Below are 144,179 nucleotides of genomic sequence, written 5' to 3'. Positions count from 1 at the left end.
GACTGACGTACAGTCTGCTAATCACTAACACACAACCTGCTTGGTCCACAAAAGTTCTTATAAGGACTGGTAACTTGGTATAGGGTGCTACGGTACATAGGCCTGAGTGCGTTACAGTCTGCTGTTCTGTAAGGACCGCTATCGGTCCACAATACATAGGGTTGCCGTGCACTACTGCTGACCGCTGCCCTATACTGCAGCAGTCCTTCATTGGTATAGGGACTGACGTACAGTCTGCTAATCACTAACACACAACCTGCTTGGTCCACAAAAGTTCTTATAAGGACTGGTAACTTGGTATAGGGTGCTACGGTACATAGGCCTGAGTGCGTTACAGTCTGCTGTTCTGTAAGGACCGCTATCGGTCCACAATACATAGGGTTGCCGTGCACTACTGCTGACCGCTGCCCTATACTGCAGCAGTCCTTCATTGGTATAGGGACTGACGTACAGTCTGCTAATCACTAACACACAACCTGCTTGGTCCACAAAAGTTCTTATAAGGACTGGTAACTTGGTATAGGGTGCTACGGTACATAGGCCTGAGTGCAGTACAGTCTGCTGTTCTGTAAGGACCGCTATCGGTCCACAATACATAGGGTTGCCGTGCACTACTGCTGACCGCTGCCCTATACTGCAGCAGTCCTTCAGCGGTATAGGGACTGACGCACAGTCTGCTAAACACTAACACACAACCTGCTTGGTCCACAAAAGTTCTTATAAGGACTGGTAACTTGGTATAGGGTGCTACGGTACATAGGCCTGAGTGCAGTACAGTCTGCTGTTCTGTAAGGACCGCTATCGGTCCACAATACATAGGGTTGCCGTGCACTACTGCTGACCGCTGCCCTATACTGCAGCAGTCCTTCATTGGTATAGGGACTGACGTACAGTCTGCTAATCACTAACACACAACCTGCTTGGTCCACAAAAGTTCTTATAAGGACTGGTAACTTGGTATAGGGTGCTACGGTACATAGGCCTGAGTGCGTTACAGTCTGCTGTTCTGTAAGGACCGCTATCGGTCCACAATACATAGGGTTGCCGTGCACTACTGCTGACCGCTGCCCTATACTGCAGCAGTCCTTCATTGGTATAGGGACTGACGTACAGTCTGCTAATCACTAACACACAACCTGCTTGGTCCACAAAAGTTCTTATAAGGACTGGTAACTTGGTATAGGGTGCTACGGTACATAGGCCTGAGTGCAGTACAGTCTGCTGTTCTGTAAGGACCGCTATCGGTCCACAATACATAGGGTTGCCGTGCACTACTGCTGACCGCTGCCCTATACTGCAGCAGTCCTTCAGCGGTATAGGGACTGACGCACAGTCTGCTAAACACTAACACACAACCTGCTTGGTCCACAAAAGTTCTTATAAGGACTGGTAACTTGGTATAGGGTGCTACGGTACATAGGCCTGAGTGCAGTACAGTCTGCTGTTCTGTAAGGACCGCTATCGGTCCACAATACATAGGGTTGCCGTGCACTACTGCTGACCGCTGCCCTATACTGCAGCAGTCCTTCATTGGTATAGGGACTGACGTACAGTCTGCTAATCACTAACACACAACCTGCTTGGTCCACAAAAGTTCTTATAAGGACTGGTAACTTGGTATAGGGTGCTACGGTACATAGGCCTGAGTGCGTTACAGTCTGCTGTTCTGTAAGGACCGCTATCGGTCCACAATACATAGGGTTGCCGTGCACTACTGCTGACCGCTGCCCTATACTGCAGCAGTCCTTCATTGGTATAGGGACTGACGTACAGTCTGCTAATCACTAACACACAACCTGCTTGGTCCACAAAAGTTTTTATAAGGACTGGTAACTTGGTATAGGGTGCTACGGTACATAGGCCTGAGTGCAGTACAGTCTGCTGTTCTGTAAGGACCGCTATCGGTCCACAATACATAGGGTTGCCGTGCACTACTGCTGACCGCTGCCCTATACTGCAGCAGTCCTTCATTGGTATAGGGACTGACGTACAGTCTGCTAATCACTAACACACAACCTGCTTGGTCCACAAAAGTTTTTATAAGGACTGGTAACTTGGTATAGGGTGCTACGGTACATAGGCCTGAGTGCAGTACAGTCTGCTGTTCTGTAAGGACCGCTATCGGTCCACAATACATAGGGTTGCCGTGCACTACTGCTGACCGCTGCCCTATACTGCAGCAGTCCTTCATTGGTATAGGGACTGACGTACAGTCTGCTAATCACTAACACACAACCTGCTTGGTCCACAAAAGTTTTTATAAGGACTGGTAACTTGGTATAGGGTGCTACGGTACATAGGCCTGAGTGCAGTACAGTCTGCTGTTCTGTAAGGACCGCTATCGGTCCACAATACATAGGGTTGCCGTGCACTACTGCTGACCGCTGCCCTATACTGCAGCAGTCCTTCATTGGTATAGGGACTGACGTACAGTCTGCTAATCACTAACACACAACCTGCTTGGTCCACAAAAGTTTTTATAAGGACTGGTAACTTGGTATAGGGTGCTACGGTACATAGGCCTGAGTGCAGTACAGTCTGCTGTTCTGTAAGGACCGCTATCGGTCCACAATACATAGGGTTGACGTGCACTACTGCTGACCGCTGCCCTATACTGCAGCAGTCCTTCAGCGGTATAGGGACTAAGAGTTTTGTCACAGGGTGATTTAAAAAATGACAGGCAGAGGAAGAGGCAGGCCCTTCCGCAGGGGTGGTAGGGGTAGGGCAGGAGCAACAGCCTTGAGCCAAAGTGGGAAGTTGCAGAAGGTGCGTTCAATTACTTTAAAGGACGCACCAGACTTGGTTGAGTGGCTCACTCAGCCTTATTCTTCTGCACCCTCCTCATCCTCTCGATCTGCACCCTCTTCTTCACTCTCTGCTATGTGCACCCCCAAAGACACTACCACCAACAACACGACCACCACCACCACCACCACATACCTTCCGCTTGAGTCACTGGAATTATTTTCCGATCCATATCAAGAGGACATTTCTGATGCGCAGCCACTCTTGGTATTGGATCAGGAAGAGGAGGTAGCAACAAGCGCTACTCAGCAGTCTGACGCCAGTACCCAGATCAGCCCAAGGAGGAGGTTGGTCCCCGGTGTTGCTGCCTACTCTACTTATAGCGGTGGGGAAGGTGACGTTGATGATGACGTGTCTAGTGATGTCACGTGGGTGCCCACAAGAGAGGAAGAGGAGGGGAGTTCAGAGGGAGATATGGACCAGCAGATAGGGAGGAGAAGCAGCAATGACTTACATTGCACAGCAGGGACAAAGCAGACTGCAAATGTATCAGGAGCGAGTCATCGACCATGTACGGTCACATCTGGCGCTCCCAGGACACCGGCACATGGCTCCGCAGTGTGGGCTTTTTTTAACGTGTCCGCTGCTGACAATAGCGTTGCCATCTGCAATCTTTGCAGTCAACGCGTTAGTCGCGGTAAGCCCAATACTCACCTAGGGACGACCGCCTTAAGAAGGCACATGAGCAGCCATCACCGAGCCCAGTGGGAGCAACGGAACACACAAAGCCACACTGCAGGCTCTCACCGTCCAGCCTCGTCTTCTACTTCTCCTTCTCCTCTCTCCTCACAATTGTCCTCCACTCCACCTTCCATCACGCCAAGCTCACATTTTTCTGCAAAAAGGCAGGCTTCCGTGGGCCTAATGTTTGAGCGTAAAAAAATGATGACGCCGGATAACCCTCTTGCCCAACGGTTGGCGGCTGGCTTGTCAGAACTCATAGCCCGCCAACTACTGCCATATAAACTGGTGGACTCGGAGGCCTTTCGCAAATTTGTGGCCATTGGAACACCACAATGGAAGGTCCCAGGAAGGAAGTATTTCTCAGAGAAGGGCATCCCAGAGCTATATGGCCATGTTCAGCGGCAAGTGAATGTATCTCTGGCACACAGTGTCGGTGCCAAGATACATCTGACCACAGACACGTGGTCTAGCAAACACGGGCAGGGAAGGTATATCAGTTTTACTGCCCACTGGGTGAACCTTCTGACGGCCGTCAAGCATGTAACCCGTGGCACCCGTGTAGATTTGGTTTTACCGCCACGGATTGCATGCAGGCCTGACTCTTCTTCTCCTCCTCCTACTCCATCCTCCTCCCTCTCCTCCTCAGCTGCCTCCTCCTTTTCCGCTGCTAGCGTCTCTTCCACTGCACCGCCCAAGCTCCCCAGAACCTATTCCACATGCCAGGTGAGACGTTGCCATGCCGTGCTGCGTCTGTTGTGCCTGGAAGCAAAGAGCCACACTGGCCCGGCACTCCTTTCAGCTTTGCGTTCACAGGCAGATGAGTGGCTAACACCGCTCAATTTGACAGTTGGTAAAGTGGTGTGTGACAACGGTGCCAATCTGCTTAGCGCATTGAAACAGGGCAAAATCACGCACGTGCCGTGCATGGCACACGTCTTAAACTTGGTCGTGCAGCGATTCCTTGTCAAATACCCTGGGGTCCAGGACATCTTGCGGCAGGCAAGGAAAATCTCGGCCCATTTCAGAAGATCTTACACGGCCATGGCTCGCCTTGCTGACATTCAGCGGCGACACCATCTGCCGGTCAGACGTCTTATTTGCGATTGCCCGACGCGATGGAACTCAACCTTCTATATGCTTGATAGGCTGCTCCAGCAGAAACGTGCAGTTAACGTCTACCTGTATGAACTCTGCGAAAGAAACGGTTCTGGGGAGCTGGGTTTTTTTTCACCGCGCCAGTGGCTGCTCATGCGCGACACATGCAGACTTCTGCGGCCATTTGAGGAGATCACCAAACTGGTCAGTCGCAGCCATGGCGCCATCAGTGACATGGTACCTTATGCCTTCTTTCTGGAGCGTGCATTGCGTCGTGTCATTGATCAGGCTGTGGAGGAGCAGGAGCGGGAAGATGAGGAAGTCGCAATGCTGGATGAATTCCCAGGGGGGGCTACTCTATCTGAGACAAGTCAACAACAGGAGTCTGATGAGGAGTCAGAGGAGGATGGTGCCGGGGCGGATGAGCAGGAGCAAGAAGAGCATGCTTTAAACCTTTCTGGGATCCCTGTTGTGCGAGGATGGGGAGAGGAGAATGAAGAGGACGACATTATCCTGGATGATGAGCAGGAGCCAGGCCACCACACCGCTTCCACTTTAGTGCAAATGGGGGCCTTCATGCTCCAGTGTTTTAATAGGGACCCCCGTATAAAAAGCATGAGGGTCAAGGACCAGTACTGGGTGGCAACGTACTTAGACCCCCGGTACAAACACAAAATGGCGGAAATGTTACCGCCGTCGCAGAGGGCTGTCAGAATGCAGCACTTCCAGGCCTTGCTTCGAGAAATGCTGCATTCTGCTTTTGCGTGCGCTGGCAGAGGAGCAATTCCCACTCCCAGAGAAGGATTTGCGGGTACCAATCCAACAGCGCCTGCAAGAAGAGGCCGGTTTGAAGATGTGTTGGTGACTTCGGATATGAGGTCATTCTTTCAGCCGACCCATCGACAGGTGTCATCCGGATCCAGCATCAGGGAACGCCTAGACCGTCAGGTGTCCGACTACATTGGGTTAACGGCCGATGTGGACGCTCTGAGGAGTGATGAACCCCTAGACTACTGGGTGGGCAGGCTTGACCTCTGGCCAGAGCTTGCCCAATTTGCAATCGAACTGTTGGCTTGCCCCTCATCCAGTGTCCTGTCCGAAAGGACGTTCAGCGCAGCAGGGGGGATTGTGACCGATAAGCGTACTCGCCTAGCTCACCACAGTGTTAACTACCTCACATTTCTAAAAATGAATGAGGCATGGATCTCGGAGGAATTCAACACATGTGATCAGTAGACCATGTATATGTCTATAAACAATTTTTGGAATCAAGCACACAGACCTTCTTAATTCATTTGGCTCACTTCCCTGACCCAAAAAAGCACACCGTACTATATGCCCCTACCCTCCTCTTTGAAGAGGTTGAGCGGTGTCATATTTCTACTGGGGCTGCTTATTATGAGGGGTTCCCACCATCCCTGTGCTGTGCTGACTTCCTCCTGGGTGTTCTTATTATGAGGGGCTCCCACCATCCCTGTGCTGTGCTGACTTCCTCCTGGGGGTTCTTATTATGAGGGGATCACACCATCCCTGTGCTGTGCTGACTTCCTCCTGGGGGTTCTTATTATGAGGGGATCACACCATCCCTGTGCTGTGCTGACTTCCTCCTGGGGGTTCTTATTATGAGGGGATCACACCATCCCTGTGCTGTGCTGACTTCCTCCTGGGGCTGCTTACGGTGCTGCTGTCAGCGCTGTATGTCACGGAGCTGCTGTCAGCGCTGTATGTCACGGAGCTGCTGTCAGCGCTGTATGTCACGGAGCTGCTGTCAGCGCTGTATGTCACGGAGCTGCTGTCAGCGCTGTATGTCACGGAGCTGCTGTCAGCGCTGTATGTCACGGAGCTGCTGTCAGCGCTGTATGTCACGGAGCTGCTGTCAGCGCTGTATGTCACGGAGCTGCTGTCAGCGCTGTATGTCACGGAGCTGCTGTCAGCGCTGTATGTCACGGAGCTGCTGTCAGCGCTGTATGTCACGGAGCTGCTGTCAGCGCTGTATGTCACGGAGCTGCTGTCAGCGCTGTATGTCACGGTGCTGCTGTCAGCGCTGTATGTCACGGAGCTGCTGTCAGCGCTGTATGTCACGGAGCTGCTGTCAGCGCTGTATGTCACGGTGCTGCTGTCAGCGCTGTATGTCACGGAGCTGCTGTCAGCGCTGTATGTCACGGTGCTGCTGTCAGCGCTGTATGTCACGGAGCTGCTGTCAGCGCTGTATGTCACGGAGCTGCTGTCAGTGCTGTATGTCACGGAGCTGCTGTCAGCGCTGTATGTCACGGAGCTGCTGTCAGCGCTGTATGTCACGGAGCTGCTGTCAGCGCTGTATGTCACGGTGCTGCTGTCAGCGCTGTATGTCACGGAGCTGCTGTCAGCGCTGTATGTCACGGAGCTGCTGTCAGTGCTGTATGTCACGGAGCTGCTGTCAGCGCTGTATGTCACGGAGCTGCTGTCAGCGCTGTATGTCACGGAGCTGCTGTCAGCGCTGTATGTCACGGTGCTGCTGTCAGCGCTGTATGTCACGGAGCTGCTGTCAGCGCTGTATGTCACGGAGCTGCTGTCAGCGCTGTATGTCACGGAGCTGCTGTCAGCGCTGTATGTCACGGAGCTGCTGTCAGCGCTGTATGTCACGGAGCTGCTGTCAGCGCTGTATGTCACGGTGCTGATGTCAGTGCTCTGTATTACGGTGCTGCTGTCAGTGCTCTGTATCTCCTGCACCCTCTTGTTTGCCTACCCTGGTCCCTGACCTTCCCTCTCCTCCATTGCCTTCATTAGCTCCATAGTCCTGAATTGTCAGAACAATTTCCCAAATAAAAAAAAAATGCTTGTAGTTATCGATCCCAAATTCACCTCATACATGTATTATGCTATTGTCCAGGTGGTGGGACTACGTGCTACCCCCTAATAATTACCCCGTGGCCGCAAATTCGACCTAAAGGTTTGCGAAATTCGCCTCCCATTGAAGTCAATGGAGCCCGCGGCGAACGGTCGTTTTCGCGAACGTTTGTGCCCGTTCGCGTTTCGCGTTCGCGAAACGTCCCGTCGGAAGTTCGTCCATCACTAATGGCTAGTAATTGTTTGTCCCAATCCATTGTGCTCCCATAATGAGGGCTCAGCAGTACCTCTTCTGCTTTAGGAGGCACCTGGGATTCTGCAGCACAATCAGTACCTTTGTCAGTTCTATATAAATCCCATTTTGACGACATGCTTTTATTCTTTGCTAATGCTTCATCAAACAAGGCAGGGTGCAACACACCATCACCACCTTGCTTCTGGGGCACAAGCACACTCAGCGGTGTACCTTCAGCTTTGGCCAGTGGACTTAACCCTTTACCAAACAGACTGCTCACACAAACTATCACTGCATGGTGTAGACCCAGTCTGTTCCCCCAGAGCAAATTCAGTGCTGTCCTGGAAAATCTTTGGCTCAAACGCATGGAGAGCCCCTGAGACTTCCATGGACAACCCCGTGGCTCTGCGTCTGGTTACCAAGGGAGACATCCCTCTTTCCTCATTACTTTTGAGCAAATCAGAATAAGTACATTTATCATCAGCAATACCTTTACCATCAGCATTGATAGACATAGCAGTATTATTAGCTTTAACAGGCTGTTTTTGGTCAGTACACTCAGCACCCCGTGTACCACTCAGCACACCACCCTTCCTCTCCAAAGGCATTATTTTGCCCATTAGGGCGGCTCCACAGTTGTCCTGGGAAACCACGTGCCTCACCACTGCGGGCTCCTGGTAGGTTTCCCTGGGCATCTCTGTAGCACCAGTCACTAGGGAACATGGCATACAAACTGTATTGGTCACCCCTAGGTTACCACTTCCAGCACTCTGGTGGATTACACCAGGCACATACAGAGTCCAGTCTTTTTGAGTTCTTAACCTTGCTGCAGGTTGAGCTTCAACCTATGTCTCCCCACTACTCAGGGTAGCACACTGCAGCAAGTCCATTTTTACACCTTCTGCTGATCTTCCAGCCGGATATACTCCCACTTCACTGGAATCAGTCCCACAAACTGCAACAGTCTTACCATAATCTGTAGCAGGTAACTCTGGCTTCATTTGAGTACGTTGTCTCTCCTTTATCACGCTTTTACTGGCCAACTCTCCCTGGTGGCCATGGAACGAAACTGCAGCAGCCACTTCTGACTCCTTAGCACCCCCTGCAAGCACAACAGGTACTTCCTCACTGTTGCCAAAGGTGACTGACAACATGTTTGCACAAAAATCTGGGAGGAGGAGTCCAGCGAGAAGACCCCCGAAGACGGAAGACCCCCGGAGCTGTGCAATAAAATATTTTATCTCGTGTGTTGTGTTTTTTTTTGGGTACTTTTATTTTACAGGTGAATGGGTAGGGGTACATTGTACCCCATACTCATTCACATAGGGTGGGGGGCCGGTATCCGGGGGCCCCCTTATTAAAGGGGGCTCCCGGATTCCGATAAGCCCCCCGCCCGCAGACCCCGACAACCAACGGCCAGGGTTGTCGGGAAGAGGCCCTTGTCCTCATCAACATGGGGACAAGGTGCTTTGGGGTGGGGGGGCCGCGCGGCCCCCCCTTCCCCAAGGCACCCCCCATGCTGAGGGCACGTGGCCTGGTACGGCTCAGGAGGGGGGGGCGCGCTCGCTCGGCCCCCTTTCCTGGCCGGCCGGGTAGCGTGCTCGGACAAGGGTCTGTTGTGGACATTGGGGGGACCCCCACGCCGATTTTTTTCGGCGTTGGGGTTCCCCTTTAAGTCCATTCCAGGCGGCGGAGCCCGCGACGTCTCCGTCGCGGGCCCCGCCTACCTGCACACGCGCTCGAAATGAGCAGACTTCCCTCCGAGCGGGAACAGTTTGCTCATTTCGAAAGTAGCCTACACACGGGCGGACTGTTCGCTCAAACCAAGTTTCAGCGGACAGTTTTTCGGAATTTCCGAAAAACTTTGTTCGTCAAACTGTCCGCTGAAACTGTCCGCTGAAGCCCCACACACGAGCGGACTGTCCGCTGAAACACTGTTCAGCGGACAAAGTTGAGCCAACAGTCCGCCCGTGTGTACGCGGCCTGAGGGTTGGCTTCCTTTCCTCTGTAGCTTGGTTCAGTGCTGCTAAATGCCGCCTGCACCAATCCACTGCAGATTCAAATGCTGGTGGACTCTCCATAACAGCAGTCACCTGTGCACTCATTGCACCAGTGTTGCTAGGGACAACCCCAGCCCTTTTTCTCCTTGATACACTCTGATCAGGTATGTATGGGGCTCGTTCGGGTGGTAACAACCCCTCCAACCACAGAGCTCTGTCTCTCATTTCAGCAAACCTTGCCTCTTTTAGGAGCTTTGACCGCCCCATACTTAGAGACTCCAGAACAACTTTAAACAGTCCAGGAAAATGAAAGTGTCTCTTTTAAAGCAAGTTGCTTTTCTCTTCATGCAAGCTTTCCTCACCTGCACATTGCACACACTGATTGTGCTGTCTCATGCACACAAACCCAGTTCATAGCAAGAAAAAAAAAAATTGACTTTTCATTCACAGGTACACCACCTGCACCACGCAATGCCTTTTGCCTGGCTGCACTTCCACACACAGCCAATAGTTCCTGACTTGAACTTACTGTAGAGCAAGGACCCGGATTCCACCGTCTTCTGCCCGCATTCGAACACCACTTGTGATCTTGGGGTGTTTAGCTCAAGTGGTTAGAGGCATTTTTCAGTCCACATCAGGCAGGCGTTTATAGTTAAGGGCCTATAAGTACTTGCCCCTCAAACAAGCTGCTTGGATACACACAGTCTTAGGCTCCTTGGACGCACACAGCTTCAAGCCCTTTAACACACAGTTTTGGACTCCTTGGACGCACACAGCTTCAACCCTTCAACGCACACAGCTTCGGGCTCTTTGGACGCACACAGCTTCAACACACACAGCTTTGGGCTCTTTGGATATGCACAGCAGCAAGCTACTCCACCATCCTCCACACTCCATTCCCAACAGCCCTTCATTATATGGCCTGTGTGCAGCTGGGCACACACCCTGCTCGTTATCATTAAGACCTGGACACAGGGCTGGAGATATGCAAACTCTGTCTCTTTTTCCTCCGATTTCATAAGGACAGAGCCTTGCTCTGTCACAACTACTTCTGAGACTAGGGCATAGAGTGTATTTGCCACTAATTGTTTAAATGTGAACAGGCACATTTACAAATAATGGGATTCTGCATGTTAAGCATAGTTAGATGTAGGAAAACACATTTCAAAACACTCAGGCCTCATGCACACGAGACGCAGTTAAACGCGCGTTCAGATGCAGTTGGACAGTTTTTTCAACTGCACCTGAACTCATTCAATGTTATCCTATGTGTCCATGCACACAGTCTCGTTTTTTTCCGTTTATATGCAGTTGCGTTTAATCTCGTCTTTCCAGAAGCAAAAAAATGCGTTCAGAAACAAAAATTTCTGCGTTTCAGACGCAAAACGCGGCTAAACGCGGCTAAACGCGGCACCCGCGTTTAGCCGCGTTTGCGTTTATATGCGTTTTTAAAGGTGACCTTTTTTTTTACATTAAAAATCTCAAAAATGATTGCAAATGATGAAAAACCATTAGAAAAATATTTTAAACAATTGCAATTGCAAGTGGACAATCCACAACTTGTGGCAAGTGACATGGCAGGTGGCAAGTGATGTGGCAAGTGGACAATCCACAACTTGTGGCAAGTGACGTGGCAGGTGAAGTGGCAAGTGACGTGGAAAGTGGACAATCCACAACTTGTGGCAGGTGACGTGGCAAGTGACCTGGCAGGTGACGCGGCAAGTGACTTGGCAGGTGACGTGGCAAGTGGAAAATCAACAACTTGTGGCAGGTGACTGGCATGTGACGTGGCAAGTGGACAATCCATAACTTGTGGCAGGTGACGTGGCAAGTGACGTGGCAAGTGGACAATCCACTTGTGGCAGGGGACGTGGCAAGTGACGTGGCAAGTGGACAATCCACTTGTGGCAGGTGATGTGGCAAGTGACGTGGCGAGTGGACAATCCACAACTTGTGTCAGGTGACGTGGCAAGTGGACAATCCACAACTTGTGGCAGGTGATGGGGCAAGTGATGTGGCAAGTGGACAATCCACTTGTGGCAGGGGATGTGGCAAGTGACGTGGCGAGTGGACAATCCACAACTTGTGTCAGGTGACGTGGCAAGTGGACAATCCACAACTTGTGGCAGGTGACGTGGCAAGTGACGTGGCAGGTGACGTGGCAAGTGACATGGCAAGTGGACAATCCACATCTCGTGGCAAGTGACGTGGCAGGTGATGTGGCAAGTGACGTGGCAAGTGGACAATCCACAACTTGTGGCAGGTGACGTGGCAGGTGATGTGGCAAGTGATGTGGCAGGTGATGTGACAAGTGGACAATCCACATCTTGTGGCAAGTGACGTGGCAGCTGACGTGGCAAGTGACGTGGCAGGTGACGTGGCAAGTGACATGGCAAGTGGACAATCCACATCTCGTGGCAAGTGACGTGGCAGGTGATGTGGCAAGTGACGTGGCAAGTGGACAATCCACAACTTGTGGCAGGTGACGTGGCAGGTGATGTGGCAAGTGACGTGGCAGCTGACGTGGCAAGTGACGTGGCAAGTGGACAATCCAAAACTTGTGGCAGGTGACGTGGCAGGTGACGTGGCAAGTGATGTGGCAAGTGGACAATCCACAGCTTGTGGCAAGTGACGTGGCAAGTGGACAATCCACAACTTGTGGCAGGTGACGTGGCAGGTGACGTGGCAAGTGAACAATCCACAACTTGTGGCAGGTGACGTGGCAAGTGACGTGGCAAGTGGACAATCCACTTGTGGCAGGGGACGTGGCAAGTGACGTGGCAAGTGGACAATCCACTTGTGGCAGGTGATGTGGCAAGTGACGTGGCGAGTGGACAATCCACAACTTGTGTCAGGTGACGTGGCAAGTGGACAATCCACAACTTGTGGCAGGTGATGGGGCAAGTGATGTGGCAAGTGGACAATCCACTTGTGGCAGGGGATGTGGCAAGTGACGTGGCGAGTGGACAATCCACAACTTGTGTCAGGTGACGTGGCAAGTGGACAATCCACAACTTGTGGCAGGTGACGTGGCAAGTGACGTGGCAGGTGACGTGGCAAGTGACATGGCAAGTGGACAATCCACATCTTGTGGCAAGTGACGTGGCAGGTGATGTGGCAAGTGACGTGGCAAGTGGACAATCCACAACTTGTGGCAGGTGACGTGGCAGGTGATGTGGCAAGTGATGTGGCAGGTGATGTGACAAGTGGACAATCCACATCTTGTGGCAAGTGACGTGGCAGCTGACGTGGCAAGTGACGTGGCAGGTGACGTGGCAAGTGACATGGCAAGTGGACAATCCACATCTCGTGGCAAGTGACGTGGCAGGTGATGTGGCAAGTGACGTGGCAAGTGGACAATCCACAACTTGTGGCAGGTGACGTGGCAGGTGATGTGGCAAGTGACGTGGCAGCTGACGTGGCAAGTGACGTGGCAAGTGGACAATCCAAAACTTGTGGCAGGTGACGTGGCAGGTGACGTGGCAAGTGATGTGGCAAGTGGACAATCCACAGCTTGTGGCAAGTGACGTGGCAAGTGGACAATCCACAACTTGTGGCAGGTGACGTGGCAGGTGACGTGGCAAGTGAACAATCCACAACTTGTGGCAGGTGACGTGGCAAGTGACGTGGCAGGTGATGTGGCAAGTGACGCGGCAAGTAGACAATCCACAACTTGTGGCAGGTGATGTGGAAAGTGACGTGGCAGGTGATGTGGCAAGTCACGTGGCAAGTGGACAATCCACAACTTGTGGCAGGTGATGTGGCTGGTGACGTGGCAAGTGGACAATCCACAGCTTGTGGCAGGTGGCATGGCAGATGACGTGGAAAGTGGACAATCCACATCTCGTGGCAAGTGACGTGGCAGCTGACGTGGCAAGTGACGTGGCAAGTGGACAATCCAAAACTTGTGGCAGGTGACGTGGCAAGTGACGTGGCAGGTGACGTGGCAAGTGATGTGGCAAGTGGACAATCCACAGCTTGTGGCAAGTGACGTGGCAAGTGGACAATCCACAACTTGTGGCAAGTGACGTGGCAGGTGACGTGGCAAGTGATGTGGCAAGTGGACAATCCACAGCTTGTGGCAAGTGACGTGGCAAGTGGTCAATCCACAACTTGTGGCAGGTGACGTGGCAGGTGACGTGGCAAGTGAACAATCCACAACTTGTGGCAGGTGACGTGGCAAGTGACGTGGCAGGTGATGTGGCAAGTCACGTGGCAAGTGGACAATCCACAACTTGTGGCAGGTGATGTGGCAAGTGACGTGGCAGGTGATGTGGCAAGTCACGTGGCAAGTGGACAATCCACAACTTGTGGCAGGTGATGTGGCTGGTGACGTGGCAAGTGGACAATCCACAGCTTGTGGCAGGTGGCATGGCAGATGACGTGGAAAGTGGACAATCCACATCTCGTGGCAAGTGACGTGGCAGGTGATGTGGCAAGTGACGTGGCAAGTGGACAATCCACAATTTGTGGCAGGTGACGTGGCAGGTGATGTGGCAAGTGGACAATCCCCAACTTGTGGCAAGTGACGTGGCAAGTGGACAATCCACAACTTGTGGCAGGTGCCGTGGCAAGTGACACGGCAAATGCAAGTGTACAACTGCTCTCTATGCTGCTGCTGCTCACTCTGATCAAAATAGCAGAAATAGTTAAAAAAAATGCTTTGAGAGCTTGGGGAGGGTCTACATGATGTTATCTTTATAAACGTGTTTAAACGCAAACGCGTCTAAGCGCGTCTAAACGCGGCATGCAAACGCGCGTTTCAGCTTTTTTTTAACAGAGGTTTCATCTGCGTCTCGTGTGCATGAGGCCTCAGGTGTGAATAGGGGCTAATGGTAAAGATACTGAAAAGACAAAAAAAGACAAAGGACAAAGAAAAGCTGCACATTGGAAAGACAAAATGACTGAAGAAACCAATTGAAGGAAATGTAGTAAAAAAAAGGAAGGAATACATGAACAGAAGCTGACATTGCCGACAGCATCTAGACCCTGTGTCTTCATTATAGTGAAGCTGTGAGGCTAGAAATATAAGAGATGACATCACTCACTTATTTTAAATGGTGGATGCTCTGGGAGCTTGACCTAGGCAGCATTGCACCTCAAAGAAAAGTAGGAAAGCCGGTATTGGGGTGGCAAAAAAAACAAAAAACTGTGATTGCTCCTATAGTTCTATATGAGCAGAGATTTCTAATTCCCCTTTGTGGCAAACTACTTCAAATGTAAGTCCTCCTTGGCAGGTGCCCATGCTGGAAGCATGTTAATAAAGTATTTTTTTCTTGCAGCTCCACGCTCTGAAGATCAGAGTGGGCTGAACAGTCTCCACTGTGTTATTTGTTAACCATTTCGAACACAAGGAAATGTTTATGCACAGGAACAAACTTTTCAAAAGCCTGCTACTTTAATGTGGTTCTAACCCTTAAAAAAAAGAGAGCTCCTCTTTCCTTACAGCAGATTAAACAGTCCAGTGCTTGTGCTGTCTAATCTGCCCCTTTCGAAACTGTGTCCCCCTCTGTGTGTTGATCACAGTAATCATGGCTGCTGGTCCCTGATTACCGTGGTCAGGTTATGTGCCTCTGTCATCCAGAGCTCTCCTCTCTCCCTCCCTGCCTGTCAGCTCCTGTGTGTCTCTCCACCTGTCAGCCCCTCCCTCCTGCCCCTATTAGTATGTGCAGTAAACGTAAAGAACAATTACAGCCAGCTCCTCTGTCATACTAATCTCTCCTACACTGTGTAATTGTTTTTGTAAAACAAAGCCTGCAAATACCTTATCTTGTATCTCTTCTAGCCAGTCACAGTTGTCACGTGACCTTCCCGGCTGAAGTCAGAAGGGGAAATTGGGCCCTCCCTCTGCAGCCAGTATATTGGAGGAATAGAAAAGCCTGATCTCACGTGACAGGCCATAAAAGAGCAAATATAATAATGTATTTACAGGCATATTTAAAAAAAAGCAATTGTACACCCCATTAACACCCATCATACCATAAGAACATACCTAAAATGTAAAATAAAACACACAACAAGGATTGTGGAAAGGTTTAGGCCGCGGCCCCTTTATTGGGTTTAAAACAATTTTAATTATGATATGAACTTTAACCTTTAATACCAAACCGAATCGCTGTTAACCATTAACAGACCAACATGCTTAGTCACTAAGACTCAAGCAGCAATATCTTATACCAACCAAATAACAGTTTACCAACCACTGTCTACCCACAAAGTGGGTGACATTACCCAAAATGATGGACCTTCAATATCAAACAGAACTGTTGGTAACCAATAACAGACCAACATGCTTAGTCACTAAGACTCAAGTAGTAATATCTTATACCAACCAAGTAACATCGTACCAACCACTGTCCACCCACAAAGTGGGCGACATTACCCACATAAAGAGGGACCGCGACAAGGGGAAATTACAAAGGGGAGGGAGGGTGGGAGAGCAGGTCAAAAGATCCAGAAGGAAAGCTGAGGAGAATCCAGAGGTGAGTCCAGCTGACAGACCTGAGGTAAATGCTGACTCCGCCCAGTGACAGGAGAGGATATAAATAAAATGTTACACTCATTGGCTAGATGTTTCCCACCAAAGGATTTGTCACCAATCCAGTGCTCAGCAGCTGAGGTAAATATTCCTAGCAACAGCAGTCAGCTTGTCATCTGAAACACAAAACAGAAAGAACCAGCAAAGCAGTCAAAGCGAATCATGTACTTAACAATTATCATAGCTCGCTATTAAGATTGAAATTTATTTATAAAACAAATGGGTGTTAGGGGTGACAATCCCATGGGGCCACTTCTCTATTTTATTTTTTCATGGCCCTGACATTCTGGTCCTGGGACAGCAGATGGACAAGCGGTGCCCAGAAAACATAGAGGAGGGCGCTCGCAGTGGTTGTGTGAAAGCATTCGGGGGCAGCAGCCCAGGAGCCAGGAAACAATTTCTAGTCGCCATGGTGACCTTGCTCCTGGGATTTGTCAAGACCTGCTTTAAAGCATGATCGATAGCATAGTGCTGTTGTAGTGTAATTTGTCCCTTTCTGTGAGCTAAAATAATATATAAAATACTTGGTTGATTATGCCTGTTCCTGTGTCCCCCTATGTGAACTGACCACAATAATAACAGATGCTGAACCAGGAAACCGTGGTCAGTTTATATGCCTTCATCATCCCGCTGTGTGTGTACAGTCTCTCCCTCTCCCCCTATCCCCCTCTCCCCCTTGCTTTCTTTTCAAGTCTGTGTAGTGAGAGCCGGTCTCTTCCCTGCCCCTCCCCTCTTCTCCTGACACTATTCTGCTGCAATACATAACACAATTACATGTATCCTCTCTGTTTTAGCAAGATCTAAAGTACTGTTTGCCTGTTTTCTTTTGATTATAATCCTAAATACCTTTTTTCACAGCACCGCTCTTTGGTCACATGACCTTCCTTTGCTGTGCGGCTGACGTCAGAGGGGAATCTCAGCTCCTCCTGGTGTTCTTCTTAGATCGGGGAAGGAGAGCGGAAGGAGGTTATGTGATCACAGAGCAGCGTTGTGAAAGAAGGTAATTAGGATTCTATTAAAAAACAAGCACATCTTTAGATCTTGCTAGAACAGAAAGGATACAAGTAATTGTGTTATGTGGCTTCACAACCTCTTTAAGGCCCCTATTACGTTTTTATCAGTAGGAGATCAGCTCACAGATCGATCCCCTAATGATCAGAGCACATGCGCGTCCACTCAGTTTCTGAGGAGCAGACACTGACAGAGCTCGTTCTACTCTATTGGTGGCTGGGAGTAAATGGATACTACTGTCCATTTACACCTGACTACCCTTCCATCCGGTCTACCTAAATAGAAGAGAACAAATCCCCTTCCATTTTTTTTTTAGTGGACAGGATCGGACATGGAGGTAAGCGAGTGACTGTCAGAATACAATAGGATATGGAGAACAGCGGTGCTCATCTGAGTACAGTATATTAAAACAATTAATGATAAGTTTATTAAGATGAAAACTAAAATAAGGGGGGGCGTGGCCTGGTCATGGCCGTGAGCAGACGTGCTTCTTAGGGTCTCCCGGCCGTCGCTCAGCTATCCCGGCTAAATCAGCCGGACACTGCGCAGCATGCACTCCGCAAAGAAGAAGGCAGCCAAGCGGAACACCAAATACACAAAACCCGCTCCCTCGGGCCCGCCGCCGAGTGAAATACAGTGGCTGTTCCAGCTCTCTCAGACGCGACCTCAGGACTCCAAGATGGCGGACACACGTGCAGGTATGGCGGAGGCTCCGGCACCAGGGTACACACATGCCACCACAAGCGAAACGGCGATGCCGGAGCTGATACTGGCCATGCTGCCGGACTCTCCGCTTATCACTGACAGCCCTCCCCGGACCCCATCCCTCCAATATCACACAGACCCAGAGCTCTGCACCCTGCTCCGGGCAATTCCCACGAAGGCAGACATCGTTGCTCTCATTGGCACAGTGGAAGCAGCTCATAAGAGGGAGATAGCGGAGGTTAGAGAGGAGATACAGGAATTGGTGACCAGACTGTATAGTGGAGAAGCGACCACGGACTTACTAGAACAGCGAATCGCAGCGTTAGAAAAATCGCAAGTGACACACATGATGGCCAACAACTGCATCAAGAAGAGATGGAAGACAGGAGCCGGAGGAACAACCTCCGGCTCCGAGGCATCCCAGAGGCCACGGGCCCGAGAGACCTAGCCCCCACGGCACCATTTTCCGCAGTATTGACGGGGTCGAATTGCCCGTGCAAGTGACGATTGATCGCATACACAGAACCCTGGGGCCCAAACCTACAGACCCTGCGAGACCCAGAGATGTTTTGTGCACCACTACACTCAGAAAGAACACATCATGAGGCAGGCGTGGGAGGCAGGAGAATTAGAATTAGATGGAGAACCCATTAAAATTCTGCTGGACCTGTCCCGAGCCACTCTGCACAGACGTGTGATGCTTAAACCTTTATTGGACCTCGCTCGGCAACATAACGTCACTTACAGATGGGGATACCCATTCTCAGTGACTTTTAGACAGGAACAGAGATCCTTTCACCTCAGATCCCCGGCGTCTTTGCCTGCCCTATTTGAATTACTTCAGGTGGAGCCTATTGCGGTGCCAGACTGGATGACTCTCCTTCCCCGCTCATCTAACCGCCTACATCCGCCAACTCAAGGAGGTAGAGACCCCCCTCCCAGACCACAGAGAGGACGTCGTCATCAGAGAGCATCATCTTTAGAGATCACCAGAGAAATGTGATACACCGCGGTCGTGAGTACTTCCCCCCCCCCCCGCACGCTGAAGCTGTTCTCACCCGGGTGGGCTAGACTTGTTGCTCCCATCCCCTCCCTGATCCTTTCCGTTGTGATGTTAGGGGCTGACAACTAATGTGGCCATGGATTACCTGTTGTTGCAGATATGTACCCCCCGAGCTGTCCCCCCTTCCCCCTGTTTGGATTGGTAGCGGCTTTGCGGTGAGCCTGCGTGATTCTAACCGGGTCACCGAACTGCGGACACACCTTTGGCCGGATCCGGGCCCCCCTCCACCCCCTACACGATCTGATTGCACAGGAGCTCCCCCCCCCCAAATATGCAGCGGACTGTACTTTGATATAGCCCTTGCTCTAACTGCAGATCCCGGATCTTGCTCCCACCAAATGACAGCCGCTGGACACAGCTGGCACACAGAGCTGACTGCGGGTTAGAGATTGGGATGTGGGGTGGGGGAGGACAGGGGTTAAGGAACTGGGGTTCCGTGGCAGCGGAGGGGAGCAACGGGACGTATGCTGTGGGGGGGGGGGTAGCTGGTGGGACTAGGATGTTTCTATGTGCCCCTAACCTCAGATGCGGATTCAAGGTAGAATCCTTTGATACACTCTCAGTGGAGAGGGGGACACCCTGTGGCCGATCATGGCTACGACGGTATTGACTATTCCTGGCACATGTATCTAGATAGCCGATCCACCTACCTGGTGTGCGGGGGGAGGAAGTTCAGGAACATTGTTCCTTGTGGGGAGATGTTGGTCTATAACCGAGCGGATGCGTTTTGAGTATAATGGCTAAGTAAATATATGATGTTTGCACTGCTTAGACTGTTATGGGTTTTATTTTATTTTTTTCTGTGTTTCTTTTCTTTTTTCTTTTCAAATTGTCTTTGTTGCATTACATGGAGTGCGGCTGCCTTTGTTCTGTTTTACATGACGTTGTTATATGTTGAATTTTAGATTGCCGGGATGGCGGGGGGACGCGGGCGCCTCTTTGTGGAGCCTTGTCCTCCCTCTCCCCCCAATAGGATAGCAAGCCTGCCGGGAGGGTGATTCTCCTCCCAGGTGGACTACTTGCTAAAACCGCAAGTTTACGCAGTCCGTGAACCTTCTGTCCATGGTATACTAGTTTCTCTCTATCTTTCCTCTGTCTTTTCTTACTCACTTTCTGACCCTCTATATACCTGTCTATCCCGTAAGTTCCTACCTAACCCCACCTTTTCTACCCCTGATAACCCCCCCCCCCCCCCCCCAGGAAAAGGATTTTGGACACTATTAGGGTGATGTCCTTTAATGTCAAGGGCCTTAACGTACCTGAGAAAAGACGCATGCTTCTCCACGATTTAAAAAAATCTCGAACTGACATAGCGTTTATACAAGAGACGCATTTCAGAACTGACAAACGTCACTACCTACAGAATAGGTACTATCCTCTTACATACCACATACCACTCGACCAAACCGACGACCAAATCCAAAGGTGTCTCAATCCTGATATCCTGTAACACCCCGTGGAAAACCCACGACACCCTCATTGACCCACTAGGTCGCTATATCTTCCTTAGGGGAATCCTGGGGAAGACTCAAGTGACATTGGCCACGATCTACTCCCCCAATGACAATCAAGCCACCTTCTTGGATCACACACTAGGTAAACTGCAAAAATTCACAATCGGCCAACTGATCCTGGGGGGGGTGATTTTAATGCCCCCCTGATACCGTCCACAGACACTTCATCGGGGAGGTCATCTATTCCCCCGAGCCACCTTAAACGGATATCCAAAATTTTACTCAAAACACAGCTGATTGATATCTGGCGGCTACAACATTCAGGCGATCGTGATTACACGTTCTACTCCCCCCCGCATAAACTATACAGTAGAATAGATTATTTTCTCATTCCCCATACGCAACTACACACGGTGCGAGACACGTCTATAGGTCATATCTCATGGTCCGACCATGCCCCCATATTTCTTATATACGCCCTCTCGGACGACGCATCAGTCAGACACCGTTTTTGGCGTCTGAACGAAAGTCTTCTCCAAACCCCGGACATTCTTGAGGAAGTGCAGAATAAACTTAAATTCTACTTCCACACGAATGCACAATCAGATGGTGACCCGGGCATCCTATGGGAAGCCCACAAACCTGTCATTAGGGGCATCCTTATCAGACATGGGGCCTGCATTAAACGTGAAGGAATTCACAACTAGCCCAACTGTTAAAGGACTTAGGAGACACAGAAGCCAGACACAAACATGCTCCCTCCCAAGACCTAGAAACAGAATTACTGTTGATAAGACAAAAGGTGAACGATTTACTATTCTACAAGGCTAAGGCGGCGTTACAATTCTGCCGTAAAGCTAGTTACGAGTTGGGAGATAAGTGTGGGAAACTTCTGGCGAGACAAGTAAAAGCACACAAACTCACATCATACATCCCCCAGGTGGTTAGGAAGGACGGACATAAGGTGGCCCTCCCGGCACAAATAACACAAGAGTTTAGAGAATTCTATTCTCAGTTCTATAACCTGCCACTTACTTCGGTGTCTCGACCCGCCATGCAAGACTATATTAGACAATCTCAGTTACCTTCACTGTCCCGAAATTCGCACAGAATTAGAAACGCCCATCTCCCTGCCGGAACTACAACAATCGCTTGCATCCATGAAACCGGGGAAAGCTCCGGGCCCAGACGGGTTTACGGTTCAATATTACAAGATACTCTTACCAATTATTGGCCCACACATGATAGCACTCTTTCAAGCGATAGACTCAGGTTCCTTCTTTGCCAATATCTCTGTAATCCACATGGAGGGGAAGGACCCGGCGGCGTGTGGCAGCTACAGGCCGATATCATTGCTAAATGTGGATTTGAAATTGTATACTAAGATTCTAGCTGTTCGGCTGGCCAAACACCTGCACAACCTGGTCCACCTGGATCAGGTGGGGTTTATTCCCACCAGAGAAGCGAGGGACAGTACCACCAAAGTACTGAACCTCCTCCATGCAGCCCAGTCCGCTAACATCCCAGCGTTTTTTTTAAACACAGATGCCGAAAAGGCGTTTGATCGTGTACATTGGTCCTTTATGTTCTCGGTCCTCGAGCATGTTGGCCTGGGCGAGGTGATGCTACGCCGAATAGCTGGAACCTATGCCAATCCCACTGCTAGGGTTAAGGCGAATGGGGTTTTCCCGATCACCAACGGTACTAGACAGGGGTGCCCATTATCTCCGTTGCTATTCGCCCTCTCCCTAGTACCCTTCCTTGCTACTGTTAGACGCCACCCGGACCTACAGGGTATAACTATTGGTAAAACGCAATATAAGGTTTCCGCTTATGCGGACGATCTACTTTTTTCCCTCTCTAATCCTACAATATCTTTACCAAATCTACTCCGGCAATTTGAAATTTACGGGAACCTTTCTAATCTAAAAATAAACTTCAACAAATCGGAAGCCATGGGCATAGCTTTACCACCACAGACCCTCCCAGCGCTACAATCCGGGTTCCGCTTTAAGTGGACCACGACAGCACTGCATTACTTAGGCACGTACATTCCGGCGGACATCTCCACTATATATGAACTAAATTCCCCCCCCCTCTTTATTAAAACGAGAGAGCTCTTGGATAGCTGGCAAAAGGGTCTACACTCCTGGTTTGGCAGATGCAACCTACTCAAAATGAGCATTTTACCCAAATATCTTTACCTTTTCCAAGCCTTGCCGATTAGAATCCCTGATTCTTATTTTAGGGGGGTGCAATCACTTTTTACGCGATTTTTCTGGGCCGGGAAGAAACCGAGGATCCCTCAGACCCAATTGACATTACCAAAATATCTGGGGGGGCTTGCATTGCCAAATATCAGGAAATATTATCAAGCGATACACCTGGGTAGGTTGCTGGACTGGCAACGACATAGTGGATCTAAACTGTGGGTACAAATGGAACAAGATCAATCCCTGATCCCCCTTAAAAGTGCACTCTGGTGCTGGGAAGCACTACCGTCCTGCCTAAACAGACATCCCCTTATAGGCAATACTTTACACCAATGCTCCCAGGTTACTATACAACAACGCCTGACAACTAAGACGTCACCATTAACACCGGTGCTGGGACACCCCAAATTTGGCCCAGGTAACTCGTTGGCGCGATATCAGACTTTGAGAGACTCAGATCTTGTCATTGCATCCCAATTTATACATAACAACACATGGCCTACCATAGAAGACTTGATGACCGTTACGGGCCTATACAACCTAACATTTTGGAACACGGTACAGATCCATCACTTCCTCAGGACGCTGGGTCACCCCCAGGCGTTCGGACGACAGTTAACCACTTTTGAAGAATTTTGCTCGGGGCTTGAGCCACTCTCACAGACCCTCTCGAAAATGTACGTGCTACTAAACACCCCCCCGGAACAACCAATACTTCCCAGCGTCCTAAAATGGGAAACAGATTTAAACCGATCATTCTCCATACCTCAAATGCAGAACATTATTAACTTATCCTTTAAATCCTCTCTGTGCACCAAACCTCAGGAGTTATATTACAAGGTACTAACGAGGTGGTGCATGACCCCAAGTCGACTTCAGGTGATCTTCCCAGACACGTCAGGTAACTGCTGGAGGTGTGACACCAATAGGGGAACCCTTCTACACATCTTCTGGGAGTGCCCTGCGCTAAGTCCATTCTGGAGGACAGTACGCAACATTTCGCAGAAGTTCACTGACTATATTATACCTGATGACCCAGCATTTTTTTTACTGCATGTCTCTGACATCCCGATTAAAACTTACAAAAAATCTATCCTGAGACATCTGGTGAACGCGGCAAAATCGTGTATTCCATTATTGTGGAAGCAGCGAAACCCTCCATCTGTAGCGCTATGGCTACAAAAAGTAGAACATATAAATCAAATGGAAGACCTGATCTTGACAGCGACAGACAAACAAGAGACGTATAGACAAACTTGGACCCACTGGAACATATTTAAGTACTCACAGGAAGGTAAATCTTTACTTCAGTCGTAGACCGCTCTTGAGATCTCACAGGTTGGTAGCCCGCAGCAGTCGTCAGGGAGGAGGACACGTGGCACTCTTGTTCCTTTTTCCTGGGATCCCCAACCCCCCCCCCCCACCTTTCCCTCCCCCTGTACCTATCCTTACCCCCCTATCTTGCCCCCTCTTGCTGTTTTCTCTCTTCTCTATCTCTTTACTTGCCTTGGATATTTCACACACGAAACACAATAACTGTGCTTCCTATGCCAACGAGTAGACTTTTGGCTGATTAACTAAAAGGATTCTAGTGACTTAGTATCATAACCACTCTGCACGGGTTACGGGTACAGCTGATTCTTTAACGAGTTACATGTGGTTTTTGTGGTGTATTATGATGTACTTCGTATAGAAGGGATGCTATGAGATATTGTGAATGTCCAGGCTCTTTTTGTTCTGTATATTCTTGCTTTCCCTGTTTAAAATTGTCAATAAAATTTATATTTGCAAAAAAAAAACTAAAATAAGAATTAACTCACAGGGTAAGGGTTAAAAAGGCTAGTCACAAGCGGAGGCACGATGTGTAGTCCTGATCGGTGTGGTGTGCTGCTGCTGTCTCGCTAGCTGCAGGGGTCTCCAAGGCTCCGAGTCAAGCTGGCAGTCATCTCCCCGTCAACTGTGACATCACTGGATGTGGGACACAGCGCAGGCAGGCGCGTGTTTGGAGCATTTCGATTTAGTTTTAGTCTTAGGACTAAAATTACATTTTAGTTTAGTCATCTGCAATTGTTTTAGTTTTAGTCGTATTTAGTTGACTAAATCTCCAGTACATTTTAGTCGACTAAATCTCCAGTACATTTTAGTCTACTAAAATGTCCTACATTTTAGTCTACTAAAATCGCCAGTATATTTTAGTCGACTAAAACAAATTTTAGTCGTCTAAAATCTAATGGGTGTAATTCAATTGTAATGCATTAGTTAACAATTCTCTACAAATTGCAAACTCATTATATACTGCTGGAGTGAAAAATCTAATATATTATTTATTATTACATTGAGGTATGAACATGCACTACAGACCAGTGTTAATTTTAAAGTCAAATTTCAATTTAATTTTAGTCTTATGCCCCATACATACTTTCTGCTAATTTTTTCCTTCCTTCAAAACCATGTAGTGCAAGGGCCTGCCTGATTGCATACAAATTGAAACTCCTAAGGTTTGACCTCATATTATATGGTTTTGGTAAATCTGAAGGAAAAACTAAAATGCCATTTTAGTTTTAGTTGTATTTTAGTAATTTCAGTTGTTTTAGTTTTAGTTGTATTTTAGTCGACTAAGATAATAATCATTTATTCGACTAAAATGTTTTAGTCATTTTAGTCGATGAAATTAACACTGCAGCACTCCATGTGACAGGAGGAAAGCAATCTACATTTCAGTGCTAACCTGAAGTAGCTAGGAAAAGGGCAGAGTATAATATTTTGTGTTCAATAAAAAGAACACACTAAATTATACTCTGTTTGATCTGCAGACTTGAATATTCAATACTTTCTGCAATTGCAGTGTACTGCATACTGTATTCTATGTGTTTTCTTCTTTGTATCCGCTAGGCTACTGATCATTGATGGTGTTTATCGTATTTAACACTCTCAACACACAAGAAACATAGTTAGGCACAAAAAAAAAGGAAGAAATAGCTTCCAGTCTGAAGATTACGGTACATGATCCTTCTCATATTCAGAGACCGAAATTCCCTGAGGACAAAACATATACAGCACAATAAAATTGCATAATGCTACGTATTCAGGTTGGTAAAGCATAATAAGGTTACAGTGCATGAAACCATTTTACACTAATGTTCAGCAAACTATACCAATATGCTATCATTGTAGATAGATTTTATATATATATATATATATATATATATATATATATATATATATATATATATATATATATATATATATACATATATATATATATATATATATATATATATATATATATATATATATATATATATATATATATATACATATATATATATATATATATATATATATATATACATATATATATATATATATATACATATATATATATATATATATATATATATATATATATATATATATATATATATATATATATATATATATGTATATATATATACGATATTCATAATTACACAGCCAGCAGCGGAGGAGTCGGCGAGATCATTTATATAAATAACATAGGAGTTTTATTCTTGTCAACCAATCTGGCTCTGCCTTTCAATTGCTGTCATGCATTGGAAACCTTCAAAGCTGGTAACTGTTTGCTATGGTTAACAACCTCTAATTTCTTTGTTTTTACTTTATCATTGAGCCAGGCTGCATTTACATATGAAGCTTAAATATAATAAGCTCACTGTGATTATAGCATTATGTTGACTTACATTTTAAGGAGAATCTTTGCCCAAGTTCAAGAAAATTAAAGGAGGCAGCCTCAAGTATGGTAGACCCTGACCTTGAAAGGAGTTATTTGGTGACAGCATACACTTTTCATTCTATACAGTGGTGTGAAAAAGTGTTTGCCCCCTTCCTCATTTCCTGTTCCTTTGCATGTTTGTCACACTTAAGTGTTTCGGAACATCAAACCAATTTAAACAATAGTCAAGGACAACACAAGTAAACACAAAATGCAATTTGTAAATGAAGGTGTTTATTATTAAAGGTGAAAAAAAATCCAAACCATCATGGCCCTGTGTGAAAAAGTGATTGCCCCCTAAACCTAATAACTGGTTGGGCCACCCTTAGCAGCAACAACTGCAACCAAGCGTTTGCGATAACGTGCAATGAGGCTTTTACAGCGTCCTGGAGGAATTTTGGCCCACTCATCTTTGCAGAATTGTCCTAATTCAGTTACATTAGAGGGTTTTCGACCATGAACGGCCTTTTTAAGGTCATACCACAACATCTCAATAGGATTCAGGTCAGGACTTTGGCTAGGCCACTCCAAAGTCTTCATTTTGTTTTTCTTCAGCCATTCGGAGGAGGACTTGCTGGTGTGTTTAGGATCATTGTCCTGCTGCAGAACCCAAGTTCGTTTCAGCTTGAGTACACGAACAGATGGTCGGACATTCTCCTTCAGGATCTCTTGGTAGACAGCAGAATTCATAGTTCCTTTTATCACGGCAAGTCTTCCAGGTCCTGAAGCAGCAAAACAGCCCCAGACCATCACACTACCACCACCATATTTTACTGTTGGTATAATGTTCTTTTTATGAAATGCAGTGTTCCTTCTACGCCAAATATACTTGGACACACACCTTCCAAAGAGTTCCACTTTTGTCTCTTCGGTCCACAGAATGTTGTCCCAAAAGTCTTGGGGATCATCAAGATGTGTTGTGGAGAAATTGAGACGAGCTTTGATGTTCTTTTTGCTCAGCAGTGGTTTTCTCCTTGGAACTCTGCCATGCAGGCCATTTTTGCCCAGACTTTTCCTGATGGTGGAGGCATGAACGCTGACCTTAACTGAGGCAAGTGAGGCCTGCAGTTCCTTGGACGTTGTTGTGGGGTCTTTTGTGACCTCTTGGATGAGTCGTCGCTGCACTCTTGGGGTAATTTTGGGCGGCCGGCCACTCCTGGGAAGGTTCACCACTGTTCCATGTCTTCGCCATTTGTGGATAATGGCTCTCACTGTGGTTCGCTGGATTCCCAAAGCTTTGGAAATGGCTTTATAAGCCTTTCCAGACTGATAGATCTCAATTACTTTCTTTCTCAATTGTTCCTGAATTTCTTTGGGTCTCGTAATGATGTGTAGCTTTTAAGGATCTTCTGGTGGACCTTACTGTGTCAAGCAGCTCCTATTTAAGTGATGCCTTGATTGTGAACAGGTGTGGCAATAATCAGGCCTGGGTGTGGCTATAGAAATTGAACTCAGGTGTGGACAACCACAGTTATAGTATGTTTTAACAAGGGGGGCAATCACTTTTTCACACAGGGCCATGATGGTTTGGATTTTTTTTCACCTTTAATAATAAACACCTTCATTTACAAATTGCATTTTGTGTTTACTTGTGTTGTCCTTGACTATTGTTTAAATTGGTTTGATGTTCCGAAACACTTAAGTGTGACAAACATGCAAAGGAACAGGAAATGAGGAAGGGGGCAAACACTTTTTCACACCACTGTACATACCATCATCATTGTAATAACAAGTAATAGTTGTGTTGTTCTTTGGACACAGCTGATCACAGTTAGCCCTTGTACACACGGTCAGAAATTCCGACGGAAAATGTCCGATCGGACCATGTTGTCGGATAATCCGACCGTGTGTGGGCTCCATCTGACTTTTTCCTTCGGAATGTCCCACCAACAAAGTTTGAGAGCTGGATATAAAATTTTCCAACAACATGATCCGATCGGACTTTGTCCGATCGTTTGTAGAGAATTCCGATCGGACAAAGTGCCACGCATGCTCAAATTGAATTACGAGACCAAAGCTATTGGCTACTAGCCTGAATGTAATCCCGTCGTAACGAACGAACGAACGTCATCACCTTCCGAATGATCAGATTTTCCGATAACTTTGTCCGACTGTGTGTATGCAACACCAGTTTTGGACAAAATCCATGGGAAAAAATACAACGGATTTTGTTGTCAGAATGTCCGACCGTGTGTACAAGGGCTTAGAGGTAAAAGGCCAATCACAGCGGCCCTTTACCATGTGATCCTCTGTGTCCAATCAGTGCTCATTAATACCACCTATCAGTGTCCATCAGTGACCATCAGTGCCACCCATCAGTTCCTATCAATTCCTATCAGTGCAGCCTCATCAATACCTCCTCCTCATTAGTACCCATTAGTGCTGCCTTATCAGTGCCCAACAGTGCAGCCTATCAGTACCCATCAGTGCACATCAGTGAATGAGAAAAATTACTTATTTGCAGAATTTTGTAACAAAAACTAATTAAAATATTTTTTTTATCAAAAATTTCTGTCTTTTTTTCATTTTTTTTGCATAAATTATAAAACCCAGCAGTGAATAAAAACCCCCAAAAGTAAGCTCTATCTGTCTTGAAAAAATTATAAAAATGTCATATGGCTACAGTGTTGCATGTATTCACAATTGTCATTCAAAGTGCGATAGCACTAAAAGCTGAAAATTGGCCTGGGCAGGAAGGAGGTGAAATTTCCCAGTAGGTTAAAATTCAATGTGGAAATGAATATAGGATTTTGCATTTTGACCATAGAAATGTTTTAAGAAACAGATACTCAGTCAATGCAGTCCAGTGTTGTCTTCCTCAAAGCCAATGCTTTGAGTGGTCTCTGTTGTTCTGCACCACCATCTTGGATGGTTAATCCATTCCCTCCATTAAGGTAAAAAAGGTCCCACTAGTTATATTGCTCCACTCACCCCCCCTTTTAATTACCGGAGTCCTCTGCAGTTGGTGCTGGTCTTTCTCTCATTCCTTACAAGTTTAGAGATAGAAGTTACTGATGTCCAAGCAACCACAAGCTAAACATGGTGTCTCTTGGTACTCACAGAGTTGGTATTAATTTCTGCCAGTTCCTACACTGTGGACTGGCAGTAGTTCTTTAGGAACCTTTCACAGACATAACAACAAATTCCTAAAATGGGGAAAACAAGAACAACATAAATCTGTTGGATGAGTCAGAACACAACTGCTTCAATTCCTCCCTGAATTAGCCTGTTTTAAAGGGGCCATACTGCCAGAATAGTGTCCTAAAAGTTACCTCAGAGTACCCCTTACATCCCCATCAGAGTTCCTCCTTACATCAGGTTCCCCATCAGATCCCCCTTACATCAAGGTCCCCATCAGAGTTCCTTCTTACATCAGGTTCCCCATCAGATTCCCCCTTACACCAAGGTTCCCATCAGAGTTCCTTCTTACATCAGGGTCCCTTCTTACATCAGGTCCCCATTAGAGTTCCTTCTTACATTAGGGTCCCTTCTTACATCAGGTCCCCATTAGAGTTCCCCCTTACATCATAAGCAGAGACCATAGACAGTGTCTGCTGACCTTAATCCTCAATCAATGCACATTGAGGATACGCCACCAGGGGTCGGATAAAATCTTGTAGCGAACTGGATGTGAGCCACGGGCCGTAGTTTGGCTGCCCCTGGTCTAAGACAACAACTAAAAAAGCTAATAAGACTTGAAGTAACACAGAAAGTGGGCACCGGAAACAGGACAGCTTTGAATTTCTGATACAATCAACAGTTATTTTTTTTGCTTTTTACTCATTGAACAGATATAATGCAACACATTCAATGGTATATTTAACAAACCAAAATGGAGCAAACAAGGGAAGTTTATTTGTTAAAGTTTAAATACACTTTAACCTGTTCCCAACTGGCTCACATAGATTTATTGTGGCACAATGGCCCCGTTGCGTGAAACCCAGTAAGGGTACGGGGTCCCCTCTAAGAGCTGCCAGAGGACAGGACCTTATGCGTGTGGCCGGCAGGCATGATCGCATGCACGAGAGCCAGCATGGGGGATTTGTGTGTGTAAATGTTGTTCTTACTCAGTAGGAACAACAATATGTCTCCTCCTTCAGTCAGTTCAATCCCTATACAGTTAGAACACATCTAGAGAACACACATTTAACCCCTTCATCGACCCCTAGTGTTAACCCCTTCCCTACCAGTGACATTTACACAGTAATCAGTGGTGCAGTGGGTAGCACTCTTGCCTAGCAGTAAAAGGGGTTGCTGGTTCTCCCTGTGCCTGCGTGGGTTTCCTCAGGGTACTCTGGTTTCCTCCCACACTCCAAAGAAATGCTGTTAGGTTAATTGGCTTCTGTCCAAATTGGCCCTAGTATATGAATGTGTGTTAGGGATCTTATATTGTAAGCTCCTTGAGGGTAGGGACCGATGTCAGTGTACAATGTATAGCTGCGTAAATTGGCGGCGCTATATAAGTACCTTAAATAATAATAATAATAACTATCAGTGCATATTTATAGCACTGATCGCTGTATAAATGTCAATGGTCCCAAAAATGTATCAGAAGTGTCCAATTCTTATTTTTGTTACTTCTTTATTGTTTCCTTGCCTAAAAAGTCTGACCTTTGGTTACTTTCTATAGTACCCTTTTTCCCCCTTAAATTTACGGATGTGGCATTATGAGTGTCTTTTTTCATTTTCGATATATAAAAATGTAGAAGAACATATATTGCTCTTCTGATGAAGTATTTTGGGCATATTTATTATAGCAAAAAGTTAAAAATATAGTAAAAATGGTCGCTTTGTTTTATAGCGCAAAAAATAAAAACCGCAGAGGTGATTAAATACCACCAAAAGAAAGCTATTTGTGGGGAAAAAAAGGATGTAAACTTAGTTTGGGTACAACATTGCATGACCGCGCAGTTAAAGTGGCGCAGTGTCGAATTGTAAAAAGTACTCTGTTCAGGAAGGGGATAACATTTTCTGGGGCTGAAGTGGTTAAAGAAAGTGATATGTGACGCCATTAGCATGTGCCAGGTGGCACCTAGTCATCCTGAAAAAAAGTATATTTACCATTGGAAAAAATAAATAAAATCCGTGTAATTTTGAAATTGACCACTAGATGGCGGTAAGCCCATATACTTGCTGGATCCTGGCTTACTGCACGTGTCAGACTGAATTGCAAAGCTAGGATCCCCCAGGGAAATGAGAAGCAGAAGCATCATGCCCGGCTGTTCAGACGGAGGAGACAAGCAGAGATACCAGGAAGGACAAGTGAAAGTTGGCTCCTACAGGTGAGGACAGCACAAGGTAGGAGGGGGGAGGGAAGATTTATGGTGTTGGCTGTCCTACATATGGCAGGGCAGGTTAACCCATGGGTGAGATGACTACTGCCAAATGTAGAGGCTGGGTGAGAAACCTCTGTAAGCTTCCAGGGCATTAGGATTCAGACCTGTACTTATTGTCACTTTCAGGGCTGTATTTGGACCTTTTAGAGCTACTGTATTCCATGGTATTTTTAGCAATTGAGGAAGTGCCTTAGTTGCACTAGACACATTAAATGGTTAGTTTGAAGAACAGATAATTGTAGATGTATACAGAAGACGTATGTACGCGCACATTTGTTAATTATGCATGCTTGCGTTGGCAGAAGGACGTTTTTCGACGAGTCAGAAGGCTCAGGGGACTTGTTGCTCGCTAGGACTGATATGAACTAGGTGAGTGTGTATCTAGTGCCTCCCAGAGTTGGGAGGTGTGTATTAGGAGCAGCACATGTGGTTGGCTGGCCTGTGGATATATATCACAGTACAGTCCTGGCTACTTCATAGGCAGTCGGTGGGAGCCAGCGAAGACCACCTACATCGGCCACAGCTGAAGAGGCTTCTAGTTGTCATCTGAACCATAGAAAGGACACCTGACTATACTCTCTACTCTTAAGACCAATAATAGGCTGCTTTGAATACTAAAGCTATTCTGGGGAGACCACCTCAGTTTTATCCCTGAGAAACCAAGAGGACCTTCAGCTCTTCTGATAGTAGTCCGCAACCACCCACCTGTCCAGGCTTGAAGCTACAGGTAGGTAAAGACCCCTCTAATCCCAGTACAAAGGACATCCAGTGCACAGAGGAGTGGAGGTGTTGCCTCAGAACCCCTCGTTGTCTTTTTTTGCCCTAGTTTTTTGCCCTACATCCATCACAATATTCTAAGGCATTTAGGGAAAAATCCCAAAAGTGCTTCATTTTTGGCACAGCCAATGAATACTCTTAAATTTTACAGTGCCGATTTGTGTCTTTCAGTGGTGCCTTATTGCTTGAAAATGTTTATAAAGTCACTAGAAATCAGATCAGACATTATTTAGCAATTGGCGTGTGTTTTGGGATTGCAGATGTTAGAGTTAAGATAATCGGTGATATAACCAAGCATTTGCAGCCAGAAAGAGAACGGCAGCAGACTTCCAGTCACCTCCTATAATGCTCATCCATTTGTCTATTGTTAGAGCACACAGTAACTCATTCTCTTCCTGGAGCAATTGGAGAGGTCAGTAACACTATTGTGTGCCTTATGTTACACTATTATTCCCTGGCATTGAAACTGCCACCTGTATAATCACATCATTGACCCTGTGCTGTAGAAAACCCGATTCTGCGTTTTCATTGATTAAACTTTTCTCTTGTGCTGTATTGAGCAGAATGGACAAGCCGTCATTAGCCTTTCTCAATTACAGTTTTGCTGTCAGAGGATAGCGAGGTCCATAGACCTGTCAGCAGCAGGAGGGGAGATGGAATGGACAGCTGACAGCAGTGCTGGAGAATAGAGGGATAAAGTCAGCATCATGTTCTTTTAGTGTTACAAGTGTATTCAGTTTATGTTTTGTAAAAAGAACATTTTCTTAGATCCGGTTTCCATAACAGTTTTTTATATGGGTACATGACATAAGTATAAATAAGAAGCTTTTCACACCATTTATGATCTACTAGGACCTAATCTGTTCTCCTGGGCTTTGATCAGTAAATGAAAAAGCATTTATTTTAAATGTTCTGTGCCTTAAGCTGCCCATAGGCAGCTTAAATGGCCATCAGATATATGGATCCAGCTCACATAAGAATATTTCTTTTGGAAAATATGTTTAGATCAACTAGGCATTTCTGTTAGTGTCACTGTGGGTTTAAGGGGTAGATACCTCCCAGTGCCAGCTTATTACAGAGTAAGCAAAAAAGCAATTGGCTGAAAATACACGACATGAATGTCTGTTACTTGCCCTAAGATTGGTCAGCTGGGGATGTCTGCAACAGTCTAAAGGGTACCCATAAACATAGATATTACTTGATATCTATGTAGCCAAAATCACCTGGATTGTGCTCTTCTCTTTTCTGTGGACTCTCTTAGCTGTACAGTTTAGCCTGCCGGTAAGTCATTTAATGTCGGCAAATTTAGATCTGCAAGGGGATAACTTACAGGTCGGACACTGATTGGATTTTATAAGATTTCATCTCATGTTAAAGATTTTAGATAAACTGTGTATAATCTTTTTCTTTCTGTTCAAGTAAATAAGCCCACACTTTCATTCATCTTTGCTGTTATTCTAGTATACAGAATCGTTGAATTCGTTTTCTAAATTTGAATGTTGAAAGAAACAGAAGATGATAATATGATAATATAATGACCTATTATATCTGATATATTGGATGATACTGAATCATATACACATGGTATTAATACTTGGAAAAAAATAGAATTTTACACCTTATTGAATAAAACTATTTTATAAGGTGTACAAGCAGATATGACATTTGGCTTTAGTGCCAAGTTACAGAAGCAGCATTAGTTATTTTAGTAGAGCATAGCTAGGTCCACACTAGTCAGTTCTTGATGGACATGGCAACAAAAGATAAAAGTTAAAAACCTAGAGAAAATGAATTGCCATATATGTGGTATTATACAAATGATATGAAAAATCTTTAGCAATCTGTAGCAGACAAAAAGAAATGCATGCATGCATACATACAAACACACAGACACACACACAGACACACACACACACACACAGACACACACACACACAGACATACATTATCTATCTATCTATTGATGTAGCTGTATATATATATATATATATATATATATATATAGTACTAAATTTGAAATTCTGCTAAATGTAAATGAAGCTCATTGTGCTACAACCCCTGTGAAGTACAAAGACATTTATTTCTATGATAGGATTGTTCCCTTTATGTTGTGCGTGTGTAAATATGAGTGTTTGGTTAAAGGAGCATGCAGTCTTTACAGACAGAGCTGTTGTTTGCATGTATGTTTTGTAAAAATTCTATTTACATTGCAGACAGTTTACAGAATGCTCACACATCACTGTTCACACAGACTTACAGGAAGCTGCAATGCATGGGCTTATAATTGTAGACAAAACCCCATAGTTCTGTACAGTGAACATTTTATAGCTGAGCTGATATGTTGCAAAAAGACCTTTAGAATATGACATGGGTACAAATCTAATGAATATATTTGATTCATTGCGCTTACATTGATCCCATTAAAGTAAAAAAAAAAAAAAGGATGGGCACAAGTAGAACTCTATATAAAATGAAGAACACTATACTATACAGTGGAAGGCTTTTCTTAGGCTGATTACATTTACAGACTGGTCAGAAAAAAAAATTGCCCCCATTTGATTTGTCTGCACTGACACAGCCAATGCCAGGAACCTACTGGCTTAGATCAAATATGTGATCTCTGACCGTCATCATTAGAACTTGACCTGTTGCTATAAAGCAAGGCTTGAACGAGCATGCATATAAAACATTGCATCTTTCCAAAAATCCACACTGGGATATAATCCCCGTTCTTTTTTTTCTTTTGTAATTACCATTGATTTTCAGTAATTCACAGAGTTCACTTTCCTACATTTGGGTACTGTCTGATTAAATGACGAGGACTCCTGATTTGGTTCCCAGGATATCACATATTTCTTTTTGACATTCTAAACAGATGACACTAGTTTAATAACATCCTTACCTGTTATGCTTTTTTAACAGCAATATGACGAACACCCAGCATCTGTAGATGTAGATGATTTGCCTTGCATTTAGAACTAGTAAATACATTTTATAAAGCTTTCCAATACTTGGGGATTACTGCAGCTTTCTTATAGCATGATAATATTTACAAATGTGTAAGGGTAGTGAGCAGATTTACAGCAATCTACTGTAGACATTTTGACTTTTGAGAGATTTTAAAAGCAGAAGACTGCAAGCGCTGTACCTTTTTATACAAGCCTATATGCGGCATTTTGCTGACTGTTCGCCAAGACCCTCAGGTCATTACAGAAACCATAGATACACAAGATTATGGCAACTGTGAAATGAGTAATTTGTATACTACAAGATAAGCTCTGCAGCAGCTTAGTAAGCATATTGAACTGATTTTTGGTTAGCTGGCTTGCATGATATTATAGGGGGATGGCAGTCTTATATTTACTATACCAAAGGGAATAAAATGCATATGATTCACACAAAACAGAGCAATATTGTGTTATTCCCCCCATACATTGTAAAGCGCTGCGTAAACTGTTGGCGCTATATAAATTGTGTATAATAATAATAATAATAATATGCAAAGCAGGGAAGGATGGGTGATACATCTGCAGATGAAGTAATATGTAGTTAGCGAGTCTGTAGGCTCTGTAGGTGGACTTCCTTGTCCATAGGCAGCTGTGTTTATAAACCAGGGATTATGTTATCTCCAACAGAGACGTAAGGATGGGACTGCATTCATGTATGAAAAAAGCTATATTCCTTCAGTGGTATACAGGAACTCTTCTGGTAATTTGACAATGGCAGCTCAGCCAGTCAAATAAGGCCAATAATGCTGTTTTCCGTGAGGCCACATATCTTGTTCTGCATAGATTCGTCTTCTAGTATTGTTACCATTATATTTAATTGGTTATAAGGGTCATAGCACGGTCTCTCTAACATTCATGGCAACGAAAGGACCATGGATAAAACAAAACTATTATTCACATCTGCCTCGAACAGCAGTTAAAATGGCCATGGCTATGCTATTGTCTGCTGGCTTATAATGATCAGCACAGAAATATATGGTTTTGCTTTGTAATATAGACTTTGATGCTGATGTCTAGTGTCTAACTGTGGGTAAATGTTGTCTGTTCTTTTATAAGATGTATGGAAAAATACCAAATTGGAGCTAATCTTTTTATGTATTTGTTTAAAGGTACTGTATCCTGTTCAGATTGATAGATTACATAAAATACAGTAGGGTATTTGTGCTGTGCTTACTAGTTGGCTTCATGGCCACATACCTTACATTTTATTTGAATAATTTGGACTTTTCTAATAAGGAGATATAGAAATGCATTTACATAAAGTTAGACAAAGGCCACATGAGAGGTATTCTTTCCTGCAATCCACTCCCGAGTAATGCTACTTGATTGATACTTGACAGTCTTAGCTGTTCGCTTTTCAAACCAAAATGATGCAGCAGTCATTAGCCCAGTGAGGAATTGCGGTTTACAGTTAATAAAAGCTTGCACGTTACTTGGACCTTAAGCATAGCAGCCAATCAACCTTTTATTAGTTCTATTACATTGCAGGGGAACTGCAGTCAAAACTGTTTCTCTTTTCTCATTTCATTTTGGAATGGGGACATATTAGATACTCAGTTTAATTTTTATTGTTGTCAGTGTGCTGTCATGCTGGCATCCAGGGAATTGTTGTGAGCTATACTTCCTATATTCTGTCTCTGGAGTTCATTTTCCGTATATTCCTTTAGAAAATCCACCAGGGGCCTGTGATAGCAAGTTCAGTAGACAGTAATGTCATGTGGTCACCACAATAGGAATAGGATACCTCCTACAGCAATAAAAACTTGACACAAGATCTAACTCATTTAACTCTTACTCATGTATCCACAACTGTTGAAACAAAGGTTTGGCTTTGATTCTACATTTAGTTATATAATGTCTACTGCAAATGAACCAAAAATATTTTTCTAAACCACCTGACCCTGAAAACAATACATTTTTTCTTGACGGTACCATGGCATACCATTATTTAAATTAATGATCAGTTGAAATTGTTGTTAGATGCATATGCTTCCATTACACGGTCACTCACTGTAAATATCTGCTATACGTTGGCAGTCAGTGGACATTGATGGTCAGTGTAGATGCCCCTTAAGTAGTTAGTGTAAATACCTGGTGTAAATTGACAGTTATAGTGAATTCCCCCTGTACATTGACAGTTAATGTTAATGTTCCCCATACATTAGCAGCAAGTTTAAATACCCACTGTACATGGGCAGTTAGTGTAAAACCCCTGTGCTCTGGTCTTCAGTGCAAATTCCCCCTCTACACTGGTGGTTAGTGAAAATGCCTCCGCATGCACTTTTGATTAGTGCAAATACCTCCCTCCATGCACTAGAGCTCATTGCAATTGCCATCCCCCTTCTGTGCACTTATGGCCTGTGCAAATGTCTCCTGTACGTTGGTGGTTAGTACAAATGCTCCCTGTACACAGTGGAGAAGAAGGCACCCTCACTTTGGTGGTCAGTGGAGGACAAGGCCCCCTTTTACTGGGGGTTAGTAGAGAACAAGATTCCCTCAACCAGATGGTTAGCATAGAAGGTCTCCTTCATTCTGACTGTCAGCAGAGAAGGCCACCCTCACACTGGTAGTCAACAGAGGAGACACCTTATCACTGCCGATGGACAGAGAAAAAGACCCCCTACACACTATTTTTCAATGGACCAGGATACTACTCTCTACACTAGCGATCTGCGGAGAAGAAAGGCCTCTTTTCATTGGTGTTTAGTGGAGAAGAAGAGCCCCTTAACACTGGTATTTATTGGGGAATAAGGGTCCCCTAACACTGGAGGTCAGTTGACTCCCTTGGGCCCCCAAGGGTTTCCCTTAGTTTGTAGGGCTTTCCTCTCACTTTCTGTTTGGCTATGGGACAGGGAGTAAAGGTAAATCTACCAAATGGAGCACAAAAAAACCCCCAAAACAGCAGGGGTTATAATCCCCCTTACTCTATCCAGAATGAAAAATATGTTTTGCCTTTAGTTCTACTTTAACCAATCACGTATATATTTAATTACTATTTCAAGAGGAAGTAAACCCTGATGGGTTTACTTCCTCTTTTTTTCCCTGCAAAGGTAAAGCATAATGGACTACAAGGCATCGCATAGTAGCTCATTATGTGTCACTTACCTGACACAGGAGCCAGCGAAGTCGCCGCTGTCCCCTGTAGTCCGCCGCATCCATGTTGCTTGTGGCGTCTCGCAGCTCCGACGAATCACAGCGGCGCAACCGCTATGACGTCACTCCCGCGCATGCGCACGGGAGTCGCGCCTCGCAGCTCCGCCGCTGTCATACGGCGAAGCCGCGATGACGTCACTCCCGCGCGTGCGCACGGGAGTCGACAAATTTGGCAAATCCATTCTTGGATTTGCCGCATTTAGTGCGCATGCGCGCCGCTGTCTACGGCGCATGCGCCGTAGACAGCGGTGACCATTTTCGGGCAAATATCTCCTAAACCATATAGGTTTAGGAGATATTGCTTGGACCTACAGGTAAGCCTTAATCTAGGCTTACCTATAGGTCCAAGTTGTTTGGAAGGGTTTACTTCCTCTTTCAGGATGTTGATATACCCACACGTAAATATAATTTGCCTAATTAATAACATCAGCTATAGTCATCCTTGACCATTGTATTCTAAACAGTCCTCTGATTTCACCACAAATGCTGAACATGTTATAGCATAGCTTCTTTGAGGCACATACTTTGAATATTGTGGAGTGGACAATAAAAATTATTATTCTTATGCCCTGTACACACGATTGGACTTTCCAATGACAAAATCCATCGGATTTTTTTCTGACAGAATTTGGCCCAAAATTGTGTTTGGGCCAAAATCACACGGTCGCACAAAGTTGTTGGAAAATCCAATCATTCTGAATGCGGTGACGTAAAACACATACGACGGGGCTATAAACGGGCCAGTAGCCAATAGCTTTTGTCTCGTAATTTATTCTGAGCATGCGTGGCACTTTGTCCGTCGGAATTGTCTACACACGATCAGAATTTAAATGATCGGATTCTGTTGTCGGAAAATTTTAGATCCAGCTCTCAAACTATGTGTGTCGGAAATTCCGACGAAAAAGTCAGATGAAGCCCACACACGATTGGATTTTCCGACAACACGATACGATCGCACATTTTCCATCGGAAAGTCCGACTGTGTGCACAGGGCATCAGACTCCATAGCTTTAGAAAGGATAGTTCTCAAGGTGACAAGGTGCAGCAGTTCATACATGTGCTAGTTACTGGAAAAAAACATATAAATATGCCTAAATTGCAGATAATGTATTTGCATCTATGGGGAAATCTATAGACGCAGTACCTGCTGGTGTAAATAATGCATTAGCGAAACCCAGAGGCATACTCTTCCATCAGTCAATAAAATAGCCTTGTCTCATTTTAAGGCCTCATGAACACTGCAGCTCAAAGAAGCTCAAAGCCTGTTAACTCCCCTCCATGTTACAGTGTATATCCATGCACACTATAGACATTTTTTAGCAGTTAGGGGGAGGGGAGTTTACAGGGTAAAAAACCCCATCACTTGTGAGTTTTGGAGAGGAGCTTTTGGCATAAAAATCCCTTAAAGCTCCTTAATGCACCTTAACGCTGGGCGCATTCTAATGACCAGAATTCTGGCCAATAGAGTGTATTAATGCCAGATGCAGAAACACACGTTAACACACATGAATGTGCATGAACGCCACCCATGTAAAACGCTGCTTTTTACTGCATTTTTGCTGCTGCTAAACTCCTGTAGGAGAAAAAAGCGTTGAGCAGATAGTGTGCATGATACATTACAAATGGAGCCTTTCTGAACATTTATCTTGCCCAAGTCATATGTGAATGATGAACCATTGATCATAAATCTCCTGGATCAGCTAGAAATGTTCCTCAAAGCCTCAATCAAAACCCATACATGTCTTTAATGCAGTACTAAAGCCTGTAAACCTCATTTACTTGTAAGTGTTTAGTGAAATTTAACAGAGATGATCAAACGTCTTTGAATTCACAGTGCTGATAATCAATCTGATCTGCCGTTTGATCCACTCACAGAAGGGAGAATCTACCTAGATTGCGCTTTTTCTAATTTTGGTATTTTTTAGGATTAAAATTTACTTTCTTTAGATATTAAAATTAAATACTCCTTAATACTTTCCCCCACACATCTATTTCTACATGGATACACATACAAAACGGTAAGCAGAGGAAAATAGTATATCCAATTAGGTCCATATACAATATCTCACAAAAGTGAGTACACTCCTCACGTTTTTGTAAATATTTTATTCTATCCTTTTCATGTGACAACACTGAAGAAATGATACTTTGCTACAATGTGAATTAGTGAGTGTACAGCTTGTATAACAGTGTAAGTTTGCTGTCCCCTCAAAATAACTCAACACACGGCCATTAACCACTTAACAACCGCCCTATAGCCGAATGACGGCTACAGGGCAGTTTCTTAACTCTGGGAGGCCGTCCTCCCAGAATTCTGCTCTCGCGCGCCCCCTGGGGCACGCATTTGAGAGCACCCGTGACTGCCGGCTCATTGCGGCTGTTTACCACATGATCACTCCGTCAAATGACGGAGTGATCACTTGTAAATAAACCGGCGTCATGTTGTGACGCTGGTTCCTCCCTCCCCTCTCTGTACCGATTGGTACAGCGGAGGGGGAAGAGATCGGTGTCAGCAGTGTCAATTCCCTGCCAATACTCTGCAATACCTGCCAATACTCTGCAATACCAGCCAATACTCTGCAATACCAGCTAATACTCTGCAATACCAGCCAATACTCTGCAATACCCTGCCAATACTCTGCAATACCTGCCAATACTCTGCAATACCAGCCAATACTCTGAAATACCAGCTAATACTCTGCAATACCAGCCAATACTCTGCAATACCCAGCCAATACTCTGCAATACCTGCCAATACTCTGCAATACCCTGCCAATACTCTGCAATACCAGCCAATACTCTGCAATACCTGCCAATACTCTGCAATACCAGCCAATACTCTGCAATACCAGCTAATACTCTGCAATACCAGCCAATACTCTGCAATACCCTGCCAATACTCTGCAATACCTGCCAATACTCTGCAATACCCTGCCAATACTCTGCAATACCAGCCAATACTCTGCAATACCAGCCAATACTCTGCAATACCCGCCAATACTCTGCAATACCAGCCAATACTCTGCAATACCCGCCAATACTCTGCAATACCTGCCAATACTCTGTGATACCAGCCAATACTCTGCAATACCAGCCAATACTCTGCAATACCCTGCCAATACTCTGAAATACCCTGCCAATACTCTGCCATTAATTTCCATACCCAGCCATACTCGGAGATACCCAGACATACTCGGAGATACTCTGCAATGCTCAGCCATACTCGGTGATACCCTGCAATACCCAGCCATAGACGACCGCCCTCCGGTGCTTCTACCGACTTGCCAATACGATCAAAGCCAGAATATTTTTTTATTTCAGGTTTCCCAGTCTAGAGGTGAGATGTGGGGTCTTATTGACCCCATATCTCACTGTAAAGAGGACCTGTCATGCCATATTCCTATTACAAGGGATGCTTACATTCCTTGTAATAGGAATAAAAGTGATCAAAAAAATTATTTTTGGGGAAAAAATGTCAAAATATATATATAATTTTTAAAGCGCCCCTGTCCCCATGTGCTCGCATGCAGAAGCGAACGCATACGTAAGTCCCGCCCACATATGAAAATGGTGTTCAAACCACACGTGAGGTATCGCTGCGAACGTTAGAGCGAGAGCAATAATTCTCTGTAACTCAAAACATGTAACCAGTAAAAATTTTAAGCGTCCCCATGGGGATTTTTAAGTTGCGACGTTTGGCGCCATTCCACGGCATGTGCAATTTTGAAGAGTGACATGTTAGGCATCTATTTACTCAGCATAACTTCATCTTTCACATTATGCAAAAATTGGGCTAACTTTACTGTTTTTTTTTCCCCCAAAAAAACGTGTTTGAAAAATTGCTGCGCAAATACCGTGTGAGATAAAAAGTTGCAACGACCACCATTGTATTCTCTAGGGTCTTTGCTAAAAAAAAGTATGTAATGTTTTGGGGTTCTATGTAATTTTCTAGCAAATAAATGATGATTTTTACATGTAGGAGAGAAATGTCAGAATTGGCCTGGGTGCTCCAGAACGCCTGATGATGCTCCCTACATGTTGGGCCTCTGTATGTGGCCACACTGTGTAAAAGTCTCACACATGTGGTATTGCCATACTTGGGAGTAATATGCTGTGTGTGAGAAATAAACTGATAATATGACAATTTTGTGAAAAAAAAGGAAAAAAATTCTTGATTTTGCAAAGAATTGTGGGAAAAAATGACAACTTCAAAAAACTCATCATGCCTCTTACTAAATACCTTGGAATGTCTTCTTTCCAAAAAGGGGTCATTTGGGGGGTATTTGTACTTTTATGGCATGTTAGGGTCTCAAGAATTGATATAGGACGTCAGTCATTCGGGTGTGATCAATTTTCAGATATTGCCACCATAGCTTGTGGACTCTATAACTTTCACAAAGACCAAATAATATCCACCAATTTGTACTTATTTTTACCAAAGATATGTAGTATACATTTTGGCCAAAATTTATGAAGAAAAATTACTAATCTGCTAAATTTTATAACAGAAACAAAGAAAAATTCATTTTTTTACAGAATTTTCAGTCTTTTTTCTTTTATAGCACAAAAAAACAACAACCCAGCGGTGATTAAATACCACCAAAAGAAAGCTCTATTTGTGTGAAAAAAAGGACAAAAATTTCATATGGGTACAGTGTTGAATGACTGAGTAATTGTCATTCAAAATGTGAGAGCACCGAAAGCTGAAAATTGGTCTGTTATTAAGGGTGTTTATGTGCCCAGTGGTCAAGTGGTTAATGTCTAAACTGCTGATAACAAAGGTGAGTACATCCCTAAGTGAAAAATTTCAAATTGGACCCAAAGTATCAATATTTTGCATGGCCACCATTATTTTTCATCACTGCCTTAACCCTCTTGGGCATGGAGTTCACCAGAGCTTCACAGGTTGCCACTGGAGTCCTCTTCCACTCTTTCATGATGACATCACAGAGCCGGTGGATGTTAGAGACCTTGCGCTCCTCCACTTTCAGTGTGAGGATACCCCACAGATGCTCCATAGGGTTTACATCTGGAGACATGCTTGGCTAGTCCATCACCTTTACCTTAAGCTTCTTTAGCAAGGCAGTGGTCGTCTTAGCGGTGTGTTTGGGGTCGTTATCATGTTGGTCCCATCACCATGCTTGACTGTAGGCAAGACACACTTGTCTTTGTACGCCTTACCTGGTTGCCGCCACACACGCTTGACACCATCTGAACCAAATAAATGTATGTTGGTCTCATCAAACCACAGGACATGATTCCAGTAATCCATGTCCTTAGTCTGCTTGTCTTCAGCAAACTGTTTGCGAGCTTTCTTGTGCATCATCTTTAGAACAGGCTTCCTTTGGGACGACAGCCATACAGACCAATTTGATGCAGTATGCAGTGTATGATCTGAGCACTGACAGGCTGACCACCAACCACTTTAAGCTCTGCAGCAATGCTGGCAGCACTCATACTTCTATTTCCCAAAGACAACCTCTGGATATGACGCTGAGCACGTGCACTCAACCTCTTTGGTCGACCATGACGAGGCCTGTTCTAAGTGGAACATGTCTTGTTAAACCACTGTATTGTCTTGGCCGCTGTGCTGCAGCTCAGTTTCAGGGTCTTGGCAATCTTGTTATAGCCTAGGCCATCTTTATGTAGAGCAGAAATTCTTTTTTTCAGTCCTCAGAGAGTTCTTTGCATGAGGTGCCACATTGAACTTCCAGTGACCAGTATGAGAGAGTGAGAGCTATAACACCAAATTTAACACACCTGCTCCCCATTCACACCAGAGACCTTGGAACACTAACGAGTCACATGATACCGGGGAGGGAAAATGGCATCTTGCCTGTCCCACCGGCCAGCCCGCCATCAGAGAGTTGGTAAGCCGCTGGGGAGGCTTGGAGGACTTACGAACCCAGGTGAAAGAGGATCCTGGGCGGCAGCTTAGATGCCAGAATCCACTCCTCTTAAGGTTGCTGTGTTCGAAGCTGAAGACTTCAGGAAGGCAGGAGCGCTAAGCTAAGCGGCCTCTTCCTCACTGGCCAGACACGCTCCCTGTTGACAGCTAAAATGTCATTGTTGTTAACCACTTACCCACTGGGCCGGTCATTACAACTTTTTTGTCACATGGAATTTGCACAGCAATTTTTCAACCTCAATCTTTGTGGGAAAAAAACACTTTCACGAATAATATTAATAATTAGGGGTGCAACAGATCAAAAAACTCACGGATCGGATCGTTCCTCGGATCAGAGTCACGGATCGGATCATTTTTCGGATCAGCAAATAATAATTTAATTTGCAAAAATCTGTGAAAATTCCACCACCATATAGTCCCCACTGTAATATCTCCCCCACTGTAATATTGGCTGAGTATGGCTGGGTACGGCTGAGCATAGCTGGGTATGGCTGAGTATGGCTGGGCACGGCTGAGTATGGCTGGGCATGGCTGGGTATCGCAGAGTATTGGCAGGCAGGGTATTGCTGAGTATTGGCAGGCAGGGTATTTCTGAGTATTGGCAGGGTATTGCAGAGTATTGGCAGGGTATCGCAGAGTATTGGCAGGGTATCGCAGAGTATTGCTAGAGTATTGGGGTATTGCTAGAGTATTGGGGTATTGCACAGTATTGCACAGTATTGGGGTATTGCACAGTATTGCTAGAGTATTGGGGTATTGCAGAGTATTGCTAGAGTATTGGGGTACTGCAGAGTATTGCTAGAGTATTGGGGTACTGCAGAGTATTGGCAGGGTATTGCTGGGTACTGTAGGGTATGGAGGGATGGCTGCTTCCATCTCAGGATCTCTCCCCTCCACTGTACAGGTTAGTACAGAGAGGGGAGAGAGGAACCGGCATCATGACATGACGTCGGTTTGTTTACAAGTGATCGCTCCATTGGAGTGATCAGTATAAACAGCCTGGGTGTAGAAAGATGGCCGCCGCTTCGGAGCTAAGCCGAAGCCGCAGCCTTTCCTAGGACAGAGACCGCGGAGCACTCCGCGGAGCGCGGCATGTGTCGATCCGAGCGGGGTGACCCGTTCGGATCACGGATCCGTTGCACCCCTAATAATAACCCTTTCATGACTAAGCCTATTTTTGGCATTTGGTGTTTACAAGTTAAAATCCATATTTTTTGCTAGAAAATTACTTGGAACCCCCAAACATTATATATATTTTTTTAGCAGAGACTCTAGAGAATAAAACGGCAATTGTTGCAATATTTTATGTCACACGGTATTTGCGCAGCGGTGTTTTAAACACAACTTTTTGGGAAAAGGGACACTTTCATGAATTAAAAAAAAAAAACTGTAAAATTAGCCCAATTTTTTTGCATAATGTGAAAGATAATGTTACGCCGAGTAAATAGATACCAAACATGTCACACTTTATAATTGCATGCACTTGTGGATTGACGACAAAGTACGGTACCTAAAAATCTCAATAGGCAACTCTTTAAGATTTTTTTACGGTTACCAGGTTGATGTTACAGAGGAGGTCTAGTGCTCGAATTATTGCTCTCGCTCTGACGATCGCGGCGATACCTCACATGTGTGATTTGAACACCGTTTACATACGCGGGCGCGACGTTTTCTTTGCTTCGCGAGCTCGCGGGGACGGCGGGCGCTTAAAAAGTTTTATTTTTTTTTATTTATTTTAAAATGACTAAATTGTTTTAGAAAAAATAAAAATGTGATCACTTTTATTGCTGTCACATCCCTTGTGACAGTTATAGGTGGTGACAGGTACTCTTTATGGAGGGATCGGGGGTCTAAAAGACCCCCCACCCCTCCTTTACACTTCAATGTATTCAGATCGTCGAAAACATCGATTCTGAATACCGTATATCTTTTTAAAACCGGCGCCATTGGCAGCCGAGTAAACGGCAGCCGTGTTTACTATGAGGAGACTGGAACGAAGCCGATTACGGCTTCGTTCCAGTTCCTCCCCAGCAGCCGGAGGCAGCGGAACTTGAATCGGTGCTCCCGATCGAGCGGGAACACCGGTAACAGCGGCGGGAGGCGGCGGGAGGGGGGGACGTCCCCTCCCGCTCCTCCGGCATAACAGCCGAGCGACTTTTAGCCGCATCGGTTGTTATGCCTGGATAGCCAATCGCCTGCTGAAAAAACCGGTACCGGGATGATGGCTGCAAGTGCGGGCATCATCCCCGTATACCCCCCAAAAGCCGAGTACGCATCTGCGTACGCTCGGCGGGAAGGGGTTAATAATAATAAAAAAATAACAAAAAAAACAGTAAAGTTAGCCCCATTTTTTTGTATAATGTGAAAGATGATGTTATGCCGAGCAAATAGATACCTAACATGTCACGCTTTAAAATTGCGCACACCTGTGGTATGGCGCCAAACGTCAGTACTTAAAAATCTCCATAGGAGACATTTTCAAAAATTTTACAGGTTCAATTTTTAGAGTTACAGAGGAGGTCTAGTGCTAGAATTGTTGCTCTCGCTATAACATTTGCGGCGATACCTCATGTGTGTTTACATATGTGGGCACGACCTACGTATACCATCGCCTCTGCGTGCAAACTCATCGGGACGGGGGCGCATTCATTTATTTTTTTGATTGTTTATTTCGTTTTTTTTTTTTTTTTACACTTTCCCTTAAAAAAAAATTTTTTGATCAATTTTATTTCTATTACAAGGAATGTAAACGTCCCTTGTAATAGGAATGGTGCATGATCGGTACTCTTTCTGGAGCCTGGAAAGCATCAAATCAAAAAAAAAAAAGAACGCTCTGATGCTTTCCTGCCTTGTCCCCGGCATTGTGTACGTCACGCCCAGGCCTCCGAGAGTCATAGAGATTGCCGTATTGACGTGAGCGTGCTGCAGATGTCATCGGGCACCTTATGCAGTTTAGATCTACTTTAAGATTGCAATATGAAAAATCTATTTTTTTAGATGTGCTTGTATAGCAAGTGAATTTAAAGAGAAGCACTAACTGCAGTGTTCTTTCTCATTGAAAAAAAAGTTTTATCATTGTTTAGGCACTGAATTGATGAAATACACCTGGAATACAGAACAAGAGAGTTGATATGGTGCATTGCTTAGAGATCCAGAAATACAGATGCTGAAAATTACACTCAGCATGCGTTCTGCCTTTGTTCTAAAGGTGCAATGTCCACACACACACAATAACAATAGATATTGAGGATTACAGCCAGACTTTAGGATTACAAAAGTACAAGTGTACATTTCCATATATACAGAATGAGAACAGATAGCCAGAACCATACCTGTTATACAGAACAAGCAAAGTTCTCTGCACAGTATCCATACCTGGAGAAACGAAACAGGCACTAAGAATTACATCTAGCATACAGAACAAGTGCTATACAGGTAGTCCCTGGTTTACAAACAAGATAGGGTCTGTAGGTTTGTTTTTAAAGCGGAACTTCAGTAATTTTTTTCATCTTTCCATCTATTAAATCTTCTGCCCATGTTCTTTTAACTTTGGATAATAAAACATTTTTTTCTGCCAGTAAATACCTTATACGGCCCACTTCCTGTTTCTTGTCTGGTAAAAAGCCTAGGCCAGTGATGGCGAACCTTGGCACCCCAGATGTTTTGGAACTACATTTCCCATGATGCTCATGCACTCTGCAGTATAGTTGAGCATCATGGGAAATGTAGTTTCAAAACATCTGGAGTGCCAAGGTTCGCCATCACTGGCCTAGGCGTATAACATCATGCACAGCTCTCTCTCTCACTCTCCAGAGAGTTTGTCAGGAAGGGAGAGAGGATGGGTCATAAGAGGGCCAATGAGAGCTGTAAATCCAGGACATGAATAGGCAGCAGCTTCATTTGCCCACAGTTAAAATGGTTGCAGCCAGACTTAGCGGAGGGAGATTTCTGCTTTCAAGTACAGAATCAAAGTATAAATAAAATAACATGCAAAGTGGTTGGAGGGAAGCTTTAGAATGGCAAAGATGCTTTTATTACAAATTATGTGAGCAAACTGCAGTTCCTCTTTGAATTCGTATGTTATGTAAGTTGTAACAGGCACATTTAACTGGCAAGTGTAACTCCAGACAAAAAAATAATTTTTACATTTTTTGGATAGCATAGGGAAGGGTTAACACCCCTGTAACGTGTGTTTTCCTGTTCAGAAGGTTTCACCTCACTTTCTGTTCCTGTGAAAATTGTATTTGGAAAATTTTGGGTTGTTTCCCATATACTCTTACAATAGTAAATTTCCCTTCCTAGGGGTTGATTTCCTCTCACTTCATGTTGCTTCCCTCCGTTTGTAAGTATGAGTCGTATGTAAGTCGAATGTTTGTAACTTGGGGACTGCCTACAGTTACATATGTAACTATTAGGGTTGCCCCATCTTCTGTTTAAAACATATAGTAAGTGAGGTTGAAAAAAGACACAAGTCCATCAAGTCCAACCTATGAACCTATAAAACTGAACACATATTAATTGCACAGGTTATGTGGCTGATTAACCGCTTGCTGACAAGCTGCCGTCATTATACTGCGGCAGATTGGCTCATTCCCGCAAATTGCCATAGGTGTATGTCGGCTTGTAAACTCAATTTTGTGGGCATGCACGCCACCAAAGGCCAGCAGGGGAGCCAGTCAGCGGGTCCGGCGGATTCTGTGTTCGCTTGCTGTCCGCGATCGTTGCCAGTGACAGAACAGGGATCTACCTGTGTAAACAGGGCAAATCTCCATTCTGACAGGGGAGATCACATAGAACCTGTCTTTCTGCTAAGCAGGAAGATGGACCTGTGTGTTTCTGCAGTCACACAGCACTGTTAGAAAACACAAACAGGGAACACATTTAACCCTTTGATCGCCCATCATGTTAACCCCATTCCCTGCCAGTGTCATTAGTACAATAACAGTGCATATTTTTAGCACTGATATTCTGCCATAAACCTTATTGTGCTTGCCTTTCTCAAACTCATGAGGGTAGAAATCCCTCTTGAAGCACACCCGAGACATTCCAGCCTCTCCCTCTCAAGAACCAGACTATCAGTCTCAATGTTGCTGGACAAGGGTGCAGAACTGCCCCCTGAGAGAGAAGGTCTGGCCTGGGTCCCATAATCTGAGCTGAATTAGGAGGGGAAACCATGGCCTTTTCAGCCAGTAAGGTTCTATCACCACTACTTTGACCCTTTCTGTTTTGAGTCTCTGAAGAAACTTGAAGATGATCGGGAGCAGGGGAAAGGCGTATGCCCTGTTGAAGTTCCACTGATCCGACAGAGCATCCACGCCGTAGGCCTGGCTGCAATGGTCCCGAGTGTAATATTTCTTGATCTTGAAGTTGCAGGGGGATGCAAATAGGTCCACTTCGGGATTGACTCTGAAGGACAGAATCCATTCGAACGTCTGCACATGAAGAGACCACTCCTTGTCTAACTTTGTGCGAGACAGAAAGTCCGCTTGGAAGTTCTGAACTCTGGGGACGAAGGCCGCTGAAATATTGGCCAGGTTTTTCTGAGCCCAGGACATGATGGGCTTGACTTCCTGGAGCAGGGTGGGGCTCCGGGTGCCCCCTTGCCTCTTCACATAGGAGACCGTTTGGTGTTGTGCATTTTCAGTAGAACTGACTCCCCTTTGAGGAGATGAGTGAAAGATTAGAGGGCACAGCAGGCTGCCTGCAGTTCCAGGACGTTTCAGCTCTGGTTGTGAAGATGGGCATCCCATTTGCCTTTAGCAAGATCTGACATGCAAAGGGCTCCCCAACCAGCACGGCTGGCATCGGTCGTGACTGCGACCCATGAGACAGGGGTAATGGAGTGACAGAGTGACAGGTGAGCAGATTTCTGAGCTGGAGCCACCAGAAGATTCTGAGAATATGTAAATGGCCCGATTGATGCTCCCTGAATTCCATTGTTGAAGGAACCTGTTTGAAAAGGGTGTAACCTCCGCAGAGACCATTTGACCATGGGGGTCATAGAGACCATCATGCTGATAATTCTTAGACACTGTGAGGCCTTTAAGCATGAGGGGCTCAGAGCCCGTGAGATTCTCCCACGGATGATTGGGATCTTGTCCAGTGGTAAGAGATAGTGATTTCCACCGTGTTGAAAGTGGGCCCCTAAGTATACCAGGCGCTGGCTGGGCTGGTTACAGATGGCTTTTTCCCAAGTTTAGGAGCTACCCGAATTTGGACAGGGCGGAGATAACTTGCTCCCTGTGGATCGTCAGCCGCTCCTTGTCCTGGGACAGTAACAGGAGGTCGTTGAGATAGTGGTACAAGCATATCTCTTTTGTTCTGATGAGGGCCACCATGGCCAGAAAAACTTTCGAAAAGACTCGGGTTGAGGTTGTCAGTTCGAAAGGGAGGCAGATGAACTGTAGATGTTCTTGCCGACTCGACTATGATCCAGAGGTATTTTTGGAATTCTTTCCCACAGGCACATGAAAATATGCATCTTTTAAATCGATTGATATTAGCCAATCGCCTGGCTGCACTGCTTGTTGAATGATAGACAAAATCTCTATTTTGAATCTTTCAGATTTTATAACATTGTTCAGGTAAGTTTGGTCTATCACGGGGCACCATGAAACGTTTTTCTTCTGCATAAGGAAGAGCGGGGAGTATACTTCTTGAAACTCTTCGTCTTTCGGAACAGGCACCACAGCTCCCTGTACTTTCAGTAAATCCACATAGGACAGTAACTCCTGCTTCTTTTCTTCTGACCGTGGTAGCAGGGTGGAAATAAATCTGGGGGGAGGAGTACTGATGAAGGACCATGTGTGGCCCGTGGAGACCGTCTTGATGATCCAGTAATTTTGAGGCCACCCAGACATGAAGCAGAACTATGAGGCCACCCAGACGGGAAGAGAAGCATACGCGCCCCCACCCACCCTGCCTGGGCGGGCCCAATTTCGAAACTACTTAGCCGGCTCTAGTCCGCTAGATGCCTAGCTTTTAGCAGCTTTTTGGGAGGGTGTCTGACCACTGCTCCAATTTCTTCTGAAATCCCGGCCAGGCCTATTCTGGGGTAGGAAGCACCATGCAGCCTGTGTCCACTGTCCACCATGCAGCCTGTGGCCACTGTCCTCCATGCAGCCTGTGGCCACTGTCCACCATGCAGCCTGTGGCCACCATGCAGCCTGTACCACCATCCACCATGCAGCCTGTGCCCACCATCCACCATGCAGCCTGTGTCCACCATCCACCATGCAGCCTGAGTCCACCATCCACCATGCAGCCTGAGTCCAACCATCCACCATGCAGCCTGTGCTGCTCACCATGCTGCCTACTTGTGCAGGGGAGGAGAGGAACAGGAGAGACTCTCGGATGTTAAGAGCACAGGGAACACAGCGATAGCAGCTTTCATTTCAATTGCGGCGTTCCCGCCGTTCAACGTCATATACACCCCCGGCCCCCTGGCTGGGGTACTTTGATTGACAGATCACCTGTCCTGGGATTGGACGTGTGATATGTCTATAAAAGTCTCGGAGCCAGGGAGCGGGGCTGTATCTGACAGCGAGCGCCAGGGAACCCGGCAATGTGAAATGAAAGCTGTTTTCCGCTGTATTCCCTGCTCTATGAACATCTGAGCGGCTCTCTCTCTCTTCCCATCCGTGATCGCTGGGAGAAGAACTCCCATTGCACCCAGGCTGCTGGTGGTGCTCCCCCCCCCCCTCTCTAGGCAGCTCTTCCTCGCCAGCCCTTAAAATGCACTCGCAAAATGCGATCAGGCGAGTGCAATTTTTGAGGGCTGCATTGCGGTACACAGAGCTCCCGCCCCTCTTTGGGATTATACGCTGGGATACTTATTGCTTTGCTACAAAACTGAGGTACTCTCTATATGGGAGGGGTTATATAGGGGAGGAACTCGCTTGGAATTAGGGTTGCCAGTGTCCAATCACCTGATAGTGACTATCTAACCCACTAATTAATTATCAAAGGCTCTGTGTCCCATGATGTATTCCCAAGAAAAAGATTTTACAGGTAAGCTGTTTTTAAAAAAATCCTATTTTTTTCTTTTAAATATTTCTTACGTTTTCCATGTTTCTCAGGAGGAGGTGTCATGGTTGACTGCAAGTTTTTCTGAACAATGTTAGAGCGAGCCTGTCCCAAGTCTGTCATTAACCACTTAAGCTCCGGACCATTTTGCTGGCTTAAGACCAGAGCACTTTTTACGATTCGGCACTTTTTACGATTTACGTCGCTTTAACTGACAATTCCGCGGTTTTGCGACGTGGCTCCCAAACAAAATTAATGTCCTTTTTTTCCCACAAATAGAGATTTCTTTTGGTGGTATTTGATCACCACTGTGGTTTTTATTTTTTGCGCTATAAACAAAAAAATTGTGACAATTTTGAATAAAATGCATTATTTTTTACACTTTGCTATAATAAATATCCCTCAGAAATATATAAAAATCAATTTTTTTGCTTCAGTTTAGGCTGATACGTATTCTTCTACATATTTTTGGTAAAAAAAGAATCACAAAAAGCTTTTATTGAATGGTTTGTGCAAAAGTTATAGCATTTACAAAATTGGGGATAGTTTTATGGCATTTTTATTAATCATCTTTTTTTTTACTAGTAATGGTGGCGATCAGCGATTTTTATCATGGCTGCGACATTATGGTGGACACATCAGACATTTTTGACACATTTTTGGGACCACTGTCATTTATACAGCAATCAGTGCTATACAAATGCACTGATTCCTGTTTAAATGACACTGGCAGTGAAGGAGTTAACCACTAGGTGGCAGTGTAGGGGTTAAGTGTGCCCTGGGGCATGTTTCTTACTGTGGGGGGGGGGGGGGCATGGCTGTGTGTGACACGTCACTGAACTCTGCTCCCGATTACAGGGAGCAGAGATCAGTGACACTGTCACTAGACAGAACGGGGAGATGCTTGTTTACATTAGCATCTCCACGTTCTTCTGATCAAGTCCGCAGGACCCGCGACACATGGAGGTCCCAGCTGGGGTGCACACACAATGGCACGGCTGCAAATTTAAAGGGACATACCTGTACGCCCATTTGCCTGTACGTGCCATTCTGCTGACGTACATCGGCGTGCGCCAGTTGGGAAGCGGTTAATATGCAATGCAAGAAGCCCAGCCTGTACACCTTTAAACATTTGTTAGGACATACAGTGTTTAGGCTTGGTTTCCACTAGTGCGACTTATCATGTGACTTGGGACTGCAAAGTCTCATGACAACTCGTTCCCCATGATTTGCAATGAGTACCGTTCATATCTGTGTGACTTCAAGTCGCAGCAAAGTAGTCCCTGCACTAATTTGGTACCACTTTGATGCGGCTTGAGGTCGATAGACCTCAAGAATACACAGGCATTGCTTCAAGTCACTGTAAAATTGCCAGACTTTGGGGTTGCAATAGTGGAAACCAAGCAGAATTTTTTTTTTTACGTTTTGCTACTGTATATGAACGGGTAGATGTAGCACGCATAAAGTAGATGTTATCCCTAAAGTGGAAATACACTTGAAAGTGATTGTAAAGTCGTGTTGTTTTTTTTAGTTAAAAATAACAAACATCTTATACTTACCTGCTCTGTGCAGTGGATTTGCACAGGGCAGCCCAGATCCTCCTCTTCTCCCATCCCTCTTCATTGCTCCTCGCTCATCCCTCCTGTTGAGTGCCCCCACAACAAGCAGCTTTACTATGGGGGCACCTGAGACGAGCCATAGCTCCCTGTGTACATTCAGCCCTGTCCCCCTTTCTCTCCTCATTAGCTGACTGACTGATTGACAGCAGCAGGAGCCAATGACGCCGCACTGCTGTCTCAGCCAATGAGGAGGGGAGTCCCAGGCAGCCGAGATACTCCTGTGCGGGATCTAGAGGGACCTCAGGTAAGGTTGGAGGGGGGCTGCTGCACACTGAGGACTTTTTATCTCAGTGCATAGAATGCATTAAGATAAAAAACCTTCTGCTTTTATAGTCAGTTTAAGGCCCACCCACCTTGCTACCGCACATACGATATGTGTGTTGCTTTCGTAAAGGGGTTAATGTTTTTGTTTTTAACACTGACATGATCTATAAAACATAGTGTTTCTAATATTCATAACAAAATCTTAATAGGACAGCCTGAGGACCTTGGGAATGTAGGAATCTCCATGATTCCCTTTCCCTCTTGTTAATCTGCCACCTGCTTTAGATACAAATGGCACAGCAGCTGGCTGTGTCTCATCTCAAAATGTCTGGAGCCATGGGACACCTTCTTTTGCAATCAGTTTAATTTGTACTAGTTAGGCCTTTAAAGTGGATGTAAACTTGTTTTTTATGGTGGCTGACATGCAGGGTATTAATAACAGAAGAGACCCTATCGGTCTATTTTGCCATAAATGCATCCTTCTGTCTGTCAGCTGTCATGTTTATTGAGCTGTGCATGCGCAGTTCAGCAAACATTTACGGCACAGATCAGCTCCCAATCTGTGCCACGGGGATGTGACTCCCATGCGCATGTGTGGGAGTGGTGTCATCGTGGACTGGCTTATGAAGTGGCCAAAGGTCCGGGACTTGGAAGGAAGACCGGGCAAAGATGGAAGCACTGGGGGCCCTCCGGATCGGGAGGAGACCATATGACAGGTAAGTCTGCCATATATACTAATACACTGTGCATACTAGTACATTATGGCATAGCCCACCTGGGGGCATTGAAAAAAAAATTATTTTATTGGACTTTACTTCCGCTTTAAGAGTAGAAATGTGATCAGATTCAAGAATAGAGGTTTCAGAGAGCAGCAGCCTGACGGGGTGTTGATAAGGGAATTACCGTGTAGGGTTTATGTCTGTAGAAATACTGTCATTCATTTAAGTGTTACTCTACCCACAACAGTCTTTATGTGCAGTAAAGCATGTTTGTTATACTTACTGTGGAACCTAAGGGTTTAATCCTCTGCATTGTGTAAAAAGGCTTGTCTTCTCTGATCCCCCTTTTTTCCACAGTCCCAAAATGATCTCCTGATAGAACAGAGCCTTGGGGGCAAGCTGCACAGTTTGGTGTGTATTACTATAGAGTTTTTTTGGAGGGTGCATGTGATCAGCGGCTACCAGGGCAGCCGCGGTCACACTCTTGATACCGCGGCGGGTACACGGATTTAGACACGTGGAGCATGGTTCAGCCACCATGAACAATTTGACAACCACAGACAGTCATCCTTTGCTGATCCCGTATTGAGTGGCATACTCCAATGCAGGAAATGCATCCAACTATCCAGCTATCAGGCTTGATCTAAATCCTGCTTTGCAGCATCACCTGATCCATGGGACTGTGCATGTTTCCCTGCCTTGATTTAGAGCTGAATGCTCTTGGAGAATAGAGGTTGGATGAGGACTATGCGTTTATAGGATACTCTGCAAGCTATCCAATATTTTCAATTCCTCTACTCCCTGCATAAACAGGTGCTGCTGCTTGTCACTTTAACCCATTTACAATAGACTAGTCATTGTTTCTCAATTGCTGTCTGGCTGTTTTGTTCCGCTTGCAAAAGGCTCCATGGTCACCCTAACTACAGAGGATTATCATACGTTTATTACAGTGCATCGCACTGTGACCACGGCTTAACCCATTGTGGAAGTGTGCTGTTTTGAATTTGTCTTAAGGAGCCTGGATTAATCCATCAGTTCTCTAATCCACGGACTGTCCAGTGTACCCACCCCACTGTTTATTGTTACACATAACACATTCATGGACCCGGTGTTCATGACATTGGCACTGTGGCAAGATTAGGTTAGTACCGAATCCATTGTGATTTGGATTTAGTGCACTGAACCTTATTCTTTGGTTCTGTGCTTGCCACACTGTCGTGTCCTTTCCAGATATTGGTGGTCATATATTCAGCATGGATCAGGGGCCGTAAAATGTACACTGAGCTGCACATGTGTACATGACGGCTGACAGGCAAGAGGAAGCTTTTATGACAGAAGAGACCGACAGGGTCTTTTCTATCATAAATACCCTGCCTGCCAGTAAGTTTTCAAAAAATTTAATGTACCTTAATTAACCCCTTATTAACCCTTAGTTTACTATAATCAGCCCTAATTAACTCCCTGTTCCCCTCCCTTCAACTATTATTTTCCTGCTGTTTTTTTTTTTGTTTCTATTTAATTAACTGCTATTATTTAAACATGTTGGTTTTTGTTTTGTTTGTTAATGTTTTTAAACATTTAACAAGAATGTACATTTTTCCCATTTAAAGTGAAGTTCCACCCAAATATGGAACTTCCGTGTTTTGGAATCGCCTGTCTAATCCAGGTATTTGCTCCCACTTCTGCGCATAGATAGCTGTAGTATCTGTGGATATTTACACCATGTCCAGCGCCTCCTCTGTCCCCCTGCTGTCTTCTGGGAGACACACAGGTCCCAGAAGACAGCAGGGACCACTGGGATCATGCAGTGTGACTTGTACATGCACAGTCTTCCTGATTGCATTACCGAAGATGGCAGCGCCTCCACCCAGTTCCGTGTGCTTTTTTCTGCACTAAAAATGCATGCACAGTGTTTTCCATGTATTCCAATGGCTCTAGTTCACACCATGCAGTCAGTTTCTGGTCAGTTTCCGCTCAGTTTCTGGTGCAGAAACTGACCGGAGCTGACTGTATTGGTGCAGAAAAAATGGAACTGCACAGAACTGCATCTGGTGTGAACTGGCCCTTAAAGTCAGCAGCTGCAGTATTTGTAGATGCTGACAAAAGAAACAAATTCCAGCAGAAGGCCTCTCTAAGGGCAAAATGTAAAAAAAAAACACTTTATTCGTAAATAACTTTTTTGTACCAGAATCATAATTTTAGTGTCATTTTAAACAGGACAAATTACAGAATATAAGGTAAACTTTTTATGTGTGGTAACTCTATTTTTAACACTGCTTTGCTTAGTTTTGTTGCCTTATATTGTCCAAGGATTGTGAAAAAAAATCATTGTTGCAAGACAATATCATGAAAAGAAAGCCTTGTTGTAATAAAAAAACAGTATATGTTTTACCTTGCAACCTTAATGCTGGCTTCACACTGAGGCGGTTTAGCGTGAAAAATTGCCTCTAAATAACACCTGAAAACCGCCTCTCATTAATTTCAGCGTGACTTTTCTCACTGGGGCGGTGCGTTTGCGGAAAATTAGGAAAAGTCCCGAAAGCAGCATCTTTGGGGCGATTTAAGAGCGCTGTATGCCATGACCATTGAAATGAATGACCAGCGCTTACAAAGTGCCTGAAAAGCACTTCGGAAGCGCCGCAATGCGGCACTTTTAACCCTTTCGGCCACTAGGGTTAAAAGCGACCCTCTAGCGGCCGAAAAGCGCCGCTAAAATAAGCAGTGCGCCGGCCCCAGTGTGCAAGTAGCCTAAGTAATGACAAAATTATATTCTGAATATACAAGTCCTTAGCAGAAATGTAAAAATCACTCTGGTCTATAGGTGTTGAACAGGTGTGAGAGGCAAAGTGGTTAAGCAAAAGGCAGGTGTTGGAGAAACGTTCTCAAAACACAATCATTCTGGTACTGGAGGATCAGGATTTTCAGGAAGTTTGCTCCCCAATGTTTATGACCACCAATAAATTAGGTGGCTGGACACCGGAGGCCGATCAATGGCCATGTGTGTACAAAATGGAGTCTCTTCAGGGGACCATTAAGTCAGTCCAACCTGTTACAGTATGAGGAAACCAGTCATGAGCAATTACATGCAGCCACTGCTGAAAGAAATGCATAAAGACATGCATGACTGCAAAGAGGATGGAGGGGATCAGCAGTACACAAAAAAGAAACATAAGGGTGAAAACTGAATTTTCTAAAAGAAGACAACATGGCAATTGTTTGAAACCCATTGCTTTATAAAACATAATGACATTATGTTAAGGTTGAGGTTTTGGCACTTCTCCACCCCATCCAAAACTAAAGAAAAAAGTTTTGGCTTAGATATACTTAAATGAAGGTAGCCTCAATGAAATAGACCACAAATTAGAGCAAAGAATAAACAGTTAAAAGCATCAGAACATTATATATATTATTCAGTGAGAGAAAGCATGAGCAACAATAGCATGGTTCTCTACCTTAAATCGCTAAAATTAAAGCACTTCCATTAAATCCTGTTCATTTATCACCATGAGAGCATGCAAAGAATATGTCCCTGTCTCTGCTCATATTGCTTCTGCAGTCTCATTAACGTATCGTACTCAAAATTGTATGAGATAGAAATGCCATCTGCTCCCTTTATTTATGACGTAGAAATTGTAAATATATGAAAATGAGATTACCCAGGAAAAAAAAATTATTTAGCTACAAAAGATTGTTGATATTACATAGTTGGTGAGGTTGAAAAAAGACACAAGTCCATCAAGTCCAACCTATGCTTCATATACAAATACATGTAATTTGTAAACTGTCTTTTAAATAATTGCCTCTATACTAATACAGGTACTGTTTGGTTATAAATAGTTTTTATGCAATAACTTAGTTCAAATACTAAAGCATTTATTTGTGCATTTTTAGATTTATTATTAGTTAGTAGGTAATTAAACTGAAAACTAGGCAAATTGTTGAATCATATATACGGTAATATATATCTATATATATATATAGATATATATATCTATATATATATTGTTTTAAATTTTTCCAGCCTGCAACAAATAACATTATAATGAATGATTGCATGATGATTAATGATTGATGTCAACTGAACTGAACTGAAGACAGGTGTATGTAGTGATGTAAAAGGGTTACTTTTCATGCATTTTTTAAATCAGTTTATGTGACAGAACTGATTGTACTGGTGTGAAAAGACCCGTATAGATTCAGAGGATAACGCTGTTGATCAAAACACATTCAGTATAATTTGTATTAAAGAACTTTTATTAAACACAAAATCCTATATGTTCTGCCACACTTTTATGTATTTTTTATGTCTTGTATTGAACAACATTTGGTTACCCTTAGGCCCCTTTCGCACGTGTGGTCTGTGTTTCAACGGACATCAATGCATCTCTTTGGCAAAATGTAAATAGATGAATATCCATTTACATCCGCCGACATCTGTTTTTTGAAACAGATCAAAGTTCTATTTTTCTTCCATTAAAAAAAGTATCAGACGAAATATGGATGTATACTGACAAATGGTCAATTTTAGCATTGGTAGTGGATGTAAATAAACTGATGAAGAACTGACAAAAACCAGATAAAAACTGATGGAAACCTGATGAAAAAGTTATCCTTTTTTTCTTTGAAAAGACGTGACTGAACTGATAAAATTAAAGGTCCGTATGTGTGCAAGGGGCCTTAGGCTTAGGATAGTTATTGTCTTTTTGCACTTCAAAAGACTGGAAAAACATCCTCTGTAATTAGCTAAAGTAAAATTGCTTTGGATTCAACTTCTATATCTTTTTGAAGGCTTATGCCTGGTACACACAATGAGATTAATGGACGAATAACTGTCCAGTTTTTTTTTACGTGCTGATCTCATATAAAAAATGAAGGGGTTATGAAAATTCTCATTCGACAGTCCAAAAATTTGGAAGTGATAGTATTGTATGGTATTAGTATTTCATTTTCAGATGAAAACTGATATAAATACTGAAAATAGTTTGTGCATGTCTGTGTACTAACGATCAGAGGATCGCTTCAAAAGCAGTATTTTTTCGTACGATTTTCTGATCGTGTGTACAGGCCATTAAAGCGGAGGTCCACCCTAAAGTGGACCTTCCGCTCATTGGAACCCTCCCCCCCTCTGGCGCCACAATTGGCACCTTTCAGGGGGGAGGGAGGTGCAGGTACCTGTACAGTACAGGTATCTGCACCCACTTCCGGCGTAGATTCTGCAGAAGGTACGCCCCTTTCCGCAGAATCTACACCCCTTTCCGAAGGTCCCCCGCTGCCTGCTGGGAAACACACAGATCGCAGAGACAGCGGGACCATCCTTATTGCACAGCGCCGAAAGGCTCCACTTCCTGATTCCCATACCCAAGATGGCGGCAGCAGCACCCGAGAGACGATCGAGAGATCGGCTTCGGGTGCCGACATCGCGGGCGCGCTGGGCGGGTAAGTGTCATTATTTTAAAAGTCAGCAGCTGCAGTATTTGTAGCTGCTGGCTTTAAAAAAAAAAAAAAAAGGCGAACTCCCGGCGGACTCCCGCTTTAAGCTGCCTATGGATGGTGCCAAGTTAGCAGGTGACCATACTTTATAGACAGACTGGGTCTAAGAAGCGGCATTTGAAACAGAACACTGTACAAAACTGGATTTGCTTTTGGTTACTTCAAAAGAGTTAGGGCCTATTTACATTTGTGCGGTTTGTGAATGCATGCACATGTCATGCAGTAGCATGCGTTGCTTTAAGTCAACACATTTATCTGTGTAGCGCCGGCTTCTGAAGAGCACGCGCTATGTGTTTTTCAAATTTAGGGTTACACCTGAACTACAGTTTGGTTTGGGTACAATTGTCTAAATTTGAACTTCAGCATCATTCTGGCTGGACTATGAGATGTTCAGCCTGGCCACAGGGGGCACTGTCTCTTCTGGCAGGCATGGAACTATGGTCTGGTTGGGTGCTTAAGTTACTTTCCGCCCAGTGGGAGTGACGATCTTGCTGTGCTTTCTGGGATACGGTATTTAAGATGCGGATGTCACGTGGTTCGGGGTTCCGGTCCAGAAGGATGTACTAACTTCATGGTCCTTTAAACCCCCAAACATTATATATTTTTTTAAAACAAAGGCCCTACAGATTAAAATGGTGGGTGTTGCAATTTTTTTTTCACACAGTATTTGCGCAGCAATTTTTCAAACGCAATTTTTTGGGGAAAAAACACTTTTTTTAATTTTAATGCACTAAAACACACTTTAATGCCCAAATATTTGTTGAAATAAAAAATATGATCTTATGCCGAGTATATGGATAACAAACACGACATGCTTTAAAATTGCACACAAACGTGCAGTGGCAACAAACTACATACATTTTTAACAGCCTTTAGCAGCCTTTACATGTTACCATTTCAGATTTACAGAGGTCTACTGCTAAAATTACTGCCCTCGATCTGACCTTTGCGGTGACACCTCACATGCATGATGCAATTTCTGTTTACATATGACACCAGACCGACGCTTGCGTTCGCCATTGTGCGTTAACACAGGGGGACAGGGGTGCTTTTTTTAATTTTATTTTTAATTATTTATTATGCTTTTTTATTATATTTTTAAACTGCTCCTTTGATTTTTATTATTTTTTTTAATCATTTTTATTGTTATTTCAGGGAATGTAAATGTCCCCTATGATAGCATTAGGTAGTGACAGGTACTCTTTTAAAAAAAAAATTGGGTCTATTAGACCCTAGATCTCTCCTCACAAAATGCGTGTAGCTTTCAGTTTCATAGGCCAGAGAGATGATTGGAGCCATTCTGGTCTCTGATCTGCTCTATGGTCAGCTGGCGGAACCACCGGCTGCATTCTCAGGTTCCCTGTAGGGACAGGAGAGCCTGAGAAAACCATGGAAGACGTAGGGAGGGGGGGGCGTAGGGAGGGGGGACGTTCCCTCCCACTGCCTATAAAAGCAGTCTAGAGGCTAATTAGCCATTATGTTTGCTTTTACATGAAAGCCGACCACTGGCTGAAAATAATTATACCAAGATGATACCTAAACCTGCAGGCATCATTCTGGTATAACCACTTAAAGTTCAGCAACATACCAGTACATTGCTGGTCCTTGTTGGGCATACATTGTTTTTTTTATTTTTTTTTATTCTTTATTTCTTTGCAAGAACAAAACAATAAATAGGTTATCAACAACCATTATGCATAAGAAACACTTTCTCATAACCGTATCTTGCCATTTTTATAAACAAAACAAAACAGTATCCGTACATTCTCGATACCATATCAATTCCCCTCAACGATTCCCGACCCTCTCCTTAGGAGGAAAAAAAAAAGAGGGGGGGGAGGGGGGAGGAGTCCAACATCACCCTTCCAGTAGGTAAGATTTACATCACTCAGCCCTTTGATTTAATCCTCAGTTTCCTCTCCAATCAACCTTTTCCCTTCCTCTGATTGCAAAAATATTTCCCATGGGGCCCAGACCTGCGCTATAGCCTCCCTTTCCTCGGGAGGCATCGGGATCAGACTCTCCAAGATCCCAATTTTCCTAACTTTATTTAACCATTGCGAGATTCGTGGAGAACCCATTTCTTTCCAACATGTGGTGATGCAGCTTTTAGCTGCATTTACCAAGTGACATAACATTGAGTTCTTGTATCTCTCTAATGGAATGTGTATACTTTGTAATAGAAAAAAGGCCGGATCTTCCTCAAGATAATATTCAGTAAACAATTGAGAAATTTTCCGAACCTCTTCCCAAAACTGTCTAATCACTGGGCATTGCCAAAAAATATGGACAATAGTGCCTCTCTCCTTACCGCACCTCCAGCACCTATCTGATAACTCTGAAAAAAACGTATGCATTTGTGACGGAGTATGATACCAACGCATTAATACTTTATAGTTTAATTCCTGTATCTTAACGCATCTGGATGATTTAAAAGTCAAATGTATTATTTTCTTACGTTGGACAGGGGTAAAGGTTTGTTCAAGATCTCTTTCCCATTTAGCCAAGCTCCTTATATCAATATCCTCCAAAGGAGAGACTAGTAAAACATATATTTTAGAAATAATATGAGAGAGGGGCTCCTTCCTCTCGCAATACTCCTCAAACCTAGTAAGAGGTCGATCAAAGTCCTCAGATGAGCCCAGAGTATCCAAAAAATGCTTAACCTGTAACGCCTGCCATAGGGGTAGTTCATATTGTCCTCCTACTTCCATCAACATTTCAATTGTCAGCCATTTTTTAGACTTCAGGAAATGTGATGCCTGAAAGCATCCCCTCTCTCTTAATTTCCCAAATATTCCTGATTCCAGACCAGGTAAAAAAAGTGGGTACCCAAGAATGGGAAATAAGGGAGATTTTGCTGTTGAAATTCTGGGGATGCATACGGCTTTAGCTCCCATCTGGAGCGTAGGTCCTATTAAAGGATGAGCTCTTAATGATGGAGGTATAGCTGTACCACACCACATGGCTCTATCTAAGGGAATAGGGCTTACTTGGTGTTCCATGGCAACCCACCTTTTACTATCTCTATGTCGGCACCAGTCCAAAATTCTACCAAGCTGAGTAGCCTGGTAGTATTTGTATAAATCTGGTGCTGCGATTCCACCAGCCTCCTTAGGCATTGTTAGTAACTTCCTATTAATCCTAGGGCGCTTACTTGCCCATATAAACTTTGTAAAAATTGTTCGGGTTTTACTAATGAAGGCTTGTGGAATCCGGATTGGTAGCGCCTGAAACAGATAAAGAAACTTAGGGACTACGGTATATTCATTTTCAAGATATTACCAAACCAGGAATGTGAGGATTTGCTCCATTTAGTCAACGTTGTACTAATTTCCCTTAGTAGAGGTGGGAAGTTCAATGCATATGCATCTATTAAATTAGGTGGAATCTGTATCCCTAAATAATTCAGCGCTGTGACTGTCCATTTAAACTTAAAGTTATCCTCTAGATTTTTTTGAATGGAGCCCTCCAGTGATATCCCCATTGCCTCCGACTTGCTATAATTTATTTTAAAGCTAGACAGGACTCCGTAACGCTCTATTTCCTCCAGTAGATTAGGTAATGATATTTGTGGATTAGAGAGTGAAAATAATAAATCATCAGCATATGCTGAGAGTTTATATTCCTGGTCCCCTAAAGGAATACCTTTAATATCAGTATTCTGTCTAATTCTATTTAACAAAGGTTCTAATGATAATGCAAATAGAAGAGGCTACAGGGGACATCCCTGGCGAGTCCCATTCGATATTGAAAAATTTTCAGAATTTATCCCATTGACCTTCACCAATGCTTGTGGTTTTGAATATAATCCTGCTATCCAATCCAACATTCGATCACCAAAGCCCATTTGTTTTAAGACTCCTAACATGAAGGGCCAATTGACCCTATCGAAGGCCTTTTCTGCATCTGTATTGACAAAAATACTCGGCAGCTTCCTATGATTTGCATATTGAATTAGATTCAGGACCTTAATTGTACTATCCCTAGCTTCCGTGTGGGAACAAACCCCACTTGGTCCAAATGGATCAACTGTGTCATAAATGGCTGTAGGTGAGCTGCGAGTATCTTTGTAAATATTTTATAATCGGTATTTAATAATGATATTGGACGATAGTTACTACATATTGATTGATCCTTTCCTTCTTTTGGAATAAGTACAATATGTGCCTTTAATGCTTCTACAGGTGGGAGCTCTGTTTTTCCTTGTATGTTATATGTTTTAACCATATAGGGGACTAGTTGTGATTGAAAGCTTTTAAAATATTGCAGAGTAAATCCATCCGGACCAGGAGCCTTTCCTTGCTTTAACATCTTTATTGCCCAAGTTACTTCTTCTACTGTTATTGGTAACTCAAGCTTATTTTGCGCTGGGGATGATAGTCTTATTAAATTTGAGGATTTGAGATATTCTTCTAATAATGAGGGAGGATAGGAGGGAGCTGAAAGATTATACAATGAGGTATAATATTGTCTAAATTCTTCTGCAATATCTTTCGGAAGTGAGCATTTAAGATTTCCTTTTGTTCTAATATAGGGTATGTATGAGTGGAGTCGTTGCTTTTTTAATTTCCTTGCTAATAGTTTACCGCATTTATCTCCAAATTCATATGTTATTCTCCTCTCTTGTATGATAGCCCTTGCCTTATAACGTAAAATATCAGATACATGTCTTCTTAAATGTGCTAGTTCAATCCCTGTATCCCTATCCATTAACCTCTTATGTTGTATCTCTATCTCCCTTATCTTCTCCAATAATCTACCTGTTTCCTCTTCTCTGGCTCTCTTTATTCGGGACCCTTGTTTTATCAGAATTCCTCTAATTACTATTTTATGAGCTTCCCACACTATCCCCATTTTAGTCTCTCCATTATCATTCGTTTCAAAATATGAATTCAATTTCCTTTGCCACCTCTTCTCTAATTTCAGGACGTTGCAAAAGACTTTCATTCAATTTCCAGTTCCAATCTACTTTATGTTTAGCTTCTTTCAGAAAGATATTAATCGTAACTGGCGCATGGTCAGACCATGTTATATTTCCATTACTTATGTCCTGTACTAATGATAGTGATCGTTGAGGTAGCAAAAAGAAATCGATGCGTGAATACCGTTGATGGGGGTTTGAAAAGAATGTATAGTCCCTTTCATCTGCATGAAAAGCCCTCCATACATCAACCAATTGAAATTCATTTAGTTTACGTAGGATATTTTTCCTAAATTTTTCAGAGGTAGACGATGTCCCATTTGAAGTGTCTAGTTTTGAATCTAGAGGGACATTAAAATCCCCCCCGATAATAAGAATCCCTTCCTTAAATTCCATACATTTTGATAGGGTTTTATTCAAGAACTGATCTTGCTGTATATTTGGGGCGTAAACTGTAGCGAGAGTTACTTTAACCTTACCTTTAAGTCCTTTACGAAATAAGTATCTTCCCCCTGGTTCTTGACATTTATCCAACAGGGACCATGTTATTCGATTAGAAATTAGAATGGCCACTCCCTTGGTTTTAGCTTCATGGTTTATGGCATGGTAAACATTTGGAAAATTTCTATTTTGAAGGTAGGGAAATTTTCCCTCCTTTAAATGTGTTTCTTGTACCATTCCAATGTCAGTTTTGGAGCGTTTTAGATCATTTAATAACATTTTACGTTTTTCGGGAACATTGAATCCTCTAGTGTTAAGTGATGTTACTCGTAATCCCACCATCGTACCTGGGCTAGGATGGGGAAAGGGAAAAAAAAAAAAAAAAAGGAGAAGGCCGAACCCCGTGGGGAATATCAAATTTCCCCCACACCTACCTATGGGTTCTTAGTTTCCCGTTGGTGTAAGGTATGGGAGGGTGACTAGCAGATACAGAGCACGTGCAGTGCCACTCCCCCTCCAGATAGTCCCTTTATATTTATATCCATTCCCGCAGCTTCAGTAATTTAGTCCCGTTTTTTCTCATCATTTCCTTCTCCCTTTACTCAATACTATACCACCGGCCATATATATAATTTTCCCCTGCCCTTATCATAACTATTTAAGGACAGAACTCATTTCCTATCCCCTACCCCCCCCCCCCCCCCCAAAAAAAATAAAATAAATTCTTTTCATTTATATTAAATTCTCATAATCCTTATCCCCTTAACCAAACCTTAAGTGTATATTTTTAATTTGAGCTTTTTAGTGTGTAATATAATTATAATCTTTATATCTCCCCCCCCCCATCCACCCACTTACCCTTCTTACTCCCCATCCTACCCGTCTCCACCCTTTTACCCCTAAATCCTCTTGGGCCAAATACCTGTGAATTCTAAGTCAGTGATATCAATTCCCCATATTTTATTATTTGTGAAAAAAAAAATTATTTTCATTTATGTTAAATTCTCATAATCCTTATCCCCTTAACCAAACCTTGAGTGTATATTTTTAATGTGAGCTTTTTAGTGTGTAATATAATTATAATCTTTATATCTCCCCCCCCCCCATCCACCCACTTACCCTTCTTACTCCCCATCCTACCCGTCTCCACCCTTTTACCCCTAAATCCTCTATTGGGCCAAATACCTGTGAATTCTAAGTCAGTGATATAAATTCCCCATATTTTATTATTGTGAAAAAAAAAAAAATCATATGGGGGGGGGGGTAGGTTATCGTAACCCCATGTATATGCCTTGGCCTTATTCCCTTATAACACTTTTACCAAAAAATTTAGGGCAAAGAGCCCGCATCAAATATTTGCTTTACAGGTGCTTCTTTACTCCCCATCGTATCTTTTTCCCCATTCATCCTTGAAGCCCCCACATTTACACGTCTTTTCTTTATTGGCTGGAGCCAATCCTGCACCTCGCACCCATCAGTTTCCAAAAAAGAAAATAAAGCCGGTAGATCCTGTAGAGATAAAAGCACAAAAGAAGCACCTTCCCTTTTAACTGTCAAGGAGATTGGGTATCCCCATCGATAAGTGCCCCCCGAAGATTTTATTTTCTCCAATATAGGCCGTAGTTGAGCCCTCCGCTGTAAAGTAGCTTTTGATAAGTCTGGTAGGATACTGATCTTGGCCACTTCGTAAGCTATCGGGTCCATTTCCCATGCTTTCCGACTGATTGTCTCCCTGTGAGTGTATCTATGTAGACATCCGATTACATCTCTCGGTCTGGATAAGTCTGTAGAGCGTGGACCTAGGGCTCTATGAAGTCTATCAAATTCAATCTCTCCTGGTGTCATACTTTCTGGGATACCTCTAAATCTGAGATTATTTCTCCTGCTTCGGTCTTCAGCCGCTTCAAATTTTAATTGTATGATATATGTCTGGGCTGTCTGCTCTTTTTCTAATTTAGATACTATTTCCTCTATACTCTTGAAGGCTGATGCTTCCACATTTACTTTTTCTGTTAATGCCTGAACCTCTGTACGTATTGCCTGCATTTCCCTTCTGTGTCCCTCCTCCAAACGGGACACCAGTGCTTCCATTTCTTGGCGCGTTGGGAGGGCCTGCATAATAGTTCTCAGGGCCTCTACTTCTTGGTGAGTTGGAAGGGCTTGCATCACTGATCTTAAATCCATACCACCTGAGGGTTCCCCCGTTGTACCCCAGCATCCTACCTCTGACCCCATATCAGATCTTACACGGGCCTGATTTGTGTCCAATACTACTTCTGGTGATAACGGGAGACTCATCCGGGGTGCTGCCATTGGGATCTCAACTCCGGCTGTTTCCCTTGTCTCTAATGTGGACACACGAGCTGTTACTGCGCGAGTATTCGGAAAAAAACCTCTAATCTCCTGTTGAGATAACTCTTTTTGCACGTTTTTTTCCTCTCTTTTTCTCCTTATATTGTGCATCCCCAGTAAGGTAACAGAGTCCAGGTTTAGAGGAAGAAAAGAGGCAATTTCCTATATATGTCCTGTTATCTCAATCAGTATCAATATCAGCCCTATAATAGGATAATGTAGATAGTATAGCTATGGCTCTCTACAGCTATTATTTAGCACAGGCTTCACTGTAGATTTATTTAACAGTTTTTTTAACAGTCTTAACTCTATGAGATAATGTAAATTCGGCACATCACCAACATTTATACATAGGCTCACTTCTCCATGTGCTATATGCTTTCCTCTAGTTATATACCTCCAGCAGTATTTGCTCCAACCGTGCTAACAGCCCTGTTGCTGTTGTTCCTATGGCTTCTATGTCTGGTTTCTCATACCCCAGCACAGTTTCTCACAACAATGTTCAAAATGTTCAAAATCCGTCTTTACCTCCACTCTCTTATATCTTCTCAAATCTATTCCTCCATTTCCTCCGCTCCTGCTTCTATCACATATACTGCTGCATGTACTGCTGCACCATCCATCCACTCACCGCGCTGCTCGTCCACTCGTCCGCTCACTGTATACGCCGCACGGCCGCACTGCACACGCCGCACGGCCAAGTTAGCTCCTCAACAAGGGAGACAGAAACAGCACTGCACGGCTCAGAGTTTCAGCGGTGGGGTCCGGTGGTGGTATCCTCAACGATCGCTGCTCAGTGACAGGATAACTTTAGCAGGGACAACAGGTAAAGAGCTCAGCGGGGACACGGCAGGGAGGCACGGGGGTTCGCCACTGTTACGGGCTACCGTCTGTCTCTAACAGGACGCTGGAGGGGGGAGGTCAGCGTTCTCACACTACGCCGCCATCCGTCAAGCCACACCTCCCGGAAGCCTCCATACATTGTAATGTTCTTTTTTTCATGCAGCCTGTGGGCTGAACAAAAAAAAAAAGAGATTGATCAGTGGGTATGCCCACCATTATAATACCGCCCTTCATCCACCCACTTCTAATGATGGTCATACATGCACCATTTTCTTTTAACTGTGTTGGTGAAATCACCTTCTACAGCGCTGGAGTTGCTGATTTACGTATCGTGTGAGCAAACGCTGTTGCTGCCAAGATGAATAAATCAGTGCTGCAGCTAAATGGTGTACCTGCTAAGCAAATGATGGTTAACAACAAAACAAAGTAGCATTACAGTATAACAGTAAGACTTACCATACCTGCAAAGCAAATGCAATAAACATAATAAAAATTAAACATCTTTTAACGCAATCTGTGCCTAAAAAATATTTGCCGATGCATGGGGGCATCTGCCCCTAATGTTAGGAGCAATTCGCTCCTCCACCCCTGCCCCCATGTTTCTGCATATATGCTCTTTTCTTTAACTGTGGGGGTGAAATCACCTCCGACAGCGCTGGAGTCAAGGCTTTATGTATCCTGGGAGCAAATGGGGCCAGAAAACTTAATCAGGGACTCATCAATGCAGACAACTTAATGGGGAGTAAACAAGGCTGCAAAATGTTTTTTCAAGTGGTTTACGAGGGGCCGAATTTTGTAGAGCCGATCAAATTCAGGGTCACCCTGAGGATGACAGAGTTCATTATCGTTGAAATGCATGAACCGCAAGATCTGCTCGTATCGTGTCCTGGTCATGGAGGCAGAGAACAAAGGGCGTGTGGTGAATTGAGTCAGTGGACCAATATGACCGCAACTCACTCTTTTTAGTTATGCCCATGAGGAGGGATAGGCCCAGGAAGGTCTTAAATTCGGCCGGGCTGCGTGCTCTGATAAGGGTCTGGTATGGACTTGGGTTCCCCTTAAAATCCATACCAGGCGACGGGGCTCGCAAGATGTCAGTCTTGCTGATAAAAACTGCGAGATTGACTTCCCTTTCTAGTCTCGTCGTACCTGAAGTCACTTTCAAAATTAATGGACGTTGGTCCGTGTGTAGGCAAGTCCATTCATTCTAAAAGTCCGTCTAAACTCAGCCGAAAGTCCGTCAGACCTAGTCTGCCGGAAAGTCCGTTCGTGTGTGCGCAAGTCCACTCGGTTGGAAAGTCCGTTGGACCTCAACCGAAAGTCCGTCGGGAAGACTGTCGAACCTAGTCTGCTAGTCTTGACTAGTCCTAGTCAATTGTGCAAGTTCTCCCACTTGAAAAGATGAGAGAGCCCTGTAATTGTCATCATAGGTATACCTCAACTATGAAAGACAAAATGTGGAAACTATCATTTCTATGGGGTTGAGATCTGGAGACTGGCTAGGCCACTCCAGGACCTTGAAATGCTTCTTTCGAAGCCACTCCTGCCTGCCCGGGTGGTGTGTTTGGGATCATTGTCTTGCTGAAAGACCCAGCCACGTTTCATCTTCAATGCTCTTGCTGATGGGAGGAGGTTTGCACTCAAAATCTCACGATACATGGCCTCATTCATTCTTTCTTGTATATGGATCAGTCGTCCTGTTCCCTTTGCAGAGAAACAGCCCCAAAGCATGATGTTGCCACCCCCATGCTTCACAGTAGGTATGAATTTCTTTGGTTGCAACTCAGCATTCTTTATCCTCCAAACACGAGTTGTGTTTCTACCACACAGTTCTACTTTGGTTTCATCTGACCATATGACATTCCCCCAGTCCTCTTCTGGATCATCCAAATGCTCTCTAGCAAAGCCCAGACTGGCCCGGACATGTACTGGCTTAAGCAGGGGGACACGTCTGGCACTGCAGGATCTGAGTCCCTGGCGGTGTAGTGTGTTACTGATGGTAGCCTTTGTTACGTTGGTCCCAGCTTTCTGCAGGTCATTCACTAGGTCCCCCTGTGTTGTTCTGGGATTTTTGCTCATCGTTCTTGTGATCATTTTGACCCCACGGGGTGTGATCTTGCGTGGAGCCCCAGATCGAGGGAGATTATCAGTGGTATTGTATGTCTTCCATTTCCTAATTATTGCTCCCACAGTTGATTTCTTCACACCAGGCTGCTTGCCTATTGCAGATTCAGTCTTCCTAGCCTGGTGCAGTTCTACAATTTTGTCTCTGGTGTCCTTCAACAGCTCTTTGGTCTTCACCATAGTGGAGTTTGGAGTGTGACTGTTTGAGGTTGTGGACAGGTGTCTTTTATACGAATAACAAGTTCAGATGCCATTAATGCAGGTAATGAGTGGAGGTCAGAGGGCCTCTTAAAGGAGATGATACAGGTCTGTGAGAGCCAGAAATCTCGCTTGTTTGTAGGTGATCAAATACTTATTTTCCACCATAATTTGCAAATAAATTCTTTCAAAAATCAGACAATGTGATTGTCTGGATTTGTTTCCACATTTTGTCTCTCATAGTTGTGGTATAACTATGATGACAATTACAGGTCTCTCTCATCTTTTTAAGTGGGAGAACTTGCAACATTGGTGGGTGACTAAATACCCCCCACTGTATGTATACAAATGGCACTGCAGCAAAAAGTGAATGTAGCTAAAGAGGGGCCTTAAAAAACAATTTTAGGTAGCTGAATTTTTTTTTCTATCTTTGCAGTGCCGCCCCACAATCTTTATAGATTTTTTTTTTTATCTGCTTTCATATGAAAGACTACCTTAATTCCCACAAAAAAATGCAATGTCAGACTGTAAGGTGAAAACCGACCCATCTCAAAAAGACAAATGACTTTGCCTTAAAGTGGTTAAAAAGTATTAATATTTGATATTTACCAAATTTCTGCAATGATTATTATAAAGGAAATTTAAATGATTAAAAATAGATTTTTGTATTACCACAAAATTTAACACATATTGATAAACATGTCAAAATATATATAACTTTATAACAGTAAGGCCGCGTACACACGCGCGGACTGTTCGCCCAACTTTGTCCGCTGAACAGTGTTTGGGCGGACAGTCCGCTCGTGTGTGGGCTTTCAGCGGACAGTTTCAGCGGACAGTTTGACGAACAAGGTTTTTCGGAAATTCCGTAAAACTGTCCGCTGAAACCTTGTTTGAGCGAACAGTCCGCCCGTGTGTAGGCTTGTTCGTCAAACTAAGTTCCGCGCATGCTCAGAAAGGATTTACACGCCGAAAGTTATAATGCAGTGTATAGGACGTCGTATTTTTCGTCCCGTCGTACATGCCGTTCACGTCATCGCGCACGGTTTCAGCAAACTGTTCGTTCGTCGTGTGTGGCCATGTCCGTCCATGCTAATTTTGAGCGGACTGTTTGCCGAAACTGTTTGACGGACAAAGTTGGGCGAACAGTCCCCGCGTGTGTACGCGGCCTAAGGCGGATTGTCTGCCCAACTAAGTTCGTCAGACAATCCGACAGACAGTCCGTTCAAAATTTGAATGAACGGACTTGACCACACACGATGAGCAGACAGTCCGCTGAAAGCGTGCGTGATGACGTGTACAGCACGTACGACGGGACTAGAAAAACGACGTCCTATACACTGCAATGCAACCTTCGGCCTTGTAAATCCTTTCTGAGCATGCGCCATACTTAGTCCGTCCAACTTGCCTACACACGAGCGGACTGTCCGCTGAAACCAAGTTTGGACGGACAAAACCAAGTTTGAACGGACAAAATTACGGAAATTCCGTAAGACTTTGTTCGTCAGACAGTCCGCTGAAAAAGTCCGCTGAAGCCCACACACGAGCGGATTGTCCGCTGAAACACGGTTCAGCGGACTAAGTTGGACAGACAATCCGCCCGTGTGTACGCGGCCTTAGGATGTCAATTACAGTTATTAAATGTTTATTGTGTGTGCACGCTGCCTTCAGAAGCTCATAATAAAGATCTATAGGGTAAGAAGCAGCAGAATACATTTTTTATCATTTTGGTGAACTAGCATCATCTGTAGCGCTTTCTAGCAATAAAATCCTAATAATATCCCATTGTTTTATCTGCAGGACATATTTGACACACCCAGGTGACAAACCACACAGGGAGCTTGTGTGTGGAGAAGGGGGGAGGGAGAGTGAAATAAATTGTGTGAAGAGCCAGGAAACATGTGACTGATACAACACTAATGTACCTATTAGGCTTGCTTGTGTGCCAGGTAACCTCCAGCAATGAATAATCAAGCATAAAGCAGGACATTCCTTAACCCTTTATATACTTCCACAAGTATTAGAAAACTACAAATTCTTAAATAGTTATATATATATTTATTTATTTATTTCTATATATATTTTTATAGTAGTATTATATAAAATATATAGAGGGATTTTTTTTAATTTATTGAATTTGGAGCAGTCAGAATGGATTGGAGTAGCTGTGCATGGCAACCAATTAGCTTCTAGCTTTAATTTTCAAAGCTTTTGGCCCCTTGCACACGAGTGGTCCGATCGGGTCCATCTGTCTGCTTTTCAGGAGGACCCCATCAGATCCCTCCTCTATGGAGCAGCAGATCCCTCCTCTATGGAGCAGCAGATGTTAACTGACTTGTTTCCGTCTACTTCAAATGCTATCCGGCAAAAACAAATGGAGGGTGATCCGTCCCCCTCTGTCTGGTCACATCAGATCAAAGGGCATAAACAGTGTAAACAGACAGCTGGTCAGTTTACATCCGACTTCCCATAGAGGAGAGCGGGCTGTGTCCGTGTCCCATCTGCTTAACTCAGTAGGGGATCAGCAGACAGATCCCCTGATGAGGAAAACAGATCTGGCCTGAAAAAGCTGAAGTTTGAAGCTGATTGGTTGCCATGTACAGCTCTTCAGATTGTGTCTGCTTCAGTTTTGATAAATTCTCCTGATATTTATTCAGTGAATGCATATATAGTTTCCTGCAGTAGAAGCGCTATCATACTTATCTTTTCAGTGGTACATGTCTCTTACTTTCTCTCAGTTGCAGTGCTGCAGCCTCCATTATTGTCTTTGGTATTTTAAACTTATAAGAGCGTTGGATGCCTGTATCCTCTGCCACGCTGTGGTTTAATCCTCCAAGCTCTACGTCACTGATGTGCTTCTGTAGTGATGTATGGGTTGGAGTAAGGAACACACGGCAGGGTACACAGGCATCCAACATTTGCAAAAGTTTTGAATGGTTAAAAGACTAACCAAGAGCACAGCATTGGAGCGAAGGGAACGTAAGAGACTAAAGACGGGCATCGTTTCTATATATGTATGTATGTATGTTTCTATAAGTATGTGTGTGTGTGTGTGAGAGTCCAGATTGAGAATAGAGATGTAAAATATTTGGAAATTTTGAAGCCATGAGAAAAAAGGGTTTTATCCCTGTTTTTTTTTTTTTTTGGAACAAAAATGTAAATTTTCAGAAAAATATAAATGTATATATTTGACAACGCTGATCCAGAAGCATACATTGCTCTTGCAAGAGCTTGATCAATTTTCTCCTGATTTTTCAAGTGTCATTTATACATGAAGGTATTATGTATTTTTGGGAGGTTGTGGTTTGCAACACTTCTTTACTTGAAAATACTGCTTCTGAAGAAACACTGTGATGATCCAAAACAAGCAGAACGTGTTTCTGGATTGAGAATGATTTATTTCCATAAAGTATTTTAAATTGTCTTTGGGGCACCTCTGGCTTGCAAGTCGTGTTTTGTCATCCTTATATCATTTGGAAAATAATATTTCTTCTCACAATATTTGCAAATTGGAGCCTTGCTCTCAGCAGAAATTGCACTGTGGAAATATTTCCATCCATTCAATCAATCTCACCATTAGGAGTAGGAAAAGAAAAAAAAAACTATTTACTGACCAGACTATGGGTCATTATTATGCTGTGATGGTAAAGAACACTAATTGGAATGATATAAAGGTTATAAAGATACAGTGAGGGGAAAAAGGATTTGATCTCCTGCTGATTTTGTACGTTTGCCCACTGACAAAGAAATGATCTATAATTTTAATGGTAGGTTTATTTTAACAGTGAGGGACAGAATAACAACAAAAAAATTAGGGGTTGACTGATATATTTTTTTCAGGGTCAATAACAATTTTTGGCTGCCTTTAAGGCCGTTAGCTGATATCAGGTGCCGATATTCTGTAGATTTACACTGTCCTTACCCTTTTCTTTTTTTATCACTTTTATTGCTGTAACAAGGGATGTAAACATCCCTTGTGACAGTAATAGGCAGTGACAGGTATTCTTTATGGAGGGATCTGGGGTCTATAAGACCCCCGAACCCTTCCTCTGAACTTAAAAGTATTCAAAACGCCAAGATCTGTTTTGAATACTTTCTATTTTTTAAAACTGGCGTCTTTAGGATGAGAGTAATCCAGAAGTGATGTCATGACAGTGCTTCTGGGTTACTAGATCCAAAACCCGAACAAAGCAATTGGCATTGTTTGGGTCTCTGGCCAGCCGGCGGACGTGCTGACTGGTCACTCGGCCACCTGGTGGGACAGGAGCCCCAGGCGGAGCAGCAGGAGGGGGGACTTCCCCCTTCACTCCTTGTGATAGTGGCCGAGCGGCTGCTTAGCTGCATCGGTTGTTGTCACAAGAAAGCCAACCGCCCGCTCTAAAGAATGGTACCGGGGTGATGCCTGCAGGTACAACCACTGGAAGCAATATCAGTAAGGCCCCTTTCACACCTGCGGACCGTTCAGATCCACCTGTCAGTTTTTCAGGTGGATCTGAACGGGAGCCCCATGTACCTCTATGGAGCATCGGATGTCAGCAGAGACATGTCCGCTGACATCCGATCAGCCCCGAACCGATCCTCTCCGCTAAAACCAGATGGATGCAGACCCTATTTTTCATCCGTCTGGTGGATCGGATCGGATGAAAATGGACAAGCGGCCCGTAACCATCCGATCCCCCATAGGGGAGAGCAGGGCTCGGACAGGTCTGTCCCTGCACAGAGTGCAGAGATGGGCTTCTCATCCGCCAGCTCAGCGGGGATCAACGGAGTGATCCCCACTGAGCTATTTACGGGCTCAATGCAGACAGCCCCATGTGAAAGGAGCCTTAGTTTGTTACTGATATCGATTCTTCTTGACCCCTAAAAAAAATCCGGAACAAATGCATTTCAAAAAAGTTATAAATTTGCATTTTAACCACTAGCCGACCAGCTGCCATCGTTATACTGCAGCAGGTTGGTTCTCCTGGGCAAATCGCCATAGCTGTACGGCGGCCCTTTAAATAGCCTTAGCAGGTACATGCCCGCTGCATGACGTTGGAGCTAATGCACGTGCTGGGATGTCTGCTGGGCACCCACAGTTGCTCCGGAAAGAGAGAGAACGGGCTAACTGTCAATGCAAACAGATAGATACCCCATTCTGTCAGGGAGACGAGAGAGATTTGCTGTTTCTAGAGATTAGAAACAGCGATGTCTCTATACTCCAAGTCACTACACTGTCCCCACGGTTAGAAACACCTCTCGAGGACACACTTAACCCTTTGATCGCCCCCCCAGTGTTAACCCCTTCCCTACCAGGGACATTTGTACAGTAATCCTTGTCTATTTTTAGCTCTGATCACTGTGTAAATGTCAGTGGTCCCAAAAAAGTGTCAAAAGTGTCCGGTCTGTCTGCCGCAATGTTGCAGTCCCGTTAAAAATCGCAGATCGCTGCCATTACTAGTAAAAAATATAAATCTATCCCCTATTTTGTAGACGCTATAACTTTTGCACAAACCAATCAATATACGCTTATTGCAATTTTTTTTTAACCACGAATATGTAAAAGAATTCATATTGTCTAAACTGATGAATAAATTTCGTTTTTTACAATTTTTTGGGGGGATATTTTATTATAGCAAAAATTCAAAAATATAATTTTTTTTTCAAAAAAAATTGTTTATAGCGCAAAAAATAAAAAGGGCACAGGTGATTAAATAACACCAAAAGAAAGCAATATTTGTGGGGAAAAAAGGACATCAAATTTTGTTTGGGTGCAGCTTTGCACGACCGCACAATTGCCAGTTTGCTGTCCCCTCAAATTTGCCCTCAAAATAACTCAGCCAATAATGTCTAAACTGTGGCAACAAAAGTGAGTACACCCCTAAGTGAAAATGTCCAAATTAGGCCCAAAAAGTCAATATTTTGTGTGGCCATTATTTTTCCAACACTGCCTTAACCCTCTTGGGCATGGAGTTCACCAGAGCTTCACAGGTTGCCAATGGAGTCCTCTTCCAATCCTCCATGACGACATCACGGAGCTTGTGGATGTTAGGGATCTTGTGCTCCTCCACCTTCCATTTGAGGATACCCCACAGATGCTCAATAGGGTTTAAGGTATAAGGTCTGGGGACATGCTTGTCCAGTCCATCACCTTTCAGCTTCTTTAGCAAGGCAGTGGTCATTTTGGAGGTGTGTTTGAGGTTGTTATCATGTTGGAATACTGCCCCGCGGACCACTTTCCGAAGGGAGGGGATCATGCTCTGCTTCAGTATGTCACAGTACATGTTGGCATTCATGGTTCGCTCAATGAACTGTAGCTCCCCAGTGCTGGCAGCACTGATAGAGCCCCAGACCATGACACTCCTATCACCATGCTTGACTGTAAGCAAGACACATTTGTTTTTGTACTCTTCGCCTGGTTGCTGCCACACATGCTTGACACAATTTTAACCATAATAAGTTTATCTTGGCCTCATCGAAACACAGGCCATGGTTCCAATAATCCATGTCCTTAGTTTGCTTGTCTTCAGCAAACTGCAGACTTTCTTGTGCATCAGCTTTAGAAGAGGCTTCCTCCTGGGACGACAGCCATGCAGACCAATTTGATGTAGTGTGCGATGTATGGTCTGAGCACTGACAGGCTGACCCCCACCCCTTCAACCTCTACAGCAATGCTAGCAGCACTCATACGTCTTTTTCCTATTTTCCAAAGACAACCTTTGTATATGATGCTGAGCATATGCATTCAACGTCTTTGGTGAACCTGTTCTGAGTGGAACCTGTCCTGTTAAATAGCAGTATGGTTTTGGCCACCAAATTGCAGCTCAAATTCTTGTAGCCTATGCCATCTTTATGTAGAGTAACAATTCTTTTTTTCAGATCCTCAGAGAGTTCTTTGCCATGAGGGGCCATGTTGAACTTCCAGTGACCAGTATAAGAGAGTGAGAGTGATAAGAACACATTTAACACACCTGCTCCCCATTCACACCTGAGACCTTGTATCACCAGTGAGTCACATGACAAAAGGGATAATTGGGCCCAGTTTGGACATTTTCACTTTGGGGTTTCTTTACTTTTGTTGCAAGCTGTTTAGACATTAATGGTTGTGTGAGCTATTTTGAGGGGACAGCAAATGTACACTGTTATACAAGCTGTACACTCACTACTTTACATCGTAGCAAAGTGTAATTTCTTCAGTGGCGTCACATGAAAAGATATAATAAAATTTTTACAAAAATGTTAGCGGTGTACTCACGTTTGTGAGATACTGTGCATGTTTCTGACACTTTTCTGTGACAAGGGCCTACCCGAGGGAACAGCAGAAGGCTGTACAGACACACTGCCTGAACCAAAGATCACCCTTATGACTGGGTTGGCAGCACATGAATGTTAACCCTTTTGTGACAAGAGGTCATGCACACAAAAGTAAAATAAAGTTTTACTTTTGCAATTTTTTTTTTTATTAATTAAAATTTTTCTAAAGTTGAAGTTCTGTTTTATGCTCTCCTCTAATTTTGGCACATTTTTTTTTTCTTCCTGCAACCTTTTGGTACACAGCATAGAGTCCAGAGGGTTGTGGGATTCACAAAGCGCAGTGGGGAACCGGCTGTGAAGCTGCAAGGAATTACAGCCAGCTTCCCACAGTTAACATGCTGGCATCGGGGACCTGAGGAACTGGCCCAGGTGAGGATAGAGCTGGATCCCAGGGCAGGTAAGTGTCCTTGTATTAAAAGTCAGTAGCTAGAGTATTTGTAGTTGCTTATTTTTATCTTTTCTCAGACAGACTGAAACTCCTCTTTAAGCAGCTTTTATGCAAGAAAAAAACCCTAAATAAATCCTAGACCTTATTACACAGTCCATTGGTACCAGGGAAAAAGATGTAGTCCAAATTCACATAATAATAGCTTGTACTTGCTTGGATGCTATTACATAGTTATTAAGGGCTGTTAGGCTATTTTAGGGCTCATGTACACAGGGCAGTTGAAAACCACTTCTGATGGAAACTTCACAGCTGGAAACCAATGGTACAGCTTTTACATACCGAGTTTATGCGAGTTTAACAGCAGTTATAGATAACCTCAGAAGAACCTCCCAAATGCATGAAAAAGAAGTCAGTTGTTAACTATTTTAGCCACTCTGTGAGGGAGGCGAGAGCAGCAGCAGAGAGAGCAGTGTGCTTGTAGTTAGATGTCTTATTTTTTGTTTTCACTATGGATCCCATGATGAGCATGTGTGAGGAAATGCTCCTGATGTTGCTGTTGCTGAGACACCAAAGATGTAGAAAATTTCGTGAGAGGAACAGAGTTTGTCGCTACTGGACTCATCCATTGATGCAGGCAACAGCGTGTGGTGAAATTTTAGTTTTTTCAAATTATCAAAAATTGTTTTCCCATTTAAAAACGCAAACATGCATAAACACGGTTTACCACAGTTACAAGCATTTGGCGTTTGAAATGCTGGTAAGCTACAGTCCTGGATGCGATTTTTATGCTTTCAAAAAAATGCCTGTATCCTCAATTGCCTCCAAACTACTATAAATGATTTGAGTATACGTGTACACATAAGATAGCAGAGGGGGCTGCTGAAAAAAGCACCCAACTGTTCCTAAACTTCAGTTTAGCAGCTGTGCATGAAGCCTTAGCCTGGTTTACCCCAATTTTGAGAGAGAATAAATGAAAAAAAGCTAGCTTCAACCATAAGGGTCTATGCACACTGGCTTTAAAAATCTCTGCTTCTACACTTTTGTGTTTTGCCAGTAGAAGCAGTTCAATGTCATCCCACATGTCCATGCACATTAGGACATTTAGAGACACATTTTAAGTAAAAACTGTCGGTTTGCATTTTTGATTGGAGCTTTCTGGCAGAAAAAACACAAAATACTCCTAAACGTGCCTAAACATGTGTACAATAACGCTCAATATGAGTGGTTTTGTTTTTTTTGCCAGTGGAACTGACGTTTTTTTAAGCCCAATTAGGTCAGTTTCCCATAGACTGTTGTGTCAATAGACTCATTGGTTTTCATATTGTTTATTTTAAAATAAGCCTTTTAAAATATCAACACATATTTATAGGTGTTTGTACAGTATGTCAAGGTGATTCTTTTCCATGTTTCCATGTATATTTCACAAAATTTTGAAAATTATAATTTCTCTTTCAATGTTATTTTTAATATCTCTGATTTTAATATTGCAGCAAAAGGTGGCGTCCCTCACCAAGGACTTCAAAAAGAACATTGTGTATAAATAGCTTATATATTTTCTCATCAAAATAGCAGCTGCACAGCATTAAGTCTGATTAGATCTTTTCTAAGCCTAACAAGTACTATTTTTAACACAAAGTACTTCTTGAAGTCTTTGGTGCAAGGCACCTTTTGATGCGACATGTTCTGGTTAATCTTGTCGATGCTAGTGGGGTGGGAACATCAGCTCAAAGAACTTTATTGCGATTGTTTGATATGCCGTTTGATAATTTAGGTGGTCTGATTTAAATCAATAGGAAATTCAGTTATAAGTCAGGGTTATGTCCTTACTGCAAACATACTGCTGCTTTTAGGGGGAAAAAAATCACAGTTCGAAAGCAAAGCTCCATTAACCTCCCTGGCGGTATTATTATGTCAGATTTTAGGTGCTGAAAGCGGTACAATGCTTTGCATGGAAATTTGGTGTTTTATATTGTAGGCCTGTAATTCTTAGGAATAACTCACTTACAGGGCGGCACAGTGGTGTAGTGGTTAGCGCTCTCATCTAGCAGTAAGAAGGGTCGCTGGTTCCCAACCACGACACCACCTGCCTGGAGTTTGCATGTTCTCCCTGTGCCTGTGTGGGTTTCCTCCGGGTACTCCAGTTTCCTCCCACAATCCAAAGACATGTAGTTAGGTTAATTGGCTTCTGTCCAAAATTGGCCCTAGCATATGAATGGGGACCTTGGATTGGCTACTTGAGGGTAGGGACTGATGTGAGTGTGCAACATACAGGGATAGGGACAATTGTAGACACTCACTTGGGTTGAACTGGATGGACTGGTGTCTTTATTCAACCTTACTAACTATGAAACTTAAATCTGTTCACACCAGAGTCTAGGAGACATCCTGGGTATGATAAAGTTTGAAAAACAAAATCATAAATTAAAATATAATAAATAATTATGCCAAATAATAATATAATAATAATAAAAATTATTCAATAATGTAATCAAATCAAAAACACTGAAATTTGCTCAGTTGCAGAAATATCGCTGTCATTACTTTTCAGTATTTGATGATGGATCTCCCCACAAATCACTATCGCTCAATTCTGCGAGTGATTCTAATTTATTATCGCTGTTTTCTTGCTGATCTAAAACCTCTTTTGATGTAAAGGGAAAGTTTTGGTTGCTATGGACAATCTTCAGTTTCCAGGCAGAAAGAACAGTTTTTATAATATAAAACTACATGCAGGGCACTGGACAGACCACTAGGGACAAAAGGGATGTGAAATAATTACATACAGCAATGTAATCTGTAAGATTACATTATACTGTATGTAGCACTGACCCCCGAAGGAGCTGCTGGTTTTATTGGGCTTACTGTTACCTTCTTGACTGCTTCTCCGTCTAGGGGTTCCCATGGTAGATGGCCCAAAGACATGTGGAAACTGACACTGAATCTTCTTTTGGGTTATTTATTTGAAACAGAAACAGTTTAGGGTAGAGGATTAGGAGTAAGTTTAGGTACTTTAGACTGCAAAAAATGAAAAGTCTCTTATAGGAAGCCGTTTCACAGCTGGATTTCGCAACCCCCGGATAGACCTCCTCCCCCTAGGCCTAGCAGCCGGTAGGGTGTAAAGTAAGTCTCTGCCACAGATTTGAGCGTAGAATATTTGAGAAAGTCTCTGCCACAGACTTGAGCGTAGGATATTTGAGAAAGTCTCTGCCACAGACTTGAACATTACTGAGGGACATAGACAAATTTAAAGAGATATCATACTGTACCAGTATCTCTCAGCCGATCCGGCGATATCGTATGAGTGTAGATCCATGTAGTGTCCTTCAACTAAGCCTCCAGGCTCCTTCAGAGAAGCCAGCCTTGCACACGGCCTTCTCCTGAAGAGTCCTCCCCTAGGGTTTCTCCAGTTCCTGGGCCTCTCCCTTAGATGAGATGGCACCGGACCACCTTTGGATCAATAGGCCCCGAAATCCATTCAGGCCTGTCCCTGCAGTTGCGTTGCCTCGGGCTAGCCAGATTTGAAATGCATGGTTCCGCACCCCAGGCCAGGAAGGCCATGGGGCTGGTCAGGAGGACCAGAAGCAAACAGACAGAAAATAATCTCCGGAACCCAGAAGCACGTGATGTCAGTACCTTAAATACAACCTCCCGGAATGCACAGCAGGAGAACACTCCCACGGAGCTGGTTCCGAAAGAACAGTGGCATTCAATACACCCAGCTAGACCGCGTTCTCACTCTGCGGTGGTGGCGGTGACAGCAAGACCTGTGGTCAAGGAGAACCCAGTGCAACCCAGCTGGACTGGTACTGAAATAGTAAATTTAGAAAATTAGCCCCAAAACCCAGCTGTGGTTTAAGGAAAATCTAACTTTGAAAAACATATAGCGCCGGCTCCTCAGGAGCCAGCGCTACATGTATGCAATGTGTGTGTTTCACTTTTTGAATTTGGCGCCGTTCTCGGCCCCCGTGCATCGCAACGCTCGCAGGGAACGGAGCCCAGCTCTGTGATAGATCGAGTGGAGGACGAGCCGCTCGCACTGCAGGAAGCCCTCGCTGGATCCAGGGGACAAGGTAAGCATACTCATCCTGGATCCTGCGGTGCAATCCCGAGTCTGGCTCGGGGTTACCGCTAATGGTACTTGTGACGGAACCGATCCCACACTCCGATTGAGTGCTTCCTTCAGTAGTCCTCTCAAAAAGCCTGTGTCCCGGCTAGGTCTGTCACAGTACTGAATTTTCACCCCGAGCCAGACTTGAGAATACCGCCAGGGGGGTTAAAATGAATATATGGGGAAGAAAAAGCCAGAGGAAGGAGAGCATACTAATATGACCTGTCAAAGTCATGTGACCAAACCTGACACCAATTATGAAGTGTTGTCCACAGGTTGCACAAGACGGCTTTCATTTTATAAATGGCACGTAAGGTAAAGGTGAAGCGTGAGGTTAGTGGTATCCATTCTCTGTTAAAAGTGGGGACATAAATGTCTGGCTTTTAGGCTTTACTTCAAATTTGAAATTAAAGATATACATTTAAAAAAAAAAATGGTTTTGTACAAAATGAATAATATGTTTGATTCAGTATTTAAAATAACAAATAGTGGTAGGTAAGGCAGTCAGTATGGAGGAATTGTGAAATCATGTTACCACAAACAGATAAAAATTAGTACTAGACCATATAATCAGAGCTTCAACTCCACTGCAACAACCAGACTAAAGTCATCAGATTATTTCATCGGAATAATGTCATTAGAACCAGAAAGGAGTTATAGCAATATCATGACACTAGACCTTAAATATATCAGCAGAGACAAATAATGAGATGGCTTGAAACTGACTATGCTACCAGTAGCCCGAGGCAGACAATATTACCAGAGGCACACTGTGTTATCAGACTGAATTTGTCATTTGTATTGTAACGTGCCACCAGAACCCACTATAAAACATTTCCTCATCCCCGACAAGCCAGGGCAAGACTGTATTTTATACACCTTTTGTCCCTTTTGCAGTGGCCAAACTATAGGCTCCTTCTATCTACTAAAAGTAGTTTAGGCAATAGTATTTATTGTTGTGATTATTATTATTACTATTATTGCCAAAATGTTTTATTTTTGAGCAGAGTGTGTTAGAGCTTTAATGTTTTATCTAACATTTTAAACTGTGCTCTTTTCCTAGGTTAAATCTGCAGTACTCACACATCAGATAAAATGTGGCTTCTTGAGAGGATTCGGGGCACAGTAGACCACAGCAGTTCTCGACAAACAGGAGAAGCTGGTGACAAACAGTCTAAAAGTGGATCTTACAGCAATGTCCTGACCCCAGACAAAATTCCAGATTTTTTCATTCCCCCAAAACTGATGCCAACTGAAGGGGGTGGAGCTGAAGGTGAAGGAGTAGCAGCAAAACCTAATATTGGAACCTCTGCTTCTGAGCAAAATTTGTCTGGCCGACGACCACAGCGCAGCCCTCGTTTACCAACTAAAGCTACTTCAGAGAGCCGAAACCTTGTGAAGGCTGCAAACCGTCATATCATTCAGATTGAAAGTGCTGATGAGTGGGCATCAGAGGAAGATTTGGGTACTAATGCAGATCCACAGTCTCAAAATGCCATGTCTCTTTCATATGTACCTAAAGCTCAGACATCCTATGGGTTTGTGACTCTTATGGAGAGTCCACATACAAGGCGGAAAGAATCACTTTTTCATAGTGAGCAGGGCTCTCTTTCTCCATGTCCATCACAGTCCAGTTCCCCCAGTTCTCAAAGACGAAGTGCAACAGAGGGGGGAGGAGGATCCCAGCTGAATCCATCAGACTTTGGAATGTCCTTGATGAATCCCTACCGATATTTCAGTGGTGGTGAAAGTGATACTTGCTCCTCTGCAGAGTCCTCACCATTTGGCTCACCACTACTTTCCCGTTCTGTTTCCCTACTAAAGATATTTACCCCAGACACACAGTCAAAACTTATGAAGCTCAAGCACTCTGTTGCTAGAAACAGTTCACTATCCACAGATGAATGCAGTTCAGCAGACACCAGTCCTAGCATGCCAAGAAGAAGGGTACGAGGAGCCAAGGGTGCTGGTATTACTGGTCAGCAAGGCACCTTGGCCTTGGACCTTCTACAGAAGGAACACAATGTAGGCCTTAGTAAAGGAGGCAGTATGAGGCTGTCAGCAGAATATGACCCTTCCAATGCTCGACTTAGAGTGCGGTTAATTGCTGCAGAACATTTGTTTGATAAACTCTGTGACCTAAAAGGTGTAAACTGCTGTGTGGTCCTGTATCTGAACCCTGGTAAAGTTCACCGTCAGAGAAGCACCATTATTAAGAACAGCCGAAACCCAGTCTTTAATGAGGATTTCTTCTTTGATGGATTGGTGGCTGGAAGTGCCAAAAAGATGTCTCTTAAACTAAAAGTACTGAACAAGGGGAGCAGTCTTAAAAGGGACACACTGCTTGGAGAGAAAGAGATCCCATTAACAGCATTACTGCCGTTTCTCTGAGACAAGATCAGCTGTGATAGAGTGCATGTTGTGGGAGAGTGAGATGACTGTGCTCTGTACTGGAGAATGGCCTTAATAGTAGGCAATGGGTTTTGCAGAGCAAAATATAATATCCTGTAATGAATTGGGCATACCACTAGAAAGTACTGCACTCTAGCTAGATCAAGCTGCAGAGCTATATACTTCCATGGCTACAAACACAGGCACACCTATATAAAAAATAAATTCCAGGGCGCTGAGCTTCCAGTGTAAAGCTGAAAGGTAAAGCATTCTACACATGTAGTGATGATCAGAAGGTCATTGCTAGTCAAGCTTTATGCAGCTTTCTTCACAAAAGTGGTGAAGAGCCAATGCCAAACTAGCCTACAAATGCAGACAGATCTGCACAGAATCAATAACACTGACGTGTTTGGTTCTCGAGAATAAATAATTTGCTTGGACTTGCGGAACTTCCCTCAAAGGGGACAGATGCACAAAATGATGCTGGATCAGGCCCGATGAAATCTGAACAATAATAATTAAAATAATAAAACATGCATCTTGCATGACAAAGCTCACATAGATTCTGCATGTTTGCATAAAAATTTTACTCAGGCACTGTTAATACTTCATGATTGCCTGAATTGAAAGGCTGACCTGACAATTTTATTATTATTTATTATCATTACAGTAGATAAAAAGAAATATCAATGGCAATCACCAGCTAGAGCCTGTTAGTTTATTGCAATCATGCTGCATCCTTTTCATGCGGCTGTCTGTTTCCTGTGCAACAGTTCTTACTTCCTGTCTAGAGACTAGATTCCTTATGTACTACAACAAGCAATTGCAGGAAAATATTGTATCATGGGATATTGATCCTCTGATACAAATGATAGATGCTTCCAAAATTCTCCACCTTTTTCACAATGATGTACTTGTCTTCACCTGGATGATCAGAAGACACAGTAGTCTTCACTTCCTCCATGTGACCGACCCCATTGCGTCATATATAAAATGCTTTCCTTCAGAACCTGGTATCTGCCACTCCTGCACAGTCTGTGTTTAACCTACCTTCTGTAACTCAATGCTTGTACATAACATTTTGCAACTTGAAATTATAGAAAAGCTATGTATTTATAATGTTGAAGCTCAATACACAGACGGCATAATCACAAAGTCAAACATTCCAATACAGGACCTTTGTTGAAGACATTAGGAAAGTCCACAGAACTTCACTCATATCTAACTGGTATTTTTTCCTGTTTGTTCACAGGTTAGTCAATGCTACAATAAAGGTCTCCATTTCTGTTTTTGACATGTTTAAGTGGCAGATGCTTGTGCAGTGAGTAGTGCTTTAGTGTAGAGAGCAGCATATATTTGCTTATGTGTTACTTTTGCCTCTTATCTAGGGCATTTCGGCCCTGAGAAGAAATGACTTTGCCTTATGCTTTAGACATTAATCGCTATACAAAAAACTTTAATCTCTGTTTTATTTGTAGCTTTCTCTATAACAGCGACCCTGTTTAAAGAGAACCTATTACCATAGAACTTCAGACATTCTGTATACAGGGAAAACAAATGCCTGGTCTGACTTCTGTTTTACTAATTTAAAATGACTGCTGTAACTTTGTACTTCCAGCAAGGCAGTTGTAATCCATGCAGGAAAAAGTGTTATTACAACTCCTTCCACCCCAGTAGAGTTTTGCTATGCGAAATACATTGCCTTACCGACATGGTTAATGACTAGATTAGTCTCTCAATTAGCACTTAACAAATACACCTACTCAAAGCTTCTTTGCTAAGTTACTTAATGATTCAATAAGGGTTTCTTGAATCCTTATTGAATATCTTGCAAACACTGTCGTTTTTCAGGTGAAGGGGGGCATGAAAGTTTTTATTGAATTCTTGATAATGCCTTAAAACTGTTTCATATTTCTAGTAGAAATCCAGTACTTGCGGGCACAAGCCAGGCCTTATAAAAGCTATTACAGATACAGAAAAATTCCAGTATACGTGTACATAGTTGATTATGGGGCATAAATCCTCAAGTTACAGTCACTTATCTGATGCCAAAAGTGGCATATCAAGCAGTATTAATACATTTGATGATGCTTGATTTATTTAAGAATTAAAAGTTGTGTTTTGGTAAAAGTATAAATCCATCCATTTTCTATAGTTTTAAATAAAACATTGTCAGGGTAACCTTGTTGTTCCAACTAGGGAGATTCTTCCTCACTTGCTGTCTTGGTGTTCCCTTTCCTGGTGTCAGGAAAACACAAAGGCAATAAGGGAGAGGAGATCTCAACTATGGGGAACAAGATAGAAACAAAAACACTTTTACAGTGTACGTGTGACAAGTTTATTGAAGCCTGTGTCCCAAATGTGATTTATCACTATTTCTTGTTTCAGTGATTGGGGGGGGGGGTATATTGGAAATCCATATTTTTTTTTTTTTTTTTTAAAGAGATTTTTAGTACAAGCACAGACACAACCAAAGCAATTTTTGGTAGGGCAGGAAAGATTTATTTCTTCAAGCATCACTGGGACAAAAGATGAGAGGAAATCAGTGGGGACACAAACAAAATCCCGACAGAAATTTCAACCCCTCTAAAGATAAAAAGAGTGAACAATCAGGGAACACAGGAACTCCCTTGCTTGCTCTCCAACCTCCATGCACGATTAAAGTTAAATTATCCTAATAATAAAAGTTTTTTATTTTCTATTGTAAAAAAACAATATTTATTACAGATTATTGTGTCCTTTGTACTGTCAGCACCATGGGCAGCACAGAACGCAATACAGGCTGCCATATATGTTAAGCAATGTTCACTCAAAATGAATGGTAAGTTAACACTGAATTCCAGGAATGGATTTTTTTGCATAGTTACTTTGGTCCTGCTTGAACCAGTGTAAGTATGCATATTTCATACCTCATGTGACTGCTGCAGTTGTAGTTACCACTATATCAGTGATCAACAATGTCATTTGGGTCCTGTCCTGAGTGGCTGCCTGGCTGCATAGTAACTACAGGGGGTCACTCCCTCAGTATGGGTGTCATTTGCAGAACACCTTGCATTTTTCTCGGTTAATGCAAAATGTCTCTGATTGCATGAAGTGAGGATTATTATTTATTATTATGCCTCTTCAAGGAGGAGAACACCTTGCATTCAATGAGAAAAATGCAAGGTGTATTGTGAATTCAGCTTTAATTATTCGATTTTGCATGTGAATTATGATTTGCATGGAAATGATGTATGTTTTAATCAAGTGCACCTGTACAAAACAGCATTATTTTCCGGATGGAATATTTCACTTAACTGATTTTTTGTGAATTTTTTGTGAATTAAGCCCATTGTGATATGTAGCCTTTACAGTTGCTCGGAATGTTTGTTTTTTATATAAACCTGCAGCTGCTCAGCCATGTCATTCAGTATAATGTATACAGCATAGCACATTTGTTATGCAACTTTTAAAAAGAGTGCTCTCTAGCTTTACTTCTATTGTCAAATGTCACAGAGCAGAGTAATGTGATATAGTCTGTGAATTTTTCTGTAACTCAAGGTGATTTTCCATTGCTGGTGAATTAAGACAGCAGCAGCAAAGGAAAGGAGCACTTTCTAAGCCTTTGTTGTCCCTAGGGAATGGACTGGTCTGTCCAAAGCAAACATGTGTACTTATTGTAAAGCAAGCAGAGGAAGCTTAAACCTGCTTATATACAAACGCTAATAAAAGTTTCCATAAAAATGCTGACATTAAGGCCATGCTAGTATATTTTTCATAGCCTAAAATGTAAAAAAAGAAAGAGTAAATAAGTATAAAAAATCTGTGACGGAGAAAAAGTCACTGGAATATCTCTCTAGTGGGGACATGGGCAACAGTAATTCCCTGAACAGTAGATTGAGAGGGAGTGGGGAGTCTGTACTTTCAGCTAATTGGGCAATATGCTGAAAAGGAACATGCCGCTAGAGGGCGGGCAATTACATCATCATTCTGCTTCTGCACTGTAATTGTCCAATTGCAATTGAGAATTCAGAGTTTAGGTTACATTCTGTGCTGTGTGGCATGACATAAATGTAAATTATTTGGCAGCTAAACCAGTGTTTTTAGCTATTTGTGTGGATTTCAGCTTTAAATCAATGTCTCTGAGGACCTTGTTTGTAAAAATTGGGAATGTATTTCCTTAGCAGTCAGTCAGAATTAAATTATCATTTTTCTGGTACTGCATAGAAAATGAAAGGAGACATCTGATTGCTGTGTGCATACCTTTTTGTTCAGTTCTAATAGCCTCTGTCATCCTTCCCTTATTAGTCTCGGCTTCTAATACCAAACGCAAGGAAATGTGACATCTCTTCTTTTGCTTGTTTCATGGAGTTTGGACTGGGGACAAACACTTCAGAAATAAGGAAACTTAAGCAGTGGCGCTATAACATTTCTTTGGAGTTTATTTTTTTCTAGATTGCACTCTAAAAACAATTTTAAACCCCAAAATAAAAATCTTGCATCTTATGAATCCTTAGATGTAGTGGCTGCATGTTTTTTGTTTGTTTTTTCCCCTTTATTTTCACTTGGGGATCCTGCTAGTCTGTAACTTTATAACTTCCTGCAACAGAACAAGTCTGTCTACCAAAAGTAGCAATTTGAGGGTTGAGACAAATCATTTACTGACAGGGGTGCTTGCAATATAAATCTTTATCCCAAAAATCTGTTGCTGTAACTGTTTAAAAAAGTGTTAGCTAGAGTTTAGCTTTAATTTGTTTAAGTCTAAATCTGCTAGTTTAAAACTACTCTTTCCCCACTGAATAAGAAAGAACCGTAGTACCGAGGAACGCAGCTTTTGTGCAGTGGCACAAATTGGCTGTTCTTACTACCCTCTCCCCAGATTGGCAATGCTGCTGTCCAAGAGGGACACTGTTGCTCCTCCATAGAGTAGAGCCACCCTAAGAAAAGTATGTTACTGGCTGGATTAGCAGGTGAAAATAAAGGAAATTAAACAAAACAAAAAAAACAACAAATGTAGACTTCACATTTAAGGATTCGAGAGATTCAATATATTCTTTTGTTTTTGGGTTTAATACCGCTTCCTATACCAACCAACACTGACCATTGTTGCTTCTTCAGGATCATAGAAGTCCTTATTGCTTCCATGTAAAATCTAGCAATATAACCTGCTACTAAACATATAGATAGTTTATTTGTAAATATTGAGTTGTTAATGCATGAAAATCCAGCTGCATGAATTAGTTTAAACTGTTTTGTTGTAATTTTTTTAGACTATAGTTTCTGAAAATTTGTATTCAGAATGGTTTATTTGATACTCTATTACTACTTTACACCTGTTCTGTTTTGGGAGGGTTTTTTTACGGCTTGTACATTATTGCAGTCCATTCCTATTTGGCCATCCAGTCTTGTTTTAGACTTACCAAGGTCTGTACAATACAATAATAGCCTGTCTCCATGATGAATAAGTGGACCTAATGTATTGAATAGATGCAAAGGTGCCTGCTGTAGTCAAGCCAATTCTAGTTACCTTTCCCGAGTGCACAGTATATGGGATAAAGGCAACACATTCTTTCTTTTTCATTTAGACAAATTTGTCATATTAAAATTCACAGACCAATCTAAAATGCAGTAAAAAAAGGCTTTACAGGCCTATCTGCCATCCCAGGGTACAGAAAATTCATATATGTGTGTGCACATAAAGCCTGCATTTGCCTTTGTAATAAATTCAGCCTGATATGCACATTAAGCACAAGTTAGCAGGCAGGGCACAAACACAGACCTTTGTGTGCTTAGCTTGATCATAAATATCAACAAGATCATTCAAAGGAAAAATCCCACATTCTACTTGACATATGGTGAATACTTTCTCAATGCAGAGATGCCAAACATTTTGCCTTGAGAAAGGTGTCCTTTGAAACTCTGAAATCTTATGATTTTTTAATGCTATGATGGAACTTCAGTACATTTTCAAAACGAAATGGATTTCTGTCTTCCTCCTTTGCATTGTTAGTACAGTGCCCACCTGGCAGCCACAGCTATATCTGAAAATGTACATAGATTCAATTTATTGCTGAAGTGCGGTCAATTTTTTAAATTATATTTTATACTTAGGCACTGAAAAACAACTAATGCCTGCTCATGAGTCAATTAACCAAATTAGACTTTTTTCAGATCAATCTATATCTAAACCAAAAAACACAAATATACTGTATATTGCAGCTTACCTGGCTTGGTGGCTGCATTAATTTATTTTTTCAGGCTAAGAACATTTCCAGCAAGTATAGAAATACCTGTTGATCTTGCCAGATTTGCAGTGTCCTTGTCACTTCCCATTAGCTGAAAAGACAGCAATAAACAATATTAGCTTTCTTTTGTAAACTACTACTACAATTAAAGTGGTTGTAAACCCTTACAAACCACTTTGACCTACAGGTAAGCCTAGATTAAGGCTTACCTGTAGGTCCAAGAAATATCTCCTAAACCTATACGGTTTAGGAGATATTTACCCGAAGACAGCCACTGCTGTCTACGGCGCATGTGCTGTAGACAGCAGTGCACAGGCGCAATGGGCAGGCCACAGATCGCGGCGATACGCCGCGATTGTCGGCTCCCGTGCGCATGTGCAGGAGTGACGTCATCACAGCTCCGGCGAATCACAGCGCCAGAGCAGCGAGACCCGAAAGTCACTCCAGGATCCATGGCAGCGGCGAAGAGGAAGACGGAGGACCGCTTCGGGGGCTTCGTTCTCAGGTAAGTTATTCATAATGAGCTAGTATGCTCTGCATACTAGCTCATTATGCCTTTGCCTTACAGGGTATGTTTTTTTTTTGCCTTTACTTCCTCTTTAATATACCATATGATGGAGATGAGCAAAGGCAGGCATGTTTGTAGTGGTGTGACAACCATGTCTCCATTATAGATTCAATGACAAAAATGCGTGAACATGAAAGGACAGGAAGTGTGTTATTTGGTGGATTACTATGTAAATGTAAAAGAAAAGAGATAACTAATGCAGCTGCATCTAAGATATCATAAAAAACAATATGTTGAATCTTTGTTTTTGGGTTTATGTATGCTTTAATATGTTTTGAGTGCTCCTTTTTGATTATAAACAATTTGAAAAATGGTGAACAAAAAACGTTAATTGGAAGGTTGTATTTGTGTAATTCAATAAGTTAATGCATCGTCTGCATTAACATTGTGCACAAAGTCATCCTGTACATCAAAAGTATTACAAGAGTACATTTGTAGTGTGTTTTAATGTAAACTGTTTGGCCAAAAGTATGTGAACAATAGTGGCAATAGTTTCAAACAGCCCTTTTATATTCCAGCAAGACAGAAACCTAGGTCCATAGAAACTTGATTTGGTGATGTTGGAGTGAAGGAATTCAAATGGCCAATACAGATCCCTGATCTTAACCTTACATAGCACATTTGGGGTAAACTGAAACACTAATTGCGTGCCAGGTCTTCATATCCCGCTTCAGTACCTAACCTCACAAATGCTCTTTTGGCTAAATGGACACACATTCTGAAAAATACAGTCTAAAATCTTGTGGAGAACCCTACCAAAAGGCTGTGGGGGTGGGGGCTCAATAATAATAAAAGTGGTTTTGTAATGGGATGTCCAACAAGCCCATATATGTATGATGATCAGGTGTCCACACACATTTGGCCTTTTAGTGTACTTGTAAGATGTTAAGAAATTAAATGTTATGAATATTTGATAACCACCAGATAGTTCTTGGCTGCATGTTCTACAGTCTGTTTTATAAAGGAGATACCTCCAGGCTATATACATTTGTATATGTATTTGTATCAGCAGCTGTGGTTTTGGGCTGGATTTTGTAAAGCTGCATGAATTTGCCCATGCATGCTTCTAGCTAATGAATCAATCATAAATGGTGCTGATAAGTTAGTGAAAGAGAGGGTATTGGTAACTTTTATTATAAAAGTTATTAAATCTGGAAATTAAAATTATGCAATATAAATCTGTTACCAGAAAATATGGGGGCTGTCATTCTTGTTTTATTTTTGAAGTACAGTTTCCAAGGCTGTCCTCTTTATCCTTGCTTTACCACTTAGTATGTCACTAACACAAAGGTGCATATTCAGAATCCTAACACCCATATATGTACACAATTGGCTAGTGATGCACTAACTAATAAAAATGTAAAAACAATGCAGCTATGAAACCTACCACTTTGATTTTTAAACAGAAATGTCAGCTCCCATATTTCTATCTTGATAGTTTAGTTTTTTTAAAGCATATTTAAGCATTCCTGCTTGTTACCTTTCATAATGTGTTCACTGCCTATTTTGCTCTGCCTTATATGGATGCACAATGTGCTCCTCCTACCTGTATTTATGTTATCTTAGCAATGTTTGTGCCAGAAACTTCCTGCTTGACTAATACAGCTGTGGACTGACCATTCTACAGTCTGTACATCCACACCAGGGCTCTGTAGAACTTAGTAGCTCTTCTATACTAGACATGAGTAGAAATGAGCTCAGCCATGGTCGGCTGGGAGGCCAGGAATGCCTCAGTTGCTTGTGATTGGCGGTCTACTATGGCATCTTCCTGACAGGATAGTTCAAGCAGGCATGCACTATTCGAACACACATGAACTCATGCCTGGATGTAAGTCATGGATGTGCCCCCCCCCCCCCAGTCATGTGGACCTGGACACTGCACTAGGCCAGGTGAGGAGATGGAAGTATTGTTTGTATTGTCCTAACCTCACTTCCAGTTTGTAATTTGGTGTTAGGCAGTGAGCAACTCCTTCACTTTCAGTCTTATGAACACTTAGCCCTTGTACACACGGTCGGACATTCCGACAACAAAATCCGTCGGATTTTGTCCGAAACTGGTGTTGCACATACACGGGTGGACAAAGTTGTCTGAATATCCGATCGTTTATTTCGTTACAACGGGACTACGTTCAGGCTAGTAGCCAATAGCTTTGGTCTAGGAATTTGATCTGAGCATGCGTGGCACTTTGTCCGATCGGAATTCTCTACAAACGATCGGACAAAGTCCGATTGGATCATGTTGTCGGAAAATTTTATAGCCCAGCTCTAAAACGTTGTCGGTCGGATATTCTGACGAAAACAGTCCGATGGAGCCCACACACGGTTGGATTAACCGACAACACGGTTCGATCGGACATTTTCCGTCGGAATGTCCGACCGTGTGTACAAGGGCTAAGACATGCAGAAGTGTTTGCTATTTCCTTCTGACACCATGTAGATTGGAAGTAAAGAGACGGTTTGCTGGCTGAGCCCAGTTGAATATTACCAACTATGACATAGCTCAGGATATTGCAAATGCTATGCTTCATCTACAGCTTTCTAGTAAATGTTTTTACTTGGCTGTATTTGAATGTGGTAGGGCCAAAAATGATTTATACACAGGGACTCTTAGGTGACGTTGTCTGCCACTGGACTAATGAACAGTTTTACTCTGGGACAGAGGGAGAAAGCTGAAGCTTTAGGTAAAGACAATCACACCTTTTTTGTATACTCCGTATAAATATACCTCTCAAAAATGATTAGTCTCTTGAGGAATATTCCTGATATGTAAAGGTTGCCTCATAATGGTGCATATCACATGCTTCAGAATGAATTTTAATGCACCTATGAAAAAAGATGCCATGTGTTATTCTGAAAATGACCCACTAACTTTCCTTAAGAGAATAGTGGTCTTGTTTTTCTTGTGTTGCATGAAGATCTTTATTATTCAGTTTACTGTTTTTCAGTTGTGCTATCTAAAGTGTTTTAAAACAATCTTTCTGAAATGATATTAAATAATTTTCTTACATGCATTACATAATTTAACATGTTGATAATATGATTCCGTTCATATAAAGGGGACTACTGTATCCTTTTTTTATCATAGAGTTTCCCTGTCTAAATGGCAGAAAAGTGTAAGACAATTAGGTGTCTTGCACACGATACTCCTGTTTGAGCATTTACTTTTTCAGACTTTTTTTTCTTAATGTATTTTTGCACATATGTGTTTGCGCGAATTCACGCACATTTCCGCGCATGCGCAGTAGTCTGTCCTTATTTTGACAATGTCAATGGACAAATCTATGCGAATTTAGGTGCAAATGTGTGTGAATGCGTGCATGAGGCCTAATGGCAGATTTTTCGATTTTTTTTTTTACTGAAGAATACACGCCGTTTGTTTACGCGCCTGTGTGCATAGGCACATTACAATTGATGTGTCTTAAGCCTTGTACACATGATCAGATTGTTGGCCAACCAAGGGCATGTGCCAGGAACTTGTCTTGCATACTAACGGTACACATTTGTCGGCCACCAAACACAAACGTAGTGACATACTATGAAGAATTTCAGCTCTTGAGCACCACACTTTGGGCCCCTTCTGCTTATTTCGTGTTTGGTGAGCATTGATTCCAAGCATGCATTGTACTTTGTACATTTTACTTTCGACTTTTGTGTGATGGACTTGTGTACTGACCATCAGAAAATCTGACAACAGACCGTCGTCTGCTGAAAATTTACTAGCATATCATTCAACATTTGTTGGCAGAAAGTTGGACAACAATTGTCAAAAGGAGCATATTAACGGTCAGATTTTAGGCCAACAGTCAATCCCCTGCCAACAATCTCATTGTGTGTCTGAGGCTTTAGAATAGGGTTGCCACCTCATCCCTTTAAACCCAAACACATATGAATTACACAGGTTCTGAGACTAATTAAATGCAGATAAGGCACCAAGTGAGTTTAATTACCACCTTAATCAGCCACAGAACCTGTGTAATTAATATGTGTTCGGGTTTAAAGGGATGAGGTGGCAACCCTATTCTAAAGCCTCAGACACACAATGAGATTGTTGGCAGGGGATTGACTGTTGGCCTAAAATCTGACCGTTAATATGCTCCTTTTGACAATTGTTGTCCAACTTTCTGCCAACAAATGTTGAATGATATGCTAGTAAATTTTCAGCAGACGATGGTCTGTTGTCAGATTTTCTGATGGTCAGTACACAAGTCCATCACACAAAAGTCGAAAGTAAAATGTACAAAGTACAATGCATCTACTTTGAGTTTTTAGTTCACTTCACTTAATGTATATATTCAGTTTAATATATGCCCTAGCTTGGTCATTTATGCTCATGGGGGCTTATTTACTAAAGCTAGAGCATGCAAAATCAGTCAGACATCTGCAGAGAATCCAATCAGCTTCTAACCTCAGCTTGTTCAATTAACAAAAAAACTTGGAAGCTGATTGTTTTTTATGCAGAAATTAACCAAATTTAGCATTTTCTAGTTTTAACAAATAAACCCCATGGTATCAAGTGTAGCATAACTGATTAGTGGATAAGTGGATTTAAAAAGTGAAGTTAAAACAAAAAAACTAAAGGAAAAGCATAGCAGTGTATTTCCTGCTAAATATTTAGTAAAGTGTTGTCTATGGCAAGTAAGAATTCTCATTTCCCCTTTACTTACCTGCAATAAATGACAGCTGGGGTATTCTTACAGACATTGTATACATGAATTACAAATTCTACAAAGTTTGGAAAAGATGTGATGTTTGAAAATCAAGCATTTTGACAGTCAAAAAAATATTAGCATGATATTCCTTTCCTAACTGAGATCAAATATTTATCCAGATGGAATCCAATAAGTCTGCCTTTTCTTTTGCTGAATGCTTGATGATGACTTGGAGATATAGCAGCAAGAAGTTTCTTTTATGGCAGATGCTTCCAATGAGATGTGCTAAGGCAAAAGCAATGAGGTTAATCTTCAAAAGGTTACAAGGTGTGTAGCAAGCTCTAGGTATCATGAGACTGTTGAGCATGTTTTGTTACACAGTAGAACTGGTACAAGCACGTAACTTGATGAGAATTTCCTGAATTAGAGAATGGCTCAATAGAAAGTCTAAAAGTTTGATTTTCATTTCAATACTTCTGTTCTCTATGAGTTCCTAGCAATAACAGCAATAGTTCTTAACCTAAGTCTTCCCATTATTTATCTATATGGTTCTTAACGGTTATCAGGACACAAGGAAATCTTTATATGAAAAGTGCATTTTCTGACAATAAAGCCAAAGCTTGATTGAGACACTGTTTATAAACAGTCTATACAACTCTGAAATACAGTTAAAATAAATGTTTTCATGTTTGGCTGGGAGTTTATTTATGTAGTGATAACAAGAAATGCCACCTAAACATAGAATACATGTTTTGCAGGGTTGCTTGGTAGTGGAATAATTTGCCCTGCATATGTCAGAGACTTCATTGGTGGCATATCCAAACCACATTTCCCATGTTTTGCTCAACTGCTGTATTCATTACAGAACAAAATAATTGTGCCAAGCTCCCCGATAGATTCTCCATAATGAAATTTAATGATTGGAGAAATAAGCTGCAAGAGTCTTGTGGAAGTTGATGGATTTGAACACTGCCACTGTGAAATCTCCATGCTGTAAGGTCTACTAGAAGTAGGAGACTGAGCATATTTTAGTCCAATGGTTCATCATCTTGTACTCTGTGTGGGCAGACTTACCCTTTATGAGCCTTTGCTATTCTGAATCTTCACAGTTTTGGAAAAATATGACCACTACCAAGCACTTTGGACTCAACCTCCACCTCAACTTTGGAGCAAAACTCAGCCAAACCTTTTGGAAAAAAGGCTTGCCTGAATTTGAAAATATGGAGTGTTCAAAAGCCCATATTTATAACTAAGGAATGTTGTTGCAGAAGATATAAAAGGAGATTGATTTACTAAAAGCAAATATACCTTGCACTGCAAATGCTGTTGCTCTGAGGGGAAGCTCTAAAATGAGGGGAAGCTCTGCTAATTTCTATCATCCAATCAGGTACAAGCAAAAATGCAGTTTTTTTTTATATGTTCCTTGCATGTGATTGAGTATAGAAACAGAAAAGTGAAGGCAGAAAAAGACCAAGTAGTCCATCGAGTCTGCCCATTTTTTTTTCTTTGCAATACTTTGCAATGCACAGTATATTTGCCTTTTGTAAATCAACCTCAATGTATGTATGCCATGCATTAAAGCAATTTTAAATATCAGGAAAGTATGGATTGAAAGTTTGTCTCCTTACATATTTTAATTGCCATCTTAAGTTCAGAATGACAAGAACCTGCTACATTTTGTACCTATTTACATCGCAGTCACAATCCACATGGGTCAGATATTTTATAGTACATGTGTCTTAAACATTAAGCTTTGTAGCTTAGTTTTTATATAGATTTACTCAGCAAAAGGCACTCTCAATCATCTAAAGCAGGGGTCTCCAAATTCTAAAGCAAACAACCATACAGATTATGGCTTTTATAAGTCTACCACATGGCAAATGAAATAAAGTATCCAGCTGGCTGCTTTGCACATGTTTTGGTTATTTACAGAATTATTTGTAATGTATCAAGTAAGTATTAACAGAGCTCTTTGAATTAATTTTGGAACCCAGCAAGACATAGACCGTAGCAATAGAACACTTCTTTGAATAGCCTTTTGTGATGGTAAAGCAGTCCCTGTAGTTTCATTAATGCACCTAATTAGTCCATCATTTTATTACAGAAAGCTTTTGTTCTAATGTTGCATGGACACCCCAAGAGGCTGGTTGTAATCTCCTAACACTGGGTTTCTACAGCAGTAGTGGGTATACATCTTCTTCCTTGTAAGTCGCTGTCTTTTATAATTTTGAAAAAATTATCTGCTTTATTCTAAACTGTGGGGATAAATAATAAAACCCAAGAAAAAAAAATTATGTTAACCAAACAAATGTGCTGTCTGTTTATATTAAATTAAAAGTTACATTTTTATCTGTGCAATAAATGATATTTCTATGAATAAATTAATTCTGTGATTTGTTGTTCTGTGTGTGGGTTTTTAATGAGTGCTGAAATGTCAGTGAATTCTTCCATGAGAAACTGTTAAGGTTTTATCTTTATTTTGATCTAAGATTCTCTGGAAAATAATTAGTATCTAAGGTACCTAAAGGCTAGTCTGAAGCCCTCAGAAGAAAACTCTTTAATGTAAAGTGTTCTCTCCCATGGAAAAAAGTGCTGCAGCACTTAATAGTTAAACTTAACTTAAAAACATAACAGTTTTCTCTTAGTCCCTTCTACAAAGTCTCACAAATAACCATTGACCCTGCCAGTGAAGTCTACATTACTGTGATGTTGTGGCAACTATGCTGCACTGCTCCTAAATTCAGACAGAGTTGCCACTGTAGTGTAGACTGTGCTTTCTTGTACCACACAGGATAGAGAAGATGTTGCAGGGAGCAGTGATGTTAGCATGTCACAGCTGATTTACAAGCTTGTAGGTTGTCAGTACCTGGCCACACCTAGTCCCTGCCACTGTTTTCTTGATTGACAGCCCTGAAAATCTCCCACTATGAGCTGCAGTGTCTGAGAAGGGAGCATGCAAGAGACAGAAAGGAAAGAGGACTTGGCTCAGTAAGAGAAGTAATGCAAGGCAAAGGGGCTTTTAGTTGTACTTTAATTTAGAAAAAGATTTCAACATTTGTTGTTGAGACAAATATTCCTGAAGTCATATAACATCCTGAGTATATGAAACTCGTAGAAAGCATTTGCAAGAGGGATAGATTTATGTAAGGTAGAACCACTTCAAGCATAAACGTAAAGACCACCAAAAGACCAATTTTTTTTTTTTGGATAAAGTATTGGAGGTTTATAGCCCCTGTCATTTGTGGCCCATACGGGAGATTACCATTCACTTCATATCCTATAGCCAAAATAGGAAGGGAGAGAAAATCTCTACAAAGTCAGGGAATACCGGTGTGTCACAAGGGTCACCAAAACTTGTGTCCCCATTGAACGATTTTCTTTCTATTACTGTTTCAGTGTCAAGCCCCAATTGTATTAGATTTTTTACTTGCACTTTCAATCATAATTCTAGAGGAAGAGAGGAGTTCTTTAGGCACAAAAATGCGCACACAGGTCCTCCCGTTGAAGTCTATGGGGTCTTAAGCCAGCCATATATGGGTCAATTTCTGAACAAATTTGCTTTCGAAAATCAGAAATTTTGTCCTTTTCGTGATCTGATGGTGCCACCATTTATTTCAAAATATGACCAACCAAGCCTTCAATTTCATCTCATGTTGCTACAGAAAAAAATATTTGTGGCTGGGAATCTTCTTTCCAGGTCACAGCTCATGCACATTTCTTTCTCAATTATATTTCTTGCACGATTCTCCCATCATAGATTAGAAATTTGTTCATTTTTACAAAAATTTCCAACATCCCCTTCACAAAAATGTGATGGCTGAGAGAGGCTCCCCTTGCAGCTGAGTGCATTCTACCCTGAAAGTGGTACAGAGGGTATAGGGCACAGAGAGGCACGGGTCACCAGCAGGTAGATGGGACTTGTGTGAAGATTATGGGTGCGCATCTTCACTGGTCTCATGATTCGATTCGATTACGATTATCTGGTCAATGCTTCGATTTGATTCTGCGATGCATCACGATTACCGACATGCTCCCACTTCCGCTTGAGCCACCTAGGCGGCCATTCCTCTCTGCAATCTTCTGGGACACATGACAGGTCCCAGAAGATTGCCGGCTGTGCAGGACAGCGCAGTGAGACATGCGCACCTGGATGCCCACAGTAGTATTGCCAACGCCGTGGACAGGCAGGGGAGAGAATGGAGGGTTCGGGTGGCCACATCGCTGGATTGTGGGACAGGTGAATGTCTTTTTTAAGAGTCAGAAGATACACTTTTTTTTGTAGCTGCTGACTTTTAATAAACAACAATAATAGTAGGCAGCCCCTCTCTGCCAGCGATCTTCTGGGACCATGGTCTGGCCAATGGCAGAGTGCAGTGCATGCCCAGCCGTAAGCTGTCACGAGTGCGTGTCACTGCCCACAGTAGATGATGGCTCTGAGGAGAGGAGGGGGAGAGGAGCGATGCTCTGTGTGGCCACATCGATGGACTGTGGGAGAGGTGAATGCGATTATTAAAAGTCAGCAGCTGCACTTTGTAGCTGCTGACTTTTAATAAACGAAAAAAACAGGTGGAACTCAGATTTACTGAGTGCACTAATCTGGTGCACTACAGGGTACAGGAATTCACACACATCTGGCTGCTGGGAGGTCAGGAGGGATTAGAATCCAAATCCACAACTGACAAGCAGCCCTGTGAAGTTCCCTGTACTGTCTCTGTAATGACATTTACTCACCCCCCCTCCCCTCCCCTATCGTTTGTACCTTCCAGCACACTAGGAGTTAACACAGTGGAATGTGCAAATGAGGGAGGGGGGGTGGGGGGGGGGAATGGCCGGGTAAATGTCATCACAGAGCACATGTAGGAGCCAGTGTATGTAGAGTACAAACCTAGTTGTACTCTACATACTTCTGCTAAAAAATACCTGTGTGGTGATATAAATGCAATTATAATCTATTAAGTGCCCACCACTGTATGTGCATTCTAAAATATAGGCAGCTTTTCAAACCTTGTTTCTTAGTGTGTGTGTAACTGTATAAGCCGCTCATATGACTGCTCTCTGCTATCCTCGTTCTGGCCCGCCTCTCTCGTCTCTCAGGGACACGTCTCTCCTCAGGTCAGTAGGAGTTCTCAGCCCCGCCCACCGACTAGCTATCAGATTAGAAGAGAGGCAGGCGGGACTGACGTCAGGAGAGATGTGAGAGGAGAGGGGCTGGCCGGACGGAGCAGTCACATGAGCGGTGTATACAGTTATATACACATGCTATAAAACAAGGTATAAAACTGCATATATATATAAAAAAAACACACAGAGGTGACCACTTAACGGATGGTCATTGTATGTATAAAAAAAAGGATTTTGATAAAAACGCTCGGTTCGCTCTTCTGGGAGGGGTGGGGCATGGGAGGGGTGGATTTTTCGGGTCGCATGCATCGATGTCGCATCGGGGACCCCCCGAATCGCGATGCATCGATGCAGCGATTAAATTCCACACCCCTAGTGAAGATCTCCTGTAGGGCTGATATACCGTGCAGGGGCTGACTTGGCACCGAGCTGGAAAAGGGATGCCCGGCCTGGGCTCTAACACAAGAGCTCCAGAAATAGAAACTCAAGCTGAGTCTTGGGGAGGAGGCCGAGAATCAAACACAGAAAGTCCAGCAGAAGCAAGTCCTTTAATACAAGCTGGGGTCATACACAGGCAGCAGGTAGCAGAGGAATCCTTAGAGCAAGCCGGGGTCAAACACAGGGAGCAGCTAAGTAGAAGAATCCTTTAAACAAGCTGGGGTCATACACAGGAAGCAGATGCGTAGAGAAGTCCTGAGGCAAGCTGGGGTCAAAGTACTGGAGAAGATCAGAGCAGATCAGGGTCAATCTGGGTCACAACGGGAAAACACAGGTCAGCAGAACTTTGGACCGGAAGCTAAGAAACAAACCAGCAATTATACAAGGAGCTGGACTGCCTTTTATAGGCCAGCAAGGGGAATTTCATGTTGTGTGCGCTTCAGAGCGCACTCGCCACCACACTATATCGTGCACCCATATGCGCCGGTGCGCTATTCACACATGCGCACAGGAAAGTGCCGATACTGGCAAGTCCGGCTTCTGCTATTTCTCTGACACTCTGCCTTCGCTTTGACCAACATCACAGAGCCTATCCCCTGCCTTCCTGTTTAAAGATTTGCTTTGCTGACATCCCTTCTGGCTCCAGATCCTGCTTGCTGTTCCACTACATTGATTCCTGACTTCTGGCTTGGCTGAGTATCCATTCCGGTTAATGAACTTTGGCTATGTTTTAACTACGTTTGTTCTTTTTACTTTTATTATTAAACAAGTGTGATTTAACTGTACTTCTGTCTCAGTCTGATTTCATGGTTTCTGACAGGTGTAGAGTAAAAAAAAAAAAAAATACACAAGAAATTCTTTAAGTACATAAATAGTAAGAAAGGGAGGTCAGATCATATCGGTCCAGTAAAGAATAATGAAAATAATCTGGTTACTAAGGATGGAGAGATGTAGGCGAAGGTATTGAATTTATTCTTCTCCTCAGTCTTCACAAGGGAATCTGGGGGCTTCAGTAACCAAAACTGCAATGTTTATCCTCATGACATGTCACAGGAAGCACCCTTATGGCTAACAGAGGACAGAATTAGAAAAAGATTTGAAAACTCAACATTAATAAGTCACTGGGACCAGATGGCTTGCACCCAAGGGTCCTTAAGGAACTCAGTCAAGTAATTTCCAGACCATTTTTCTTAATTTCTACAGTCTACTGACTGGAATTCCTTACCAGCTGAATGGAGAAAAGCCAATGTAGCACCAATATTTATAAAAGGGCCAAGATACATCCCTGGGAATTACAGACCAGTTAGCCTAACATCAATTGAATGCAAGCTCTTGGAGGGAATAATAAGGGACTGTATACAAGATTGTAGTAATGACAATGGTATCATTAGCAGTAATCAGCATGGATTCATGAAGAATCATTCTTGCCACACCAATCTATTAACCTTCTATGAGGAGGCGAGCTGCCATCTAGATAAAGGAAGGCCCGTAGACATGGTGTATCTGGATTTTGCAAAAGCATTTGATACAGTTCCCCTTAAATGTTTACTGTACAAAGTAAGGTCCGTGGCATGGAGTACATGTCTTGAAACTGGCTACATGAGCAAGTTCAGAGGGTAGTGATAAATGGGGAGTACTCGGAATGGTCCAGGGTGGAAAGTGGGACCAATCCTATTTAATTTATTCATAAAGGACCTGGAGGATGGGATAAACAGCTCAATCCCTGTATTTGCGGAGGATACTAAGCTAAGCAGAGCAATAACTTCTCTGCAGGATGTGGGAGAAGATCTGAACACATTAATGGGGTTGGCAACTACATGGCAAATGAGGTTTAATGTAGAAAAATGTAAAATAATGCATTTGGGTGGCAAAAATATGAATGCAATCTACTCACTAGGGGGAGATCCTCTGGGGGAATCAAGGATGGAAAAGGACCTGGGGGTTCTAGTAGATGACAGGCTCATCAATGGCATGCAATGCCAAGCTGCTGCAAGCAAAGCAAACATAATATTGGCATGCATTAAAAAGGGGATTAATTCCAGAGATAAAACAAAACAATAATTCTCACACTCTACAAGACTCTGATCCGGCCGCACCTGGAGTATGCTGTCCTGTTCTGGGCACCAGTCCTCAGGAAGGATGGGCTGGAACTGGAGAGGGTCCAGGGAAGGTCAACAAAGCTAATAAAGGGACTGGAGGACCTTAGTTATGAAGAAAGATTATGTGCACTGAACTTGTTCTCTCTGGAGAGGAGACTCTTAAGAGGGAATATGATTTCATAGTTACATAGTTAGTAAGGTTGAACAAAGACACCAGTCCATCCAAGGTCCCCATTCATATACTAGGGCCAATTTTTGACAGAAGCCAATTAACCTACCAGCATGACTTTGGAGTGTGGGAGGAAACCCATGCATGCACAGGGAGAACATGCAAATTCCAGGCAGGTAGTGTTCTGGTTGGGATTTGAACCAGAGACCATTTTACTGCTAGGCAAAAATGCTATCCACTATACCACTGTGCCACCCTATAGATGTCAATGTCCAAACACTGTACTAGTGACCCCCACAATACCGATAAAGCTTTTTCGCAAAAGGGAATTTAATAAGACACGTGGTCATTCGCTAAAATGAGAAGAAAAGCGGTTTAACCTTAAACTGTGTAGAGGGTTCTTTACTATAAGTGCGGTTAGGATATGGAATTCTCTTCCACAGGCGGTGGTCTCAACAGGGAACATTGATAACTTCAATAAACTATTCAGGCCCCTACACACGATCAGACTTTTTGACAACAAACATGCAAATTAGCTGTTTTGGAGCAACATCCAACCGTGTGTACGCTCCATCGGACAAACTTTTTTGGTTTTCATCTGAATTTTGTTGGCTGTGCGAACGGACAAACTTTCTGACAACAAAAGTCCAATGGAGCAAAGTCTGATCGTGTGTACAGAAAACCATAGTACTTTTGTACAAAGTACAAACAAGCATGCTCAGAACCAATGCAAAAGATCAGACAACAATACAGAAGTTGACCAAAGGTGGCGGTAAAGAGCAAAAAAACCACATGATTTGGTGAAAGTTGGCTGAAAAAGTCCTGCTGTGTGTATGCAATACAAGTTCACGGCCGACGCCCTTTGTACAAAAATCCAAGGGAAAGTTTGTACAAAGTCCTATCGTGTGTATGAGGCTTTAGATAGGCACCTGAACGAACACAATATACAGGGATATACAATGTAAAGCCTCATACACACGATAGGACTTTGTACAAACTTTCCCTTGGATTTTTGTACAAAGGGCGTCGGCCCTGAAGTTGTATTGCATACACACAGCAGGACTTTTTCAGCCAACTTTCACCAAACCACGTGTTTTTTCTGCTCTTTACCGCCACCTTTGGTCAACTTCTGTATTGTTGTCTGATCTTTTGCATTGGTTCTGAGCATGCCTGTTTGCACTTTGTACAAAAGTCCTATGGTTTTCTGTACACACGATCAGACTTTGCTCTATCGGACTTTTGTTGCCAGAAAGTTTGTCCGTTCGCACAGCCAACAAAAGTCAGATGAAAACCAAAAAAGTTTGTCCGATGGAGCGTACACACAGTCGGATGTTGCTCCGAAACAGCTAATTTGCATGTTTGTTGTCAAAAAGTCTGATCGTGTGTATGGGCCTTAAGAATGGCAGGTTTTAGTATTTCTTCACACCTGAGCAGAGTGCATTCATGGTGAATTTTTACAGGTGTTTTTGCATGTGAATCAAGCTTTTATTTTCTGCGCCTGTAAAGATGAGGCGTAAAAATGCGTGTTTTGAAAATTTACAGGCATGCCCATTGCAGTCTATTACTCTAAAAATGCCTGAACATTTTTTTTTTTAAAATAAGCTCATGTCCTTTTTTGAGCATAGGGCATAGAAACTTGTGAGGGCAGAAAAAAGATCAAGTGGTCCCTCTAGTCTGCCCCATTTTATATTTATGTATATACAGTAGACATGTGCATTCGTTTTCGTCCGAATGCATTTTAGTCCGAATTTCAGCTATTTTCGTTTTCGTTTAGACAAAAGTAAACGAAAGCACAGAATCCGAAAAACAAAAGATCCGACATAAATAAATGCTTTATTTCCCTTTTAGTTGTTACAACAGTTCGATATAGAATAGGAGATTCGACGTGACTCTGACAATAACAATCTGTGTCTATAGAACCTGTGGTCGAATGTGCCTAACCTTACCTCTATTAGTCCAAGATTATATAGAGAAAATATTCGACAGAGAAAAAAGATTTGACAGAGAGAAAAGATTCTGCAAGTTACTGTCCTAAAAAGTCTATGGGACTCCAACGTTCAAAATCGAAAGTACTAATTTTAAAGGCTAATATACAAGTTACTGTCCTAAAAAGTGTTTGGGGACCCGTGTCCTGCCCCAGGGGACATGTATCAATGCAAAAAAAAAGTTTTAAAAACGTCTGTTTTTTCGGGAGCTGTGATTTTAATAATGATTAAAGTGAAACAATAAAAGTGTAATATTCCTTTAAATTTCGTAGGGGGGGGGGTGTCTATAGTATGCCTGTGAAGGGGCGCATGTTTCTGGTGCTTAGAACTGTCCCTGCACAAAGTGTCATTTATGCAGGAAAAAAAGTCCTTTAAAATCACTCGCAGCTATTATGAATTGTCGGCTCCGTAATACAGAGAACACTCATTGAAAGTCATTGATAAAAAATAAATAAATAAATAAATAAATAAATAAAAAAGTGTGGGAGTCCCCCAAATTGAATTACCAGGTCCTTCAGGTCTGGTATGGATATTAAGGGGAACCCTGCGTCAAATTAAAAAAAAAATTGACGTGGGGTTCCCCCTAAATATCCATACTAGACCCTTCAGGTCTGGTATGGATATTAAGGGGAACCCCGCGTCAAATGTAAAAAAAAATTGACGTGGGGGTCCCCCTAAAAATCCACACCAGACCCTTTATCCGTGCACGCAACCTGGCAGGCCGCAGGAAAAGAGGGGGGGACGAGAGAGCGCCCCCCCTCCCTCCTGAATCGTACCAGGCAACATGCCCTCAACATTGGAAGGATGCTTTGGGGGTCTGTGACCCCTCAAAGCACCATGTCCCCATGTTGATGTGGAGAAGGGCCTCATCCCCACAACCGTGGCCGGTGGTTGTGGGGGTCTGCAGGCGGGGGGCTTATCAGAATCTGGAAGCCCCCTTTAACAAGGGGACCCCCAGATCCCGCCCCCCCGTTTGAAATGGTAAGGGGGTATAAAAGTACCCCTACCATTTCACAAAGAAAGTGTAAAAAATTTTTAAAAAAGACAAACACACTTTTGAAAAATTCTTTTATTAAAAATAAAAAAAAGATTCCAGCAGTGGTAATCCACTCTTGCTATCCAGCGACGGATCTCCGGGGTCCAGCGATGGATGATCTGATCCAGCCCAGCGAATCCATCCATCTTCTGTCTCCCGGAGGAGACACTGCTGGGATTCCGGCGGCCTGACGTTTGTTATTTGCGGAGGGTGGGGCCACCCGTCACCTAGGGTCAGAAGATGGATGGATTCGCTGGGCTGGATCAGATCACCCATCACTGGACCCCGGAGATCCGTCGCTGGAATCTTTTTTTTTTTTTTTTTTTTTTTTTATAAAGGAATTTTTCAAAAGTGTGTTTGTCTTATTTAACTATTTTTTACACTTTCTTTGTACCCCCTTACCATTTCAAACAGGGGGGGCCGGGATCTGGGGTCCCCTTGTTAAAGGGGGCTTCCAGATTCTGATAAGCCCCCCGCCCGCAGACCCCCACAACCACCGGCCACGGTTGTGGGGATGAGGGCCTTCTCCACATTAACATGGGGACAAGGTGCTTTAAGGGGTCACAGACCCCCAAAGCATCCTCCCAATGTTGAGGGTATGTGGCCTGGTACGGTTCAGGAGGGAGGGGGGCTGCTCTCTCGTCCTCCCCTCTTTTCCTGCGGCCTGCCAGGTTGCGTGCTTGGATAAAGGGTCTGGTATGGATTTTTAGGGGGACCTCCACGTCAATTTTTTAAAAAATTTGGCGTGGGGTTCCCCTTAATATCCATACCAGACCTGAAGGGTTTGGTATGGATATTTAGGGGGAACCCCACGTCAATTTTTTTTTTAATTTGACGTAGGGTTCCCCTTAATATCCATACCAAACCTGAAGGGCCTGGTAATAGAATTCGGGGGACCCCCATGCTTTTATTTATTTATTTATTTCGTTTTTTTATCAATTGCTTTCAATGAGTTTTCTCTGTATTACGGAGCCGACAATTCATAATAGCTGCGAGTGATTTTAAAGGACTTTTTTTTCTGCATAAATGACACTTTGTGCAGGGACAGTTCTAAGCACCAGAAACATGCGCCCCTTCACAGGCATACTATAGACACCCCCCCCATGAAATTTAAAGGAATATTACACTTTTATTGTTTCACTTTAATCATTATTAAAATCACTGCTCCCGAAAAAACGTCCGTTTTTAAAACTTTATTTTGCATTGATACATGTCCCCTGGGGCAGGACCCGGGTCCCCAAACACTTTTTAGGACAGTAACTTGCATATTAGCCTTTAAAATTAGTACTTTCGATTTTGAACGTTGGAGTCCCATAGACTTTAATAGGGTTCTAAAGTTCACACGAAGTATGCTATATACTAGCTCCGTCGAATCTTCTTTATACATTCGACAGACACCATAAGCCTTCAAAGACAGATTCGACCTTAATTCATGTGGATTTTCGGACGAATGCAATTTTTGAACGAAAAACTAAATAAATAAAAACTAATTTCGGGAGTAACTAAATAAATTAATTTTTAGTACGAAAACGAAATTCCGAAACGAAATATTTTACTCTGCACATGTCTAATATACAGTATCTCACAAAAGTGAGTACACCCCTCACATTTTTGTGAATATTTTATTATACCTTTTCATGTGAAACTGAAGAAATTACACTTTGATACAATGTAGTAGTGAGTGTACAGCTTTTCTAACAGTGTAAATTTGCTGTCCCCTCAAAAAACTCAACACACAGCCATTAATGTCTAAACTGCTAGCAAGAAAAGTGAGTACACCCCTAAGTGAAAATGTCTAAAATTGGCAATTTTCCCTCCCTGTTGTCATGTGACTCGTTAGTGTTACAAGGTCTCAGGTGTGAATGGTGAGCAGGTGTGTTAAATTTGGTTTTATCACTCTCACTCTCTCATACTGGTCACTGGAAGTTCAACATTGCACCTCTTGGCAAAGAACTCTCTGAGGATCTGAAAAAAATAATTGTTGTTCTACATAAAGATGGCCTAGGCTATAAGAAGATTGCCAAGACCCTGAAACTGAGCTGAAGCACAATGGCCAATTCCATACATAGGTTTAACAGGACAGGTTCCACTCAGAATAGGCCTCGCCATGGTCGACCAAAGAAATTGAGTGCACATGCTCAGCGTCATATCCAGAGGTTGTCTTTGGGAAACAGACGTATGAGTGCTGCCAGCATTGCTGCAGAGGTTGGAGGGCTGGGGAGTCAGCCTATCAGTGCTCCGACCATACACCGCACACAGCATCAAATTGGTCCGCATGGCTGTCATCGCAGAAGGAAGCCTCTTCTAAATATGATGCACAAGAAAGAGCAAACAGTTTGCTGAAGACAAGCAGACGAAGGACATGGATTACTGGAACCATGTCCTGTGGTCTGATGAGACCAAAATAAACTTATTTGTTTCAGATGGTGTTAAGCGTGTGTGGCGGCAACCAGGTGAGGAGTACAAAGACAAGTGTGTCTTGCCTACAGTCAAGCATGGTGGTGGGAGTGTAATTGTCTAGGGCTGCATGAGTGCTGCCGTCACTAGGAAGCTACAGTTCATTGAGGGAACCATGAATGCCAACATGTACTGTGACATACTGAAGCAGAGCATGATCTCCTCCCTGGGCCGTAGGGCAGTATTCCAACACGATAACAACCCCAAACTCACCTCCAAGACAACCACTGCCTTCTAAAGAAGCTGAGGGTAAAGGTGATGGACTGGTCAAGCATGTCTCCAGACCTAAACTCTATTGAGCATCTATGGGGCATCCTCAAATAGAAAGTGGACGATTGCAAGGTCTCTAACATCCACCAGCTCCGTGATGTTGTCATGGAGAAGTGGAAAAAGACTCCAGTGGCAACCTGTGAAGCTCTATGCCCAAGAGGGTTAGGCAGTACTGGAAAATAATAGTGGCCACACAAAATATTGAAACTTTGGGCCCAATTTGGACATTTTCACTTTTGTTGCCAGAGGTATGGGCATTAATGGCTGTGTGTTGAGTTGAGGGGACAGCAAATTTACACTGTTATACAAGCTGTACACTTATTACTTTACATTGTAGCAAAGTGTAATTTCTTCAATGTTGTCATATGAAAATGCTCTCCTTGCCCTGCCATGTCTATTTACTAATTAGGTGACTTCTGAAGGCAATTGGTTCCACTAGATTTTAGTTAGAAGTATCAGAGTAAAGGGGGCTGAATACTAATGCACGCCACATTTTTCTCATATTTATTTTAAAAAGTTTTGGAAAACCCTTTTATCATTTTGCTTTCACTTCATAATTATATGCCACTTTGTGTTGGTCTATCACATAAAATCCCAATCCCAATAACATACATTTATGTTTTTGGCTGTAATGTGTGGAAAATTTCACTGGGTGTGAATACTTTTTCAAGGCACTGTATATATCATTTTATATATATATATATATATATATATATATATATATTTTTTTTGTGGGTGGGGGCGGGGGGAGGGGTTGTTTTTTGTATAGAAATATGTTTGTCCCAAGCATGTTTGAATCCACTTACTGATGACTGAATCACTACTTATGCTGGGGCATTGAGTATAGGGTGAATGAGCATACAAGTGTGAACATCATCAGTTAGAAATAATGGGATTCTGCATGTTGAGTGTAATCAGGCATAGGGATGCAGGAAAAAAAAGCTTGAGCGTGAATCTTAACTGACTAATAATGTGACAGATGAAGTGATGATATATTTTTTTAAGCATGTCTAAAAATGTGTTTTGTTTAGGTATAAAAAAAAATAGCTAAGTTGATGCTAGAAGCAAGAGAATTAGGCTCATATATATATCTTATATAGATATATATATACATATATTAGCAGAGTGTCTCAAAGGTAGCTTTGTATAAGTCCCTTTCAGGATTTATATATCTCCTGTAGGGATGAGCTTCGTGTTCGAGTCGAACATACGTTCGACTCGAACATCGGCTGTTCGCCCGTTCGTCAGTCAGTAGTGTTAGGAGCTTGTGCGTGCTGTCTGCGTGCTCTGTACCCAGTACACACTGCTATATCCACCTACATAGCTCTTCTCTATTTGAGCCCACTTGCCATCTGCAGGAGTTATTGGAAGTTGTGTGTGCCTCCAGCACAGCACAGTATACATCTGTATATACCCCTTTATCTCTGGTGTTCTATAATAAAGGCATCTGCAGGAGTTAGTGGGTTTTTTGTGCCTCCAGCACAATATGCACCTGTATCTACCCTTTATTGCTGTTCTCTAATAGAGCCATCTGCAGGGCTTAGTGGGTGTTGTGTGACTCAATTACAGTATACCCCTTTATCTCTGGTGTTCTATAATAAAGGCATCTGCAGGAGTTAGTGGGTGTTGTGTGACTCCAGCACAATATACACCTGTATCTACCGTTTATTGCTGTTCTCTAATAGAGCCATCTGCAGGGCTTAGTGGTTGTTGTGTGACTCCATTACAGTACACCCCTTTATCTCTGGTGTTCTATAATAAAGGCATCTGCAGGAGTTAGTGGGTGTTGTGTGCCTCCAGCACAATATACACTACCCAACTGCTGTTTTACCCAACTCCCTTCAGGCCATTACCATGTCTGGAAAGCCAGCAAGGAGAGGCAGACAGGCGCGAGCCGATAAAAGAGGGCAAGAAGCAGGCTCTGTGTCTAGAGACAACAGTGCTGGTTGTGGACGCAGTGCATTGTCATCAGCACGTGGCCATGGGACACGCTTGTCCTTCTTTTCGGCAGCTGGACATGTTGAACCGCAACATGCCAACGACTTGGTAGAGTGGATGACCAAGCCCTCTTCATCCTCCTCATCCTCTCTCACCCAGTCTCAGGGTACTAGCAAAGCAGCTGCCAACACATCGTCTTCCCTCCTCTCAATGTCATCATCAGTGACTCCTTCCCTAGACCCACCACGTCCTCCTGAGGAGTCTCCTGAACTCTTTGAGCACAGTGTTGGGTACATGCTCCAGGAGGATGCCCAGTGTTTTGTAGGCTCTGATGATGACACTCAGCTAGAGGAAGGCAGTAGCGTGAGCGCAGAGAGAGGGGATGCTCAAGAAGGACAGCAATCTGGCAGTCATGTTCCACAAGCTGCAGCATACTGCCAGGTGCAGGGCGCTGCCTCTGCGCGTTATTCTAAAAGTTCTTTGGTGTGGGCCTTTTTTGAGACGAGTGCATCAGATCGCACTGCTGCTATTTGCAACATATGTCTCAAGCATATCTCACGTGGCCAAAACATCAGCCGCTTGGGCACCACATGCTTGACCAAACATATGTTGACCTGCCATGCAGCTCGTTGGCAAGCGTACCTCAAAGACCCACACCAAAGAACAAAGCGGACCTCTCCTTGCTCCTCAACAGCTGGCATCTCCAACCCCACTAGACCTTCAGTCCTCTCTGAAACCTGCTCTGAGAGGAATGAAGGTGTAGAATTAGGTGTGTCACAGCCAAGTGCTTCCGGGCACTCTGCTAGCAGTACACCCACAACCGATTATAGCAGGCAAATGTCCCTGCCCCAGCTGCTGGACCGGCGAAAGAAGTTCACTCCCAGCCATCCACATGCCCAGCGGTTGAATGCTAGCTTGGCTAAATTGCTAGCACTTCAACTGCTGCCTTTTCAGTTGGTAGACTCGGCCCCCTTCCGTGAGTTTGTACAATGTGCGGTTCCTCAGTAGCAGGTCCCCAAACACCACTTTTTCTCACGGAAGGCAATTCCGGCTCTCTACCGGCATGTGGAAGGCAATGTCCTTGCCTCGCTGGACAGGGCGGTCAGCGGTAAGGTGCATATTACCGCTGACTCATGGTCCAGCAGGCATGGACAGGGAAGTTACCTGTCTTTCACGGTCCATTGGGTCACTCTTCTGGCAGCTGGGAAGGATGCAGGACAAGGTGCAGTAGTGTTGGAGGTTGTTCCGCCACCACGCCTCCAAAATGCTACTATTGGTTGTGACGCACCTCTCTCCTCCACCCCCTCCTCTTCTTCTTCCTCCATGACCTCTTCCAGTGCTCTGTCCTCAGAACCAGCGGTGCTCCGTAGGCGTTCCAGGGGCTACGCAAGTACGCAGGCAAAACGATGCCATGCCTTGCTTGCGCTGGTTTGTTTGGGGGACAGGAGCCACACTGGGGCGGATGTTTTGTCAGCTCTGCAGGGGCAGACCGAGAGGTGGTTGACGCCACGCCAGCTTAAGCCAGGAATGGTGGTTTGCGACAATGGCACCAACCTCCTCTCCGCCCTCCGACAGGGACAACTGACCCATGTGCCCTGTGTAGCTCACGTCCTTAACCTGGTGGTGCAGCGGTTCTTGGGCAGGTACCCCGGCTTACAGGATGTCCTGAAGCAGGCCAGGAAAGTGTGCATTTCCGCCAATCATTTAATGCCTGTGCTCGGCTGGCTGAGCTCCAAAAGGAGTTGAACCTGCCCAAGAACCGCCTTATATGTGACATGCCCACCAGGTGGAACTCAACGTTGGCCATGCTGCAGCAGCTGCCCACGCAGCAGAGGGCCATCAATGAGTACCTGTGCGACTACGGCACCAGGACAGGGTCAGGGGAGCTCGGTTTTTTTCTCACCACGCCAGTGGGGCATGATCAGGGATGCATGCACTGTCCTGTCACCGTTTGTGGAGGCCACAAGGATGGTGAGCAGTGACAGTGCATGCATCAGTGACACTGTACCTCTTGTGCACCTCTTGGAGCATACGCTGCGTGGAATAATGGACAGGGCACTTGAGGCAGAACAGAGGCAGGAAGAGGAGGACTTCCTTGCCTCTCAAGGCCCCCTTTATCCAGACAGTGTTCCTGCTGTGCCACCCATCACACAGGAAGAGGATGAGGAGGAGGAAGAGGAGGAGGAGGATGATTGTGTCAGCATGCAGGTGGAGGCTGGCACTCAGCATCAGCAGCAGCAGCAGTCTTGTAGGGATGATTTACAGTCCCAAGAAACATGTGGACTTGTACATGGCTGGGAGGAGGTAGCTGCGGATCATGTTGTCCTTAGTGACCCAAAGGACTCCGGACCGAATTTCTCAGCTAACCTACGCTGCATGGCCTCCCTGATCCTGCAAAGCCTGCGGAAGGATCCTCGTATTCTTCAGATCAAGGAGAGGGACCATTACTGGCTGGCCACTCTCCTTGATCCACGGTAAAAGGGTAAGGTTGCCGACCTTATCTTGCCATCGCAGAGGGAGCAGAGGATGAGACATCTCCGGGAGGCATTGCAGAAAGGTCTGTGCAACGCGTTCCCAGAGACTGGGAGGTTACAAACTCCTGGTCCTGGACAACGTGTTGCTGAGGCATCGGTCAGTAGGAGCGGTGGAGAAGGTGGCCGTCTGACTGATGCTTTCAGACAATTTTTTAGTCCGCAGCCCCAAGGTATGATCGGTTCCAGCAACCATCGCCAGCGTCTGATTTATATGGTGCAGGAATACCTAGGGGCAAGGTCAGACTTGGACACCTTTCCCACCGAAAATCCTCTGGCTTACTGGGTCTTGAGGATGGATCACTGGCCAGAGCTTGCACAGTATGCAATTGAGCTACTGGCCTGTCCTGCATCCAGCGTTCTTTCGGAACGCACCTTCAGTGCTGCTGGTGGCTTTGTTACCGATCACAGGGTGCGCCTGTCCACCGAATCAGTTGATTGACTGACCTTCATCAAGATGAATCAGTCTTGGATCACCCACAGCTACAAAGCACCTGAAGCTGATGTAACCGAATAATTTTTTTTTAAATATCACATCCCTTCAAGACTGCCTATGCTGATGCTGAGTGACTGTCCTGTTATGTTGATTGTCTATCCTCTTCCTCCTCCGCTGATATGTTGGAAGAACATTTCTGGTTCTGGGTGATGCCATCAGCCCAATTTTTCTGCCCCTGTTTAACAGGGGCGTTTAATTACAATTTTTGATGCAATGCTTTGCAGCAGGGATAATTCCTGCAATAAAACTAGAGTATATGGGAGAGATTGCAGTGTGGTGGCACCAGCACAAGTGCCTAAAGCCCAATTTTTCTGCCCCTTTTTAACAGGGGCGTTTAATTACAATTTTTGATGCAATGCTTTGCAGCAGGGCTAATTCCTGCAATAAAACTAAAGTATATGGGAGAGGTTGCAGTGTGGTGGCACCAGCACCAGTGCCTAAAGCCCAATTTTTCTGCCCCTGTTTAACAGGGGCGTTTAAGTACAATTTTTGATGCAATGCTTTGCAGCAGGGCTAATTCCTGCAATAAAACTAGAGTATATGGGAGAGGTTGCAGTGTGGTGGCACCAGCACCAGTGCCTAAGGCCCAATTTTTCTGCCCCTGTTTAACAGGGGCGTTTAAGTACAATTTTTGATGCAATGCTTTGCAGCAGGGCTAATTCCTGCAATAAAACTAGAGTATATGGGAGAGGTTGCAGTGTCGTGGCACCAGCACCAGTGCCTAAGGCCCAATTTTTCTGCCCCTGTTTAACAGGGGCGTTTAAGTACAATTTTTGATGCAATGCTTTGCAGCAGGGCTAATTCCTGCAATAAAACTAGAGTATATGGGAGAGGTTGCAGTGTGGTGGCACCAGCACCAGTGCCTAAGGCCCAATTTTTCTGCCCCTGTTTAACAGGGGCGTTTAATTACAGTTTTTCATGCAATGCTTTGCAGCAGGGCTAATTCCTGCAATAAAACTAGAGTATATGGGAGAGGTTGCAGTGTGGTGGCACCAGCACCAGTGCCTAAGGCCCAATTTCTCTGCCCCTGTTTAACAGGGGCGTTTAATTACAGTTTTTGATGCAATGCTTTGCAGCAGGGCTAATTCCTGCAATAAAACTAGAGTATATGGGAGAGGTTGCAGTGTCGTGGCACCAGCACCAGTGCCTAAGGCCCAATTTTTCTGCCCCTGTTTAACAGGGACATGTAATTACAATTCTTGATATAATATTTCACAGGAGGGCCCGTTCCTGTGCCCACCCAGAGTAACTGTGAGGACTTATAGTGTTGTGGCACCAACACCACAACCACCAAAGGTAAATTTTTTTACCACTGTTCAACAATGACATGTAATTACAATTCTTGATATAATCGTTCACAGCAGGGCGCTCCAGCGCCCACCAAGAGTCACTTTCAGGGCTTACAATGTTGTGGCAAAACCAACACCTTGTTCCACCATTTCTGCAGAGCATATAGGGCAGGCCCCTACTTTCAAACATCCAACTTACAAACATCTCCTACTTGCAAACGGAAGGAGACAACAGCAAGTGAGATGAAAAAAGATGGACGACAAAACAAATTATACAGGGGTGATAACCCTTCCCTATGTTTTCCAAAAAGCTTAAAAATAGTTTTTTTGACTGGAGCTACACTTTAAAAATGTACCAGTTGAAAATTACAAACAGATTCAACTTAACACAACAAACCTACACAGTCCCTGTCTTGTTTGCACCGCCTGTATACTGCTGTTCTGAGTATATAGGGCCTGGGGGCCACACGCATTTCCTTTTTTTAATATGGGTATGGGGTTCCCCTTAATATGCGTACAAGACCCAAAGGGGCTGGTAATGGGCATGGAGGGCTACCCATGCCATTTTTCTCAATGATTTTCAACCATATTGCAGGAACCAGATATAACATTAAAACCGCAAGCAGTTTTAAATGATGTTATTTCCATTTAATGTCATTTTGTGCAGGGACTGTTCTAAACACGGGAAAAACTGTTCCCTAAACACGGGAAACACGTGGCACTTCACAGGCATACTACAGACACCCCCCAGGCACCATATTTAAAGGAATATTTCACTTTTTTTTTTCCACTTTAATCGTCATTAAAATCAGTGCTCCCGCCAAAACGGCCATTTTTAAAAACATTTTAGGCATTGACCCATGTCCCCTGGAGCAGGAGCCAGGTCCCCAAACCCTTTTTAGGACAGTATCTTGCATATTAGCCGTTAAAATTAGCACTTTTCAATTTCGAACGTTCGAGTCCCATAGACTTCAATGGGGTTCTAAAGTTCGTACGAATTTGGAGTCCATTCGAAAGTTCTGGTGCGAACCGAACCGGGGGGTGTTCGGCTCATCCCTAATCTCCTGGTTCATGTTTTGTATCTAGGATTACCAGTAAGTAGTGAAGTAAGAGCTCAAATAAGGCTAGATTTTATTTTGCTTTTGTCATTTATTTTCCTCTAAAGCACTGTACCCATCTATAAATAGCCTATGTATTGCACCAATAAACTCACCACTGTCTGATACCAAAATTTTGTCAATACATGCTTTATCCTGGTTGCTACGCACGCCACTGGTATAATGTATTTAACTACCAACTACTAATGGCAGCCCAACGATTAAGGGCACACGGACGCTGCCCCCTCAATCACGCCATCCCCCCTATATGAGTAATGGATGGATTCATATGTAGTAGCCGTGGCCACCCCCCATTTATGCGTCCAGCCCCTTTCAGGACACCGGGTGCATGAATTACAGCGGCAGGAGTGTTTTTTTGAAGCTCTGTGTTTTTTTGGGCTCTAATAGGCTTCAAAATAGGGTGGAATCAGAGCGCAGAGCATTGCGCTCGGAGCCCACTCAGGTGTGTTAGAAAAGCATATTAGCTTTTCTAACACTGAACCGCCTCTCCACCAATCAGGAAGCATACCCATCACTGGATTGGCTGAAAGGACAGACAATCCTATTGGACGCCTATTAGGAGTAAAGAAGAGATGCACTGTCAGGGTTGGGCTCAGCCCTTCCTTCTCTCAGCTGGCCGCTCAGCTGTTGGCCAATTGCCAGCTCCCATCTCTTTCCACAGTTACTCAAAGCTGTTGTTGATATTCTGCTCGTCAGTCCTGCCTACTTAAGCCATCCAGTCCAGAGGAGCTCTGCCTTCGCCTTGCTCAACATCACAAGAAACATCTCCTGCCTTCCTGGTTTTGCTGACATCCTTTCTGGCTCCGGATACTGCTTGCTGTTCCACTACTTAATCCCTGACTTCTGCCTTGGTTTACTATCCTTTCCAGTTAATGAACTCTGGCTATGTTTTACGTTTGTTCTTTTTATTTTTGTTATTAAACAAGTGTGATTTAACAGTACTTCTGTCTCTATCTGATTTCATGGTTTCTGACACGCACCACTGAAGCATGGGGGACACAGGAGCCGCTGCCTGACCCACAGGTCGCTGCTGCCTGACCCACTGCCTGTCCCACAGCTGGCTGCCATGAACCGCTGCCTGACCAAGAGGGGGTAATTACTGGTCAGACAACGAGCAAGCGGGCGGGCCCGGGGTGCTGGTTAAATGCTGATGGGGGGGGGGTCACAGTGGCTGAAATTGATGGACATAGTGGATGCATTTGATGGGCATAGTGGCTGCATTTGATGGGCACAGTGGCTGCATTTGATGGCACAGTGGCTGCATTTGATGGTACAGTTGCTGCATTTGATGGCACAGTGGCTGCAATGATGGGCACAGTGGCTGCATTTGATGGGCACAGTGAGGCTGTAATTGATGTTTTGTTTTCAGTATTTTTCAGAAAGTCTGACTGTGAAACAAATTTTAATTGGCTGAGGTGAAAATAACCTTCACTGGACCTTTTCTAGTGAGAAACTGATGGCTAAATATATTGAAACAATGGCCATATTCAAAAAACTTTGGATTCATGGGTCTAAAGCCTCATACACACAATCGGATTTTCCGCAGACAAAGCATCTGACTTTTGTCCGAAAGGTCTTGCATACAAACGGTACACAATTGTCGGCCAACAAACGCAAACTTAGTGATGTACTAGACGTACTATGAGAAAGGAAGTTCAATTGTCAGGCGCCACCCTTTGGGCTCCTTCTGCTAATTTCATGTTGGTAAAAGTTTGGTGAGTGTTGATTCACGCTTTTCATTTCGCACTTTTCAGTTCATTTCTGAATGGCTGTTTGTCAACCAGACATGTCGTGGAATCGGAGCAGATAATGTGTTATTTATTATCGGCCTTGGAGTTATTGCTTTGACCTAAGTCCAGTCCAGGAACAGGAGGAGGAGGATTCCTTGGACCCAAAATTGGTTGCTTTAATAATCATGACCAATTATGTCATATGCCTTGCTGCGGGAGCTCCAGGAGAATAATACAGATGATTTTCGGAATCATCTCTGGATAACAGACCCCTGCTTTTACCAACTCTTGGTATTGTTGACCCCCTATATTAATCTCCCTGGCGGTATGATTCGTTCTGGTTTTAGGTGCTGAAAGCGGTACAATTATTTTGCATGGAAATTAGGAATTTTATATTGTAGTCCTGTAATTCTTAGGAATAACTCTCTTAAATCTGTTCAAACCAGAGTCTAGCAGACATCCCGGGTATGATAAAGTTTATAATATAATAAATAATAATAAAAATTATTCAATAATGTAATCAAATCCTAAAACACTGAAAAAGGGACACTTTCTGGTTGCTATGGACAATCTCCAAATTCCAGCCATAAAAAACAGTATTTATAATATAAAAGTGCATGCAGGGCACTGCACAGACCACTAGGGACAAAGGGGGTGTGTATTTTTTTTATACAGTACTGTAATCTGTAAGATGAGGCGTAAAAATGTGCGTTTTGCAAATTTACAGGCAGGCCCATTGCAGTCTATTATTCTAAAAATGCCTGAACATGTTTGTTAAAAAAAAAATTCATGTCCTTTTTTGAGCATAGGGCATAGAAACTTGTGAGGGCAGAAAAAACATCAAGTGGTCCATCTAGTCTGCTCCATTTTATATTTATGTATATACAGTCTCTCACAAAAGTGAGTACACCCCTCACATTTTTGGAAATATTTTATTATACCTTTTCATGTGAAGCTGAAGAAATTCCACTTTGATACAATGTAGTAGTGAGTGTACAGCTTGCCTAACAGTGTAAACTTGCTGTCCCTTCAAAAAACTCAACACAGCCATTAATGTCTAAACTGCTGGCAAGAAAAGTGAGTACACCCCTAAGTGAAAATGTCCAAAATTGGACAAATTGGCCATTTTCCCTCCCTGGTGTCATGTGACTCGTTAGTGTTACAAGGTCTCAGGTGTGAATGGGGAGCAGGTGTGTTAAATTTGGTTTTATCACTCTCACTCTCTCATATTGGTCACTGGAAGTTCAAAATTGCACCTCATGGCAAAGAACTCTCCGAGGATCTGAAAAAAGAATTGTTGCTCTACATAAAGATGGCCTAGGCCAGTGATGGCGAACCTTGGCACCCCAGATGTTTTGGAACTACATTTCCCATGATGCTCCACTACACTGCAGAGTGCATGAGCATCATGGGAAATGTAGTTCCAAAACATCTGGGGTGCCAAGGTTCGCCATCACTGGCCTAGGCCCTAGGCTATAAGAAGATTGCCAAGACCCTGAAACTGAGCTGCAGCACAATGGCCATACAGAGGTTTAACAGGACAGGTTCCACTCGGAACAGGCCTCGCCATGGTCGACCAAAGAAGTTGAGTGCACATGCTCAGCGTCATATGCAGAGGTTGTCTTTGGGAAACAGATGTATGAGTGCTGCCAGCATTGCTGCAGAGGTTGGAGGACTGGGGAGTCAGCCTATCAGTGCTCAGACCATACACCGCACACTGCATCAAATTGGTCTGCATGGCTGTCATCGCAGAAGGAAGCCTCTTCTAAATATGATGCACAAGAAAGAGCAAACAGTTTGCTGAAGACAAGCAGACGAAGGACATGGATTACTGGAACCATGTCCTGTGTGTGTTTTGTGTACTTTTACTTTTTTGAATTTGGCACCGATCTCCGCTCCCGTGCGCCGTAACGTCGCAGGGAACGGAGCTCAGTGGCATTCGGGCACTGTGAATCGAGTGGAGGACAGCTCGATCACACAGCGCGGAGGAAATCGCTGGATCCAGGGGACAAGGTAAGTAACTTCTCCGTGTCCTCCCTGTATCCAGCGATGCGATCCCGAGTCTGGCTCTGGGTTACCGCTTGTGGAACTAAAATCCCAACCCGAGCCAGACTCGGGATCACCGCTAGGGAGGTTAAGAAGCAGGACCCATGCATGAGGCTTTTATTTTATTTTTTGGTTGAATAATGTTTTGATTTGATATATTTTTTAGATTTTTGGATGCGTAAAGGTTCCAGGGACAGGAATCGAATTGAGATCACGAGAGCCTGGTGCATCAGCCTGCCGGCAAAGATACGATCCACCTGCGCCTTGAACCAGGGAGAATAAGCTCCTGCAATGAAAATCTTCAAGCCGGTCTCTTGATTTTAGAAAGAGAGAAGGTTTCAGGGATAGGAATCGACTTTTATCAAAAAAAGTCCTGGGTTTTATCACTCAATAGGAGATAAAAAAGGAAGGCTTCATGGTGCAGTAAAACTTCAAACGGGTTTATTTCTTCATAAAAACCACAGCAAGCATTACACCCATAAAAGCAAATGGAACGGTAAAAAAACAATTTGCGAACAGCCAAGGAACAAACCAACTGACTCAATGGAAAAACGTGATGACGTCCAGGTCAAGTACTCCACCCAGCGCATTTCCCAATAGAAGGCCTCAACTGGGAAAGGAGGCTATCTTTGACGTCATCACGTTTTTTAAATTCAGTCAGTTTATTATCCCATTAAAGAAGAAGAGAATGTGTGCTGCAATTCGAGATTTCATAATTTGCCACATCACAAATCTGAATTCTCCTTTACGAGCGCTAGTTTACAAGACTGACCGCTTCTGGCTCGTCCTTGCTTTCGAACATGCGTGTTTGTACTTTGGACGTTTGTCCGACAGACTTGTGTACATGCGCTCGGAAAATCTGACAACAGACTGGTGTCTGCGGAAAATTTAAAAGCCTGCCATCCAACATTTATCCGTGGAAAATCTGACAACAATTGTCAGATAGAGCATACAAACGGTTGGATTTTCCGCCCACAGCCTGTCATCACACATTTCCCGTCGGAAAATCCAATCGTGTGTACAAGGCTTAACACTCCCTACCAGCAGACATCAACCGTCATCTGATGGACATGTAGGGGTTGATTTACTAAAACTGGAGATTGGAAAATCTGGTGCAGATTTGCATGGTAGCCAATCAGCTTCTAACTTTAGCTTGTTCAATTAAGCTTTGACAAAAATAAAAAAAATGGAATCTGCACCAGATTTTGCACTCCAGATCTCTACTTCTTGGGCTTAACCTCCTCTTTCCCCCCTCTTTTCTTGTCTGTCATTCTCTATTTCTGTTAATATTATACAGGATTTATATAGCGCCAACAGTTTATGCAGTGCTTTATAATATAAAAAGGAGACAATACAGTTCCAATACAATAAAATACAAGAGGGTTAAGAGGGCCCTGCTCAGAACAGCTTACATTCTAATTCTATATAATAAGGTAAACAAAATATCGGATTCAGTGCATCACTAGTTTAGTTTTGTCTACCTCTGTGTTTGCTCTAATTTACCAGAATATTTCACTGAATTTTATATAAAGCGATGTCAGAATCATTATCCGACTGATCGCCCATATGCTTTTGAGATAAAAAAACTCTGGCAACAGTAAAAAAAACATACATTTGAAAATACTTGCACTATAATGTGACAGTGTCACTGTTATCTTAATGGGGAATGGTTGCTGGAACTCATATGGCTTTTGGGCTTTTTGAATGATATCCTTTACATAATGCATAGAGAGTGTCACTTTAAATGTATGTGTCACACAGAACATTACTATGGAGTGAGGACATGTCTAACCTTTGATATGCTACCTCTATGCGCTACATGAGCAGCAATAACTCCCACTGACATTTTGTCAGTGACCGTCACAGACACTGCACTTGTACACACTTCATGTGGCATCAGGTCACAAGATGAGAAAAAGTCAAGCCTCAGCTCTAGACAGTAAAAAAAGACAAACAAAATATATTTTAAACACATAAAAGGTATTGATTCTTTTTATGATGTATGAAAAGGGCTCAACTCTGCTACCAGAAACCCAAAAGTGTGAAGAAAGCAAGAGCCAATAGAAGCACTTTTAACTTTTTTTTTTTTTTTTAAACTGAATTTTAGTTTATCTGCTCTAGGTCAAATTTCAAGCACTCTGCAATAATGCATCGAATGCCCCCTAAAATGACTGAAAAACAGCATTCTAACACAAATCATACAATGTACCTTGAGAAACCTCAAAGAATATCATATACAGTACATAACAATCACCCATTTTCTTAACAAAAAATCCTGTTACTGTACCTGCAGCCTGACCCACTTTTTACTCTGTGGCTCCGACATTTCTCTTTAAAGTAGAATTAATGGTAAAACCTCTTCTTTTTTTTTGGGATAGAGTAAGTGAGGGTTATAACCCCTGTCAGTTTTTTTTTGCCACCTGTGTCCTATAGGGGAGATTTACCTTCCCTTCCTGCCCCATAGCCAAAACAGGAAGTGAGAGGTAATCTCTGCAAATTAATGGAATCTTTCGGTGCTCTCCGGGTCACTAGAACTAGAGTCCCCATTAGAAGATTCCCCCTCTATACCTGTTCTGGGGACAATCCCGAAATTTAGGATTTTCTTTTACAATGATAATAGTAAACAGGACAAATAGAGATGGTGAATCTCCCTAACAGGGATGTAGACAGCAATAAAAATCCGACAGAGGTTTTAACCCCTCTCCACTCTGTACAAAAAAAAAAAAAAAAAAGTTTTTCCTTTAGTTATACTTTAAAATCACATCAAGAAGTGTCATGCTTTTTGAACAGCAAGAGAACTGAATTGTGCTTTTGATTTCATTCCTAGGTGTTATTACTGAAATCAGACAAGCAGAATGATGCAGGGGGTTATTTACGAAAGGCAAATCCACTTTTCACTGCAAGTGCACTTGGAAGTGCAGTCACTTTAAATCTAAGGGGTAGATCTGAAATGAGGGGAAGCTCTGCTGATTTTATCATCCAATCATGTGCAAACTAAAATGTTGTTTTTTATTTGGCTTGCATGTCCCCCTTGGATCTACAGTGACTTTACTTCCAAGTGCACTTTCAGTACAAAATGGATTTCCCTTTAGTAAATAACCCCAATAGTGTCTTTATGAATAAAATACCAATTTTATGATTTCATTCCAAAGCCACACAACTGTTCCTATCTACTTCCCTTTTCATTGTAACAGTAAATAAATATTTCATATGATCATGTCTGTGACAGACCTAGCCGGGACACAGGCTTTTTGAGAGGACTGAATGCGAGCCTCTTGCTGACTGATTATGGGCCCTGTATTTTAAGGGGCACAGGGTAAATGAGAACCCCACTATAATCTGTGCTAGTCAGATTCAATGCTGTATATATGTGTGTTGTCTCACGCTGTTGGGACACACCACACTGTCAGATGCTAATGTCATGAACTCCAGCCACCTGTCTGTTGGCTTGTATAATGTAAATGAGTCTAGTCTGGCTTGTAATAGTATTCCAAACATTATTGTTTGGGCTAATTAACCCTGTGTTGATGTTTATGGTAATGTTTATTGAATTGTTAGTGAGCTAGGAGCCGAAAAAACCTTATCCCTCAGTCAACTAGTCTGAGTGTTGATTTAGATAATTAGCTCAGGTTAATTCTGTTTCTGGCTACAGTTGTATTGTTAGAATAAATGATCAGGAGGGGGGGGCCTCCCCTTCTACTGTATTATAAATACTTGTCATTTTGGTTCTAATAAAGGAGTCCATGTTGAGCAGCTAAGCAAGTGTCGTCTTGTTTTGTGCTTGTGAGCGGTTGGAATATCTGATATCTATATTCAGATTTAGGAAGCGGTATACTGACGGAAGCACTCAATCAGAGTGTGGGATCGGTTCCGTCACAATGTCTAAAACTGTATAACATGGAACCTATATTAAATGAGTTTATGAGATGTTTCCCAGAAAACAAATAAAACTGCAGTAAACAAGACATTTATGTCTAAGCCCTTGTACACACGGACGGACATTCTGACAACAAAATCCGTCAGATTTTTTCCGAAACTGGTGTTGCATACACACACCGTCGGACAAAGTTGTCGGAAAATCTGATCGTTCTAATGTCATGACGTTATTTAGTTACGACGGGACTATGTTCAGGCTAGTAGCCAATAGCTTTGGTCTAGGAATTTGATCTGAGCATGCGTGGCACTTTGTCCGATCGGAATTCTCTACAAACGATCGGACAAAGTCCGATCGGATCATGTTGTCGGAAAATTTTTATATCCAGCTCGCAAACTTTGTTAGTTGGGCATTCCGACAGAAAAAGTCAGATAGAGCCCACGATCAGACTTTTTCCATCAGAATGTCTGACCGCGTGTACAAGGGCTTAGAGAGATTACAATATTAGAACTGTCCCAGATGAGTTAAATAATACTAACCTATATTTTTTCATTTGACCTAACACAGACAAGTTTTGTATAGGTTTTTTTTTTTTTTGCTTCCTCAATACCAATGGAGGGCCCAAGGAAAAAAATTGTCACAGAAAGCAGAAAAACGTTTTGTTTAGGTCTGATTAGGTCTAAGCAATTCCGTTTATCCTTCAAGTACAGAGATATCAGGTGCGTAGTGTATGGCAGTGGGTAGTATGTGTAAAAGAGGAATATAGAGCATATGGTGGCAGGTAGTATGTGCAGGATGGTGTCAGTAGGGCAGTGAACAGTGTCAGAATTTTTTTATTTTTACTCGGTTTTATTATTTTTTACAATTTATTTTTTTTCAGTAGGGCAGTGGATGGTGTCAGTCGTATTTTGTTTTTCTTTTTTATTCTATTATTTTTTACACTGTTACTTTTTATTATTTTTTACAATTTATTTTTGTAATTTTTTTTCACAATGACTTGGGCGGGTGGGGGGGGGGGGGGGGGTTTGGTTGGCGGTGGACAGTGTCAGTAGGGCAGTGGATGGTGTCAGTAGAGCAGTGGATGGTGTCAATCGTTTTTTTTTTCTATTATTTTATTTTTTATTATTTTTTACAATTTTAATTATTTAAATTTTTTTTCAGTAGGGCAGTGGATGGTGTCAGTCGTATTTTGTTTTTCTTTTTTTTTCTATTATTTTTTACACTGTTACTTTTTATTATTTTAATAACTTTTTTTCACAGTGCTTCAGGGGTAGTGGATGGTGTCAGTAGAGCAGTGGATGATGTTAGTAGTTTTTTATTTGTCTTTTTTTTTTATTTTTTCAATTTATTTATATAATGCTTTTTTTTAGCACAATGTGTTTTTTCTTAACAGACCCTGACATCTCCCCTTTGAGACAGAGAAAGGGACTGAGCACAAAGATTCCCCAGTTCCTTTCTCTGCATCCTCAACTGCACTGAAGATAAATTTATAGGAGACAGGGGAACACAGTTTACAATGCTCCAGTCATGAGCGGACAATGATCACTGACTCTGTTCATTCAGAAAAGGAAAAGACAGGTAAATTACATACTGGCCCCTTCCTTTGCTGTCCATCATGACAGCACTGCTGGGTGGACAAGGGGGCCTAGAGGAGAACACAGGAGGGCTGAAAGAGGACACAGGTGGGGCCGGAGGAAGACACAGGGAGACAGTCAGGGGTGGGCAGTGCGTGGTGGGGGCAGTTCCAGACACCAATCTCCCTGTATAGCTTTCAATGAAGCAGATAACAGTGGTGGAAAGGAGAGGCTCCTCCCTCTCTGCTTCTCCTCTTCTCCCTCCCGTGGCTGTCAGCTGCTTCATTGAAAGCTATACAGGGAGATCGGTGCCTGTAACTGCCCCCACCACCACACCGATCACCCCCCTGTCAACCAGGGACAGATCATCCATGAGTTCAGTGTGGGTCAGAGCACAATGGACCTCCGCTCCCTCCCTCGGGACCTATGTTCAGTGACCAACTTGCACCCATAGATGATACACCACTGTGTAAACCCAAGATTTCATATTCCTGATATGTACCTTCCATACCAAGTTCTTCTATAAAAAGTCCAGCATCTTTGTATTGTTTCCTTTGTGTGAAATTCCTGGTGTTCTGGTCAGTTCCTCTGCTTTCCTATTAAAAACTGACCACACTAAGCAGGAGAACATACCGTGGTCAGTTCTCTAGCTGTGTTGGGGACTCAGCCTGCTCTCCTCCAATGACCAGGCTTGTCCTAACATGCCATTCACTGGGAAGATCGGTATTCATAATTTTTTTTATGTCTATATACAAATGTTTTGCCTTTCATTTCCATTTTAAATTGAATGGGTTGTTTTACAAGGTGATCGTTTACAATTACTTTAATGGAAGGGATCCCAGCATTATGATTACATTCACAAAGACACAGTAAATAATAACCCCTTTCAGTTTAATGTAATTACTTTCCAGTGCCTCTGTCTGACCCACCCAAGGTCTGCTGCAGCTGCCATGTTTGAGTATTTAGAGACTTAAAGGAGTTGTAAAAGCCAAAGTTTTTTTTTTTTATGTTAATGCATTTTATGTATTAAGATAAAAAACCTTCTGTGTGTAGCAGCCTCCCCAGTACCCCCTAATTACTTACCTGAGCCCCATCTCTCTCCAGCGGTGTCCACAAGTGTCTTAGCCATCCGGGACTCTCCTTCTAATTGGCTGAGACACAGCAAAGGAGCCCTTGGCCGCCGCGGTTGTCAATCAAAGTCAGTTAGCCAATCAGGGGGGAGAGGGGGGAAGGGCCTGGTTGGGGCTCCATGTTTGAATGGACACAGGGAGCTGTGACTAGGCTTGGGTGCCCCCATAGCAAGCTGCTGCCTGTGGGGGCACTCAACAGGAGGGAGGAGCCAGGAGTAGCAAAGAGGGACCCAAGAAGCAGAGGTCCAGGGTTGCTATGTGCAAAACCAACTGCACAGAGCAGGTAAGTATACCATGTTTGTTATTAAAAAAATAGACTTTACAAGTCTTTTACGATTTTTCTTGTTCTACCTCTAAAGTCTTGTGAGTTTTTAGCTACAGCTAGGAAGGAAAGAGATCGCTGGCATACCATATCACATGAATAATGTATCACAGTGTCTGGTTTGTTTTATCACTTTGGCACTTTGAGTCTTGTCAAGTTCAACTTGAGAAGGCAGGGACAGACTCCTAAAATCCAAATGTTACACAGTTATTGTTTTTACAGATTGGCTTTAAAATACTGAGGTCAAGGCCGGTTTTCAATAGTGAGAATGACTCTCTACCTCCTTTCTTGGGAGCAGCACCCATTTGGCACCAGAGATTAGACATATGATCTCCACAGTACTGGTGGTGATTGGTACTACTCCATGGGGAGATGCATGCTGTCGCAGTGAATGAAGAAGAGTGTTATACCTCTAGTGGGTCTGGGATTCTCTCCTCAAAGGGTGTCTTGGTGTACTAGCCCATGGTTGGAGACCCCTCCGATGCCCCCCTACCCCTGACCTCTTAAGATTCGATTCTTCCCCTGGTTTGTGACTGTGCAGTGCCACTTATGATTCACTACTATGTATGCTTTTTTACCTTGAGATCTGAGACCTGAAGAAGCTTAGATTGTGGAACGCAACAACACGATATTTAAAGACTTTTTTATGTAATTTATGTAGCAGTTTATGCAGATGTCAATTTGGTGTTATTGCTACTACTCCTGTTATGTGATCATCCTATGAGGCTACAATGCCCATTCAAAGTTTTTTGATACATTTTTGCTTATCACCTTTAAACATATAATGCTTTTAACCTATCAAGGATCTCTGTTCATTCCTGATGATTTTAACACATTCAAAGTCCAGTTCTTTATCTACTTTTATGTTTATTTTGATCGATTGAGAAGTCTACACTATTTTTCTTGCGCAGTACTGGTGGTAGGGACATCTAAGCATGGATTAACTGTGATTAACATTTGACAGCTTAATAACCAGGAACCATAGGTGTGTGCACACATGGTGTGCCAGGTTTGCCTGGCACACCCTAATCACCCCATGTGGAGCAGATTCCCCCTGTTTAGACCCCTGATATTTCATCAAAGCCCCCTAATGGGGCTCCTAAAAAAAGTTAAAAAAATAAAAAATTAATACAAATTAAAAACTACTGACGCCGTCCAGTGCCCTACTCACACAATCCCTGCCCTACTGACACCATCCATTGTTTTACTGACACTGTCAGTATATTTACACATGCACATGTATTATTGTTGCCCTTGAAATTCCCTATATCCCCTGCAGCTATCTTCCTCCACTTTTGGGAGTGTTGCTGGATCAGGTGTTTGGTTTGCTGAGTACAGAAACAAACTTATCTCCTGAGGAAGAAAATTTAAAATTTGGGAAATCATTGAGAAGTGGTCTCATCCCTCTGCAATGATATATATGAGCTGAGCAGTAGATTTTCAGACTTTAGGAGGCTTTAAAAGTGTTCATCTTTAAATGACACTTAATCTTGCCAAGTATGATTTTAATTATGTTTTTATGTGAAGCATCTTAGATTTTAATTCATTTTGCTTTTGTGAATACATACTTTTTAATACCAGTAATTTTAAAGCTCCATTATTTGAATTATATGTTTGCAGTTAGCTATGCTTTCCACCTATCCAGCAAACAAACAAAAAAAAAGAATAATTACACTGTCTAACAATTTGCACTAAAAATAGATTTTCAAACATATATGGAAGCCACACTGTGTAGCCCCCTGTGTAGTGTGGTCCCTATTTATATAGCTTACTGTATATGGCAATTAATACACTGAGGGCAGCTATGCATGGGAGTTGCCTAATCTTCCTTAAAGGTGCAGGGTCACACAAAAAGCCCAGGACAGAACAATGGCAGTTGTCCTGAAGTGTATTTTTTCATACTTGACCTCTTTATTCTTTAGGCCGCGTACACACGCGGGGACTGTTCGCTCAACTTTGTCCGTCAAACAGTTTCAGCGGACAGTCCGCTCAAAATTAGCATGGACGGACTTGCCCACACACGACGAACGAACAGTCCGCTGAAACCGTGCGCGATGACGTGAACGGCACGTACGACGGGACTAGAAAACGACGTCCTATACACTGCAATGCAAACTTCGGCGTGTAAATCCTTTCTGAGCATGCGCGGAACTTAGTTTGACGAACAAGCCTACACACGAGGGGACTGTTCGCTGAAACAAAGTTTCAGCGGACAGTTTTTCGGAATTTCCGAAAAACTTTGTTCAGCAGACTGTCCGCTGAAACTGTCCGCTGAAAGCCCACACACGAGCGGACTGTCCGCCGAAACACTGTTCAGCGGACAAAGTTGAGCGAACAGTCCCCGCGTGTGTACGCGGCCTTAGGGTCAATAAATCTCAGTGCTGGAAGAGGATATATTCAGTGTTTCATATTTCAACAAAAAAATAGTTTTTCTCTTGATTAAATATAGATGTTGTCCCTGCAAACCAGAGATTTGCAATCACCATTTCTTCCCCTCCAGTCAGCTTGGTCCAAATGTATGGATTTCCAACCACTTGTTTGTATGAGAAGCTCCCCAAGCCCTTCTAATCTGTTTGACTTTTGGTTTAAATTCACTTGTACTCACTCAGGTTGAACTGGATGGACTGGTGTCTTTATTCAACCTTACTAACTATGTAACTATGTAACTTGTGTTGGTCCTTCTCTTACAATTGTAACAGTGGCAACCATAACATATTGTACAATATGCAGTATGACTGCCTGAAGCTGATGGCACATTTTGCAATCTAATTATACAATTACTTTTATATTTACCAACAATATGTAGTTCAAGGGCAGCTGTGATTGGGTATACATTAAATGGATCGCTTAGGTAGACTATCACACTACATAATTGTAGATGAATTTAATGAGAAAGTTGGAATAACAGTTGCTAAAGAGAAGCTTTTTAGGTGCATAGGGTTATGCTGCTGTCTGTAGGCATTGGCAAACAAGAGCTGTAAGGACAGCTCAATATAACCACTCCCAGTCTGCCTCAGTTTTGTGACAGTGTCCTAGAAGAATGGATGTCTTCTTCCTCTAAGAGAAGTGAACATTGTTACTCCTTACGATGACAGATAATTGGTGGGCATAGTCTTACGGGGAGTGGTTTCCCATGCACCTCCTAGGGGTCCTTACACTGGAAGCATTGTCCCCTGCCTGAGTAGCTAGTATCCTCAGAGGCTCCTTTAACTCCTTCAGGGGGGACCCCTCCTTCTTATCTGCTGCTCTGTCTGAGTTTCATAGGAAAATCTTAGCCCTATATCAGAATGTAAAGGCTGCAAATGGTCACTCATGTCCCCCTTTATTAGAGTCCATCTAACTTTTCTCAGCCGCAGCTGCTTCTGCCCATTCAGCAAAGCTTAAACAGAGCTGGACAGAGTTTAACAGTACCCTTTTGCCCCAGCAAAACTTGCATCTCTTGAGCCTAAGAAGTGTTCCTTTTGTTTCTCGCAAGCCACCACATCTAAGCCCTCGTACACACGGTCGGACATTCCGATGGACAATATCCGATAGGACCGTGTTGTCAGATAATCCGACATTGTGTGGGCTCCATCGGACTGCGGACCAAGGTTGCCAGCTGGGCTATAAAATTTTCTGACAACATGATCCGATCGGACTTTGTCTGATCAGGTGTAGAGAATTCCGCTCGGATAAAGTGCCACGCATGCACAGATCAAATTCCTAGACCAAAGCTATTGGCTACTAGCCTGAACGTAGTCCCGTCCTAACAAAATAACGTCATCACGTTAAGTACGATTGGATTTTCGGACAACTTTGTCCGACTGTGTGTATGCAAAAGTTTCGGACAAAATCCGTCGGACAAAATCCGTCAGACAAAATCCGACGGATTTGGTTGTCGGAATGTCCGACCATGTGTACAAGGGCTAAGGCAAAGCCTGGAACCCAGTTGCCCATTAAGTCCTCTAAATCCACAATCAAGTACTCCTCCCTTTGGGGGAAGTCTGCTGGCCTTTTGCTGCTATCTAAGACCTTTGGATCTGCACTCTGGTATCCAGTGGATAAAATTAAGGTATCTACCTCACCCTGCTTGTTTTTGTCAAACTTGCCAATGTCTCTGCAAAGACTGGTGTAATTTCCCGCTGCTTTGAAGTGGCTAGTCTTTCAAGGGGTCATAACTATTGTCCCAAAAAAGGAGAGGTCCAAAGTTTCTATTCCAACCTGTTCACCATCTCCACACAAAAGGGGGCTTCCACCCAATACTGGATCTACAGGTTTTTAACACTTTCCTCCAAATAAATTTTTTGTATGGAATCCACCTGATCAGTCACTGTTTCCCTCAACCTCCCCTGACTTTCAGGCACCGGTGGACATCAAGGATGCCTACTTGCATATCTCTGTTCTTCCAGCACATCAACGCTACATGAGTTTTGCTTTGGGCATGCTACATTGCCAATTTGTTGCCCTTCCACTGGCCTGGTCTGGGATCCTTCCAGCTGTTCATGGTTACCAGAGCTACCCTGGACTTCACTGTGAGGATTGCTGTTTATATGGATAATTGCAATTAGCTGTGTTCTGCACTGGGTTACTGAAGTAGTGACCTTCTGTAGTTATAAGGTCTATAGAAACACTATGCTATGCAGCCACATATTACTCTTATTGAATCACAGAGATATTTAAAAAGTCTGTTTGTGGAGTTTTTATAATCAAATTATACAGTCTATGCATGTTCTCTGCCATCTTGAACCTGTTTTTCATTATTGCCCCTTTGCACCTGTTTAGTAGACTGAAAGTTAGCTTTATTTCCTGTCTGATCATTTGGCCAATAACCTCCAAAACATGGCATCTATGAGCAGGATTAGCCATGTTTGACAATGGAAATAGGAGTGGCACGAGAGCCATAGCCAATAGTACTGCTCCAGGGGCAGACAACCTACCATCCTTGGTCATTTGCATATTTTCCCTGTGTTTGTGTGGGTTTCTTACAGGTAATCTAGTCTCCTCCCACACTACATAGACATCTTGGTAGGTTAATTAACTCCTGTCTAAATTGGGCTTAGTATGTGTATGTATGCATGTGTAGCACGGCCCCCTTGGGGACTGCTAAGAATTACCTGCTCATCTACATGGCCATGACCAAGTGAACCTTCCAACCCACCTGACACTCTGGGTTCAGACATCCTGTTAATACTATAGAGCAAGGATCAAGACAGAAGTACAGTTAAATCACACTTCTTTAATAAAAGTAAAAAACAAACTTAGTCAAAACATAGCCAAAGTTCAGTAACTGGAACGGATAGTCAGCAAAGCCAGAAGTCAGGGATCAATGTAGTGGAACAGCAAGCAGGATCTGGAGCCAGAAGGGATGTCAGCAAAGCAAGTCTTTAAACAGGAAAGCAGGGGATAGGCTCTGTGATGTTGGCCAAGGCGAAGGCAGAGATCCTCTGGACTGGACTGTTTAAGTAGGCAGGTCTGACAAGCAGGATATCATCAACAGCTGAGTCACTGTGGAGATATAGGAGCTGGCAATTAGCCGACAGCTGAGCGGCCAGCTCAGAGAAGAAAAGGCTGAGCCCAGCCCTGGCAGCAACTCAGTGATATAAGGTATTTTACAAAGAGAGGAGTAAATACGCTGAGCCACTATAAAAGTGCCAACTCAGCAAACGGATTCCTCCCAAAGACATAACAATGTTTAAACAATGAATAATTCTATGTACACAAGGATGCACTGCAACCTTCACCTCCTAGTGGATGTTCTGTTTAACTACACAAGTGGCCAAGCTTTGATAAACGTAATCTAGACCAGGGTTTTTCAACTCCAGTCCTCAAGGCGCCCCAACAGGTCATGTTTTTAGGATTCCCATCAGATGAAACAGTTGTGGTAATTACTATGGCAATGAGATCAAATCACCTGTGCAAAATAATGGAAAGCCTGGAAACATGACCTGTTAGGGCGCCTTGAGGACTGGAGTTGAGAAACACTGATCTAGACAGCCTATACTATTTTAGTGGAAGAGCTAATCTCCAGCTGGTGTTTTTATATATATATATATATATATATATATATATATATAATTCCTATGAGTAATGCCGATAAAGCTCCACGTGGTAGGCTTATTGTTCTTTGCTAGCTAGTTGTAGCTTATTAACTGTAATCCATTTGGTTGCAGATAAAAGCAAAAGATTGCAAGTGGTGAAGGCCTTAGCCCTTGTACACACGGTCGGACATCCCGACAACCAAATCCATCGGATTTTGTCCGACGGATTTTGTCCGAAACTGTTGCATACACACAGTCGGACAAAGTTGTCAGAAAATCCGATCGTACTTAATGTGATGACGTTATTTCGTTAGGACGGGACTACGTTCAGGCTAGTAGCCAATAGCTTTGGTCTAGGAATTTGATCTGAGCATGCGTGGCACTTTGTCCGATCGGAATTCTTTACACATGATCGGACAAAGTCCGTTCGGATCATGTTGTCGGAAAATTTTATAGCCCAGCTGGAAAACTTGGTCTGTCGGATACTCCGACGGAAACAGTCCGATGGAGCCCACACACTGTCGGATTATCCGACAACACGGTCCTATCGGACATTGTCCATTGGAATGTCCGACCGTGTGTACAAGGGCTAAGGCATTTGACTACAGTGTTCCAGCAATGCAGTAAAGTGTTCTTGGGTAGAGCTGTGTGCACACTGCATTCTGTAATGGTGGTAGGGAATAGATAAAGATTGAGCAGGTTGCTCTCTCACCAACGACCCAAATCGATATGCAGTCTTCTAAAAAGAAACATGGATGGCAACACTCTGGCACGGATTCTCTGTCTCTGCCTTTTGTAGTGACTTTCTCCACACGTCCACAACGATGGGTAGGCACTGTAAATGATGCTAGTGACAGGATGTCCAACAGCGGGTAGCAGGAATAGGCCCCTCAGGCCTCTGGGTGGAAGTAGCGTTCTGCGTGGTAGCCCGAGACCTCTCTCTCTGTCACACACAGAGAGGTTCGTCTTGTGTCAGGCCCTGGAGGAAGAGAGCATGCGTGGATTTCTAAGCTCCTTTTATCATCCCTGTCAGCCACCGTCAGGCCACTGCAAGGGTCCCTGGGATTTGTAGTTTTAGGGTACATGAATGCATAGCAGCAGATTCAAAGTGGACTACACACCACATAACTCTCTCCACTAGCACACACATATGAAGTCACTGGCTGCACGAATAATCATTAGGACAAACAATGTTTAGAACATTAGAAAGTATGAAGCTTTCTGATCTCAGTTCATATCGCTACACATGTGAGCTAGAGAGCTTAGATTTTAAGCTTCTTGAGGGCAGGGACTGCTGTGAATGTAGAATGTGTAAACTGAAGTGTAAATTGTCGGCACTATATAAATACTTGTAATAAATAATAGGCTCCCACCCATTCAACAGGCAGAACTGGCCATAAATGCCCAAGAGTAGGAAGAAAAAAAGGTTAGTCCTGCAGCTCCCAGCAGAAGGCCAGTATTCTCTTTACATGATAGTGAACTGTTTAAAAGTGAAGCATGGCCAATATGTAAAAAAAAAAAAAAGTGATGTAAGACAAAACGGTAACATTAAGGGGACATCAGGGCCCACTTCATTGGCAGAGAGCAGAACTTTGTACCTGTTTAAAGTGGTTGTAAACCCTCACCCACAACTTTGTCCCATGTAAATCAGCATAAAAAACCCAAATGAACACTGCTTGTAGATATCTCCTTACTTGCTTAGTATTGTTGTAATCCTTTTTGTTCTTTAGAATGAGGTCACTGGGCATGCCCAGATCTCCCCTGATTTACGGCACACTCTCTATGTGCTTGTCTATCTGTTATCAGGCCTTCTTACGGCACAACACTGAACTCCCAGGAGGCTGCATAATCACTCAGAGCTTCCTCCTACACCCCATGTGATCATGTGACATCACATCGCAGTGTAAAGCAGGGCATGGGAAAGCATTACTGGAGTCTTATCAGCTGAAGCTGATAGGACTCACACAGGCAAACACTAGATAATCAGCACAAGTAAATACTATGAAATAAAACAAAAAAAAGTCAGCTATGAACAGGGAAGCAGGGTTGCCATAGAAATGTTGGATTGAGAAAGAGGCTTAGTTAACAGTACAGGAAGTGCTCAATGTAAGGGCAGAAATACATTCCACTGTGGACTCCGAATACAATACTTAAGATGTTGCTGCCTTACCCCTGGAAACAAGTTTTTTAAAGTTTCTTTAAACAGTAAGTAATATGCAATTTGGGCTGGATTACAGTGGCTATAGTTTGATAATTACTTATTATAATGGAATAAATGAAAAGATGCATTAGAGTGGGAGAGTTTACTTCCTCTTTAACCACTTCCCGACCAGCGCATGCCAATGTACGTCGAGAGAATGGCACGGGCAGGCATATTGGTGTACAGGTACGTCCAATTTTTAATGCCGCCCTGCCATCGCGAGCGTGCCGCCGGCAGCGCGCTCGCATGCTGGCCGGGAACCCCCGTGAGTCTGGTTGCGGGTCCCGCGGACTCGATCGCGGCGGGCATACCCACAATCGTCTCACGGGGCAGCTGAATGGAGAGATGCCATTGTAACTAGCATCTCCCCGCTCTGCCTAGCAACAAGTGGCACTCCATGTGATTAGAGCAGAGATCAGTGTTCACTAAATGAAAGCCCAGCCCCCAACAGTTAGTAACACACCCCTGGGAACACTTGACCCCTACACTGCCACACACTGCTTAACCCCTTCACTGCCAGTGTCATTAACACAAGAATCACTGCATTTGTATAGCAGTGATTGCTGTATAAATGACAGTGGTCCCAAAAATGTGTCAAAAATGTCCGATGTGTCCGCCATAATGTCGCAGTCACAATAAAAATCGCTGATCGCCGCCATTACTAGTAAAAAGAAATTATTAATAAAAGTGCCATAAAACTATCCCCTGTTTTGTAAACGCTATAACTTGCGCAAACCAATCAATAATCGCTTATTGCGATTTTTTTTTACCAAAAATATGTAGAAGAATATGTATCGACCTAAGCTGAGGGAATTTTTTTTAATATATATTTTTGGGGGATATTTATTATTACAAAAAGTAAAAAATAATGCGTTTTTTTTCAAAATTGTCGCTCTACTTTTGTTTATAGCGCAAAAAATTAAAACCGCAGAGGTGATCAAATATCACCAAAAGAAAGCTCTATTTGTGGGAAAAAAAGTACGTCAATTTTGTTTGGGAGCCACGTCGCATGGCCGCATAATTGTCAGTTAAAGCGACGCAGTGCCGAATCGCAAAAAGTGGTCTGGTCTTTGGCCAGCAAAATGGTCCGGGGCTGAAGTGGTTAATAAACTGTAACTTAAAGTTACTCCCTGTGCTAATCATTCGCCACCAAAAGAAATCTCTATGTCTCCAAAAAAATTATAGAAATCTCGCCTGTGTACTGTGCTGCAGGACTACCGTATATACTCGAGTATAAGCCGAGATTTTCAGCCTCTTTTTTGAGGCTGAAAGTGCCCCCCTCGGCTTATACTCGAGTCATCGCTGTCTGCCTGCTCGATCAGCGTGTCGAGCAGACAGACAGCGGCCATTCTATAATTCAAAAGCCGCGCCTCCGGCTCCGTCTTCGCCTGTGATAGGCGGAACACTGAATTTCCCAGCAGCCTGTGTTCCGCCTATCACGGACATCGTCTCATCCTCGTACTACGGACGAGGATGAGACGATGTCCGTGATAGGCGGAACACAGGCTGCTGGGAAATTGTGTTCCGCCTATCACAGACAGGGAGGCGCGGCATTTGAACAGGGGAATGGGCGCCGACGAAGAGCGGTGATCCTGGGACGGGACCGGACGGAGGCTCGGCTCGGGACGGGACGGGACCGGACGGAGTCTCGGGACGGGACGGGACCGGACGGAGGCTCGGGACGGGACCGGACGGAGGCTCGGGACGGGACGGGACCGGACGGAGGCTCGGGACGGGACCGGACGGAGGCTCGGGACCGGACGGAGGCTCGGGACACAGGTAGGCTGGACACACAAGGCCACACACACACACACACACACACACACACACACACGGATGGACACACACACACACAGGGATGGATGGATGGATGGACACACACACAGGGATGGATGGATGGATGGACACACACACACACAGGGATGGATGGATGGATGGACACACACACAGGGATGGATGGATGGATGGACACACACACACACAGGGATGGATGGACACACACACACACAGGGATGGATGGATGGATGGACACACACACAGGGATGGACAGGCATATCTCACCCTCGGCTTATACACGAGTCAATAGGTTTCCCAGTTTTTTGGGGGTAAATTGGGGGCCTCGGCTTATACTCGGGTTGGCCTATACTCGAGTATATACGGTAATTGTCATGCAGCACTGAAAACTCAAAAATGACCTGAACAGCAAGCTGGTATAACAAGATGGTCCTGAAGAATGAATATACAGGTGTGAGAACTGAACTGGTTAAAATATTACTAGCTTTTTTCTGTTGTTATTAGTAAATCTTTGTAATGTATCTGTTGAGGAGAGCATGAAAAAAGTAGCTGTGGTGGTGATGAAATCATTCAGGACATTTAAAAAATGATTTATTAGAAATAGAAGCTTTCATTAGTTGAACATTCATTTCATGTCGGAAAATAACAATTTCACACTAATGTGACATTTATGCAAATGCTATTTTGAGATAAAATGACAAATGGGTGTAAAATAACTCACTAACTGGCTTTGTGGATTGAAGAATTTTTCAGTTTGGAGGCGCAACCATAGTATTTTGCACAAACAGACATATCAAAACAGAAATTAACCCTAAAAATATCTGGTTGGATTGGATTGTAAATACTGTATTGTACTCCAGTTGCTGCATGTACGGCAAAGTCAAATACAAAGCTAGTTATTATAACACTTTCTTACAGGCGTGAAAGCACCCAGAGCCCACATTTTATTTCTACGTTCTGTTTTGATGTTAACTCACACTGATCTTTGTTCTGTCTTTTTCAGTCCACACGGTTTTCCGAAATAGGTCACTATGTTCCTGCAGACACAGGGGGGAGATCAATGGTGAATCCACACTACCAGCAATGGCTTTATTTTTTGGATAGATACTAAATCTAGATCCTTTTAATATAAATAGGTTGACAGAAGCAAGACAACCATTTACACAGAGAGATAAAAATAGTATTTATTTACAAACATTTTGCTCACAAATCTTTCTAATAAATCATTACAGTATCAGGAAATCCCATGTATTCTCCAAAAGAGTCTGGTGTGGCCCAGTCATTGAGGACTCAAATATTGAATAAGGTGGGCCAGGCTGAAGCATTGGGTGCTACCTCACAGAGGGTACTGTGGGGCACCAGATTAAAATTCCTTCCGCCGTCATTTTACAGTGGTGACAGATCGGGTTAGTTAACACTATGAATCGCATAGAAATATGCAGGGTGGTCCTGTTCGATTCACATGTGATTCAGTGCATTGCGATTTGAGCCCATTCATTTTGCAAGGTTTTCCACAGTTTTACTTGTGCCTGAATGGTTATGATTTTAAAGCGCCACACCAAAAATGAATTGTCTGGTTAAATATTCTAATGTAATTAAGGATAAAGGATGGAGCTAATGTGTTTCGGGGGACCCACTCTGAATGCATTTCTGTAGTTGGTGTCCTCATGGACTGACAGGGCTCAGCCACAGGCGTCAATCCAGTTCGACCAGATTTTGTCAAACTTTGTCGGGCAGCTTCAGCTCTCGTACGTGATTTTATACAGTGGTAGCACCCTGTTGGTCGGGTTTTGCCAACAGTATCTCGTGGGAAGCTCCTTCCCCTTCCACCTTAGCAAAAAATTCTCTCCTGGCATAGAATAGGGCGAAGGTATTGCACAGTTTGGTATATCTATCTCCCCCTACACAATATAAAAAAAAAAAAAAGAGTAATAGAGACAAACTATAGATTGAGTTCACATTCTCCTGATATGAAACCTGGAAGATAGGGTTTGAGGTTGAATGCCTCATTTAGCCCAAATGGCACCTGTAGGTCAAAAATCCACCTTAACTTGCATTGCAATAGGCGTTTGTTGTAATAACCCCCTCTATGGATTGGATGGATACGGTCCAATGCAAGAAATTTGACCCTAGGGAGTGAATCAATATGAGCAAAAGCCATGTGTCGGCCAATAGGTAGAACTGGGTCTCGCTTGCGTATACTGAGAAGGTGTCAGTAAATGTGTTTCCAGAACTCATTTACCATCTTCCTGACATAGCAACATCCACACTCGCATTTGAGTAGATATACTATGCCTAGAGTCCTACAGTTGACGTAACGCCTTGGTTGGAAATTAAAGCTATTAGGCAGTTTGAAATTTCTGTATCTATCCATATATTCACAGTATGTGCAACCTCCACATGAGAAGGTGGCAAGTGTTTTACATGAATCTCCCCTGGTGGATTTAAACTTACTTGATGTCAGTATGTAGCCCACAGAGGGAGCCCTCCTGTAGGCTACAGCCAGCATATCGGATACATAGGGGGCCAGCGCTGAATCCATAGTTAGTAAATGCCAGTATTTGTTCAAGATGTGCCTAATTTGTTTATGATGCGTGGAATATGTTGTAATGATCCTAGTGGTATCATCATCCTTGGGTTCTTTGTTAGAGACAGCAAGTTGTGACGAGATAGCTTGAATGCTTTATTGTACGCCCTTTTGAGGGATAACCACGTTCCAAAAGCCTTGCTCTTTCTGAAATTTAGCTTCATCAGAGCAATTACGTTGGTTCCTGATATATTGGCTAAATGGTATTGATGCCTATAAGGATTTAGGGTGGAAACTTAAAGCATGTTGTAGTGAGTTCCCTGCTGAGGGTTTACGGTAGAGTTCACTGGATAAGACACCCATAGATGTTTTTGAATGAGAACATCCAAGAAGGTTATTTCACTCAAACTATGTGTCATTGTGAAATGTAAATTAAATGAATTTTTGAACATGAACATGTCATCGATGTAGCGATACCATGCGAGTATATGGTTCACATACATCGACAACGTGCCATCAGTCAACATAGATTGCTCCCACTCCCTCAGGTACAGATTGGGATAAGAGGGCGAGCAACATGTCCCTGTAGCCATCCCCTGCACCTGGAGGAAGTGGGAGCCATTGAAGGAGAAGGCGTTGTGTTGCAGTATAAATTCGAGAGCCCTCAGAATAAACTCGTTGTATTGGGGCTCATATTGTATATATTGAGAAAGTACATGGTGTAATACAGCAAGTCCTTTGTCATGGGGAATTGCACTGTAGAGTACTTTGATGTCTATAGCAACAAGTTGTGTATTCTCACCCACATGGATGTCCTCAAGTGAATAGTGTCTCACACACATAAGATGGCATGCACGTTACAAAAGGTTTTAAATGATTATCCATTACACCACTCAAATTTCTGTTATACTACCACACCCGTAAATAATAGGTCTTCCAGGGGGATTGGTTTGATTTTTATGAAGCTTGGGTAGGGCATAGAATGTGGCCACAATAGGAAAGCTATTTCTAACAAAAACCCATATATTCTTGGAGATAACATTATGGTAGTATGCTTCATCCACCATAAGGTAAAAGTCCCTATTGAATTTTTCCAAGGTTGATTTAGGTATAGAGTGATATCATTTGGGGTAAGTAAGTATTTTGGCACACATTTTAACATACTGAGCATTATCCATAACCACAGCATTGCCACCCTTGTAAGAGTGTTTGATGACAATGTTGTGGTTACGTACAAGAGCATTCAGAGCCCTCCCTTCATCAGACTTAAGATTAGGGTCCAAATTAGAGGAATTTTCTTAATGTTACTAGTTACTAGCTTCAAGAAAGTTGCTGTATCATGGTTAAAACTTGGAGGGGGTAAAGGCTCAACTTCTTTTTAAGAGAAAGATTGGAGGTTAGTGAGGTAGTCCACCGTTACCAATAAGGTTTCTGAATCAGCTGAATCGATAAGATTTTCTGGATCATTCTCTTCTAAAAGTGATATCAAATTGTCAAGGGCCTCTTGATCCTTATTTGTTTTTCCAGGAATTGGGGTAGTTTCCTTTTTAGCATATAAGCTATAGTAGTAGTAGTATGTGATGTATTTGCCACTGACCCATGGGTGGATGGTGTATGTGTGACCATCATGGCCCCATGTGTGTTGTTGAGGGAGTTGCTCCCATGATCCTTACCTGATTGTGAAGGGGAAGCATCCATATGAAAAGAATTATCATGTGACCCATCACCGTGGCGGTGACGTTTAGGTCATCTCTGACCCTTGTGCTGTGCTAAGGGTTGAGAGAGGGAAGATGACATAGATAATTGTGCAGACATTTCAGAAACACCCGTTTAACTATTAGATCTAGATTTATTAAAAAGATTGCTTTTGTTAGCTAAACCATGTTGCAATTTATAAGCCTTGCCTTCATTGAAAGCTCTTTGGTCACGTTGAAATTTCTTATCCTATCCTATAAGCATGTCTTTATTGAATTTCTCCAGGTGACCCTTAAGCTTCACCTCAAGATCTGTGAAGGATTCATGGGTTTGCAAAGAGGTCATCTGGTTTTGTATTTGGTCAATTTTACCATCCAAAACTAGAATGCGTTTTTTGGTATTCTTGAATTAACAATGACATCATGGTTTTTGAACAAAGTTTGACATTATCTTCCCATGCCTTTTTAAAGGTGGGATCCATATTCTCAAATTAAGGAAAATGTAATCCTCAAATGATTTTATGTGCCAGTGAAGAAGATATTTCTTCTCCAAAGTTTGTCTTAAATTGGGGAAGACAAAGGAAATCTCAGAATCTACCAATTTTTTCTTTTCAAAATCTTGATGTAATGTTGACATAAATATAACTGTCATGGTCGGTCCCGAGTCCCAGCAGCCCGTGGAAGACTTACCCACAATGTTGGTCCGTTGAGCGCTGATAGGTCTTCCCGGGCGCGCGTTAGCGCGAACGGACGCACGCGGGTGCGAGCAGGTACGATCGGGCGCACGCGGGTGCGCAGGGTTGCAAACGTGCGCACGCGGGTGCGCGGGGTCACGGTCGGTTGCACGGTTTGACGTGGGTGCGAACGGACGTGCCGTGCGACCGCCCTTGGCGCCCAGAAGGCTTCTTAAGTGATTCATTCTAGTGGCCCGTTGCTGTCCTGTCTACAGCGTTCCTGAGAGTTGCCTCTGATTACCTGATTGTTCCTGTCTCTGATCTACTTCGGCTTGTTCCTGATTATCCTGCCTGCTGCCAGCCCTGACCTTCGGACCTCCTGACTATTCTTCTGCCTTCTCCTTCGGTACCTCTGCTGCCAGCCCGTTGACGACCCGGCTTGTGTTTACCCCGCTTCTGCCTGCTGTT

At 43.3% G+C, this 144,179-nt stretch overlaps 1 protein-coding gene across 2 annotated transcripts; it reads left to right on the top strand.

Moving 5' to 3' along the window:
• The first annotated feature begins 31,538 nt into the window (after positions 1-31,538).
• On the top strand, positions 31,539-87,030 carry C2CD4C (C2 calcium dependent domain containing 4C). 2 transcript variants are annotated; one of them, XM_077475613.1, is made up of 2 exons: positions 31,539-31,662; positions 84,414-87,030. In XM_077475613.1, the coding sequence occupies exon 2, from the start codon at positions 84,446-84,448 to the stop codon at positions 85,739-85,741; it is 1,296 nt and encodes a 431-aa protein (XP_077331739.1). In that variant the 5' UTR covers positions 31,539-31,662; positions 84,414-84,445; the 3' UTR covers positions 85,742-87,030. The 2 variants fall into 2 exon arrangements, with proteins under 2 accessions (XP_077331739.1, XP_077331738.1); XM_077475612.1 differs by lacking the exon at positions 31,539-31,662 and adding an exon at positions 32,074-32,443.
• Positions 87,031-144,179: the final 57,149 nt, after the last annotated feature.

The sequence above is a fragment of the Lithobates pipiens genome, unplaced genomic scaffold (assembly GCF_037356315.1).
Source record: "Lithobates pipiens isolate NorthernLeopardFrog02 unplaced genomic scaffold, aLitPip1_a1.2 Scaffold_13, whole genome shotgun sequence".
Classification (NCBI taxonomy): Eukaryota; Metazoa; Chordata; class Amphibia; order Anura; family Ranidae; genus Lithobates; species Lithobates pipiens.
This window is presented reverse-complemented; position numbering and strand designations above follow the sequence as displayed.

What these genes read in the sequence shown, in the direction of transcription:
- C2CD4C (XM_077475613.1), top strand. Translation starts at nt 84,446, where the DNA reads ATGTGGCTTCTTGAGAGGATTCGGGGCACAGTAGACCACAGCAGTTCT.